Source organism: Myotis daubentonii, chromosome 3 (genome assembly GCF_963259705.1).
Source record: "Myotis daubentonii chromosome 3, mMyoDau2.1, whole genome shotgun sequence".
NCBI lineage: Eukaryota > Metazoa > Chordata > Mammalia > Chiroptera > Vespertilionidae > Myotis > Myotis daubentonii.
In genome coordinates, this window is record NC_081842.1 from 203,195,104 (window position 1) to 203,334,536 (window position 139,433).

The following is a 139,433-nucleotide window of genomic DNA, read 5'->3' on the forward strand; positions in this document are numbered from 1 at the left end:
GGAATCAGGGAGAGTTCTCTGCAGATGATATTTAAACCGAGACCTGAAGGATGAATCAAAGCCAGTGACGCAAAGATGGTTGGGGGGGTGGGGAGAAGGAGACAGATTCACGATGAGAATACTGCTCGCTCAGGACAAGAGATAAGAGCTTTGGCATTTGCCTGCTTTGTTCCTGGCTTCCTCAAGCCCTGGGCTCTGCACGCTCAGAGTGGACAGGGGCCACAGCCAACCCCTCTCAGTGCACAGCCAGCCGGCAAACACAACACTGGGAATTAGGAAATACATTTCTAGACTGTACTAATCATTGCTTCATTCTGATCTTTTTAAAATGTTTTCATTGCTTTTAGAGAGAGGGAAAGGGAAACGGAGAGAGAGAAAAACATCGACGTGAGAGAGTAACATTGATTGGCTGCCTCCTGTATATCCCCCATTGGGGATCAAGCCCAACATCCAGGCATGTGCCCTGACTGAGAATCCACCCAGTGACCCTTTGGTACATGGGATGATGCTCAACCAACTGAGCCAGACTGGTCAGGGCTGTTGTTGTTGTTTTTATCTTTATCAGTTACACAGTCCTCTTGTAGAAAAGATGGGAAATAGAGAAAATATTAAAAACTTAAAAATAGAGAAGAAAGGAATCTAGAATTAGAGAGACTTAAGTTTGAACTGCAGTTCAGTCCTAGCTGTGCAATCCTGAGAAAGGCATGTTTTCTCTGTGATCTTCAGGATCTGAGAAATGGAACTGCTAACACCTACGGCCTAAACAAAAGCATTGATAGATGCAGGGATTTGTCCAAAGTATCAGAAGCTGGACATATCTGTCCTTGGTCTGAGCAAGAGACCGTGAAAAAGAAGGGGCAGCTGTTGTAAATGTTTCCCTCCACGTCCCGCGTGGTTCAGGGTTCAGGATCTGGAAGAGGAGCCGCACACAAATGAAAGAGAAGAGACAAGAGATCATTTGGAAATATTGGGGGGCCAGGCGGGTAAGTCCCACTCAAGAGGAAGGACTTCCACTGGTGCTCAGGCCGCACCAAGCTTTTATTGATCTGGGATACACCCATAGCATAGCCCTTAGGCAGGCAATTTCCAGTAACAGGCAGACTATCTTATCAATAAGGACTTACGTGACTGTCTGGTGGGGAAGTTGCTTCAGCTACCATTGTCTGGATTGACAGTAGGTGCAGGGCTCTGACCTTTGCTAGGGCTTCAAGGGTCACCAGCCTGATGTAGTTCCTTGTCCACACCTCTCTGCTAGTGAAGACAATAGGCGGTTTCCCACAGGCAGCCCTAGCCGGTTTTGCTCAGTGGATAGAGCATCAGCCTGCGGACCAAAGGGTCCCGGGTTCCATTCCAGTCAAGGGTGTGTACCTTGGTTGCAGGCTCCTCTCTGGCCCAGACCCTGTCAGGGCTCCTGCAGGAGGCAAAAACCAATCGATGTGTTTCTCTCACATCTAAGTTTCTCTCTGTCTCTCCCTCTTTCTTCCATTCTTTCTAAAAATCAATGGAAAAATATCCTCGGGTGAGGATATTAACAAAAACAAACAAATAAATAAAGACAATTAAGTGTTTAAAGAGAGAGAGAGAGAAGCTGAGAAGGACTTGAATCCAGAATCCTGTCCATTATATCCACACCTCTCCCAGGGCAACAGCCAGCAGAGACAGAGCTTTATGGTGGGAGAGTGTGGCTGTGGCCCAAATCAGGATCCCCTCCATCAGCTGAGAGTGGGGTGGGGCAGGAGGTCAAGGCCTAAGGAGTCTACTTCTATCCCAGCCTAGAAGATTCAAGACCTGTGCTAAGAGATCCAACCTCTCTCTTTCATTCTCTTCCCTGCAACCTGACCTGGCACCCTCCAGGATGTGATATCAGTTTAATAATTTAGCAGATGCAGATAAAGATAGCAACTCTGAAAATAAACCAGCTGGGCTCAGCCTCCATCTCCTCTTTCCCCAGCAGACTTCCTGCCCTCCCCCCAAGGTTTCTGGTTGCCCCCATACCTGTCAGTGCCCCTGCCCACTAATGGGCACCTGATTTGACACCTCCTCCTTTGCCTTCTCCTAGCCCTTCTCCTTCTCCACCCTCCTCCTCACCTCTCCTTTCTCTCAATTCTCATATTAAAAGCTTTTATTTTAATTAGAGCTTAAAAGAATCTTGTGCTGGAAGTCAGAAGCTTCGATTTAATTCATTATGAGCAAGTATGTCCCTTCTCTCAAGTCTCTGTTCCCACATTTCTAAAATGAGGCCTCTGAATTCCTACGTGTAGCAGGAACAAAATGTCTGGGCAGTGGCAATTACCTGGACAGGGGACTAGATGTCTTTCCCATGAAGACAGCTGCAACATCAGTGCCATCTCAGCCAGCAACACTACAATCCATCTGCTGCTCCATCCAGAGAGCTCACAGGTTCTCTTTGTTTTTAACTTCTCTTGTGATGGAAATTTTGCCCTGGTTATTATTCCAAAAATAAAAGGCTGTACGTGACTTGTGTTCACAATGGATGTAGCAGGTTTCACGTGTTTTTGGTGCTTCATCATGTTTCTGACAACATGAGGGAGATTTTATTTCTTCTCTAAAGTGGCCAAGTGTTGAACAGTAAGCAGAACAAGGTAAGTAGGACTCCACCATCTTTAGATGGTGAGCTCTAAAAGGGATGAGATCACTTCTGTTTTCATGAATTCATTCAACAAGACAATTAGCACTTACTCTGAACCAGCCAATACGGAAGGTGCTAGGGGCACAGAAAACAAAGGAAGCATAGACCCGCCCTAGAAAATTAGGCTCAGTGGATAGAGTGTTGGCCTGCGGACTGAAGGATCCCGGGTTCAATTCCAGTCAAGGGCACATGCCCAGGTTTTGGGCTTGATCCCCAGTAGGGGGCATGCAGGAGGCAGCAGATCAGTGGTTTTCTCTTATCATTGATGTTTCTATCTCTCTCTCCCTCTCCCTTCCTCTCTGAAATCAATAAAAATATATTTTAAAAAAGCAGAGTCCCTGTTCTCTCAAAGCTTACATTTCAAAAATCAAAATAATTAAATCCCAAGGCATGTGCCATGAAGGAATAATAAAATGCCTGCTAATGTTTACTGAGTGCTTACTCTAGGCCAGGTTCTGACCTATAAGGTGCTATTATTAACATACTCCACTTTATATATTAGGAAACAGAAGGACAGAGTGATCAGGTAAACGTGGCCAAGGTCACATGGTCAAGGAGTGGCCAAGCCCCATAGGATTCAACAGGCAGGCAGTCTGCTTCCAGAGCCTGTTTTCAACCACATAGCCATAGGGCTTCCTTAGAAATTATGAACAAGGAATACACTGGTGACACAATGGAAAGTGGAGTTACATGGTGATATTAAGCTGAGACATGAAAGATGAGTAGGAGATAGTTATGTGGAATTGGGGAAACAGCTTTCCCAGCAGAAAAAAAAAAAAATAGTATGTGCAAAGGTCCTGAGACCAAGGGATTGGCGTGTTCAGTGTCTGGTAAGCTAACAGGAAAATGGCAAGAGCTGAGGTTAGAGGAGCAGGCTAGGCCAGGGTGAAGGTTTTGGATTTTACTATAAGAGCAGGGGAAGCCTCTGAAAGGTTGAAGTGGGGTTCAACATGACCTGATTTTTAAAAAGATTGTGCTGTTGAAAAACACACACACAACACTGTGCTGTTTGCTGTGTTGATAATGAACTTAAAGGGAATAATGGAGACCAGTTAGGAGATTACTGCAGTAATCCAGCAGACATAGGACAGTGCCAGGCCAGGAGTAATTCATTCTTCTGCTGATTCTTAGAGGCAGTGGTCTTGCCTCAGAGAGTCCTACCCCGAATGGCTGGGGAAGCCGGGATGGGGCAGGAAGAAGAGATCAAAATAAAATAGCTATCTATTTAGTACTTACCATGAGCCGCGCCTGCTGTAATCACCACATGTAACTATTACTACATTCACTTTATAGACCAGGTACAGAGAAGTTCTGTAACTTGGCCAAAGTCACCCAGCTAATAAGTGGCAGATTTGGGGCACATATTTAGGCTTTCTGACTACAGAGTTCCCACTCTGAACCACTGTACATCCTACTTCACATTAAGGGGTAGGATGAGAAATGGGGTAGGATGAGGTTCAGAGAGGTTAAGCTCACACTGCCGCTCAACAGGGAGGGGTGTACCTAGGACTTCAACTCTGATCTTGTGACTCTGAAGTTCTGGCATTTATGCTGTTGGGTACTGCCCCCTAGTGTCCCCTATAGGAGAAGGGCACCAAAGGCAGGCAGCAGATAAGCGGAATCAAACTGGAACCAAAGCTGTAGGTCTTATAGATACTAAGTGTCACTCTAAATGTCTCCATATATACAATCATGATATTTCTTGGCTATCTTACAAATCCTGCAATTCATCAGGTCTAACACCAACTTTGTACTTTTTCACCTCAAATTTGCCCTCCTCAGTCATTTCTTCTTTATTATTATTATTACTAGAAGCCCGGTGCACAAAATTCATGCACTGGGGGGTGGGGGGGGTCCCTCAGCCCAGCCTGCCCCCTCTCACAGTCCAGGAGCCCTCAGTGGGTGTCTGGCAGTCTGGCAGCAGAGGCTCAGAGCAGGCGCCGTGTGTGTGTGTGTGTGTGTGTGTGTGTGTGTGTGTGTCCGTCCACTGGGGCCTGCCCCCAGCCACACAGCGAAGGCTTGGAGCAGGCGCCCCTCTGTGTTGATCTCTCAGGCTCCTGGCCACGCCTGCATGTTGTTCTCTCCCTTGAGCGGCGGTCAGGGCGGGCTGAAAGCTTGGCTTCCTCCATCGCTGGGGACAACCCAAGCCTCCAGTTCCGTGGCCAAGCCATCTTTGTTGAGTTAATTCATACTCACCCTGATTGACTGGTAGGTGTAGCAGAGTTACACCAATTTGCATGTTTCTCTTTTATTAGTGTAGGGGTTTTTTTAGATTTTCTTTGGGCTTATGAAATAGCTCTATCTTTTTTTTAAAAATATATATATATTTTATTGATTTTTTACAGAGAGGAAGGGAGAGAGATAGAGAGTCAGAAACATCGATGAGAGAGAAACATCGATCAGCCGCCTCCTGCACATCTCCTACTGGGGATGTGCCTGCAACCCAGGTACATGCCCTTGACCGGAATCAAACCTGGGACCCTTCAGTCCGCAGGCCGACATTCTATCCACTGAGCCAAACCAGTTTCGGCTCTTTTTTTTTTTTTTTTAAATGATTTCAGAGAGGAAGAGAGAGGGAGAGAGAGATAGAAACATCAATGATGAGAGAGAATCACTGATAGGCTGCCTCCTGCGTGCCCCCTACTGAGGATCTAGCAACCTGGGCATGTGCCCTTGACTGGAATTGAACCTGGGACCCTTCAGTCTGTAGGCCAATGCTCTATCCACTGAGCCAAACTGGCTAGGGCTGTATCTTTTAAAAAATATATTTTTATTGATTTCAGAAAGGAAGGGAGAGGGAGAGCGAGAGAAAGATCAATGATAAGAGAGAATATTCAATCAGCTGCCTCCTGCACTCCCCACGCTAGGGATCGAGCCTACAACCCTAGCATATGCCTTGACAGGGAACTGAACCGTGACTCTGATTCATAGGTTGACACTCAACCACTGAGCCATGCCAGCCAGGCCTCCTCAGTCATTTCTGTTCATCCAGTAGCACAAGCCAGAATCCTAGCCATCCTTGACACCTCCATCTCCCCACCATCGTCTGTCACCAGCTCAGGAGTCTGCATGGTAGCCAAGGAAGAAGACCAGAAAAGTAAACAGTGAACACAGCAGAGTAACAGTGGTAGAAGCAGAGGATCAAGACAATGTCCCCCAATCATGGCACGAGGCAAAACTGAGCTTGGGTGGCTCCAGTTATAAAGGCAGGTCTTTCTGCTTAGAAAGAAGCCCAAATGCAGCTTTATGGCTGGGAGGAGGATACTATGCTAGGAGCCAGAAGGGCTGGGTTCCCACCCACTCCACTACTCAGTCATAGTAGGGCCTCCGGGCCTTGATGAGCCTCAGTTTTCACATCTGTAAAATGAATATGACAATGCCAATCTAGGGTTATTGAAAAGATCAAATTAAAAAGAGTCTGCTTTGCTCTGGCCCTGTGGCTCAGTTGATTGGAGTGTCATCCTATACATCAAAAGGTTGTGGCTTAGATTCCCAGTCATGGCACATACTTAGGTTGTAGGTTCGACCCCTGGTTGGGGCGCATACAGAAGGCAAGGAAGGCAGCTGATTGATGTTTCTCTCTGACATCAATACTTCTTTGTCTCTCTTTCTCTTTCTCTCTCTCCCCCCGCCACCTCCCTCTTTTCCATTCTCTCTTAAAAATCAATGGAAAAAATATCCTCCATTGAGGATTAACAAAACAAAACAACAACAAAAAAATGAAATCCTTGAATCTACCATCCAACCCAAGAACCAGAACATCACTAAAAATTAAATCTGCTAATGGGCTCTTTGCCATCTCTGACCCCTCCTCCACCTGACCCCAGGTAATCACTACTCTTAATTTTGTATTCCTCATTCTCTTGCTTTTTTAAAAAAAAAAAAAAAGTATTTTTTAATTGATTTCAGAGAGAAGGGGAGGAGAGAGAGATAGAAATATCAATCATGAGAGTGAATCATTGATGGGCTGCCTCCTGCAGACCCCATACTGGGGATCAAGGCTGCAACCCAGGCATGTGCCCTGACTGGGTATTGAACCTGGGACCTCCTGGTTCATAGGTTGATGCTCAACCACTGAGCTACGCCAGCAAGGCTCATTCTCTGGCTTAAAAAAAAAATGTTTTTATTGATTTCTAAATTTTTATTCTGTTCTTTTTTGTTTTCTTTTTTTTTTAATATATTTTATTGATTTTTTACAGAGAGGAAGGGAGAGAGATAGAGAGTTAGAAACATCGATGAGAGAGAAACATCGATCAGCCGCCTCCTGCACATCTCCCACTGGGGATGTGCCCGCAACCCAGGTACATGCCCTTGACCGGAATCGAACCCGGGACCCTTCAGTCCGCAGGCCGACGCTCTATCCACTGAGCCAAACCGGTTTCGGCTTCTTTTTTTTTTTAATTGAGTTTTTATACAGAGCAGAAAGGAGGGAAGCAGGGAGGGAGATGGAAAGGGAGGGAGGGGGAAAGAGAGAGAGAGAGAGAAACATCGATGTGAGAGAAACATCAATTAGCTGCCTCCCATACACAGCCTGACCAGGGATCAAACCCAAAACCTGGGCATGTGCCCTGGCCAGGAATCAAACTGGCAACCTTTCGGTGCATGAGACAACACTCAATCAACTGAGCCACACTGGTGGCCAGGCCTCTCTTGTTTTTCTTTAATAGTTTTTTTCATATATAAGTTATGCTTACCCTTATGAATTTGTCTTTTTTTTTTTAGGTCAAAACATATCAAAAACAGTGATTTCATATGATTCAACCCAAAATTATATCTAAACATAATAGTTTAGTTGTAGTTGAACTTTATAAAAAGAATACCATTCTGTATGCACTCTTTTGGGACTTGCATTTTTTTCACTCAATATTATATCACCATGATCCAGCCATATTGCTTTTTCATCATTTTTAGATCTTTTTAAAAAATATATTTTTTACCCCCTGGCAATGGGCAAGGAGACACCTGACTGATGGTATTGTTCTTATATCAGTCAGGGGCAAAGCAGATGTACAGTCCTTAGTTCATCCTAGCTTGATGCCTGGGTCGGTGGCCAGAGATGTTTCATGCCTGAGGCACATAAAATGATAATTGCTAGGTCTTGGAGGGGAAAAGATCAGAAACACTGGTCTCATAAGTAAATTATTAATATTAACAAGCTTAGGAGGGGTGTAGTTTTAAAGTTTTTGGAGCTGTGATTGCTCTAGTAACTTCTAGATTAACAGTAAGCAGGTAGTTCTATCACAACTCCATTAAGAGTGAACATGCCACCTAACAGTTCTAGTGACATAGATATATATTATTCTGCACATAAAACTGGGTGCTATGAGAATAAGTGGGTCACTATTTGCTTCCAGAAAATTGGGTGGGGATCTAGTATGGTAATATTGGACTTACTTCAGAGGGCAGTTACTGTGAATCATGTATTCTCAGGAGCCAGAATGTTCAAATCCTGAGTCTCTGCCATTTAACTGTCAGTGTGATCTTAGATGCATTTAACCTGCCTGTTTCTCACCTGAAAAGTGAGTTTTAATAATAGTGCATATAAGTTGGAAAAAATAAAACATGAGATGCACTTAAAATGGAGCCTGGCACAGTTGTAGCTAATAATATATGAGCATCTGTCTTTTTCTGGGTTCAGAAAAAAAAAGTATATATATATATATATATTTATTTATTTATTTTTATTGATATTCCGAGAGGGAGAGATAGAAACATCAATGAGAGAATCATTGATTGGCTGTCTCCTGCACGTCCCCATGGGGGTCGAGCCTGCAACCCAGGAATGTGCCCTGACCAGGAATCAACCCTGACCTCCTGGCTCATAGGTCCACACTCAACCACCGAGCCGCTGGGCTGGGCTGGGCTGGGCTGAGCTTGTAAGGCCCGGCAGGCAATGCTGGGACTCAGAGATGCTAGGACCGCCTCCCACAGCAGAGAAGAAGGGGCCCCAGCGTCTGTCCACTCTACCCCTAGGCCTCACTTACCGCACTAGGCGGAACACAGCTCTCAGAGTCCGCGGGCTCAGCGCCCTAGCCCGGCCTCGGTGCCAGCCTAGTGCCCGGGGCGGGGCCTTGGCCCAGGTGAGCAGCGGCGGCGGCGGCGGCGGCGGCGCTTCGCGGAGGCAGGAAGTGTGTCCCCAGCGGCGGCCCGTGCAGCGCTCCCGCGAGACGCTTACCTGCACCCCAGGTGAGCGGCGGGTGGGGGGGTGGAAGGGGGCGGGGGAAGGGGCCGAGCCGGAGGCGCTCACCTGGCGGGACAGGTAAGCCCCGCGCGGGCCCGAGGGGGCGCGAACCGGGGAGGCACCAGTGTGTAGGGACCTCGGAGGCTGCGCGCGGGCCGGGGAGGGTCCCGGGCCGGGTTCTCGGGGACCACCCTCCCACTTCCGGGGTGCGCGGGCCGGGCCGGGGAGCGGCCTGAGCACAACCCGGGGCCCAGACGGCTGAGTGGGGCCCGGGGGCGTACTCGCCCTTAGGGCTGCGCTGGCTTGGGGCCGGGGCGTACACACCCTGAGGACGTGTCAGGGCGGAGGGAGGCTGGGTCCGCCGGGCGGAGGCCTCTGCAGCTGGAGCGGGTGGTGCTCGCCCCCAGGGCACTGCTGATGTAGGGGCTGCGATAGTTCGAGGGGCAGCGTCGGGGTCTGGTTCTTCCTCGCCCGGGACCAGGTGCTCGCGGATGCGGGAGTCGCCGGCTGAGCCTTTGGAGCGGGAGACCCAAGGTGCAGGGACGCCGGGCGCGAGAACCGACGGCTGTTTCCTGAGTAGGATTGGGTGTCCCTCCCGGCCCGGTGTGCAAGACTTGGCTGCGCACGCCTGTCCTGGGACCTTGGAGGAGGGAGTCGGTAGGGAGACAGACCCGGAGTGTGTCTGTTCCCAGGACTAAGGAGGTGGGGAAGCGCATCAATAAGAAGTGTGGGGAGGGTGGGTCTGGGAGCCTCTGACCCTGAGGAAATCTCCGCAGTGCCCTGGGGCGCCCAGGGACCCAGGTGCTAAAGCCCCTGCATGCAGTATCTCATTTAAACCTCATCTGGTGCTTGAAGATACTCATCTTGCCCGTTAAAGATGAGGAAACTGCTGGCCAGTTGGTTAGTGTCCTCCGGATATGCCAAGGTTGCTGGGTTCGATCCCCGGTCATGGCACATACAAGCAACCAATGAATGCATAAGTAAGTGCAACAACATCGATGTTTCTCAAATCATTTTTCCTCTCTCTCTCTTCCTCTTCCTCTCTCTAAAATCAAGCAATAGCCCTGGCCGGTTTTGCTCAGTGGATAGAGCGTCGGCCTGTGGACTGAAGGGTCGAGGGTTCGATTCCAGTCAAGGGCATGTAACTTGGTTGCGGGCACATCCCTGGTAGGGGGTGTGCAGGAGGCAGCTGATCGATGTTTCTAACTCTCTATCCTTCTCCATCTCCCTTCCTCTCTGTAAAATATCAATAAAATACATTTCAAAAAAATAAAATCAATCAATCAATAATAATAAAAAGATGAGGAAACAGCCTAGATCTTGTGCTGGACTTCTACAGAAGCAGGGGCTCTCCCCTCACAAAATCAAATGACAAGTGTTCCTAGGATTTGGAGGTGGGGGCAGCAGCATTGAGGGGAAAATAGAGCCTAGATGAAATGGGCTGAACTTGACTTCAGAAGGGTTCGGGGCAGCGGGAGGGGGGGGGGGGACGACACTAGTCATTGTCTTTACCTCAGATTTTGCTCCCCTTCCCTCCATCCCACTCCCATTCGAGATGTGTGGCACAGAGCAAAACACAGGGGCTCTGGAGTCTGGCGGACCACAGTACAAATCCAGCTCTATCTTTTTCCAGCTAGGTATCTCTGGACAAGTCACCTCAGCTCTCTGGGCTTCAGACTCCTCATCTGTAAAGTAGAAATACAATATTTACAGGGCAATTGTGAATGTTAAATTAGGCTCATTTGTGATGTAATCCTCTTGGGCTGAAGCCTGTTTCTGGCCCATTCCCTGCTGTTTCCCAGCATTTACCACAGCGCTGGGCACATAGTAAGTGCTCAGTAAAAATTTGTTGGATGAATTTAATGATTAGTGGCAAATCCTAAAGCCTCGGAGGTGGAAGAGATAGTGACCCAGACTGTCATCAGTCACCTCTTGTTCTTATAAACCCCAGGTACCCCAGAGTTCAATGTGGCTGAAACAGTGTTCGTACATTCACCCTCTCCTCATCCAAGGTCTGAGCCTGAAAGAGTCAGGCTCCCTCTGTGGACGCTCCTCAGGCACAGGCTTGTCTAATGGAGCTGGCAGCTGGACACTTGACTGCCCCTTTTCTCCCAAGTAATAGATGTGATGCAGTGGTGAATGAGAGTATGGATCAGGCAGGTTGGGTACAAATGGCTTTGGACAACTTATTTAGCCTCTCTGTGCCTCAGTATAGTAATAACAACAACAATAATAATATCTACAAGTAGGGTTGTGATAATTAGTTTAATATATTTAAACACTTAGAACAGTGGTTCTCAACCTTCCTAATGCCGCGACCATTTAATACAGTTCCTCATGTTGTGGTGACCCCCAACCATAAAATTATTTTCGTTGCTACTTCATAACTGTAATTTTGCTACTATAATGAATCGTAACGTAAATATCTGATATGCAGAATGTATTTTCATTGTTACAAATTGAACTAATTAAAGTATAGTGATTAATCACAAAAACAATATGTAATTATATATGTGTTTTCCAATGGTCTTAGGCGACCCCCAAAGGGGTCGCGACCCACAGGTTGAGAACCACTGACTTAGGACAATGTAAGCCATCAATAATTAAATCACTAGAATGCAAACTCCTGAGGTAGGAAATTTTGTCTGTTTTATCAGTGTCCACAGAATTTAGAACAGTGTCTGACACAGTAGGACCTCAGTTAATATTTGTTAATTGAGTGAATGAATGAATCCACCCCCACCCCCACATTGTTCAAGCCAAGGCAAAGGTTTTAACCATTTGCCTTGCCTCTCTGGGCTGTGAGGGACTATTACAATTTCAGTTTGTACATTTTGGAGAGGGGATTTCACACACACACCCATCCAGACACTGCCACCTCCATTCTGATCAGTCTAGAGCCCAAGTCCTTTCGATTTCCACCCAGTGGTCCTTGTTCTACCCTGAGGTCACACAAAATGCACTTACTGTGCCCAAACCTGTTTCAGACACAGAGGCAGAAAGGAATTAGACATGGTCCTTGTCCCTCAGGTTCTTATAGGCCAGCCGTGGGCAAACTACGGCCCACAGGCCGGATCCGGCCCTTTTGAAATGAATAAAACAAAACAAAAAAAAAGACCGTACCCTTTTACGTAATGATGTTTACTTTGAATTTATATTAGTTCACACAAACACTCCATCCATGCTTTTGTTCCGGCCCTCCGGTCCAGTTTAAGAACCCATTGTGGCCCTCGAGTCAAAAAGTTTGCCCACCCCTGTTATAGGCTTATCTTCAAACAATGGGTTCAAGGCCAACTCAGCTGACAGCCCAGCAGAAGGCTGTGGGGAGAGAAACGTGGGGTTCTGGAGAGTTCTTGGAGTGCTGAGTAGGGACAGCAGAGTAGGTTGAAGAGTTGTAGGAATAGTTAAGGAACTCCTGTATCCTCCCCAGTCACTATGGCTAACAATCCCTCCCTCCTTTTCTTTCTCTGTTTTTAGGGGAAACCTTTTGAGATGTTCCAGACATCATGCTCCTTTATCCCTAAATGCTTCAGTATATCTTTCCTAAGAATAAGAACATTATCTTATGTAACTATAGATTCAGGGAATCTATTTAACACTGACATATCTTTTAACATTGACACAATACTATTAAATAATATAAAGCCAACTTTTAAATTTCACCAGTTATCCACATTATCCAATTTCCAATTTTTCCTCTTGATCCAGGTTCCAATCCAGGATCACACATTGTGCTTAATTGTCATGTCCTTCAACTTGGGCTTGTCTGATGTTTCCTCATGATTATTTTTGGCAGGAATACTTCAAAACTGATTCTGTATCCTTAGTGTGTAGTATCAAGAGGCACATGTCAGTACATCCCATTATTGGTGATATTAACTTTGATCATTTGATTAAAGTGATATTTGCCAAGTTTCTCCAGATTTGTGGGTTTTTAAGTTCTCACTAGCTGCAGTAAGTAGAAAGGAATGGAGGTGGCCAGAATGGGGGGGAGGGGGTCTTGAAAGTATCTGGGTGAGAGATGATGGTAGTTTTGTTTAGGGAGATGGTATTGATTTGCCCAAAGCACATTGTTTTATTAGAGCCAGAACTAGGACTAGAACACAGGTATCCAGATACCTAGTTCTTCTCCCACATCACCAGTTATAGAATCCCTAGTGCCATTAAATCAGGGTTAAAAAGATAAGGGACCAATATTTTAGAAAATCCAGGCTAAGGGAAATTACTGTCCTGCAAACCCCTACATGTGATCAAGGACTCTCCCAAATATATCAGTACATAATGTTTCCCTGAATCCCTCCAGCAGAGTTATTTACTCCCATAATGCCTCATCTAAACTACATACTCCCCCTCCCCCCCCAAAAATAAAAAACAACAACAACCACACAATAATAAACTACATGTTACAAAACCATGTGTAAATTACAAGAACAGGGTCTAAAGTTCATTCATCTTTGGTTCTACAGTTCCTAAAAGGGCCAGGCTCAGTATTTATGAAATGAGTGAATCAGCTCTGAGCTTGTCATAGCAACCAAGTCATAAAGGGAAAGATGTATTTTGTGGCTCGGCTTCCTTGTCTAATCAAAGAAAGCAAAACTGCTTGGTGTTAAATGTTTCTAGAAGAGCAAATCTGAGCCAGACTAAAATATTGATGGGGTACTTGTTATATTCCCACCTCTGATTTGAAGGAAGAGAGTAAGATTGAGAAGATGGTAATGATCAGGTTCTGTAGCAAGTCACATTTGTTGAGCAGCCTCAGAGGCTGTGCTGGGTGGGCTTACCAACAGTGGGAATAAACTGAGGAGACCATTCCCCAGACAACAAGATCTCAGGAAATTATTCTTTTTATCTGGTAAAATATCCATAACATAAAATTTACCATTTTTTTTTTTAGTGTGTGTGTTTTGTTCGTTTGTTTGCTTCTTTTTGTTATGTTTTCCTTTTTTTTGTTGTTCTGCATTTTAACATTTTAAAAAATCTTTATCATATACTAGAGCAGTGAATGGCGAACTTATGACACGTGTGTCAGAGGTGACATGCAAACTCATTTTTTTGGTTGATTTTTCTTTGTTAAATGGCATTTAAATGTATAAAATAAATATCAAAAATATAAGTCTTTGTTTTACTATGGTTGCAAAGATCAAAAAATTTCTATATGTGACACAGCACCAGAGTTAAGTTAGGGTTTTTCAAAATGCTGACACGCCGAGCTCAAAAGGTTCGCCATCACTGTACTAGAGGCCTGGTGCACAAAATTCATGCACTGGGGTGGGGGGGCGTCCCCTCAGCCCGGCCTGCACTCTCTCGTAGTCCAGGAGCCCTTGGGGGATGTCCGGGACCCCTCGCTTCTTACTGCCCACCTGCTCGCTGCTCCTTAGTGCTGCCTCGGAGGTGGGAGAGGCTCCACCACCACCACTGCGCTCGCCAGCTGTGAGCCCAGCTTCTGGCTGAGCAGCACTCCCTTTGTGGGGGTGCACTCACCACCAGGGGGCAACTCCTGCATTGAGCATCTGCCCCCTGGTGGTCAGTGCACATCAATCTGTTGTTCTGGTCATTCTGCCATAACGGCCACTTAGGCTTTTATTATATAGATTCCTGTGGCATTAAACACAGTCATAATGTTGTGTAACCATCACCACCATCCATCTCCAGAACTTTTTCATCTTCCCAAACTGAAACTCTACCAATTAAACACTAACTCCCCATTTGCCATGCCCCTAGTCCCTGGCAGCCACCATTCTCCTTTCTGTCTCTATGTTACTATTCTAGATATTTCATATTTGTTCTGTTATGTCAGGTTTATTTCACTTAGCACAATGTCTCAAGGTTCATTTGTATTGTAGCATGTATCAAAATTTCATTCCTTTTCAGAGCTGAACAATATTTCATTGTGTGTGTACATCACGTTTTATTTTATTCATTCATCCATCAAGGGACCTTTGGGTTGTTTCAAACTTTTGCTTATTGTGAACAATGCTGCTGTGAACATTTGTGTATACATATATGTTTAAGTCCCTGTTTTCAGTCCTTTTGTATATACCCAGAAGTGGAATTGCTGGATCATATCATAATTCTATGTTTACTTTTTTTAGGGACCACCAGACTTTTCCACAGCAGCTGCGTCATTCTGCATTCCCACCAGCAATGCACAATATTTGTTAATTGAGTGAACGAATGAATCTAATTTCTCTACATTCTCTCCAATGCTTGTCACTTTCTGTTTTATTGTGTGTGTGTGTGTGTGTGTGTATGTGTGTGTGTGTGTGTGTGTGTATTTTTCCCCCCAGTTGTGGTCATTCTAATGGATTTGAAGTCCCAGGAGATTTGGACATGTAGGTTAGAACAGAGAGAGAACTTGCTCCTTGGGGAGGAAGGGAACACTAGAGGGTCTGTAGGCACACTTGGGTCTGTCCACATCACAGGCCTCTCAGAAACCAGAAATCTAAAGCTCCTCACATCAGCGTAGGAGCTTGCCCCTCATCTCTGATCCTGACTCCTTCCTGGTCTCTCCCCACAGGTGTCTGGCTACAGCAAACCATGTAATGAGCCATGCCCCGCCCTGGACACCCCCGCCCATCATCTGGGCCCCCACGCTTGGGACCCTGGGAGCGGCCAACAGAGCTATGTTTGGAGACCTATGATGAGCCATCTCAGCCCCCACCAAGCCGCCGCACTAGGAGGCCAGACCCCAAGGATCCTGGCCACCATGGGCCCGAGAGCCTTACCTTCATCTCCGGCTCTGCTGAGCCTGCTGCTGAGCCCCCAGCATGCTGCCTGCTTTGGCGACCTTGGGTGTGGGACTGGTGCCTGGCTGCCTTCTGCTTCCGCCGCTGCCGGGATTGCCTCCAGCGCTGTGGAGCCTGTGTACGGGGCTGCAGCCCTTGTTTGTCCACCGGGGACTCCCCTGATGGGGCTGCCGAAGCCAACTGGGCGAAGGAGCACAATGGAGTGCCCCCCAGTCCCGACCGTGCACCCCCCAGCCGGCGGGATGGCCAGCGGCTCAAGTCAACCATGGGTAGCAGCTTCAGCTACCCTGATGTCAAGCTCAAAGGCATCCCTGTATACCCCTATCGCAGTAACACTGCCCCGGCCCCTGATGCGGACTCCTGCTGCAAGGAGCCACTGACCGAACCCCCACCCATGCGGCACAGCCTGCCGAGCACCTTTGCCAGCAGCCCCCGGGGCTCTGAGGAGTACTACTCTTTCCATGAGTCGGACCTGGACCTACCTGAGATAGGCAGTGGCTCCCTGTCGAGCCGAGAGATCGATGTGCTTATCTTCAAGAAGCTGACAGAGTTGTTCAGTGTACACCAGATTGACGAGCTGGCCAAGTGCACGTCAGACACTGTGTTCCTGGAGAAGACCAGTAAGATCTCAGACCTTATCAACAGCATCACCCAGGATTACCACCTGGATGAGCAGGATGCTGAGGGTCGCCTGGTACGCGGCATCATTCGCATCAGTACCCGAAAGAGCCGTACCCGCCCGCAGACCACAGAGGGGCGCTCAACCCGGGCTGCTGCCCCTGCTGCCATGGCCCCTGACAGTGGCCATGAGACCATGGTGGGCTCTGGGCTCAGCCAGGATGGTATGTGGGGCCCCCTAGGGCTGAAGGGCAGAATGGAGGAGGTTCTGGCCAAGGGAGGGCAACACTAGGGTCTTTGGCCCACTATGGGTCCACCCCTCAACCAATCCCTGCTCTTCCTCCTCCTCTTCCTCCTTTTTCTCAACTCGTCTGCATCCCCTAACAGGCTCCTTCTATCCCTTGCTACCAACTGTCAGAGTAGCTTCCAGGTCTTGCAGGGTTAACAAGACTCAGGAACCCTTATGAATTTGGACCTCTGACCTGTCCAGGCCTAACCAATACACCCACCACTGTGCGTACCCATGAGCACATGCACAAACACACATTTTCTGTCTTCGTTTTAAACAGTTTCTCTAGTCTGGCTAGAGTAGCTCAGTGGTTGAGCATCAACTTATAAACCAAGACATGGTTCGATTCTCGGTCAAGGCACATGCCCAGATTGTGGGCTAGATCCCCATTGTGGGGCATGCAGGAGGCAGCTGATCAATGATTCTCTCTCATCATTGATGTTTCTATCTCTCCCTCTCCTTTCCTCTCTGAAATCAATTTTTAAAAATTACACACAGACACACACACACACACACACACACACACACACGCACGCACACGGGGTGAATTGGCCCCTTTGTGCTGGGGGCAAAAGTGGGAACTGAAGTTGAAAAGTTGTGATAATGACCACTGCCCCCCTCATGTTCCCTTTTTAGAACTCACAGTGCAGATCTCCCAGGAGACGACTGCAGATGCCATCGCCAGGAAGCTGAGGCCTTTTGGAGCCCCAGGTTTGGTCCTGACCTGATGAGGAGTGTGTGGAGGAGAGGGGAGTGCCCTAGGAGCCCCCACATGCCCCTCTCCCAGCTTCCTCCTGGGGTGGGTGAGGATGGGATCAGAAAGGGACGAGAAGCCCGAGAAGCCACAGATGCCATCCCAGTCCTACAAGCTAGCTTAAAGGGTTCACTTGGGAGAGATTCAGGGGCCTGCCCCTGAAGCAGCAGGAGGATGGTTCCCAGAACAGGCAAGCGGGAAGTGATGGGACCCCAGCCTCTAAGCTCCAGGCACTGGGGAAGAAAGTGGAGAGCAGGAGGCCATCCAGCCTGGTGCTGAGGGCACTCTGTGATTTCTGCTGCTGTCTTCTAGGCCTTCACAAGCTCTTGGGAGCAGGGTGGTTACCCTTTTGCAGAGGAAGGTTGGGGCTCAAAGTTTAAGGAGCTGAGTGGGTCGCCCAGCCAGGATCAGACGAACCCAGGCTTAAGTCCATTCCGCTGCTTCTCAGGGGGTTTCTCCCTGCCCCTGGGACCTGGATGAGCTTCCTCCCCTCAGCCTGTCTCCTCCTCTCCTCATCCTCAGGATACCCAGCCAGCCACGACTCATCCTTCCAGGGCACCGACACAGACTCCTCAGGGGCACCCCTGCTCCAGGTGTACTGCTAACCCCCGCTGGGCCCAGTGGCGCAACCTCTTCTGAGAGAAGCACAGCCTGCAGAATGAAGAGGGGGACCAGGACCCCCTTTGGGAGGCAGAGTCCACTCTGGCTCCTCCAGCCTTGGCTGACTGGTTCCTGGACCACGTGCATTTCACTGGGCCATGGTGCCCACACTGCCCTGGACCCCCAGCTGGCCTGACCTGTCCCTTTCTTCAGGGGGTCCAGGGGCCATGGAAAGCAGACTTAGGAATTACCTTCTGGGATTGACTCTCTGCTCTACCCCTATAACCTGCCATCCTAACCAATCATGCAGACTTCCCCCTCCCTGTGAGGGGGGAGAGGATGACAGCTAAGAGCAGTTTATCTTAAATGGATTGTTAGGGGGCAAGAGGGCCTCTGTTGAATTCTGTGGGCAGTGCCTACTCCATGTTTCATTCTGTTGAGCAGTTTGTTTCTTCACTGATGTTCTACATGCTAACATGACCAAGTTACAAGGACCTAGAAAATAAAGCTGTCTACCTTATCTTGGCTGTGATATTGCCCTTTCTGTGGTTTAGTTACCTTCTTGATATTCCCAACAATACTGGAGTGGGATCCTTTCACAGAGGTCAAGAAATTTAATGGGTCACAGAGCTAGTAACTGGACCTGGACCTGGATTTCTGCCCTCAAGTTGGCAAACTGACCTGCTTGGGGCAGAAGCAGGGTCCTGGAGACCAACTGGGTACAGAAGGATCCTACTTACCTCCTCATACAGAATCTTTCAGCAGTGAGGCCAGAGCAGATCCACCAGGCCAGTTGACTGATGAACTAGGTGTCTGTCCAGGACCTCTGCCCCCACCTCACCTACAGTCCACAGAGCCCTTTTTTGTCCTCATGGGCATCCATTGGAAAGTGACAACTAGACAAACTGTACTTATCTATCCAATTTCCTGTTGGACACACAGGATGGTCCCTTGGGGTTATCATCACTGGGCCCAGTATGTGATAAAACTGGCCCCTTAAGTTGTCTCATCCAGATCAAGGCCTCTCCAAGATTGAAAATGACCACAGTACACTGGAGCCCAGGGATATCACAGAACATAGGATTCCACAGTCCTTCTACCCTACCCTTCACTCTAGAGCACAGTTTTCCAAACACAGCCTTGGGAACCACTACTGGCTTTCTCAAAAAAAGGAAGGGGGTGGGGAGGGGCTAGCTGGTTTGGCTAGTGGATAGAGCATCAGCCTACAGACTGAAGGGTTCCAGGTTCAATTCCAGTCAAGGGCACATGCCTAGCTAGGCTGTGAGCTCGATCTCCAGTAGGGGGCGTGCAGGAGGCAGCTGATCAATGATTCTCTCATCATTGATGTTTCTCTCCCCCTTACTCTCTGAAATCAATTTCTAAAAAGGAGGGGATTGTCATGTTTGGGAAACAGACAAAGCTAAGTACTGCACAGCCTCTTGAAGTCTTCAACAAGCTATGCTGAAATGTCGAAAGGATATACTGTGTTCCAGAAATTCAGGGGTCCCCTTCACCCACAGAGCAAAGTACTCTGGGCGAGTCAACCTAGACATTCCTGCTGGAACCATAACCTCTGTGGCTACTATACTCAGTGACCTCCATTCTCTGGCCAACGTCGGGTAGGGTGAACTCCAGGGACTGGGTTTGGGCAGAGGCGAGCACCTCTCCAGCCCTGGCACTGCCCTGGCAGGTGACTGCGAAGTCCTGAAATCTGTAGAGGTCTGGGTCAGAGGCACAAACAGGGCCCCACTGGACTTTGCTCTGCCCTCCAGGTCAGGTGTCTGTACCACACTTAGAGCAGACTTGAGCCTGGCCGTCCCCCCAGCCTTTTGTGGCTCTCGGCCCCTGGGAAACAACAGTGTGTAGTTTCAGAAACACTTGATCCAGGCTGGAGGACCCACTGCAATTGGAAGTTGTCTTAAAAATGAAAATGGAATCAAGTCCCTGGTCTTAAACTCTGCTGAATCACGGGCACCTATGAGAATCAGACGTATGTTCTGGTCCTGTAGCCAGGAAAACTCACCTTTGCTCAGAATTATACACAAACTAAGTCTTGTTTTATTCCTCCCTTTAAGCAATGAGAAACAGCCCCAGAGAGGGGCAAGGACTTGCCCCAGGTCAGTGGTCGGCAAACTGCGGCTCGCGAGCCACATGCGGCTCTTTGGCCCCTCGAGTGTGGCTCTTCCACAAAATACCACGTGCGGGCGCGCACATACAGTGCGACTGAAACTTCGTGGCCCATGCGCAGAATTCGGTATTTTGTGGAAGAGCCACACTCAAGGGGCCAAAACCGCATGTGGCTCGCGAGCCGCAGTTTGCCGACCACTGCCCTAGGTCACATGGCAGAATCACCTAGAAGACAAGCCCCCAGCTCCCTGCAGCAGCCATAGGAGGCCTGACACACACACACCCCGCCCCCCACGAAAGACTACAGCAAGCATGTCAAACTCAAAGGCTAACACGGGCCAAATAAATGAGGCATGTGGTCCCCAGGCCGTGAGTTTGACATGCTTGGACTAGAGGGAAGAGAGAACACAGGTGAAACTGGGTAAACAGTTTTAATGTGTAACAGTGTGTCAATTAGTGAAGACAAGACCCCCAAAAGCCCCAGCCCTTCTCCCATGGTGCCTTGGAACATCTGTGCCTGGAACAGTCCCATGCCTGTCCCAGCTCTGAGGCCCTTAACTCCCAGGGAAGGGTGGAAAAGGAAGGTGGATGGCTGAAGGCTCAGCTCCAAGAGTTCAGGGAGACAAACGGGCTAGTTGAATTTGGCCTTAGAAAAATCCATCTCTGGATGCTGATCCATGAACCTGGGAAGGGAAATAGGAAGATAGTGAAACAGACTGTCCCTCTCCCCTAAAGTTAGTCCCTTACTCCTAGCCTCCCATGTGAGGTCTAATCTCTTTAGAAACCTGAGCAACCTGGAGCCAGGCCAGGCAGGGTCTCTGAGGCTCATTTGAGCTCGAGGCTGGAAGCTGAGGTGCCAATATTGGTACTTCTTACCTGTAGATGGCAATGACCACCTATTACCTTCCTTCTTTCCTATCTTCAGGTGGCCTTGGCCTCAAAATTACCTCAGCAAATGATTAGGGTTGGCAAGCTAAGGCTATAAAGCCATAAACTTGGCAGCTCATTCTGGAAGGGGCAGGGCAGCTCCTGTGTCCTATTCAGTGACCCACTTGCAGTTGTCACCCAGATCCAAGCCCCCCAAACCCCCATCTGTAAAGTGCTCACTTTTTCAGAATTTCCTGTTTCTTCTGCTCATCTGAGGTGGGCAGCCCCATGGACTTCTGTCTCTGGTCATACATCATCTTTTCCACCATGCTGCGCGTCTCACTGTCCAGGTCTGACAGCTGGGGGCAGGCAGCAGCAGGGACAGGTGAAGCTCTTGGGCCACCTGGGCCTCTCATCTCCCAGTTGAAGCTCCCCCAACCAACCAGGGCTCACCTTGGAGTTCTCGGGGTTGATCTTCTTGGTATTGATCTCAGGATCACTGGACACCAATCGGCTCCACCACTCCATCTTGTTGATCTGTGAGGAGACCCACCGGTCGCTCATTCTATAGCCTAGGAACCCCCCACCAACCCTCTCCCACCCACATCCTACACTTAGGCCCAAAGCAGGGCTATGCTGGGACCTAAGGTATAGAGGAGCAAGACCTCTCTCCTCCACAGCAGCTGGCATGGCTGAGAAGACTGACCCGAACACAGTCACAAATCAGAAGCAAAATAAAGCAGAGGAAGATACCATCCAGGGTGAAGGGAGAGAAGTTACAGAGTGACACCTAGCTGGGACAGGCAGTTTACCAGACTGAAAATCCAGGGAAGGACATTCCAGTTGAAAGGAAGAGCAAGGGTGACTGAGAGGCAGCCATGGTCTGTCAGGTAGGCTGGGACAGGCCTCATGTGCCATGGGCAGCTCTCCTCGGATGTTTGGCACTTTACAGAGACCATCTTCATTTACTGGTGTTTGTGTCCCATATCGCTTTTTGAGGGAAGGGGAGAACATAGGTGGTCCTGAGGGTTGTTTTCTACGTTTTGTTCATTGTTCTCTCTCCAGTATATAGAACAGTGCCTGGCACATAGTAGGTGTTCAAGTGTTTGTTAAACTGAGTGTCGACCTATGAACCAGGAGGTCGTGGTTCGATTCCCAGTTAGAGCACATGGCCAGGTTGTGGGCTCATTCCCCGGTATGGAGCATGCAGGAGGCAGCCAAACAATGATTCTCTCTCATCATTCATGTTTCTCTCTCTCCCTCTCCCTTCCTCTCTGAAATCAACAAAAAAATATATTTTTTAAAATGGGACAGCCCTAGCCAATTTGGCTCAGTGGATAGAGCATTGGTCTGCGGACCAAAGGGTCCCGGTTCAGTTCGGGTCAAGGACAAGTACCTTGGTTGCAGGCTCCTCCCCGGCCCAGGATGGTGCAAGAGGCAACCAATCGATGTTTCTCTCACATCGATGTTTCTCTCTGTCTTTCCCTCTCTCTTCTACTCTCCCTAAAAAAATCAATGGAAAAATATTCTCAAGTGAGGATTAACAAAATAAGTCAATTTTTAAAAAAGGGGGGGGGAGGGGAGAGAGACAGACCTACTTTAGTATTATGGGATTAAATAAGAAATGTCCACCAGGTCTTTAGCATGGTCCCCGACTGAATGAGCAGGAACCCTTCCCTCTTTCTTCATCAAGACGCAGGCCAGGAGCCTGGGTCTCTTCGCACCTTCTCTAGATGCACCGTCACCACCTTGCCATCCTCAATGAGCCAGGAACTCTCCTCCACCTTCACCTCGTTGTAGAGCTCCCCATCAATGATCGCAGGCTGCCCCTTGAGCCCCACCCGGAGGTGCTTCCGCTGGATGTCCACCACTACATCCTTCCCCTTCAGCCGGAAGTTCACACGGAAGGGCACTGCCAGCTGCATGGGACAGAGACAGTCAGGAGGGGCCCCCGGCTGGCTCCCTCACCTCTGCCCTGGCCCTGGCACTCACATCCAGCTCCGACAGGGTCTGGGTCCAGCGATAATTGGACAGGTCTGCCCCATTGCCGAGGTTGGGCTTCAGTTTCCCTTTGTCCTTCTCGTCCTCCTCCTCATCTTCCTCAGTCTCCTGCTCACAGTCGAAGTGCTCAGCTACTTACTTGACAGACACAGACTGAAACCCTCTGGGCCAGGCCCAGGACTGGCACTGGACATACAACCACAAAATGAAACAGACCTGCCCCTGCCTACTCCATGGCCCACTGGGAGCCATAGGTGAAACGTGCTTCTGATCTCTGAGAGGAGTTCAGGCTGTTATAAGCATGTGATAAAGGACACAGCTTGGGGGGCCATGACAGTCAGAGATAAACCCACAGGACCCAGCTGGGGGTGTCAAGCCAAAGGACTTGGAAAGAAAGCCAAGTACAGGAAAACAAAAGGCCACAAAGTGACCATGAGCAGGATTGTCCTAAAATAAAACCAGGCACGCCCAGCTGGTGTGGCTCTGTGGTCAAGCGTTGACCTATGAACCAGGAGGTCACAGTTCCATGCCTGGTGAGGGCACATGCCCGGGTTGCAGGCTCCATCCCCAGTGGGGGCATGGCGTGCAGGAGGCAGCCGTTGATGTTTCATCATTGATGTTTCTCTCTCTCTCTCCCTTCCTCTCTGAAATCAATAAAAACATTTAAAACAAATTTAAAAAATAAAATAAAACCAGGATGCCTAATGATCAACATCCTTTTTCACCTCAGAACCTCTGAAAAGCCAAATGAATGCCCCAAAAATCGTTTGAGAATCTGGATCTGAGTAAGTGGGAGAAGCTCTGAGGGGCTTGTTGTGCAGATGTGTCAGAGTGACCCACCACAAAGGCCCAGGCTGGACCCCCATACCCAAGGCCACCCGAATGGCACCTGCACAGGCACTGACTGCCCTCTCTTGCTTTGGGGCTTTCTTGCAAAGGCTTAAAGCCAGTGTGTTTTGGGTGTTTTAAACACAAACCCTTTGGTCCAATATCTCTGAGTGAGATCTTGAAGTATGGGGAGGATCACAAAGCTGAGGGAAGGAGGGGAGGGGAGGGCATCCTGGAGACAAGGTAAGGCTATAGCGTCCCTGGAAGTTCCCAACCCCTGGCTAGTCCCAAGCATCCCCAGTCCATCTCACCTGCTTCTCTGGTGAGCCAAGGCTGCCATTCTTGAGCTGGGCCTCATGATTCTCTGCATCCTTTTTCTATGGCAAAGGACAAAGCAGTTGGCAAGAGGGTCCCCTCTTCCAGTGCCAATGGCTGAGGGCAGGGGAGGGAAGCCCACTCTTACCTGGTCAATCTCCAGCTGCAGCCTCTCTGCCTCCTCATCAGTCAGCTCCTTGATCTGAGGCCCAGAGCTCTCTGACTTGGCCTCCTTGGCCAGCCTAGCTGCCCGCTCCGCCTTCTCCCGCCGCTCAGTCTCCTGCCGACTTCTCTTTTCCCGCCGGGCCTTCTGTGCCAGCTGGTTGTGGTGGTTGAAGGTCTGTGTGATGAGCTAGGGACAGAAGTGAAAGCAATGAGCTATCAAGATAGGGACAGTATCCCAAAAGCACAGTCCCATCTCTATCTGCTGGGTGCCTAAGCACGGCACTGCACTTAGAACCCCAGTTTCCTCATCTAGAAAATGGGAAAATACATATCTGATAGAGTTATAACAACAATATCTGCAAATACCTGGCTCAATAGACAGTGGCTACTTTAAGACAACAAAACAGACTTGGCCTGGCTGGTGTGGCTTAATTGGCTAAGCATTGTCCTGTGCACCAAAAGATCGCAGGTTCGATTCCTGATCAGGGCACATACCCAGGTTGTGGGTTCAATCACCGGTAGGGGTGCATATGGAAGGCAACCGATTGTTTCTCTCTCTCTCTCATCAATAAAAATGTATTTTTTTAAAAAAACATTCTAACAATTAAGAGTATGAACACTAAAGTTGGACAACCTGGGTTCTAATCCTGGCTTTGACACACACTAGCTATTGAATTTTTAGCAAATTATTTAACCTCTAAGAGCTTCAAAATCTTCATCAGTGAGGATGACTCCCACTCACAGGGTTGTTGTGCAGACGAAATGATCAGTGCTCTGGAAGTCCTTCACTAGACAGCGAAGCTATTAGAACTCCAGACTCAACCCCTCTAAGAAGCCTTTCCTGAGCTCAGGCCCACTAACCCACTTGCTCGGACTGATCTCTCTTCCTCCTGCGTACTGTCTCCAGGACGCAGTCCCAGCTGTGCAGCACTCAGCACGATGCCCAGGACTGCCACATTAGCAGAAGTCAGAGAGAGCTTTCTTTCTTTTTATATTTTTATTGACTTCAGAGAGAAAGGGAGAGGGAAACACCAATGATGAGAATCATTAATTGACTGCCTCTTGCACGCCCCCTACTGGGGATGGAGCCAGCAACCTGGCATGTGCCCTTGTCTGGAATTGAACCTGTGACCCTTTAGTCCGAAGGCCGGTGCTCTATCCACTGAGCCAAACCAGCTAGGGCGAGAGAGCTTTCTTGAGGCAAGAGGAGCCTCTTCCTCTCCTCAGCCTGCAAGCTATCCATTTCAAATCCCTCCTCCCACTATTCCTTCCTAGGATGTTTCCAACCCATAGCCTGCTAGCTGGCCTCCCTGCTGCCCAAGAGCTACCCCAATACTACTGCCACCTGTCACTGCCTGTCAGTGTGGCATTGGACAAGTGAACAACTTTGACATTTTCTAAGCCTGTTTCCTCACCTGTCATGAGGATCAAATATGACCGACATTTTCTAGAGCCTGGCAGAGACCTTGCCTGGATGAGGCTAACCCAATGGCAGCTTTGAGGGCCTGGGAGAAGTACTTTCTCTGCAATAAAAATACAATGGGAGCGTTGGCTCCACCTCACTGTTATACTAGTAGCCCTCAAAGTATGGTTTCCTCAACCTGCAGCATCAGTATCACCCAGAATTTGTTAGAAAAGCTAAATCTTAGCCCCCTTCCCCTCAAAAAATAATAATTTAAAAATAAATAAATCTTAGGCCCCACTCCAGACTTAATGAATCAGAAATTTTGGAGGTTGGCCCAGCAGCCTATATTTTTAACCAGCCTTCCTGGCTAATTCTCATATACACTGGAGAGTCACATCTGGATTTGAGTTCCTGGTCTACTTCTTTTACCTGTGTGACCCTGGGGAGCATCTTTCTCTGTGCTTCTAATTTAGTCTAAAACTGGTTTTTAGGCTCTGGCCAGGTAGCTCAGCTTCGTCCCGATATGCCAAGATTGTGGGTTTGATCTCTGGTCAGCACACATATAAGAGTCAGCCAACAAATACATAAGTAAGTGGAACAAAAAATTCTCTCTCTCCCCCTTCCTCCCTCTCTAAAAATCAATCAATAAAAATTTAAAATAAATAAAATAAAAGTAGTCTTGCACAGCTATTCTTTGCCTAGAATGTCCTTGTTCCTACTCCCAGGTCACCTGGCAAACTCCTACTCATCCTCCAGGACCAGTTCAAATGTTTCCCGAGTTTCACCTCTTCATCTTCGGCAGGCCCAGAAACATACTCAACTCTATGTTGACCCACACACCTTGAGGCCTCACAGGCCACCCACCACATGATCAGTGGTCAATAAACCATCTTTCAAGAATCTCTGGGCCCGAGATAGAAGGATGAAGGGGTCTGCAAAAGCTGAAAGGACCTTGAAGTACTCCAGGTCACCAAAGTCACCCATGAGCTCCTGACCGAAGGCTCTGCCAAATGCTCTGTGACGCCTCATTCATTTGATGCCAATTCCTCTGGCCACCCCCAAATTCCCAGCCCCATGCCATACTATAGTAGCTCTGTACTCTACAAAGCTAAAAGGGCACTGGACCCCCCAAACCAACTGGGTTAATAAAATGGGGTGTTTGATAGAGAGAAATGAGCCACCTGAAGGCCATTTAATATAATTGGTCATGAGACAATTACACCAGCAGAGGCTGTTCCACCACAGGGCCTTGATCCCAAGTCCCTAATCGGGGAGACCTTGAACTCAAGCCATTTGCTAACCAGTAGCCAAGGGTAGGCGGGAACAGGGTCCTGCCCTCTCCCAGCCCCAGTGAATCATGTTACATCCCATGCGTCCTCTTCATTCCTAGCTGTGAGGTTAGGTGAGGGCAGAGCTTAACCACAGGGCAGAGTCAAGACCAATCACAGCAGCCTCTGAAGCTGCCTCCCGGTCTCCTCCCACCATCTTTACCAGTCCCAGCCCCAAGCAGAGACCCTAGGGGTGTGTAGCCTACAGAGGTGCCAACTGACAGGCTGTCACAGTGTGTGTGTGAGGGGGGAGGTCAGGGAGGGGGGTCAACACATCTGAAGATGACACACTCCTATTCTAGAACTTCATATAAATGGAATCTTACAATGTGTTCCTTTTGTATGCTCATCTTCCTTTAAAAGGCTAATAATATTCCATTATACGTATATATGATGTTTTGTTTATCCATTCATCATCAATAGATGGGTGGGTTGCTTCCACCTGGTGGCTATTATGAACAGTTCTGCTATAAACAAAACTTTCTCCAAAGCCTTGCTTTCAATTCTTCTGGATATATCCCCAGAAGTGAGACTGCTGGATCATATATATAGTTCTAGTCTAATTTTTTGAGGAACTGACACAGTTTTCCACAGCCACACCATTTTACACTCACACCTATAGTGCACAGGCCTCCATCTCTCCACATCCTCACAAACACTTGTTAGTTTGTGCGTTTTATTGACATAAGACATCCAAATGGGTATGAGGTGGTGTCTTTTGGTTTTGATTTGCATTTTTCTGATAATTAGGAAAGTTGAGCATCTTTTATAAAAGTTTTTAAAGAGCTACAACAATTCACTTTTACCAGCAATGTCCAAAGAGCAGCCTTTTCCCACATCCTTACAAGCAATTTTTTTGGAAATTTTTGATAGGAAGAAAAGAGCATCTGTTTCTTTAATTTACATTTCCTTGACTACTGTGAATTTGAACATCTGTTCAAATGCTCTTTAGATTTGCTTTTTTTTTAAAAATATATTTTATTGATTTTTTCACAGAGAGGAAGGGAGAGGGATAGAGAGTTAGAAACATCAATGAGAGAGAAACATCGATCAGCTGCCTCCCGCACACCTCCCACTGGGGATGTGCCCGCAACCAAGGTACATGCCCCTGGCCGGAATCGAACCCGGGACCCTTCAGTCCGCAGGCCGACGCTCTATCCACTGAGCCAAACCGGTTAGGGCTAGATTTGCTCTTCTTGTAATTGCCCATTTTTTGTTTATCCTTTTCTTGGCAATTTATAAGAGTTCCTGCATACTAAATCAGCTATTAAATTTTATCTGTCCTCTGCATTGCATTTTCCCAAATCTATTGTTTTTCAGTTGACTTTATATGTCAACATCTCTTTTGCCATACAAGTTTTCAATCTTTGAAGAGACAGATACCTTTTCTTTCACAGCGTCTAGGTTTCTACTTGCAAGCCTTCCCCACACAAGATTATAGTTTCCCAGATTTCTTTACAAGACTCTGCTTGATCTGCACTTTATTATTACAGTTAAACAGATGGAAAATTTTGTTTTTTTACAAATAGCCACTTGTAGCAGTATGACTCATTAAATCATCCTTTGCCTACAGAAATGAATTGCCCTGTTAGACACATATTAAGCTCTCATATATGCTAGACTTTTCTAGGTTCTCTTTTCTGCTTCACTGGTATAGTTCTCTTTCTGTGCCCATACCATATTGATTTGATCATTATGGCTTTACTCAAATCTACAATCTCTTCTCCATAATTCCTAGCCCCCAAAGCTACAAAAACTAAAAGTGTTTCTGTACTTTTTGTAAATTTGTGGCATGAAGGTATTTATAGTCTCTTATCTCCCACTTGGAATAAATATTGATAGACATTTCTCTGTAGAAATGTAAATGTGCCCTGGCTGGTTGTGGCTCAGTTGGTTCAGTGTCATCCCATGCACCAAGAGGTCACAGGTTCAATTCCTGGTCAGGGCACAGGCCCTGGTTTCAGGCTCAATTCCCAGAAGGGGGCATGCAGGAGGCAGCTAATTAATGTTACTCTCTCCCTCTCACTCTAAAATCAATAAAAACTTTTAAAAAAAAAGAAATTTTAATGTGCTTGATACTGCTCCTGACCTCTGGATTGTATGAAATGTAGAGTATACACTGTATTGCCTCCTAAAGTCTAAAGAATTCTAAATCCCCAAAGCATCTGGCCCCACACTTATTGAACAAATGAATGACTGCTGGTATTATAAGGTAGTTTGGCCCACAGAAAAAATGGGAGGTGCTAGTGCTAATACAAAAGAATTTTTGAGATAGAACAGGTCCTATAGATCAGAGTCCACCTTTTCCCATTTTACAGATATGAAAATTTGACAAGAAAACTGGTGGGAAATCAACCAAACCACACAAGTAGGCCAAGAACCTGGGACTCCTAGCCCCATGTCTGCAGGATACATTATAGTGCATTCTAGCTCCTGAGAGCCCAGAAGCTACAGAAAAGGGTTTGCAAAATGTCTTCTTCTTGTTACTATGTCTCTTAAGTTTAAGTGAAAACAAGTATGGTTATAAAAATCATAGTTCATTGAAGGTGATACCATGATTTACCAATCTTCAAAAATGTAATTACAGTGTGGACTCTCTCTGGAGCATGCCCACCTTTCCCCCCCTCCATCCCCCAGGCATGTTCCTCTTACCTTTCTTTTTAAAAAATCCAACTGGGGGGGGGGGGGGGAATATCCTCACCTGAGAATATGTTTCTATTGGCTTTCTAGAGAGGAAGGGAAAGTAGAGAGAAACATCAATTGGCTGCCTCCTGCACATGCCCCGACTGGAGTTCAAACCTGCAACTAGGTATGTGCCCTGATCAAGAGTCGAAACTGCGCCCTAGCCGGTCTAGCTCAGTAGACAGAGCGTCGACCTACGAACTGAAAGGTCCCAGGTTCTATTCCGGTCAAGTGCACATGCCCAGGTTGTGGGCTCGATCCCCAGTGGGGGACTTGCAGGAGGCAGCCGACCCATGATTCTCTCTCATCATTGTTGTTTCTATCTCTCTCCCCCTCCCTCTTCCTTCCTTTCTGAAATCAGTAAAAATATATTTTTTTAAAAAAAGAAAAAGGAAGAAACTGCGACGTTCCAGTGCATGGGATGATGCTCCAATCTACTGAGCCACACCAGCCAGAGCTGCCTTTCTTTTCCCTAAACTGTAAGGGCCCTTCTTTTGCCTCTGTAACTATTTCCTGAGCCCACGTAGCCTGGTTGGCTCACATCTTCCACAGCTCACTTCCTTTACCTTTGTGACTTTATAAACAAACTTTTGCTTGTAAAAAATAAATATAATTATAACCTAAGGGATCAGAAGGAAGTTCAAGGTCTTCAAACCTCTTACCACAAAATACAATTACCAAATCCTTGAACTTTGGGTCACAATCACTAGGAAGACTGGGATTGGTTGGCTTTGAGTTTTCCTATATTTCTGTCTTCTAAGCTCAGTTTCTAACATTTGCCCACTCTCATCTCCCACCAAGGTAATTAGATAAAACCTACACAGTGGAAAAGGAATCAGGAGGCATGGTGTCAGGGGCAGAAGGCAGTTTTACAACTGCTTTGGCTCTCCCGCAACTCCGCTCAAGACTTTGGCTACCAAAGTGCCAAACACCCCAGAGCCAATTTCCTCATTTGTCAAGTGAGGATAGTAACACCTACCCCTTTGGAACTGCTAAAGGATCATGAGTAGGGGAGATTAAGCATCTGGCAGGAAGAAGGGCTTCAATAAATGAAGCTTGCTCCCCTTCCCTGACTCTTTGCTCTTGGCATTTTACTTCTGCTCGAGTTGTTATTATGATGAAGAAAGGCCAGGTGAGCTTTTCTTCTGAATAAACAGAACTACCAAGGGAACAGCAGCGCCCAATACTCACCTTCTCTGCCATCCCCTCTTCTCCTCCAACGAAAAAGTCTGTTTTGCGTCGTAAGAAGCTGAAGAAAGTGTTCACCAGCTGAAAGACAGAAGACTGGAGCTATGGAGATGTCCAACTGGGAGCACGGCAACTGCACAGAAATCAACTTCCTTAGTCTACGAGGGAACTTAGAACTTGACTATTTCATCCCTGAGCCTCTCAACTGAGAAATCCTCCCAAACAGGCCTAACCTTAGCCACTTCTGCCAGAAAGCCCAACTTAACCTTACCCATATCACAGGAAAGGCAGAGTCTCATTTCTCGTGTGTATGTGTGCGCCTGTTTCACATTCCTATGGCCCTAGAGGCAGCCTAAGGATAGGGAGGAATCCTCCTGCATACAGGGCTTAAAAAGCCTGGAGACTTGACTTTGGGTGGTGAACACACAATACAATATACAGATGATGTAGAATAGAACTGTACACTTGAAACGTATATAATCTTATTAACCAATGTCACCCCAATAATTTCAATAAGATGTAAAAATAAAAAATACAACTTAAAAAAATATATATATCAAGAAGACAGACAATAAACAGGAATCAGACAAGGAAGCAAGGTAATTTCAGATGGGTATAAGTTTTAAGCAAGAAATAAAGTGGTCTTGCCCTAGCCAGTTTGGCTCAGTGGATAGAGTGTCGACCTGTGGACTGAAGGGTCTTGGGTTTGATTCCGGTCAAGGGCACATGTCCGGGTTGCAGGCTTGATCCCCAGTGTGGGGCGTGCATAAGGCAGCCAATCAATGATTCTCTCTCATCATTAATGTTTCTCTCTCTCCCTCTCTCTTCTTGATATCAATAATTTTTTTTAAAGAAAGGAATTGGTCTTGTTATAGAACAGTAATCCTCAAGATGTGGTCCAGAGATCTCAGGACCCAGAGAGACATTAATTTGTCTTTTTCATCTCATTTCCTCACAAGTGTATATACTGTGGAGTTTTCCAGAGGCTACATGACATGTGATATTTCAAGACTGAATGAAGAAGCAGATATAAGAATTCAGCAAAATCTGTTTTCAATTAAACCAAACATTAGAGATTTAGCCCCCAAAAAGTAAAATAATGCTTCTCACTAAATTTTAGAAACAGTTGTTTTTCATAAAGAATATGTTATTAACATTAGCATGCAGAGTTTACTAGTATTGGTGTTATTGTTTTTTTCCAATGAATTAATAAACAAGTTAAAAAAAAAAAAGCCTGGGGCTAGCTTTCCTCTCCCAAGAGTAAAAAGCCCAAGTACAGTGGCAACCGCTGAGTTATTAGGACAGAGCCAGAAGGAGGGGAGCAAATGAAGCCACTTCAAAGAAGGTTAAGACCAACAAACTCTGGCTTGGGTACCAGTGTAGCAAGTGAATAAGAGCATGGGTTTGAGTAGCAGATTGGCATATATTAGGTCTGTGACCTTGGGGAAGTTTAAGTCTGAAACAGAAATAGCAGCAGGACCTATTTCTAGGTACCTTGTAAGGATCAAATGAGATGTTGGAGGTGAGGGCCTTAACAGTGCCTGGCCTGGACCAAGAGCCCTGCTGATACAGTAACTCACAAATAGGCACCACAAACCAGTACATGCTTAATAAAACTTTTGCTGAGTGAAAAATCGAGTGGTGACCTAGGGTAAGCACATATAAGCCCTTTTATTTGCCCAAATGAATGATTCCAAATCTGATGCTACAACTTATTTTAATGGTTTCAACTACTGCTTCCAGACACTTTAAATTCATTCAAAAATGAGTTCAGACCCAAATTCAGTTTTGTGTCAACAACTTAGGGGGGAGGAGGGAGAGAACCTTTTCATACTTGCAAATTGGTAACTCTCTTCCCACCTCAGAGGGCTTAGGAGTCTTTGGTCACCATAGGCACCTGGGTGAAAGATGGGAATGGAAAGCTCAGTGAAAACTTGTCCCAGTGAGACAGAATCAGCAACCAACTGTAGAAAGCACACGGGCCTAAGGAGTGTGGTCCCTTTAGGTCAGGAATCTGTTGGATAATCTTGAGCAAGTTCTCTTGGTCTCTCTCTCTCTCTCTTTTTTTTTTTTTTTTTTTACATATTTTATTGATTTTTTACAGAGAGCAATGAAGAGGAATAGAGAGTTAGAAACATCGATCAGCTGCCTCCTGCACACTTCCTACTGGGTATGTGCCCGCAACCAAGGTACATGCCCTTGACCGGAATCGAGCCTGGGACCCTTGAATCCACAGGTCAATGCTCTATCCACTGAGCCAAACCGGTTAGGGGTCTTGGTCTCTTCACAGAACGAGTTCTGGACTGATCTAATGGGCTTTTCTACCGCTAACTTTCCATGTTTCTGGTCCAAAATATCCAACTCCAGAAGCAATACTAGTTGGTCCATATTGTTCATACACTAAACAAAATAACTGTGTGCTATTTTGTGTGGTCACTAGGTATGAATTATGCTTTTGAAAAGCTCTAGTAAGCTCCATCAGGCCAAGAAGAGGTTTTTGCTCGGGTCTGAATCCCCAGGTCCCAATCCAATGAGTGTCTGACACACATCAATCATTCAACAAATTTCACTTCAAGACACCACTCTCCTACAAAGATCCAGAAAATAGGGATTCACAACTCTTTTTACGAACACAAAGAAACTGAGGCTTGGAGACATGTAAGGGTCCCAAGTAGGAGTGGTGGAAATCAATTGTGAATCCAGGCCTTTAATTCCCCATTCAAGGCCTAAAAACAAACAAACACGTGTTAACATCATCCCGCCCCCCTAACCCTACCCCCCACACACACTCCTCGGCTCGCTCCAAGTCGGCAGCTGCAAATCTCAATGTCTGGAATGGTTCTTGGGGTGTTCTCTGCAGGCAGCCATCAGAGAGGAAACGTGGCCCTAAGAACGTGTGAGACTTAGCGGAGAGGAATCGCCCGGCTCTGGGGGTTTTCCAGGGCCGCCGGAGTTGCTAGGACAGGAACTACTGAGCAGGGCCCGGGACTGATGCGAAGGGGACTGACTACACATTAGGCGGGGAGACCAGACCGGAAGCTGGGCGCGGGGAGAATGTGGGGAGGGGGGAGCCCTGAAGCCCGGAAGGCCCCAGCGTGAATCTCGGCCCCTGAAGACGGAGAAAGGCTGAGGGAGCCTGGCTAGGGCCGACGGGGTGGGCGGGCGCCGATAAAGCAGGCCCGGCCGATGCCGCGCGGGCCGTTACCTCCTGCACGCCGCCCTCGTGCTGCTGCGCCATGGCCAGCAACATGCCGTCGAACCGCTCTTCCTCCTGCTCTCCGCCCATCGTGCCGGCCGCTAGCCACGCTCCGAGATACGAGCTCCGCACTGGCGTCTAGCGTCCTCCCAGCTCCTGCGTTTCGCGTCCGACCCAACGACTCCAGTCCTCCGCCTTCCGCAGCGGAGCCGGAAACACGCACGCGTCCCGCCGCTCCGGCCCCCCGGCTCGCCCTCTCTTCCCGCCTTCCTCTCGGCTAGCGACCATTGAGCGCGCGGCCAACAGCCCGCTTCGCCGACCATTGGCCAACTTGCTGAGCCAATCAACGAGAGCGTCCAGGAAGCGGAGGGCGGGACCGAGGGCCCGGGAGTTTGGAGTGAGTTGCTATGGTCACCAGACGCTTTGGAGCCTTCGAGAAATCCATGAGCTAAAAGGGGGTGAGGGGAGTGTTGGAAGTTAAAAAGGGACTAACTTTACTCGCCCGCCTTGCGAGTGACCTCCCAGTTTGTAGAATAGTTGAGCTGAAAGTGTCAGTCACCTCTTCCAGTCCTCCCAGAAAGGAGAAGGGACCTGCCCGAAGAACCTACCTACCTCCGTCATTACAAACTCCACCATAGGCATACACAAGGTTCAGAAGCACTGGCCCCTGGCTTAAAAGGGCTCTGTGCTTAGTTTAATGCTCTTCTGTTGCAGTCCTGAAATTCTTAATACTTTTTAAACAAGAAACCTCACATTTTCATTTTGCACTAGGCCCTGCAAATTGAGTGTTGTATTCCACCTTCACGCCTGTCTTTCAGGGACTCTACCCTGATTATTATCCTTTCTTTAACTCCGGTCTCACAAATTTGTTTCCTCTGCATCATTCCCTTCAACCTATTAATGTGCTTTAATGTCACTTAACTTTTTTCTATTATGTGACCCACTTTCTCTTACCACCCCAATTCACAGAAAAACTTGAAAAGATTGCTATATTTGTTTCTCTACCTCCTTACTTTCCATCTCACCTTAGTTTAATCAGTCTTTTCTTAAAAGCCACTGAACAATGTTATAATGATTTCCATCCATGCCAAGTCAATGGACCACTATAATTTTTCTCAGCTGCATTTGACACAGCTGACCCCTTCCTTCTTCCTTAAGAAAACACTTTTTTAATTTTTTAAAATGTATTTTTATTTATTTCAGAGAGGAAGGGAGAGGGAAAGAGAGATAGAAACATCAATGATGAGAATCACCTATTGACTGCCTCCTGCACACCCCCTACTGGGGATTAAGCCCGAAACCCTGGCATGTGCTCTGACCAGGAATGTGACCTCCTGGTTCATAGGCTGATGCTCAACCACTGAGCCACACCAGCTGGGCAACACTTTTTTCCTTAGGCTTCTGTTATGGACAGAATTATGTTGCCCCCAATTCATACGAAGCCCCAATGTGACTGTTTTTGAAGATAGGGCCCTTGAAAGAGGTAATTAAAGTTAAATGAGTTGATAAGGGTGGGGCCCTCATTCGATAAAACTAGCATCCTTACAAAAGAGAAAGCGATCACAGAGGAAAGATCACATGAGGCAGTTGTCTGCAGGCAGAAGAGAGTGGACTCAGGAGAAAGCAAACACCTTGATCTTGGACTTCTAGCCTCTAGAACTGTGAGAAAATAAATTTCTGTTGTTTAAGTCACTCAGTCTGTGGTATTTTGTTATGGCAGCCCTAGCAAACTAATAGAGTCTGTGTCACCACACTTACCTGGTTTCCTTCCAGCTCACTAACACTCTTTCTCAGTGCCCTGTCTTAACCAGACTTGTAAATGTTGGAGGCTCTGTCCTTTGTTGTCTCCTCTTTTTCTCTCCATACTTTCTCCATTGGTGATCTCACGATATCTCTGGCCTAGACCTCTCCTGAGCTCCAGATTCATCTGACTACCTCCTGGACAACTCCATTTGAATAATTAACAGATATCACAAAACTCACATGGCTCTGGCTGGCGTGGCTCAGTTGGTTGGAGTGTCGTTCCATGCATTGAAAGGTTGCCAATTCGATTCTCGGTCAGGGCACATACCCAGATTTCGGGTTCAACCCCTGGTGGGGGTGCACAAGGGAGGCAACCTATATATGATGTTTCTCTCATATTTCCATGTTTCCCTCCCTCCCTACCCCTCTCTTTAAAATCAGTAAAACATATCCTCGGGTGAGAATAAAAAAATATCACATGGCTTTGAGAAGATGAAAAAGTTCTAGTGATCGATGGTGGTGATGGTTGAACAATGTGAATGTTCTTAATGCCAATGAACTGTACACTCAAAAAATGGTTAAAATAGTAATTTAATGGCATGTATATTTTGCTGCAATAAAAATATAACTTTATGAAACAATTTGTAATTTTAACTCTGACTAGATATTTGATTTTATTCAAGAATTTTTTTAATTAACATGGCCAACATCTTTACACCCATACACAAAAATTAATTCCTCCCAAAGTCTTTCCTAATGCCCCTTCAAGCACACATTGGCCAAAGCCCAGATGTCCACCCATCCATTTATTTGCACAAGCCAAAAATCTAGTCTCATGTAATCCATTAGTAAGTCCTGTCAGCTCTTCTTCTAAAATATCATCTGATTCCACCCCCTCTCACCTGGCTGTCTAAATCATCATCATCTCTTGCTTAAATAATACTCCTACAGCTTCCTAACTGGTCTTACCTCCTTCTTATCCCTTCATAGTCCATCCATTGCTACTCCATCCCACCCTGCCTCCCCAGCAGTCAGAGCAATCTTTTTAAAGGATAAGCCAGATCTGTCGCTTCCTTGCTTAAAATTAGCCCTTCATGGATTGCCATTGCATTCAAGATAAATTCCAAAGTACTGACCATGGCCTTCCAAGGAGTAACATCATTAGGGCCTTGTCCCCCGCTCGACTCCCCGTCAAGGCATATGCCCGGGTTGCAGGCTCGATCCCCAGTCGGGGGTGTGCAGGAGGCAGTTGATCAATGATTCTGTCTCATCATTGATGTTTCTATCTCTCTTTCCCTCTCCCTTCCTCTCTGAAATCAAGAAAAATATATTTTTATAAAAGAAAGGCACTATTAGAGGCAGACTTTCTATAAAGCTAGTGAAACTCGAACTTTAGGGCCTTATACTTGCCTGGGCCCATTCAAGACACTAGGAGAGGCCCCAGCGCTGTCTTCTTAAGAGTCATGTGTAGCCGAAACCGGTTTGGCTCAGTGGATTGAGCGTCGGCCTGCGGACTGAAGGGTCCCAGGTTTGATTCCGGTCAAGGGCATGTACCTGGGTTGCAGGCACATCCCCAGTAGGGGGTGTGCAGGAGGCGGCTGATCGATGTTTCTCTCTCATCGATGTTTCTAACTCTCTATCTATCTCCCTTCCTCTCTGTAAAAAATCAATAAAATATATTTTTAAAAAAAGAGTCATGTGTATATTTTTCATTTTTCTTTTTAAATATATTTTTACTGATTTCAGAAAGGAAGGGAGAGAAAGATAGAAATATCAATGACAAGAGAGAATCATCGATCAGTTGTGTCCTGCATGCCACACACTAGGAATCAAACCATGACCTCCTGGTTCATAGGTCGACGTTCAACCACTGAACCATACCAGCCAGGCTATGTTTTTCTTTTTAATTTGAAAAAATAAAATTATAAAATTACAATTGGTTCAGACCACTGTGTCTTCCTACTCTAATCCTGCTTCCCAATATGAATGATTCTCAAGACACCTGGAAGTATGTGGGTAGTAGAGGAGCAACAAGGATATGTGTGGAACAAAAGCAAAGCTGTGAAAAATCCTATCAATTATCACATTTCATACTGAGATCAACTAAAAAAAATCTCTCTTATAAGGAATATGCAGTATATACAATTATAAATGCAGCATGCTCTGTTTTGCTTTTGCTTTTTCTTTTTTGTAGGAATTACACAAAGTAGAATTTATCAAAATTTCTGCTACAAACCTATAAGCAGTATTACAAGTGGCATATTCATCTATGTGTGAAATGGGATGTTTATGTATCCTGACTAGTAAGAATGAAATATTTTTATCAAGCATGCAAGAGAAAAGAGAGATTCATCTATTCTCACTGGAGAAATTTATTTTTAAAAATCATTGACAGTTTGCCCTAACCGGTTTGGCTCAGTGGATGGAGCGTCGGCCTTCGGACTCAAGGGTCCCAGGTTCAATTCCGGTCAAGGACATGTACCTTGGTTGTGGGCACATACCCAGTGGGGAGTGTGCAGGAGGCAACTGATCGATGTTTCTGACTCTCTCTATCCCTCTCCCTTCCTCTCTGTAAAAAATCAATAAAATGTATTTTAAAAATTAAGATAAAATTGACATAAAGCTAATCATTAAAAAAAAATCATTGACAGTTTACCTCCTCCTCTTCCTTTCTCGTCCTGAAAATTTTTTAAAAATACATTTTATTGATTTTTTTACAGAGAGGAAGGGAGAGGGATAGAGAGCTAGAAACATCGATGAGAGAGAAACATCGATCAGCTGCCTCCTGCACATCCCCCACTGGGGATGTGCCCGCAACCAAGGTACATGCCCCTGACCAGAATCGAACCCGGGACCCTTGAGTCCGCAGGCCGAAGCTCTATCCACTGAGCCAAACTGGTCAGGGCTAGTCCAGAAAATTTTAGTCCTAAAACTATTAGGTAGGGCAGAATAGGGTAGAGGTATGTGCCAGAGAGGAAGGGAGCCACAGTGGCCCAAGTGGAAGTCAGAGCCCCAGCAGGGTGAGGAGGGCGTCCACGAGGAGTGGTGACCTGGCATGGGGTGACAGAGACTCAGCAGGGTGAAGAAGGGGACCCTGAGTGGGAGGGGGCAGCCTGACCCAAGATATCAGAGCCCAAGTGGGGTGAGGTAGGTAATTCTCATGGGATGGGGTGGGCCAGAGATGAGAGATTGGTTACAAAGAGGGGCTTGATCCAACAAGTTAATAAATTAAAAATAATGGAGGCCGGATTTCTCGGTGTCAGAGAAGGGAGGTGTAAATACAGAAAGGTGAAAACTGGAATAAATCCCATTATGGTGAATTAGCATTGCAGATAATAGTCTGACCTCATGTATGTTTTTTTATATTTTTTTTTCTGGTTAATCCTCACCCAAGGATATTTTTTCATTGATTTCTAGGAAGAGTGGAAGAGAAAGGGAAAGACAGAGAGAAACATCAATGTGAGAGAGAAACACATCAATTGGTTGTCTCTTGCATATGAGGAGCCTGCAACCAAAGTACATGCCCTTGATCAAAATTGAACCCGGGACCCTTTGGGTTCGATTTTGTAGGAATTACACAAAGTAGAATTTATCAAAATTCCTGCTACAAACCCATAAGCAGTATTACAAGTGGTCTACAGCCGACCTCTAGCCACTGAACCAACCCGACTAGGGCTCATGTTTTTTATTATATACATATAGGTATAGAACTAAATAGAAATGTGTGTGTGTGTGTGCGTGTGTGCAAGCACATGCACCTATATTCCTTAGCTCTGGGAGGGTCTGGGAGCAGATACACCATAAAAGCAATGAGCAGATCTTGGTTTCAAAATATGACTCTAGTGCCCAGATCTTGGTTTTTAAATACTATTCTCCACTAAAAGATTAAATTAGAGCTTCTTGGAATAGTGGTTGACTTCAGGGGCTGGAAAAACGACATCTTGTTATACCAGAAAATAAAGGGTGTTCAGAGAATGATGGGCAATGTCAAAAGGATATAGACTCCAGCTTGAGTGGGACTCCCATTGGCCAAATCTGTGACAATCTGGCATCAAAATAAATAAGGATAACAACAGATTACATGCCACTGAATAAAATAAGAGACCATGAGTTCATACCTAAATACATGCACGCATATGTCCATCTAGCTGGGCCAGGGTCTGCACAGGAGCATTGGGTCACCCCTGGGGACAACATGGCCAAATCATTGCAGCCAGCTTCTGCCCAGGCTACAGCTGATCTCTGCTTGGCCTGGAGCAGGTCGGCTCAGCAAAAGCATGTCTTCGAGGAGTCCAGCGATGTCAACATCTCCAATGATAGGGCGAAAGAAGAGGTCCCCAAGCAAGCTGGGTGGAATGGACTTGAGGGTGGAGGCCATGAGGAGGACACGGGCCAAACGGCCTTGGCCTGCTGGGCACCAGGGCTCCAGCACCTCACATAGTGCTCGATGAGCCTCCTGCTGCAGATGTCAGATGTGGGAGGAGGCCTGGAGGCCTGGTATGTCTGTAGGCAGAGGGTAAAGAGGGGTGATGAGCTTTTCATTCCCTGCCACCACAGGGTGAGACTGGCCCCAGACCTAAGGCCACAGCTCAGCCTTTGAGGCCCATTACTACCTCCTTTATTTACTTATCATTTTGTTCATCCATCCATTTATGGAGAGGCAGTATAGAGTAATGGTGAAGAGCCAGGCTGCCTGTGGCTAGTGGCAGAACAACATTTCTGCCTAGATCATAGGTGGGCAACATCTTCAGACAAGGCAATGTCAAGGTGCGGGCCCAGGTAGCCACCAACCCTGAGGAACTCAGGCCACACAGCTCTGCCTGCACAATTGGGCCAATGGGTCCAGAAGATCAAGCAAGGACTTTGAAATCAGACAGATCTGGGCTCTCACTCTTCTTAGTGGCATGACCTTGGGCAATTCACTTCACCTCTTTGAGTCTCAAAAAGTAAAAATCTTACTTGTGGGGACACCCTGAATATTTGAGTAGAAAGTTCCTGGCACATAGTAGGTATTCAATAAACAGCAGCCATATTTTATTATCATTCTGCAAGGGCTTCTCAGCAAATACAGCCTCTCAGGAGTTCTAGGAATCCAGACTGGGGAAAGAGAGTTCTTAAGGATCTCATTTCTGCAGGGCCCCCAGAACTGGGGTTCGAGGAAGGGGCCTCCTAAACTGCACAGCGGGCAAAGTCCTCCCAGCCCCCCAGGGTCCTGGCTCCCTTCCCTGTAGCCTGTTCCTTACCGAAAAACAGGAGCTGAGCCCCAAGGTTAGGCAAACAAGCCAGTGATAAGGCACTTCCAGGTTGGGCCTTGCATTCAAGGCTTGTCTAGCTCTGGAGCTGACAGCACAGCTTAGCAAGGGTCCTGCAGGCACCAGCAGGGACACCTGCCATGGCCACCTGCTGAATGTGCACCTGAGGCCTTGGTGCCCTGGTACAGCTTGGGTTAATGACCCTGTTTATCCACTTGAGTCATCCGATAAGGGGCGGCCCCGTGCCCTGCACCATCCACTTCATTGACTAAAGTGATATCAGGGCCACGTGGAGCTTCCAAGTCCCCTCCCCCAGCACTTCCCCACCAGTCCTGCCAGGGTCAGTGTGTGGTTGTTTTTTTTTTTCAATGAACATGACTTTCTAGAGTCAAGGTTGTTGAACCATTCCCCCCTCCTACCAGTAGGGATATAAATAGCACCCACAGCACAGATCAGAGGGCGGGAGAGCTGGGAGGAAGGAGGAACAGATTCTCAACCATGAACTCCAGCCAGCCGGGGACCTGTCCATGCCAGCATGCTACAGGGCGCCCAGCCATTCTGTATGCACTTTTGAGCCCCAGCCTCAGGGCCAGGCCTGCTGTGCCCCCAGACCGTAGGCATTGCCTCTGCAAGCAGCACCGGCCTGTCCAGCTGTGTGCTCCTCATCGCACCTGCCGGGAGGCCTTGGACGTTCTGGCCAAGACAGTGGTCTTCCTCAGGAACCTGCCATCCTTCTGCCAGCTGCCCTTCCAGGATCAGCAGCAGCTGTTGCGGGACTGCTGGAGCTCCCTCTTCCTGATTGGGTTGGCCCAAGACACTGTGACCTTCGAGGTGGTAGAGGCCCCGGTTCCCAGCATACTCAAGAAGATCTTGCTGGAGGAGCCCAGCAGCAGTGCAGGCAGCGGCCAGCAGCGGGATCTGCCTCGGCCCTCACTGGCTGCGGTGCAGTGGCTTCAGTGCTGCCTGGAGTCCTTCTGGAGCCTGGAGCTGAGCCCTAAGGAGTATGCCTACCTGAAAGGGACCATCCTCTTCAACCCTGGTGAGCTCCCGGACACTCCAGGATGAGGGCCAAGGCTGGAGGGGGGCAGGGCCCAGCCAGGGAAGGCACCTTCTAAGGGTTTGACATTCGTTATCTCTTTGTGTCCTTATTACAGCAGTCATCTCATGAAAGAGGCTCAGAGAGGCTAAGTGACTTGCTGAAGGTCACAGCCAGGTAGGGGCAGAAATCAGGTCTGTTCACACCAAAGACTGGCCCTTGCCATTCTGCCCCCCAAAATTTTCCCTGACCCACAAGGAGGGTAGGAGTAGGAGAGGGGTAGGGGGCAGATTCAGCTGTGCTTCAATCACAGGTAATCTGTGGGTTCAGAAAGATCATATAGAGTAGAGGAATGAAAGTGAGTGGATGTGGGGGAGGAGAGGTAGGAGCCTTTATAAAATTTGGCGAGGAGAGCAATGGATACAGGTAGGGTTCTTTGTAATCTGGAGAGCATCTAGATGATAAGTCCTCACCACGCACCACGAGGCCCTTAAGAAATGTGTAAATTATAGTAATTAATTATAATAATAGTAGGGAAATACTCCTACTACACTTACCATATGTTAGACCCAATTCTATGGTTTTACACATACAGCTCATAACAAGCCTAAGAGACAGGTATTTATATCCATTTCACTTTATTTTATTTTTTAAATATATTTTTATTGATTTCAGAGAAGAAGGGAGAAGGAGAGAGAGATAGAAACATCAATGATGAGAATCATTGATCGGCTGCCTCCTGCACACCCCCTTACAGGGGATCGAGCCGCAACCCCGGCATGTGCCCTTGACTGAAATCAAACCCGGGAGCCTTCAGTCTGCAGGCTGATGCTCTATACACTGAGTCAAAACGGCTAGGCTGTACCCATTTTACAGCTGAGGAAACCAAGGCAAAGAGATGACAGAATTTGCCCGAGGTCACACAGCTAATAAATGATAGCCTGGGATTCAAACTCAGGCAGTCTGGCTCTTCACCATTACTCTATACTGCCTCTCCATAAATGGATGGATGAATAAAATGATAAGTAAATAGAGGAGGTAATAATGGGCCTCAAAGGCTGAGCTGTGGCCTCAGGTCTGGGGCCAGTCTCATCCTGTGGTGGCAGGGAATGAAAAGCTCATCACCCCTCTTTACCCTCTGCCTACAGACATGCCAGGCCTCCAGGCCTCCTCCCACATCTGGCATCTGCAGCAGGAGGCTCATCGAGCACTATGTGAGGTGCTGGAGCCCTGGTGCCCAGCAGGCCAAGGCCGTTTGGCCCGTGTCCTCCTCATGGCCTCCACCCTCAAGTCCATTCCACCCAGCTTGCTTGGGGACCTCTTCTTTCGCCCTATCATTGGAGATGTTGACATCGCTGGACTCCTCGAAGACATGCTTTTGCTGAGCCGACCTGCTCCAGGCCAAGCAGAGATCAGCTGTAGCCTGGGCAGAAGCTGGCTGCAATGATTTGGCCATGTTGTCCCCAGGGGTGACCCAATGCTCCCAGAGGAGGCAAGCCTGTACAGACGCTGGCCCAGCTAGGTGGACTGCATGAATCCTCACTCAGCCACACCCCATTGGTTTGGACATAGTGCTCCAGCTGTCTGGCTGGCCCTTGGTAGTCCCCAGAGGCTCTGGACCAAGACTCCTATCCTCTCCTGGAATGCCAATGGAAGCTTAGACTGCCCATTGGGCAGACATCCTACTGACTTTGTACAAAACTGACTTAAGTTATTGGTTTTTGTAATAAAAGGTTTTACATCCATGGAGCTGACACTGTGGAAGGGACCTTTGTGCATGTGGAAGGGACCTTCTCATCTCAGCCCCCAGCTCCCAGCCCCTATCAGAGGGAGCCCAAGAGGAAGGAACCATGAGGGATGCAGGAGCCAGGCCTCAGAGAACTGGGATATTAATTTCAGAGTAGATGATTTCATTTCTGGGATATTTATTTTGCATGGATCTGAATCCAGAGGATAGGATCAGTTCAGGACCCCATCACTTTCTTGTCTTTATCTTTGGGGGAAAGGGGTTTCTCTTTGTCCACAAACCCCCTCACTGATCCCTCCCCTCCCTCAGCTCCTGCCCCCTACAGGCTCCCTCTCACCTCAGCAAGTGTCAGATCATAGCCAATAAAGAAAACTGAAACAGACAAGGTCACTGGAATTTCTGTAGTTTGGCATCATTCACTTCCCCCATGCCTCTAGACAACAGAAGAGGATGGTCCTTTGTTCTCCCCATGGGAGGGGTCAAGGACACCCAGGGCTGGCCTGGCAGCTGCTCAAAGGTCAAGGCAAGCAGAGATTTAGCTGCACATTAGCTGTTAAAGTCTGAAACATTTCCATGACAGCTGGTTCACAGACACTGCCCAAGCTCCCCCAGCTCCCTTGCACTGCCCCTGTATCCCTCCCAGTCCTTCTCCTGGAATCCATTCCCATTGTCCAGCAACTACAGAGACAATGGTTGGCATGGCATGGCCTCCAGGACTGCTCCATTCAGGGCACGGCTTGTATCTGGACTGGTCAATCTCTAGTCCTCACTGGTTGCTAAATATTTTGAATAGCATCCAGGACAGGGTGACTGACCTGCAGGGTGGACAGGAGGGAATGATAACAACACACATGCTTATAGGACCCCCTTTCAGACCTCCTCCTTTCTCTGGCAATAAGGCCTGTCTCAAACAGATCCCACCCCCTTCACCAACACAGTTTGAATTCTTCTCACGGGGACAAGTTAATTATTGCCCAATGAGAGGTCATTCACTTAGGGACAACAGTCTAGGAGCCGAGCAGCTGAATTGGCCCTGTATGCATTATGGACAGCCAGTGGCAACAGCAAGGCCCCCCTGTCCCTTACCCTATCACCCACTCACCACTCAGAAACCCAGAATGAGACAGAAACACACAGTTCAGATCCCACACACAACTCAGACACACACGAAGACACATACAACTCAGATCTATAGCTCTCTCTCTCACACACACACATATACTAAGACGTACAACTCAGACACACCTACACAGATCCATAAAATAGACCCTCCATTTACCCACACACAGCATGGAAATACTGACACACTTACTCAATGACATACAACAGACCCAACCAAACACATTAACACCACAGAGAAATGCACCCAGGCCAGATGATCACACATACACCCCTGTACTCAAGGGTGGGACACACAACATAGAGACACCCTCACATCAGGATGTGCTCTCCATCTTTTTTGTGTCACAGTAAAAGGAAAAGTGACCCCAAAATAGGCAGACGCAGACCTGCACTTGCACATCTACCAGGTCTGCTCAGAGGCTGCAAATCCAGGCCAAACTGCTCTGCCTGGCATTTGGGGCCTCCACTAACCAATCACGTCCTTTCCCTATGGTGACCCCAATATCCACTCTCCTCTCAACCAGATCAGGCCCTGTTCAACAGCTCCTCCTAGCCAGGACCTAATCAAATCCCCAAATGGAAGCATCCTTTAGAGCCCAGAACGAGTCCTGCATCTCCCCAACCCCTTATCCCCCTCCAGACACCCCAGACCCAGACCTCAGGCCCTTCAAGCACTCCTCTCTGCCCTGCCCTTACCAACATTTTGGCACACACATCCCCTCTCACCTTGCAGATGCAGGAGGCCATTCTTTCCAGAGCAGACTTCTTGTCTCCCCATAGGAGGTTTAGGGATTTGGGGCCATTTTATTGTTTATGTCCCTTCACTAACTGATCCCATGAATTTACTGTTGCACCTCTTTGAACCCTCAGGCTGAGTCTTTGGCCTCTTCCTCTCCTCCAACCTTGAACAGCCATTAATTAGAAGGCACTCCTCTCCACTTCCCACCGCACCCTTTCCCCAACAACTTACGTTTCCATCATCCAAATAACTTCCCTTATTAACCCTACCTTGGCCCTTTTCAAATTTCTTCCCTACCCCTCCCTGTGATTTGGGAGATACACTTAAGTCTGTTTCTTGTCTGTATCTCCCGTCACTTCTGACACCCTTCCCAAGCTACCTGGGAGAAACACAAAGACAAATATAGCAAAACTAAAGAGAGAATTGTAGGACAAGGCAGCATGGAAAATAATGCTTCCTCTGTGAAACTGAAGGCTTTCCAAAGGTGGGGGACTGTCTCTCCACTATCAGCATCTTCGGAGTGGGACCTGTGTCTCATCAACCAGGGAGAGTAAGAAGGAAGCAGGCTCAGACAGGGTTGAAAACTTATTCAAGCCCGGCTGATATGTCTCTGTGGTTGAGCACTGACCCATGAACTAGGACAGTGATGGCAAACCTTTTGAGCTCGGCGTGTCAAAATTTTGAAAAACCCTAACTTAACTCTGGTGCCGTGTCACATATAGAAATATTCATAATTTTTTTTAATATTTGCAACCATAGTAAAAAAAATTATATTTTTGATATTTATTTTATATATTTAAATGCCATTTAACAAAGAAAAGTCAACCAAAAAATATGTATAAAATGAACAAAAACAGAAAAACAATGTACATTTAGGAAAAAAAATAATAAAAACAATGATAATCAAATGGTATGAAAACTAGAAATTAGTGACTTTTTTGGTGCTGAAGTTTGTCTAATTCTTCGATTGCAGGTTCGTACTTGGTGCACTTCAAGGCCAAGCAAGCGCCACTAACTTCATCTTTTAGCCAGTTTCTTTTGTTCGTTTTAATATTGTTTAATGCTGAGAACAAAGTCTCACAAAAATATGTTGATGACAAATTGTTAGCAAAGCCATTGCTAGATTTTTTATGTCGCTAAAAGTGTCAGGTACTCTGTTCCAAGCACTCAAAATTTCTTGTTCGTAGTTGCACTCTTCTTCATTATTCAAACGATTTCGTTCCAGATTTTTTTTTTTAAATATATTTTATTGATTTTTTACAGAGAGGAAGGGAGAGTGATAGAGAGTTAGAAACATCGATCAGCTGCCTCCTGCACATCCCCCACCGGGGATGTGCCCGCAACCGAGGTACATGCCCTTGACCGGAATCGAACCTGGGACCCTTCAGTCCGCAGGCCGACGCTCTATCCACCGAGCCAAACCGGTTTTAGCATCGTTCCAGATTTTCAAGTTTCAACCTTAAGTCGACACACACATGTGTCCAAATGCTACCTTGAAAATCTGCAAGTTGCATCTCTAAATCATCAATTTGCATCCATTGGAAATCCTTTAATTCCAAAGTACTGTTAAAAACTACATCCGGATACGTAATTATTTGAATGGTCTGTTCTAGGCTTCTAAATTGGTCGAATCTTTCACTGAACTGTTCAAATAACGAGTTTACTATATTCTGGTACATAAGTATGGACTCCATTACACCTGTCGTAGTGCCTTCTTGAAATACTTTTTTATACGAAGAAAATACTTATAAGTTTTAGTTTCAATATCTCACTTCAAAATTTTAAGTTTACTTTCAAAAGATTTGATGTATCCAAACATAACGTCAATACTTTTGCCAAAACCTTGTAATTTTAAGTTAAGTTCATTCATATGAACAGAGAGATCTGTAAAAAACATCTAATTGCTGACCCACTTATGATCACTGATCTGAGGAAAGTTTGCCAGATCCTTATTCTCAATAAATACCGTAATTTCTTCAAAGCACTCCACAAATCGCTCAAGTACTTTACCTCGACTCAGCCATCTCACATTATTGAACATCATTAGTCCACTGTAGGTTGAATCAACTTCCTGTAAAAGTGCAGAAAATTCTCGCTTGTGAAGGGGTCGAGAAGCTATACAATTCACAATTTTTGTTACAACTGACATTCAATCATTCAATTCTGAGAATCCCGATTTGGCACACAACACCTCCTGATGGAAAATGCAATGAAAAGGTACAAGTGGAGCTCTAACCAATTTGGCTCAGTGGATAGAGCACAGGCCTGCGGACTGAAGGGTCCCAGGTTCAATTCTGGTCAAAGGCATATACCTTGGTTGTGGGCACATCCCCAGTAGGGAGTGTGCAGGAGACAGCTAAATTGATGTTTCTCTCTCATCAATGTTTCTAACTCTCTATCCCTCTCCCTTCCTCTCCGTAAAAAAATCAATAAAATGTATTTTTTTTTAAAAAAGGTACAAGTGGATGTCTAATAGCTTCCATAAACAATTTCAGGAATCCCACATTTTTCCCCACCATATTTGGTGCCCCATCTGTTGTGACTGACACAATTTTAGAGATATCACTGTTTAGGTCACTGAATGTTTTTATAACAACCTTACATATTTCGTTTCCTGATGTACTTATTGGCACTGATTCTAACTTTATCAACTCTTCTCTCATTGTGAGGCCATCAGAATATCTAGCACTAATGGCCAACCGAGCATTTGATGTGACATCAGTTGTTTCATCAAGAGAAATCGAAAAATATTTACAACTATTTGTCTTTTTTTAATTGATGTTGTACGTTTTTGTTAAGATCTATTATTCTGTCTTTGATAGTATTTCTACTGAGTGGTAACTCAGAAATTCTTTTAATAATATCATCTTTATTTTTCATATCGTGAAATAGAGCTGGTGCACATCTTAGAAATGTTTCCTTAATAAATTCTCCATCACTGAGGGCTTTTCCATGCTGAGCTATGAAGTGAGCAATACAGTAACTTGCTGATGTTAAATTTGTAGAGCATCTTACGAATTTAATGATGGAATTTGATTGACTTTTATAGAGGTGTAGCTGCCTAGAAATGTATTCCTTCCTTTCATCGATACTTTTTTTCAAGAGCTGACAATGATTAGTTTCAAAATGTCTCTTTACATTCCACGTTCTGCTTACTACCATTTCATTACACAGTATGCACAATGATCTGTTGTTTCTGTTGACAATCCCATACATCTCGGTCCATATGTCTTGAAAGGGTCGGCTACTGCTACTTCCACTTCCTTTATCATTCAAACTTGCTTTTTTATTTTTTTGATTCTCCATCACAAGGCTGCAAAAATAAATAAATATAAATCATGGCGTTTGTTATAAAAGGTTGATAGGTTTCTTACCTATTAACCTTTTGCAGTGTTGTTGCACTGACTCCTGGTGCAAAACAATTCAAAGATAGTATGTATAACCAACAAATATATGGTGCTGTAATCAATTATCCGGCACGCAGAATGTCTCGTCGAGCACTGTTGCACTGTATATCTTTTTCTTCTAACCCTCCCACTCCTGTCTCCTAACGAACATTGCGATCAAGTGCGTCCGTTTGCCGGATGCACCCGAACACATGGGAAGCTTACCCAAGGCACATGTTGACAATAATGAGGCCATTTCCAGAATTGGGCGTTTTGTCACTCGAGTAAAAATAAAATGTCATGAGTAAAGATTAATCTCTTTATAGTGCAATTCTTAACCTTTTTATATTAACATCAATATTGGAACAATATATCTTGGATGTTTTCACTTACATGTTTACATCCAGTTTTAGAATTGCATTATTGATCATGAGTAACGTGAGTAATAATATTACTCGAGTGATGCCCAACTCTGGCCGTTGCGAGAGACAAATATTTGAATTATGCAGTTTTTTGTCTCTGTTGATGCATGTCACCCAAAATGAGTTCGCGTGTCCTCTGACACGCATGTCATAGGTTCGCCATCACTGTATACTAGGAGGTCATGGTTCAATTTCCAGTTAGATCACACGCCTGGGTTGCAGACTTGATTCCCAGTAGGGGGGATACTGGAGGCAGCCGATCAATGATTCTCATCGTAGATGTTTCTATCTCTCTCCCCCTCTCCCTTCTTCTCTCTGAAATCAATAAAAACATATTTTAAAAATTAAATTTAAAAAATGTTCTCAAGGTCTGGGTAGATCACTGTGCTGGGATTTGAACACAGGCCTGTGGGACTCTGGAGATCATGCTCTTGGAGTGAGTCATGGCCAGGGTCAGGCTGTCTGGAGCCAGCTCAGCCACTGTTCACTGACCATCTGCCTTTCAGCCTTGATCTCTGTCCTCAGGTCCAGACAGAGATGACTCACTAGGAAGCAGGGTCAGCCTCAGGTACTATTTTATTATTATTATCACTACTTTCATTAGCCAAATCATTGACTGCTTATTAAGCAGTTAGCTAGTGACGTGAGCTGTGCCCTGCACTGACACACCCTGGCCTTGGAACAGTCACATATCCTAGAATTGACAATGCCACAAAAAGCCAACACGCACACACCATCCTTCTATCATTCCATCATTCCACATTTCTCTTGACATCCACTTGTGCCAGACCCTGTGCCAGATGCCAAGTGACACAGAATAAATAAGATACAGTCCCTAATATCATTGAACATCCTATCTATGGCAAAGAGACACACATAAGTAGTAATTGTAACACAGAATGATCTGAAGTGCAATAGAAGGAATACAACAGGCAGCAGGAGATAAGAAGAGGAAGTGATTAAATCTGCCTGGGGCGGGGGTGGAGAGTGGGGAATCTGCCTGGAGGTGGGGAAAATGCTTCAGCCCAGTGGTGACTGCTCTGACCTAAAGAGAATGAATAGAAGTTTGCCAGGCAATTCAAGGGAAGAACATTCCAGACAGAGGGGATGGTAGGTGCAAGGACATAGACGTATCAGAGAGCAAAGGTGCTTAGCTAACTACAAGTGGTCTGGGGCCGCTGGGGCCCAGGGCAGCAAGAGATGGTAGACAGAGACCATGTCACAGAACAAGGGAGCAGAGAAAGGCAACCCCAGTGAAACTGGTTGAGGTGACAAGGATAAGCTCTGAGAGAAATCAAGATTAACAAAGGGGATCACCCATTCCTTTGCTGGTCATTCTGGGTATCTACGAAGCATTTATTGAAAGCTGTGCTTACACACATTACATGGATTATGTTATTTAATTCTCATAACAACTCTGTGCTGGAATTACTATCATTATCTCATTTTATGGATGAAGAAACCAGGGCACAGAGATGTTAAGTAACTTGCTCAGGTTGCAGTTAATAAGTAATAGAATCAGGATATGAACTCAGGTGGTCTGGATTTACAGTCTATGCCCTTAAACCAGTGGTTCTCAACCTGTGGGTCGAGACCCCTTTGGCTGTCAAACGACCCTTTCACAGGGGTCGCCTAAGACCATCCTACATATCAGATATTTACATTATGATTCATAACAGTAGCAACATTACAGTTATGATGTAGCAACGAAAATAATTTTATGGTTGGGTCACAACATGAGGAACTGTATTTAAAGGGCCAGAAGGTTGAGAACCACTGCCTTAAACACTATGCTATTATGTGTCATTTATTTTATTTTATTATTATTTTTTCGGTTAATCCTCACCTGAGGATATTTTTCCATTGATTTTTAGAGAGAGTGGAAGGGAGGAGGAGAGACACACAGAGAAAAATATCAATGTGAGAGAGACACATCAATTGGTTGCCTCCAGTATGTGCCCCGACCAGGGCCAGGGATTGAGCCTGCAACCGAGGTAGGTGCCCTTGATTGGAATCGAACCCAGGACCCTCAGTGCACAGCTGAATGCTCTATCCACTGAGACAAACCGGCTAGGCATGCTATTTTGTGTCTTTAAAGGTCAGGGATGGCTCTTCCTGTCTCTCATCATGGCGTAGGATCAAGGGGAAAAGGAGAACCCCATGCGGGAGCTGCGCATCCGCAAGCTCTGCCTCAACATCTGCGTCGGGGAGAGCGGGGACCGACTGACGCGGGCAGCCAAGGTCCTGGAGCAGCTCACGGGCCAGACTCCGGTCTTCTCCAAAGCCAGACACCCCGTCAGGTCCTTTGGCATCAGGAGAAATGAAAAGATTGCTGTCCACTGCACAGTCTGTGGGGCCAAGGCAGAAGAAATCTTGGAGAAAGGTCTAAAGGTGCTGGGTAGGCCAGGTTTCAGCATCGCAGACAAGAAACACAGGACAGGCTGCATGGGGGCCAAACACAGAATCAGCAAAGAGGAGGCCATGCGCTGGTTCCAACAGAAGTATGATGGCATCATCCTTCCTGGCAAATAAATTCCCATTTCTATCCAAAAGGCCAATAAAATGTTTTCAGTAAAAAAAAAAAAAAAAAAAAAAAAAAAAAAAAAAAATGAAGGTCAGGGATGATGAATTAGAAAATAAATACCAGCACCTAAACTCCTTCCCCTCCCCAGGGCAGAATGAGAGTGAAAATATAGTCTTGGTTACCTTTGGTTTTGCATTTGTTGTTTTTGTTTTAAATATATTTTCATTGATTTCAGAGAGGGAGAGAGAAATAGAAACATCAATGATGAGAGAGAATCATTGATCGGCTGCCTCCTGCAGGCCCCCTACTGGGGATTGAGCCGGAAACTTGGGCATATGCCCTGACTGGGAATGGAACTGGTTGCCCTTTGGCTCCTGGGTTCAACTGCTGAGCCACACTAGGCTGGGCTGGATTTAAGTTTTGATGAGAAATCTGGCCTCTGTGTTTTCCCATGGAAATGGCCCCACATTTTCTAGAAAGAGTTCCCAGTCAACACCCAGTGGCACATCCCCATGTCAGAGCCAGGAATATTCATTCATCAATGATGATTTACTGAGAGTCTTCTACATACCTAGCATCATGCGAGGTCCTGGTAATTTAGTCACACAAATGGCAGTTGTGTGTAATAATAAGTGCATAACTTCTCAAGTCATCTAACAGCTTTTACAAAGCACACCATCTTTATTTTGGTCCACATTACTTTCTGTAAAGCATTTATTTTTCAATTTTCATATTTTCAAACTATAGTTTTAACTAAACCTTTTTTGTAGAATATACAGAAAAGTACACAAATCAAACATGTATAGTTTGATGAATTATCACAAAATGAATACATCCCTGTAACAACTACTCAGCTCAAGAAATAGAAGAGCAGCCCTAACCAGTTTGGCTCAGTGGATAGAGGGTCGGCCTACGGACTGAAAGGTCCCAGGTTCGATTCCGGTCAAGGGCATGTACCTGGGTTGCGGGCACATCCCCAGTGGGAGGTGTGTAGGAGGCAGCTGATCGATGTTTCTCTCCCATCGATGTTTCTAACTCTCTATCCCTCTCCCTTCCTCTCTGTAAAAAAATCAATAAAATATATTTTTTTAAAAAAGAAATAGAAGAACATTCAGAGACAGAGAAGCATCAATCAGACCATCAAACCTCAGAGGGGAAAAAACCAATAATAATAATAACAATAAATCAATAAAAAAAAAAAACCTCAGAGGGAAGGTAGGGGAAGGTGGGGGTAAGGGGGAGAGATCAACCAAAGGACTTATATGCAAGCATATAGGCCTAACCAATGGACACAGACAATAGGGGGGTGAGGGCATGAGTGGGGGGGATGGCGGGTAATGTGGGGATAAGGAAACATATGTAATAACTTTTTAAAAAAATATATTTTATTGATTTTTTTTACAGCAAGGAAGGGAGAGGGATAGAGAGTTAGAAACATCGATGAGAGAGGAACATCGATCAGCCGCCTCCTGCACACCCCCTACTGGGGATATACCCGCAACCAAGGTACATGCCCTTGACCGGAATCGAACCCGAGACCCTTCAGTCCGCAGGCCGACGCTCTATCCACTGAGCCAAACCGGTCAGGGCTGTAATAACTTAATCAATAAAAAAATTACAAAAAAAAAAGAAATAGAAGAGCATTAACAACATCCCAGAAAATTTCCCATCACTACCCTCCCCCTCCCTGCAAAGGACATCACTACCCTTGATTTCATAAATGAGATTGCTTGTCTTAAACTTTATATAAATAAATCATACAGAATGTACTCTGGTGTTTGTCATCTTTCACTCAATATTATGTCTGAGATTCATCTTCTGCTGTGTAGCAATCCATTCAAGTTCATTGTACAATATCCCATTACGCTACAATTAATTTACCCACATACTGCTGATGAACATTTGGTTCATCAAACAATATTGCTAGGATTATGCTTGTACATGTCTTTCGGTGCACAGATGTTTGCAGACCTGTTGCTATATAACAAGAACTGGAACTCTAAGTCATAGAAAGTGTGCTCAACTTGAGTAGATCTTGCCAATTTTCCAAAATGGTTGTACCAATCTATACTTCCATAAGCGAATTTTAGAATCTAGATGTAACGGTTTTCCCATTCACAATTACCCAGATATTCATTAGAATTGTTATTGTTTTAATCTTTATTGTTGAAAGTATTCCATATGTCCCCTCTTCTCCCCATTAACCTCTGCTAGCCCACCCCTGCCTGTTTTTATTTTATTTCTCAAATAGATATAAACTTGTGATCACCACAAAGTAACCACTTGCTTTATGTTTTTAAAATGAGTTATTTTCCCTTTTAAGATATTTTATTAAAATTGAATAAAACAAAATAATATTTACAAAATATATGTAAAGAATAAGAGTACAATGAACCTTCATCATTGTTCCATAGGTCATTATTACCATCAACTTTTAAGTTCCCAAAAGTAATGAATACCATGAATTTGGGGTTAATCATTTACTTTTCTTTTTTTAAATATATTTTATTGATTTTTTACAGAGAGGAAGGGAGAGAGATAGAGAGTTAGAAACATCGATGAGAGAGAAACATCGATCAGCTGCCTCCTGCACATCTCCTACTGGGGATATGCCCACAACCCAGGTACATGCCCTTGACTGGAATCGAACCTGGGACCCTTCAGTCCGCAGGCTGACGCTCTATCCACTGAGCCAAGCCGGCTAGGGCAGTTTGTATTTTTGAATCTTTATATAAACAGAATAACTGTTTTCTGACTTGCTTATTTCCACTCAACATTATGTACCTGAGATTATTAGTACTAAATGCCAATATTTTTTTCTTATAAACAATGAAGCTATGAATATTCATGTACGCTGTCAAATAAAAACAAATCTGGACTTAGTAGGAGAGACTTTACTTGAAATGATTATTGAAAGGGATTATTGCAATAGAAAAAGGGAAGCTTTTGCAATGGGAGAACACTCTGATCATAAGATGTACACGTGTTTCAAGGGTTAGGCAAAAAAGTTATTCTTTCATAGGGAGGAGTAAACAAGGCTAGAAAGAACTGGGTGTGAGGATGTGGTATGACCTTAAGTGGCATGATGGGTCAGATCAGAGAATGTTTACCCTGAAGCCAGACTATTCTCTGGAGGGGCTGGTTAAGGAGGGGTTGTTTGCTGGCTCAAGCTGAGGAGGGTCTGGGGGGGTCACAAAGTTCAGGGACCTGGGGGAAGGAGCAAAGCTTAACCATAGTTCAGTTAACAAGCCTTTTTAAAAATTATTTATTTAGATTTTTCCACTGATCTTTTAGAGAGAGTGGAAGAGAGAAAGAAAGACAGAAATATCAATGTGAGAGAAATGCATCCTGCACCAGCCCCCACCAGGGCCAAGGGCCGGTTGGAGCCTGCAATCAAGGTAAGTGCCGTTGACCAGAATGGAACCCGGGACCCTTTGGTCCGTAGACCCACACTCTATCTATCCACTGAGCCAAACTGGCTAGGGCCTTAACAAGCCTTTTGTTGTGATTGATCAGTGAGGTCAAACAGTCCATCTAAGTGTTTATGAGGTGAGAATTGGAATTTGGACTCTCTCTATTGCAGCGGTTCTCAACCTGTGGGTCGCGACCCTTTGGAGGTCGAACGACCCTTTCACAGGGGTCGCCTAAATACATCCTGCATATCAGATATTTACATTACGATTCATAACAGTAGCAAAATTACAGTTATGAAGTAGCAACGAAAATAATTTTATGGTTGGGGGTCACCACAACATGAGGAACTGTATTAAAGGGTCACGGCATTAGGAAGGTTGAGAACCACTGCTCTATTGTCATAGGTAAACAAGGGGGCGCCCATAAGTTTTATCTGTCATAGAAGGGTGTTTCTTTGCAGTAACCTATGTTTCAGAACACAGAAGGGTGGGAGGGGTTTCATAACCCTCCCTATTTTCCAGGATCACAGGGTTGGTAAAGTGAAACAACGTCAGGATATCTCCTGATAAACATAAGCAAGAATTTCTTTAAAGTATATACTTATAAGTGGAATTGCTGGATCAAAAGATATGTGTAACTTCACTTTTACAGGGCAATGCCAAATTGTTTTCAAAGTGGTTGTACCAGTTCATACTTCCACCAACAGTGTATGGTATCTCCACGTGCTCCACATTATCACAAACACGTAAGGATTAAAATATTTTTTGCAAGCCTGGTGGATATGACGTGGGTCTTTTTTTTTAATTTTTAAAAATATATTTTATTGATTTTTTACAGAGAGGAAGGGAGAGAGATAGAGAGTTAGAAACATCGATGAGAGAGAAACATCAATCAGCTGCCTCCTGCACATCTCCCACTGGGGATGTGCCTGAACCCAGGTACATGCCCTTGACCGGAATCGAACCTGGGACCTTCCAGTCCGCAGGCCGACACTCCATCCACTGAGCCAAACCGGTTTGGGCGACGTGGGTCTTTTTGCCTTTCCTTGATTAATGAGATTGAACACTTCGGACCACTTTTCAACTGGATTATCTTTTCTTAGTGATTTGTGTAGGTCCATTAATATGTCTTGGAAGATAAATGGATGAACGACCTTAAAGTCTCTGAAATAAATGAGATTAAGTTTGGAAGATTCCCCAACAACTAAAAATCCAGAAAACTACGCCTCCCACAGGCTTCTAATTTGATTCTCAAGAACTTATGAAAATCACCTCACTTCTCAGGTGATTTCCCCCATCATCGTCGGCTTCTCTCTGCAGAAAAAGTACCCGAACAACTTATCCGGCACCTCTCCAGTTCCAGGTTCCACATCCACAGCCTCGGCAGCCTGATCAGGATCACACACTTGTGACACGGACCCCTGCGTCACTCGTGGCGTTCTCGCGAGAATTGGTTCCGTGGATCACGTGACAGCCCAAGATGGCGGTGCCCGGCGAGGCGGAAGAAGATGCGGCCGTTTACTTAATAGTGAGTGGCATCCCCTCGGAGTTGCGCTCGGCCCAGCTGCGGAGCTACTTCAGCCAGTTCCGGGAGCAGAGCGACTGCGGCTTCCTTTGTTTCCATTACCGGCACCGTCCTGAGCGGACCCCTCCGCAGGCTACTCCCGCATCTGCCCTAACTCCTGCCGGCCAGAGTCTTGCCCAGACTTCAGTCACCGACGGCCGCACGCGGGACTCTGTCCCCGTCCAGACCCGCACCTGCTGCTGTGTCGTCTCCGTACGAGGGTTCGCTCAAGCCCAGAAGTTTCTTCGCATGTACTCCGGCCGCCAGTGGCTAGATTCTCAGGGGACTTGGTTGCCCAGTCGTTGTTTCATCCGCAAACTTCGGCTACCTACTGAGGCAGAAGGTACGGCTGGGAAAGATAAATAGACAGGACCTGGAACCAGGCACGTTTCTCTCTCTTTCAATATATTTTTATTGATTTCAGAGAGGAAGGAAGAGGGAGAGAGAGATAGAAACATCAATGATGAGAGAGAATCATTGATCCGCTGCCTCCTGCAAGCCCCCCTGTCTCTATGCGGCGGTTCTCAACCTGTGGGTCGCGGCCCCTTTGGCGGTCGACCGACCCTTAAGACCATCCTGCATATCAGATATTCACATTACGATTCATAACAGTAGCAACATTACAGTTATGAAGTAGCAACGAAAATAATTTTATGGTTGGGTCACAACATGAGGAACTGTATTTAAAGGGCCAGAAGGTTGAGAACCACTGGGGGGTTGATTTTCAACTGACACAGAAGGATAAAAAGAAAGTCAGGTTTCTAATCCTCTTATTATCTTTATCTCGCTCTCCTCCTGCTCCCCACCCGTCCTCTATTAGCAAGATACAAATGAAGAGACAGTTTCTTCTCTCAGGACAGCTCCTATTTTCATTGGAAATCACTTTAATGGGGAACAGGAAACAGTGCGGAACCTTTTAATTCATTCATTCAACAAACCTAACTTATATTGTTAGGCCTAGTGTTCCTCTAGCCCAGTGGTTCTCAACCTTGGCTGCACATTAGAATCACCTGGGAATCAAAGAAACAGAATTTCTGGAGGATGAGGCCCAGAAATCAGGATTTTAAAAAGATTCCGAGGTGATTCTAATGTGCAGCCAAGGTTGAGAACCACTGCTCTAGCTGGTAGGCAGAGAATTGGACACATTCTTGTGCACACAGTCCAGAGAGTTGTAAAAAGCTAATTGTCAGAGATGCCATTCTCATTGTTAATATTTACTGAGCATTTCCTGTGTACTTACTATGCACTATTCTAAGCCTTTCATTTTTTTTTTTTATTCCTCACAACAATACTATAAGGTAGGATCTATTGTTACTCGTGTTTTATAGGTGAGGAAACTGAGGGGTGCAGAAGTTATGTTGCTTGCCTAAGGTTACAGAGCTAGTAAATGGCAGAATCACAATACAAACCCAAGTGTTTTACTTCAGAGCCTATGCTGTTTGTCACCAAGTGCTATGAGAAGATAGAAGAGGGAGAAACCGATTTCTGATAGGGATCAGGCTTTTCCTCTGGATCTTGAGAAAGATAACAAGTTTGTGGGGAAGAATGGTGTTCAAAATAAATGGTATTTGAAAAGACACAGACAGAGGTGTGAAAGCTCATGAGACTTTCAGGGCATGTTAAATTGAGCACATGATATGAAGGTGTGCAGGGGCTGACGGTTGGTGGTAGTTGAGGATCAAAAGATCAACAGGAACCAAGTCTGGAAGAAATGTGTGCTCAGCTGAAGTGATGAGAAATGGCATGAAATTACTAGTTGGTTCTGGTCAGGGAATGGAGGAAGGGATTCTGGAATTGTGAAAGGGAGGAACAACATTGGACTAAAGGATTTAAACCTCTGACCGACTTCTGGCTCAAGTGTTGCTGGAGGCTTCTAGGTTTCAAGAGCCATTCTTCTCTCTGCTTCCCAAGGTTTGGGCTCCTTTCCCTTCAAGACCCGGAAGGAACTGCAGAGTCGGAAGGCTAAGAGTGAAGCCTTCACTCTCGCTGACCTGAGGCAACTGCCAGAGCTGAACCCACCAGTGCTCATGCCCAATGGGAATGTGGGGACGCCCCTGCAGGTCTTTTTGGAGTTGATCCGGGCCTGCCGCCTGCCCCCTCGCATCATCACCCAGCTGCAGCTCCAGTTCCCCAAGACAGGCTCCTCCCGACGCTACGGCAATGTACCATTCAGGTATGAGGATTCAGAGACTGTGGAGCAGGAAGAGCTTGTGTACACGGCTGAGGGTGAGGAAATACCCCAGGGAACCTGCCTGACAGACGTACCAGCCAGCCTCTGTGGAGGCCCCGAGGAAGAAGGGGAAAAGGAGGAGGAAGAAGAATCACACTCAGATGATGTGAGTACATTGAGCCACCCTTTCTTGCTGGCAGCTTAGAGAGGCCAAGGCATTAAGAATACCACTCTCGCCCTGACTGGTTTGGCTCAGTGGCTAGAGCGTCGGCCTGTGCACTGAAGAGTCCCAGGTTCGATTCCGGTCAGGGGCATGTGCCTTGGTTGCGGGCACGTCCCCTGGGGGGGTTGTGCCGGAGGCAGCTGATGGATGTTTCTCTCTCATGGATGTTTTTGACTCTCTATCCCTCTCCCTTCCTCTCTGTGGAAAATCAATAAAATATATATTTAAAAAAAAAAAAAAGAATACCACTCTCACCCAGTAGGTGTAGCTAAGTGGCTGAGCATCAACCTATGAACTGGGAGGTCAAGGTTCGATTTCCAATCAGGGTATATGCCTGGGTTGCAGGCTCCATCCCCACCCAGTAGGGGTTGTACAATAGGCAGCTGATTGATGATTCTCTCTCATCATTAATGTTTCTATCCCTCTCTCCTTTCCTCTCTGAAATCAGTTTAAAAAATAATAACTCACCCATGTCCCTAAAGCTCCAAGCAGAGTTGCTAACACATCTGGACCACATCCTTGTGTGGTACTGTCTTGACTTTTCTCCAGCACCTGTTCTGCAGCAGTGATTCCTGAGGTCTCTTGAAATTTAACCCAGACAGGGGCTCCCAAGATTTCAAACCATGAGTTATCTTATCGTTCCAGAAGTCCAATCAAGCAATTGTAAACATAGTGACCATCATAGGGTTCCAAAGATAGTCTAAGACCATTTCCTGCCTTCAAAAAGCCTTAAATCTCCCTGAAAAGAGAGAGGCAGCATCTGAAAAGGCTGTATGGTGTGGTGAGCTGGGTTTGAATGCTGGCTCTGCCACTCTCTTGGTGTATTTTGGGCAAATCACTTTACTCCTATGAACCCAAGTTTTCTCATCTGTAGACTGGGGATAGTGGTACTTACCTCACAGGGTTGTTGGGGTGATTAAAGGAGCTAAGTTATGTGAAGGGCCTGACACACAGTAGACAGTAGGTATTACTTCTTGTCCCTTCTTTCTTTGTGATATCCTATATAATAAAAGGCTAACATGCAAATCGATGGAAAAGTGGACTCTATGATGCACACTAACCACCAGAGGCCAGACGCTCAACCCAGGAGCTGCCCCCTGGTGGTCAGTGTGCTCTCCCACAGGGGGAGCGCCGTGCAGCCAGAAGCTGGGCTCATGGCTGGTGAGCCGCAGCAGCAGCAGCAGCAGCAGCAGCGGTGGCAGGAGCCTCTCCCACCTCCCCAGCAGTGCTAAGGACCCCTTGGGGGATGTCTGACTACCAGCTTAGGCCTGTGGACATCCCCTGAGGGGTCCCGGACTGCGAGAGGGCACAGGCTGGGCTGAGAGACCCGCCCCCCAGGGCACGAATGTTGTGCACTGAGCCTCTAGTCATGTATAAAGACCTCAACAGGGGGTACCAGTTAAAACTGAGTTCAGAGACCAGTGAGACTGCTGTGGGCCAGTGGGTGTGGCTAATATGTTTACAATTGCTTGACTGGACTTCTGGAATGATAAGATAACTCATGGTTTGAAATCTTGGGAGCCCCTGTCTGGGTTAAATTTCGAGAGACCTCAGGAATCGCTGCTGCAGAACAGGTGCCGGAGAAAAGTCAAGACAGTACCACACAAGGATGTGGTCCAGATGTGTTAGCAACTCTGCTTGGAGCTTTAGGGACATGGGTGAGTTATTATTTTTTAAACTGATTTCAGAGAGGAAAGGAGAGAGGGATAGAAACATTAATGATGAGAGAGAATCATCAATTAGCTGCCTATTGTACAACCCCTACTGGGTGGGGATGGAGCCTGCAACCCAGGCATATACCCTGATTGGAAATCGAACCTTGACCTCCCAGTTCATAGGTTGATGCTCAGCCACTTAGCTACACCTACTGGGTGAGAGTGGTATTTTTTTTTTTTAAATATATATTTTATTGATTTTCCACAGAGAGGAAGGGAGAGAGACAGAGAGTTAGAAACATCGATGAGAGAGAAACATCGATCAGCTGCCTCCTGCACATCTCCCACTGGGGATGTGCCCGCAACCCAGGTACATGCCCTTGACCGGAATCGAACCCGGGACCATTCAGTCCGCAGGCCGACGCTCTATCCACTGAGCCAAACCGGTTTCGGCGAGAGTGGTATTTTTTTTTATTTTTTATTTTTTTAATATATACTCAGGCCAGCTCCATGTAGGCTGTAGAACTTGAGGGATGAGGAGGATTTTACCAAGTAAAGAGAATGTGGTGAGAGAGAAGAGCAGATATTTCAGGCAGGGGGAACAGTATGACCAAAAACACAGAAATAAGAGTGAATCAGGTTTGTCAGGGGAAAGAGCCATGTTGAGAAACGGATGGAGAGATGTGTTGGTCAAGACCTCAAGGGCCTAATATGTGTTGCATCTTGGAAAGATTTGGAGGAATGATGCTGAGGGCCCATCTCATGGGCCTCCTGTACCTTGAGCTGCCCTCCTTGTGGGCATAAGGTCAGGAAGCTAAACAGGCATGTCACCTCTCCCCTTTTTCCAGGACGATGACCGTTGTGAGGAGTGGGAACGGCATGAAGCGCTGCATGAGGATGTGACTAGGCAGGAGCGTACCACTGAGCGGCTCTTTGAGGAGGAGATCGAGCTCAAGTGGGAGAAGGGCGGCTCTGGCCTGGTGTTCTACACAGATGCTCAGTTCTGGCAGGAGGAAGAAGGAGGTAATGCTGGTAGTGTTCCCTGTTGCATTTGCTCTGGGCTTTATGTTCCTCAGGGCATAAAGACTGACAGTGGGCCCAATAAAAGGCTAGGAAAGTAGCTAACCTTGACTGTATATAAGACCAGTCATCCTTTTTAGGGGTGGGGGGATCAGTGGAGTGGAAAGTGCCCTCCCACAATTCTGAATGCCCCTCCCAGACGAGAGATTTAAAACTACTATCAAAAGCCCCAAGTTCTAGAACATATGTCTAAGTCTAGATTTAACTCTCAACAGAACTGAGAGTCCTTAAGCTCACTCTGCTTGATGCTCTTATACCTGCAGACTTTGATGAACAGACAGCCGATGACTGGGATGTGGACATGAGCGTGTACTACGACAGAGGTACTGGGCCAGGGGTTTTGTTACTGGGACGTGGAACTGGTGGTCTTGCAGTGACACTTTATCAGACCTGCTTAGCAAAGGCTAAGACAGATCAGTTCCTTGGGGTAGCTCACTGAGATGGTTCCTCTCAAGATATCTCTAGTTGAGTGCCTTAAGTGCTGGTTGTAGGCAGAGCCTTTTTCTTTCTTTGTGAAGCAAGGACAAGTAGGGATAGCCCTCAGGGAACTCTGCTTCTGGTGGGCAGACCCTGGAATTGTGGGCATTGGTAGCTCATGCTCTGGTGAACAATTTAGATTCTGGAGTCAAAAATGACCTGGAGCCGAAACCAGTTTGGCTCAGTGGATAGAGCGTCGGCTTGCGGACTGAAAGGTCCCAGGTTCGATTCCGGTCAAGGGCATGTACCTGGGTTGCGGGCACATCCCCAGTGGGAGATGTGCAGGAGGCAGCTGATTGATGTTTCTCTCTCATCGATGTTTCTAACTCTCTATCTCTCTCCCTTCCTCTCTGTAAAAAAATCAATAAAATATATTTTTTTAAAAAAATGACCTGGGTAGGGAGAGGAGGGGAAGACCTGGGCTCTAAATCTGTCTCTGTTGGCTCTATGACTTTTCTGCACCATAATTTTCTCATTTGTAAGATTGGAGAACCATGGTTCCTATTCTTGGTAAGCTCCCAGTCTAATGAGAAAGAATTATAAGGTAATAAAATCATCATAAAGATGAATATGTAAATCTTGTGAGGTCTTAGACACCTGGTTTCCCTCCTTCTGCAAACTGGGCTCTGCTTCCTCAGATGGTGGAGACAAGGATGCCCGAGACTCTGTCCAAATGCGCCTGGAACAGAGACGCCGTGATGGCCAGGAGGACAGCTCCGTGACTGAATGCCAGGTGGGCACCTTTGAGCGCCACACCAAGGTGAGGATTATGCCCAATCCACTGACCTCTCTTTTCCTTCTCTACCCCATCCTTTCTCTTCCGCCCTGCCTCTGCCCTCCATAAGAGCTCTGTCTCTTGAGTCTTTTCCCTTCCCTCCGCAGGGCATTGGGCGGAAGGTGATGGAGCGACAGGGCTGGGCTGAAGGCCAGGGCCTGGGCAGCCAGTGCTCAGGGGTGCCTGAGGCCCTGGATAATGATGGCCAGCACCCCAGATGTAAGCGTGGACTGGGGTGAGTATGACAGGGATTTCCCTGGGGGTCCAAGCTAACCTTTCAGCTGTACCCTGGTTTCCCCTTTCCTCTGGCTTTGGGGTGGCTTTGAGATTCCTAGAGAGTGAACTTTAAAGTAGAGTTAGAAGGAAAAAATAGGTCTGGATCTCCTGGTGGGGTCATTATTCCCAATCTGAGGAGTTTGGACTTGATGATTGCCTTTGGGGAGTGACTGTAAGTTACGGAGTGGTGATAGTTGTTCTAAACTTTGTGCACTATTTAAAATGAAAGCATTGAGGCCCCCGGTTACTGGCACTGCCAATGAACGGATAAAGCAAAAGTCCAGATTTAAAGGCTCTGTCTTGGGGACAAACCAGATATGCAGTAGGTATTTCCTTGTCCTTTCCCAACCCCCTTAACTGGGGTTTGAGAACAGCCCTCTCACCGAGAGCCCTTTTTAATCCAGGTACCACGGAGAGAAGCTACAGCCATTTGGGCAACTGAAGAGGCCCCGCAGAACTGGTTTGGGACTCATCTCCACCATCTATGATGAACCCCTGCCCCAGGACCAAGGGGAGTTGCTGCTCCGACGCCAGCCACCCACCAGCATGAAGTTTCGGACAGATATGACCTTTGTGAGGGGTTCCAGCTCTGCCTTTGACAGCTTCTCAGAGCCTGAGTGACGAGTTCAGGGACTTCCTTCGTCAGGATCACTCATTACTGCCCTGGCCTTTTCTCCCACCGAAGCAGGAAGAAGTCTGGGAGCAGCAACTTGCCGCGGCTCCTTCAGGGTGCTTTGTTCTGAACTTGCCTTCTGGCTCTCTACCTCAGGGGCATTTTTTCAAAAAAGCCCCCTATCCTCCCCTTTGATATTAGGACTTAATGACCGCTCTTCGTTGATCTCCTAATCCTGGTCCGTTTGGGCTTGCCCCTGTCACCTCCCCCAGTACCTTGAAAAGCTGGATTGACTGAGGTTATCAACACAGCCTTCTTTGGGTGGTGTCACCTTGAAGGTCAGAAAGAATGAGAAAGGGACCTGGAAGAGAAGAGGATTTGTGGTGCTCGGAAGAGACGGTCTTGGGGCGGGCCTTCCACTGCCTCTCCCCCTGACCGGCTGGGACTAGACGGCAGAGAATCCGCGGGAGGTGGTCCGGACCTGCGATCGAATGGTAGAATAAAGAAGTTTATAACCGGGTTTCTTTCTCTTCTAATTTGGGCCTAGAGGAAGGTTGGGTAAATCCCGAAAAAGTTTCCTTGCCCCATACCCCAACCCATCTCCTCGCTGCTGGTGAAATGCTGCGCGCCGCCACCACCTTTGGCGCTAAGCTGTGTCGTCACCGTGAGGGCGGGACTTCCTCTCCGGGACCCTGTCATTTCCGACGTCTTCCGGAAGTTGCTCGTGCGCTCAGTACCGGGCTGTTCACTCCGCGTTGCCCGGCTTCCTGCTGGTCCACCGTAGGCAACTCCGGGGCACCGGCACCGCGCCACCCCCCGAAGAGCACGTCGGGGATCCCGACGCCCTCTTGTCTCTGGCGCGTCGCCCGCCTTGTTTCCCCGCCGAGCTTTCCTGCTGCGCACGGGGCCGAGTGCCACCCATGGCGGGGGCCGCTCGGACGCCGGCCTTTGGACAGGCTGTGATCGGCCCGCCGGGCTCGGGAAAGACCACATACTGCCTGGGCATGAGCGAGTTCCTGCGCGCGATGGGTCGGCGCGTGGCGGTAGTGAACTTGGACCCGGCCAACGAGGGGCTGCCGTACGAGTGCGCCGTGGACGTGAGCGAGCTGGTGGGTTTGAGCGACGTGATGGACGCCCTGCGGCTGGGGCCCAACGGCGGCCTGCTGTACTGCATGGAGTACCTGGAGGCCAATCTGGACTGGCTGCGTGCCAAGCTTGACCCCCTCCGCGGCCATTACTTCCTCTTCGACTGCCCAGGCCAAGTGGAGCTCTGCACGCACCATGGCTCCTTGCGCAGCATCTTCTCCCAGATGGCCCAGTGGGACCTCAGGGTGCGTCTTGGGTCGGGCCGGCCCATTTTGCAGATGAAGGAACTAAGACAGGGAGGGCATGCCACACACAGCGAGGCAAGGGCAGAGTTGCTTTGGACTATAACTGGTATAATTTCGAATTCTGGCTCTGCCGCTGACTCACTGCGTGATCCTGGGCAAGTCAGTTTATCTCTCTGAATCTCAGTTTTCTCATCTGTAAATGGATGTTTTAGCACCCAATTTGGGATTATTAGAAGTATGTAAGGAGTTATGTGGAAAACAGCATGGCGATTGTTGTTGTGAGTTGGGGGCAAAAGTAAGTGAAAGATTGGAGTCAGATGTAGTGGGAATTGAACCAGTTGCCCACTGGGAGGCTCAGCCCAAGGCATCTTCTAAGAAAAATGCCCATATCTCCTGGGAGAAGGAAATGAGTGCGGCATTAGAATGAAACAGAAGGAAGAGACTAATGGGGAAGACTGGCACTCTGTCCTCAGGCACCCCTAATCTGATGGGGGAGAGATATAGGCCCTGATGTTCCCTGCCACTCTCAGGCCACTCTCATCCTGTCTCTCCCTCCCCTCCCAGCTGACTGCTGTCCACCTGGTAGATTCTCACTACTGCACAGACCCCGCCAAGTTCATTTCAGTACTGTGTACCTCCCTGGCCACCATGCTGCACGTAGAGCTGCCCCACGTCAACCTCCTCTCCAAGATGGACCTCATTGAGCACTATGGGAAGCTAGGTAAGTGCTCCTGTCTGGGCCAGGCAAGGTGTAGGCCAGTGACTGGGCTGGAGTGAAGCAGAGATCTCAGGTGAAGGAAGTTTCCTCCAGGGAACCATGCGTGGCCTGGTGATCATAGCCACAGTCAGGTGCTGACCCCTACCCATTTATTTTGTCCCATTTACTGTTCTGGGTTTTGGGGACAAGAAAACTATAGATGGCAATGTGTATTATGAAGGAATTAAAACGATGGGACAGTGAGTGGTGGGGAATGAGCAGTGCCATATGAGCTGAGAACTGAATGGTGAGGAGCCAGCTAAGGGCGAACTGTTCCAAGCAGAGGGACTATTAGTGAGTAAAGGCCCTCAAGTAGCAAAGAGTTTTTTGTTTCCAAGGAAGGTGGGGGCAGGTTAGCTGAGACAGTGTTTAGGGGAAGGGTGGTAGGAAATGAGGACAGAGAGGTTGGCAGGGGCCAAAACTTGTACTATTTAAACACAGAGGCAAGTCATTGATGAATATTAAGCAAGGGAATAACATGAACTGAAAAGGTCGTCCTGGCTGCTTTGTGAATGAATTGAAAGGGGCAAGAATGAAAACAGCTCCTTTTGTATTTTTGTAGCAGCCCAAGCAGTGTGCCGGAAGCCGGTCCACCCTTGCTGCTTGACACAGTCGCTGCAGGGAAGAAACATCTGCATAGCTTATGTTTCAAGGGACCTGGCGTATATGGCATATGTTTGCTCCCCCTCTTAACGCTATGTGTTTTAAACAGGACCACCTCCCCGAGAAAGGTTGTTTCCCAGGTGAGGATTTTTCCCTGGAGTTAGGGAGGGAATAAAACCCCTTAACTAAGTGCCAGGAGGGTAATTAATCACTTTAACTACAACAATCATGCTTAAGCTACATAATCTTTACTTAGGATAATCTCCTTCAGTTACTCCCTTGTAGCTTAATAGAACAATAGAGTAACCTTGGAGTGGAGATAAGAAACGCCCTAACCTTTGGAATAGAATTGATAGGATTAAAATCAACTGGTATAAATACAGATGTAACAAGACAATAAAGACAGAACTTGGATCATCAACGAGGTGGCGTCAGCTGGTTCGAGGCGATTCGAGTATGATAGAGGTGGTTTGCAACGACCGTCTGGGGAAGAAGGCCCGAGTGAAGTGCAACACCGATGACACCATCGGGGACCTGAAGAAGCTGATCCCCGCCCAGACGGGGACCCGTGGGAATAAGATTGTGCTGAAGAAGTGGTACACGATCTTTAAGGACCACGTTTCTCTGAGCGACTATGAAATCCATGATGGGATGAACCTGGAACTTTATTACCAATAAAGCAGAACTCCTTCCTCGTGCCCAGTTCCCCCCGCCCCTCTCCTCCCACTCTCAGCCCCAGCACTGGTATGGATGCTTGTTTTTAAAAAGTCATGTTAATAAAAACGTAGAACAGGAAAAAAAAAAAAGAAAGACAGAACTTGGCTGGAGATCCTGGAGAGAGAACCTCGCTATGATGATCAACTGAACGCTGCCTCGGTGTCCGTCCTTCTTCGCCGACTCCGTCCACACCTATGGGAACCCCTGGACCTGCTGGGGATGGACCCCAACAGCAATGGTGGTGGGAATGGAGAAAATGAGATTCAAAACTTGCTCAAGAAATAGGATTTGGCCCTAACTGGTTTGGCTCAATGAACAGAGCATCAGCCTGCGGACTGAAGGGTCCCAGGTTCGATTCCGGTCAAGGGCATGTACCTTGGTTGCGGGCGCATACCCAGTGGGGAGTGTGCAGGAGGCAGCTGATCGAGGTTTCTAGCTCTCTATTCCTCTCCCTTCCTCTCTGTAAGAAATCAATAAAACGTATTAAAAAAAAAAAAAAAGAAATAGGATTTGTTTGTGCATTGGACCTGGAGACAGAAATTAAGAATGACACTCAGGTTTCTGACTGAGCCAGTGTACAAATGAGGGTGCCATTTGTCAAGGTGGAGAAGATTGAGGGAAAAGCAGGCTGCTGAGGCAGGGGAGTTGAATAAGGACCCTATGGCCAGCATTTCTTTCCTGCAATATTAGTGCTCTGCTGAGCTGGGGCATCAGTTCCCTAAATAGCATCTCCAGCCACAAAGAAGAACAGCTGAAGTGAGCAGTAAGGGAAGTCATTGGGAGAGTGATTGTAAGGGCCTTGTCCAGCGAAGGCAGGACATGGAGGGATGTCAGCACTTCCTGGTCAGAGTCCTGGTCCATCTCTTGGCAAGCCCAGAAGCCCCATTTTACCTATGTGCAAATTTGTAGTCATCGAAAGCTTCTCACCCCCTTCACAGCCCCCACCAGGTGGAGGTAGCTACATGGTGGTCTTTAACCTTCCTAGCTCTGACTCTTGATAGGCATCCTCACAAAAGGCTGGTTAGCAGATCAGATGAGGCCATTGAGGCCTTATATCAGGGGTCCTCAAACTACAGCCCGAGGGCCACATGCAAATACAAATATTGTATTTGTTCCCGTTTTGTTTTTTTACTTCAAAATAAGATATGTGCAGTGTGCATAGGAATTTGTTCATAGTTTTTTTTTAAAAACTATAGTCCGGCCCTCCAATGGTCTGAGGGACAGTGAACTGGCCCCCTGTTTAACAAGTTTGAGGACCCCTGCCTTACATGAATCACACAGCTAGTATGTTAGCTGAGGTGAAATCTAAACCCAAGTGTACCTGGCTCCAGTTTATTAATTCTCATTGAGAAACCTACCTGTCAAGCAACCCAAGAAGTTTGTTGGAATGCTCAGGACATTCTTCCTTGTAGTGGTGTCAGTTTCTAATTAGAGCTGATTAGAGCATGGAAGTCAGAGCACACAAGTGAGTGGATCAATCTCTGACAGCCTGTTTCCTTGGCTCACCTGCCGAGTAGCCCAACCACTTGAGTTTTCCAGGCTGAAATGGACAGTGCAAGCCCACTTTACTTCTCTTAATGGGAAGTTTGTAGACATAGAACTGAATCAGAAATCCCAGAGTCATCTAGTTTGGTTTGCTCATTTTACATTAAGAAGGAATTGGCTCAGAAAGGGAAAGAGATTTACCCAGACGCCACCCTGCTAAAGTCCTTACAGTGTGTGCTGGGTCCTGGGTACTACCTGACTCTGAGCTTCATGAAGGCGGCACCAAGCACTGTACCTGGTACATGTTCGGTATCATTATTTGCTACCACTGATCAAGCACTTCTTTGTACCAGGCACAAGGTCCATAGCACTTAATTCTCATAGCAGCCCCATGAGGTGGGTATCTGTCCATAGAGCTAGTAAATGACGGAACCAGCCAGTGAGAGAATGAAGACAGAGGAAGGAAGAAAAAATAATGGTTTCTGTCCTTGGGGCTTTAGCCTGATGCCACCTGTTCCTGACTGGTTTCTCTCCTTAGCCTTCAACCTGGACTACTACACAGAGGTCCTGGACCTCTCCTACTTGCTTGACCACCTGGCTTCTGACCCTTTCTTCCGCCACTATCGTCAGCTCAATGAGAAATTGGTGCAGCTCATTGAAGACTACAGCCTGGTCTCCTTCATTCCTCTCAACATCCAGGTACCATGGACTAAGAGGCCTGTTCCCTTGCCTATGGGCTCTGACAGTGCCTTGGACCTCTCCACGCCAAGAGTACAGGAGGCTTTGAGGGCTCAAACAGTGGTCTTTGTCCTAGGTCATGCTATCTTTCGGTCCCCTTGGTTTTGGTACCAGGGGCTCTGATGGGCAGGATTCCACTAAAGAGGTTTGGCCTTATCTATTCTGTGTTGCTGGGTCCTCTCCACATGTTCCCTGAAAGTCACCAGCAAGGAACTTGATCAAGGTCAGGGATAAGTCTCTCAGGCTCCTTCAAGATGAGCAACTGCTTATTGACTTGCAAAGTAGTACCCAATCCCTGTGCCTCTCACCTTCACCCTGCAAAGATAACCTGGGAGACTCCCGTGCATGTTTGAGTCCTTTCTGCAGTATGTGGACTTGAGCGAACTTGTCTCTTCCCTTTTTAATGCCACACTCTTCTCTAAAAATGAGGTTAAACCTATGATATTAATCCTAACTACCACTTACTGCAGGTTTTCTTTTTTTAAAAATATATTTTTATTGATTTCAGAGAGGAAAGGAGAGAAACATCAGTGATGAGAGAAAATCATTGATTGGTTGTCTTGTGCACACTCCACACTGGGATCGAGCCCGAAACCCAGGCATATGCCCTTGACCAGAATCGAACCTGGGACCCTACAGTCCACAGGCCAATGATATATCCACTGAGCCAAACCGGCTAGGGTAGTTTTGTTTTTTTAAATAATTTTCTTTTTTTCTTTTATTTTTATTGATTTCAGAGAGAAAGGGAGAGGGAGAGAGAGATAGAAACATCAATGATGAGAGACAATAATTGATCAGCTGCCTCCTGCATGCCCCCCACTGGGGATCAAGCGGCAACTTGGGCATGTGCCCTTGACCGGAATCGAACCTGGGACCCTTCAGTCTGCAGGCCGATGCTCTATCCACTGAGCCAAACCGGCGAGGGCCAGGTTTTCTAAACTAGGCATTGTGGTAAGAACTGTAATACCTTGTTGTTATTAATCCTCACCCAAGGATATTTTTTCCATTGATTTTTAGAGAGAGTGTACGGGAGGGAGGGGGAGACAGAGAGAAACATCAGTATAAGAGAGACATACCAATTATTTGTCTCCCACACACCCCCTAACCAGGGTCAGGGATCAAACATGCAACACAGGTATGTGCTCTTGACCCAAAATCGAACCCGTGACCCTTCAGTGCGAGGGCTGACTCTCTAACGAGAAACACCGGCCAGGGCTTTAATGCATTATTTTGATCTTTCCTCCCTATCATTTGATGTATGAATTGTTCTTATTACTTTTCTGTGGATGAATAAATAGGTTACATGCATATTTATTCGGTGCCTACTGCTAGCTAAGTACTGTGCCAGGCACTGGGAATACCTCAACCTTGCAGATCAGTCGAGTAGGGGAGGCAGATGAGTTAATAACTTGTAGTAGTTAGATGGTAGGATCAGAGCTACAATAGGAATAAATCCAGGGGACTATGGTTGTGCATAGAAGAGCTTACCTATTCTAAATTAGGCGGGGTGGTGGTCAGAAAAATGGGATGTAGCCAGGCCTCTGGGAACAGGTAGAACTACTTCAGGCCAATGAAGCTGCATATACAGAGACTTCATGAGGCAAGATTGAGGTGGGGGTCGGGGGCTGCAAGCAGTTTGGTACAACTTCAATTCCACATCCTTGTTCCAGTCTCAGCTGTTTCTCTCTTCCCTGCCCAGGACAAGGAGAGTGTCCAGCGAGTCCTGCAGGCTGTGGATAAAGCCAATGGCTACTGCTTCGGGGTCCAAGAGCAGCGAAGCCTGGAGGCCATGATGTCTGCTGCAATGGGAGCTGACTTCCATTTCTCCTCGTATCCTTGCTCCATAGCCTCTTAGCCACAGCCAATGGGGATGGAGGGTGGGGTAGTGTGTGGGACTCAGGAATAGCTACTTATACCTTTGTAGATGTCTGATTAATTTTGACCAATTGGGTTCCCTGGTGACTGTCTTTCATGTTCAAAGGCTGGCCCCTTAGAACATGGGTTGGTTGTACCTTAGGACAAGGGAAGATACTAATCAGAAGGAGCAAAAATACAGAGACCCAGGAATGAAAGGGCATTGGTTTTGAGAGAGGTAAAGGGTTCAGTTTGCCCGGTGTCTTGAGTGTGAAGGGGAAAGGAAGGGGTGCAGGCTGGCAATGGGGGTGCTTCAGTGCCCTGCTAAGGAATGTGGACTTCGGCTCATGGGCAAGCAGCAGGACCAGCATAGTGGTGTTGCTCAGAGTGTGGCATGAACAAATGTACATTCTTGAAAAGCCCCTCCAAGTGTGGGAAATGCATTTAAGGGATGTGATGGGGGGCAAGAGAGTGTTTACAGTTTCTAGAAGAGAAGAGATGAAACATTAGGAGTGAGAATAGAAGTGTGTGAATTGGAAAAATATTAAGGTGATAGATGATTATAAGGTAGAGGTAGAGCAGAATTCAGACTGCCGGTTTCTGGCTTAGATAGTGGTATGGGTGGTTGTGCTAGTCACTGAGGTAAGAAAAGAAAGAGGAAGGTTGTCAGTTTGTCACGGAGATGGAAGGGATGGGAGCTAGCAGTTGGGCCATGCTTGAGGGGGATCTGGGACAGTCAGCTGTCTGGGAGGCAGCTAGACCTTCAAAACTGGACCAGTGGGGGTAGAGCTGAGGTCATGTGTAGGTGTCTCTCATGTCACAGAGGCTGCATGTGAGCTAGGACAGGCTTTCTAGGCTGGTTTCAGAGATTGGGCATTTACACTGCTGGAGACAAGGCAGGGGTGGGGGAGGTGCACTCCAGAGTCCTTGTGGAGGGAGGAAAATAGTTCCATCCAACACTTACTGATCTGTGTCAGGCCCTTTCACACGTGGGAAACAAAGTTCACAGGGAAGTAGACTAGTTACAGATGATGGCACTAGAGGGTGCAATAAGTACCTGAAGAAAGGATGAGGACCTGCCTCACACAACTTGCTGCTTATGGCAAATCCAACGGCATGTACTCAACAAAAAAGGGGAGGGGTACTTTGAATAGAGCTGTGATATTTTGCACAATGTACATGACTTTATGCCGTCACATTCTACTCATAAAACCATGTACACCAAGCATGTCAAACTCAAAAGGCTAACATGGGCCAAATAAACAAGGTTTAAGTTTATGTGGCCACAAGAAAAGCAGCTTTAATCTTCATAGAAACATAGGTTTATTTCAGTAGAAACATGCTGAATACAAAGGGCTGAAATAAATGAGTAATTATTAACATAAAATAATAGAACATTTTAATAAAAATTAATATTTTTTTCTTGATCATTAACTTACCAGACACTGAATAACTGCACAAATTAATAAGTATAATGCAAATAAACCTATTTTCCTTGTTCTCCTAAAGCGAAATATTTCCTGTTGCGCACACCAAACAAGTCAGTACAGGACTAATGACATGGCAATCGGCTGCTAAAATATTCGCTGCTGGTATTAGTGGAGAGAAATGGTGCGCCTGCATTTAAGGCACATAAGGGAAGTGAATGCAACACTATTATAGTAATCAGTCATTAGTGAACGTTGTAGTTTGTTATTAATAATTATGTATAACAGGATATTGTAAAAATTAAGTTACGAAGTTTTTATTAAAATGTTTCTTACATACTGTTATGTTGGCTGGGCTGCAAAAATACTCGTGAGCCTCATGCAGCCAATGGGCCACAAGTTTGACATGCTTGATGTATACTGTATTTAATAAGTGATTTAGGGAATTTTAAGGTTTTTTTGGTTATTGTTCTGATTCCCTGAATTGTTTCGTTTTTAATTTTTCAGTTACAGTTTACTTTCAATATTATTTTGTATTGGTTTCAGGTGTACAGCCTAGTGATTAGATAATTATATACTTTACAAAGGAATTTTAAAGGTATTTCTCAACATATACATATATGCTGATTTTAGATTCTACCCTCCTCTACCATCCCAATTTTCTTAAGGTTCAACTTTATTCTCTGTATTAGGCAATTAAGGATTGGTATAAAGATGGGAAAGTCAGCTCTACTGAAGAGTGAGTTGGTAAAGAAAGCTTCAAAGTGGTAGTGACATTTGATTTGCATCATCTCAAAGTGAGGGTTAGCCAAGTTGATTAAGAGAAAAAGGGAATTCAAGGCAAAGAGAACAATGTATACAAAGGCATAGGAGTTTAAGATTGAGACATGTCTTGGGGGGTTTGCAAGTAGAATGGTGACTTGTGGGCAGGACAGGACTTCTGGCTGGGGAGCAGTGATAGTGCCAGGAGGTAGGCAGGAGAACTCCGGGTTCATGTGCCCTGCTCAGGAATGTATGCTTCAGGCCAGAGATAAGGCAGGTTTGATATTCCAAGTCAAGCAGATGATCCTCAGGACTGACTTGCACAGGAACAAGGCATTACCTCCTGAGGAAAAGTGAAGGGAAGTGCGCACAGGTTCAGAGTCAGTTTGTGTCGGGTTGAGATGGATTTGATGGATGGATCCATGAGATGGTAAAGAAGGTCTAGCCTGAACATCATTTGGTGGGCTACATACTCCATTTGCAGGATGTTATTTAATTTTTATTCAATCCCCTTTTATAGATGAAGCAGTTGGAGCTCTGAGAATGATGACCCCAACGTCCCTCACTCAGCTTGTGTTAGAAGAACCGTTCAAATCTCGGTGTCCCTGGTTGTAGAATCTCAGTTGCTGACACTGGAGTCATTTAGTAGAGCAGCCATGGTGGCCAACATGGTCAACCCCTATCTCCCACTCAGACCCCAGACCCCGACCTCAGGCCAGCCAGTCTCACAGGGTTCCATCAGCAGTGTCATGGTCTTTGTCTTCGTGAATCTGAGTTGTGTCCTTACTGCTGTCCCAGAGAGGTAGAAGGCACCCTATGGCCCAAGCAGAAATTTTTTTGTTTTCTTTGTGCTCACTTGCGTTCTCTCCTTTGGCAGAAGAGAAGTCACACACATTTCTTTTTTTTTTTTTTTTTTATAAGATGTTATCTTTTTTTTTTTAAACATATTTTTATTGATATTTTACAGAGAGGAAGGGAGAGAGATAGAGAGTCAGAAACATCGATGAGAGAGAAACATTGATCAGCCGCCTCCTGCACATCCCCCACCGGGGATGTGCCCGCAACCCAGGTACATGCCCTTGACCGGAATCGAACCCGGGACCCCTCAGTCCGCAGGCCGACGCTCTATCCACTGAGCCAAACCGGTTTCGGCGTCACACACATTTCTTAAGCACCTACTGTCTGCCGGGTGCCATGCTAAGCACTCTATTCATTGTCTCATTTGATCCTCATAACAACTCTTGGTTTACAGATGAGAAAAAGGACACAGCAAAATCAGGATTTAAATCCCCATGGCCTGGCGCTGAGTGTGTGTCGTAACAACAGAGTTGAAGGGTTAGCATTCTGGTCTTTTGAGCCTCAGCAATGCGGGGAAGGGGAGCATTTGAGTCTCGTTGCTTTGATAGGCTTCTCAGACCCAATTGGTCCCTGTTGCCTGAAGCTATAATTATGAGGAAGGGAGAAGGATGGAAGTACTCTGCCAGACATGGTTGGAAGGCGGGCATCAGTAGAGGTCAGATCCTGCCCAGACCAATTTCCCATCCTTGCCCATGCTATGATCCTTGACATATCTCTCAGCACCCTGGGAATCCAGGAGAAGTACCTGGCACCCTCAGACCAGTCAGTGGAACAAGAAGCCATGGATCTGTAACAACAGGCTGGGCTCTGGAGAACAAGACATAACCCAGCACTGGAGAAAGCTGTAACCCCAGCTCAGCAGGCTGTAGACCCAAGAACAGTCCTCCCAGCCAGAGCTGGAAGGCTGATGAAGAGACACCCAGCCCTGCAAAGGACTTCTGGCCAAAAGTCAGACGTGCTGCAAGCAGAGCACCCACCACACCCTCGGTGCTCATGAGCTCTGGGCACTGCCACCAGGAATTCAGCACTGGCCCCTCTCAAACTATTGTGGAATGTGAATACAAGAGTTTATTTTCTCCTACATGTTGTGACTTTCAAACTTACTTCAACCTTCCAGGGAGCTGGGGTAGAATGAGTGAATGTCACCTTCCCTCAGAAGAGTTCTATTTCTTCATCTAAGGCAGTTTTTCCCCAAAGAACAGGATAATACCGGAGGTTTAACACTTATTCTCCAATGATGCACTTAGGTTAATCTCCAGTTTTAACTGATTCTGATGCTTGAGGTTTACAGGGCATACTTCTTAGCTAGATCTCAATGTTTCATCTTCATTATTCATTTTGCATTTTTATTCTATTTTTGGCAAGTGCTAGCTAGTTTCCATTTATAGTAGTGATTAAAAGTTTACTTTAAAATGAAATTATTTATACAAAATGCATTGTTTAAAGAAAAATATTAAGTATATAATATGGCATGAGGGGCATGGCAAAAATTAAGGTGGTTTAAAGTTGGAAATACTGGTGATTGCTTTCTTTGCTCTTCTTGTAACTGGTTGGGTGCAGTTTATATTGGAAACCAATAGGTGGCACCCCAGGTCTAGTTTTGCAGTTGTAGCTTGCAGCACAAGAGGGACAGATGGCTGTTGTACCGGAAATCTTATTTGCAGATACTTGGTCCTGTTAACACACCATGAAGGGCTTGACATTTTACAAAGTGCCTTCATACACATGGTCCTCATGTGGTTCACACAGCAACTTCTAGAGATACAAACAAGATTGGGACTATTACTAAGCCCCACTTTACATAAAGGAAACAGATGAGTTTGAACTTCAGTCAGCCTAGCTCTCTCATAGTACACTTTGCTGACTTCTTAATTGCGGATACTAATGGTGAAACATTATGGCCTGTATCCCACAGGATTTGAGGCCAGTTGGAAGAAAGAATTTAGACACCTGTAGAGTATTACTGAGTCGCAAATCAAGGGGAAGATAGGTCACTGGTGGTTTGGGCGGTTTAGGAAAATCTATTCAGAAGTAGCCTTGAGATGGCAATGACAGCTCTGCTTTCCAGCTTTGACAGCCAGAGCAGAGTGAAGGGCTCTGAGGAGGCTCCTGTGGCTGGAACAATATGAAAGGAGCCAACCTCCGCTCCCACGCCTAGCCTTATAGGGGATAATGATTGGGTGCTGCTTCCCCAGACTCTTTCATCTGCAGAGTTCAAAGCACCTCATTCCTATTAATACCCTGCACAGTAGGCAGAGAGTATCAACAAAGCAAGCCAGGGAAACTGAGGCCAGGAGTCACAGCCTGCGGCTGGCTGTGAGTCACCTATGGGGCCTAGAGCCCAGGAATCCTGATGCCCTGGCCACTGGACAAATCCCTCATCAGAGAGTGAGGATGGATGCTGTGTTTTTTAAAATAGTACCAATAGCTGTGGTCTTGGGTTGTTTTTCTTTTTTCTAAAATATATTTTATTGATTTTTTACAGAGAGGAAGGGAGAGGGATAGAGAGTTAGAAACATTGATGAGAGAGAAACATCGATCAGCTGCCTCCTGCACACCCCCCACTGGGGATGTGCTCGCAACCAAGGTACATGCCCTTGACCGGAATCGAACCTGGGACCCTTGAGTCTGCAGGCTGATGCTCTATCCACTGAGCCAAACCGGTTAGGGCTGTTTTTCTTTTTTAATATATTTTTATTGATTTCAGAGAGGAAGGAAGAGAGAGAAACATCAATGAATCATTGATCGGCTGCCTCCCACACATCCCGACTGGGGATCGAGTGTGCAACCTGGGCATGTGCCCCTGACCAGAATCGAACCCAGGACCTTTCAGTCCACAGGTCAACACTCTATCCATTGCGCCAAACCAGCCAGGGCTGGTCATGGGTTTTGATGCTTACTCCATCATGGAGGCCACAGCTATCACCAAAACAAACCAGTTGGAGAGAGGTGTCATTAGAACTTTATGGGCTCGTATCCAAGCACCCTGAGCATTTTATTCTCTGCAGTCATGGAGTAGACATGGATGGAATAATCCAAAACTTTATTTTCAGGCATTGGTATGACAGCAAGGGTGTTTTCTCTGATGTTGCTCTCTCCACCTCCCACTGATAGCAGAATGATTTTCATGTTGGGGAGGGATAGCACAGTGCCAAAAGGACTGTGGGCTCCAGGTGAGGTCTGTTCGTCATGAAATGTATACGGTAAGAGGAAAACTGTCCTCCAGTATGGCTGGGATAGGGCAACTGTCCTTAAGATTTCTTTTTTTTAATTTCCTGATAAAAATAGCAAAGTGAAAAACTTGGAAAATAAAATTAGGCTCATAATCCCATAACAGAAATAAAAATATACTCTATAATAAATTTTATATTGAAATGTATATTTTATTTTATTTTTCTATACATACAGAGGGATAGTTATAGCATTTATGTAAGATATATTATTGCTTTGTAACCTGCCTTTTTTAGTTGACACTATTTAATATAATTAAAAATATGAAGACCTTTTAATGTTTACATGATAATATTCTGTGGTATGGCTACAATATTGTTTACTTACTCAAATTCCCATGGTTAGCCTATAAGTCGTTACCAATTTTTTGCTATTGTAAATAGTGCTGTCTGAATCTTTAACTTTTTTTTTTTAATTGATCTTAAAGTGGGAAAGAGAAACATAGATGTGAAAGAAATACATGGATTGGTGGCTTCCCGCATGCGCCTGGACCAGGGATCAAACTTGCAATCTAGGTATATGCCCTGATCAGCAATCGAACCCACTGGACCTTCTGGTGCACTGGACGACACTCCAACCAACTGAGCCACACTGGCTAGGGCTGAGTCTTTGTCTTTTAACTTATGATAAAATCCTAGAAATGAAAAAGCTGATGTTTTCCAGGCTCTGGATTCATTTTGCCTTCCAGAAAAGTGCCACTTTACATCTCACAGACACTTCCTCAAAATGCCTCTCTCTCCTTCTAAGGTACCTTAGAAGGGATCTTCTTGATCATCTCTGCTTATCACCGACATTAGGATAAATGCATTTCCTGGCTCTGAATTGGAGCTCCAACAATTGGGAGATAGCATTTGGAACTTATCAGAGACCACAGTTAATTGCAAAGGCTTCTAGACCAAAGAGGCTTAGGAGTGAGGGTGACGCCCTTGAGTCCCACAGAGCTAAAGCACAGCCAGTCTGCTCTCCACTGTTTCTGAATTAGGAAAAAGCTCCCCTCCAGTCGGCTGAGTTAGGAAGCCTGATCCCAGTAGGGGGTGGGGGAAGGTTGATCTTGGAGAGTCTCTGTCCTTTCTCAAGGCTCCTGAGAAGGGAAGGGGAGTGACTTCAGACCCATCCCAGCATTACCAAGGCCCACCCGGTTTTTTTGAAAGTAGTGGGGAGGCCCAACTGCCCCAGACGTCTGGAAGGAAACTCTCTAGCAAGCTGAGTAGCCCCCTTCCTGCCCCTCCCCTTTTCTTCTTTCTTGCCCCTGTGCATTGAGCCTTTACCCAGCCTGATCTGGGCTGCCCACTCCGACTTCCTATCCCCTGAAGAAGGAAGAGTCCCAAATTAGCACATATCTCAATGGCATTGGGCCTACTGAGACCAGGGGAAGTCATAAGTCTCATTTACAACGGACTGTCCTTCATTTCCTGCCAGGAAGCCCCAGAAGTGCAGGTGTCCAGGGAGCTTAAGACTGAGGAGCTGTGAAGGGATGGGCTGGGGATTTGGAGCCCAACTAAGATGAAAAAGAAAGATGAATATTGATAAAAATGTGCTGAACTAAAATACAGAGCAAAGCTGGAAATTTCTTTCCTCATCCAAAACCCTGAAGCAGTGGTGGAGGAGGGAGATGAAAGGCCCCTTCAATCTATCCCAAATGAACGCAAAATCTCAAGAAGTGTGCTTTCTGTGCAAATACAGCTTTCTTCACACTAATTGGAGCCCTCTTCCTGTATATTCATCCTGGAACCTGCACATTGCTCTGTGGAATCATATAAACTGCACAGAAGGGATATTGGGACATGAGTAAGATTTCTCCCAACTCAAAGCATACCAGTGTTTGCACAATCTATTCTGACTTAAACATCTGTCCCCTGTACATTCAGAAAAGGAAATTTCAGGATGACTTTATTCTGGAGAAAGAAGGGGGGGGGGGTGGAATGTGTCTTTCTCCTTCCCTCCATTCTTCCCTCCCACCCTCTCTTTCAACATATATTTCTTAAATGCCGTAATCTGATGTATGAAGTACTGTATGTAGCCACAGATTGAAGACTCCATGAGTTCAGAGTCTGGAATCTCCCTCTTATCTCCAGACAAATAAAGAGTTAAATTTCCCAGAGAACAGTAAGGAGAAAATTGGGTGGAGATGAGAGATGAATCAGCCTTTGACATACCTGTCTACTGCCCCCACAGACATTCCTGGCCCCTGACTCACTGTGTAGGTGGGGCTGGGGGGTTCTGAGAGGAGGGGGACCTATTCCACAGAAACCTGCCTTCCCCCATCCCCCCCCACACACACACACAGCAAGGATTGGGGGATAAGTAGACCCTGTGAACAGGTGAAGAATTGAAAAGGAACAAAGAATGTAACCACATTAAGGAAACCTTAGCTTGGTAAAGATCAGGAAATTGGTCCACTACAGTTTTTTTCTCAAGACAATTCCTTTCTGCTGGGCCCCGGGGTGGCATTAGATTGAGAGTAGAGTAAGTCTTTCTAGATTCGTAGAAGCAGGGCAGCATAGCATAATGTGGTTCTTTTCAAGCTTATTTTTAACTCACAATACAGACATGTGTGGCTATTGTAGCCATATGTGGAAACGGGAAACCCTGACCACTGGGCTCCTGCCCTGTGGTAGTTTCTGGGGAACCCTCTGAACACAATTTGAAAACAGCTGTTGTAGTTTAGAAATCATGGACTTTGGAGTCAGATCCATTCCATTCCCCAGGTACATTATTAGGTTATTTAGCTGCACTGAGCCCCATTCTCTTCATCTGCAAAACAAAGATGATAATAGCAGTCATGTCTGTTGTTATTTAAAAAAAAATTATTTTGAGAGAGAGAGAGAGACATTGATTTGTTGTTGCACTTATTCATGCATTCATTGGTTGACTCTTTAAATGCCTGACCTTGGGGTCTAGCCTTGGCGTGTAGGAACAATGCTCTAACCAACCAAGCTGCTCGGCCAGAGCCCACTGCTATTACTACAGTACTCTGTTCTCTAGGAAGAAGCAGGAGTGGGGCACTGTTGGTCAGAACAATCTTGGTGAAAGCATCTGAAATCAGGTTTTCCCCAAAAGGCACTGGACATTTGGACCTTGGACGTGTGTGTATAGGAGTATCTTGCCTTTCTAGAAGGAGCCACAGTGGCCTCCCTAGGGTGCCTGATTGGTTCTGGGAAGGCACTTTGAACCCAATGCCTTGCCCTCCATCACCTGTGGATCTACAGAGCCAATTAAGAGTGGGTATCTCCCCTAGAAAACCTTAAGTTGCAAATTTTCCCCATATCAATCAAATTCTTGAGAGTGAAAGATCTTTGCAAGCCCTGGGCCTCCATTTCCTGGAGGATAGATACTCTGGCAATGCAGAAAGGATAGGACTTGGATTATTTGAATCTCTGTGAGCCGGTCTCTGTCTAGAAGATAGCCCTGCCTCCTCTCAGAACCAGCTATATTTCTATTTCCACAACTGAGGACCTGGCACTAAACCGGATTTCCAGGCATTTGGGAGGATGGTTTTAAAACTAAGTTCTGGGAGAAACCAAGATGGCGGCATAGGTTAACGCAGGAGATTGCTGCCTCGAACAACCACTTCAAAAAACAACTAAAAGACGGAACGGACATCATCCAGAACCACAGGAAGGATGGCTGAGTGGAAATTCTACAACTAGGAGGAAAGAGAATATCATACCCAGACTCAGAGGAGGCACAGTGCTGAAGTGAAATACTCAGGTGCAGAGTGCACGCGGAGCAGGCTGGAGGCGGAGGGCACGGTTGTTGTTTTCAATCAGGAGGGAGTTTCAGACTCTGAACTCCAGACCCGGGCGAGTCTCTAGGGACCCAGACTCAAACGGGAGAAGCGGGACTGTCTGGCTTCGGTCGGAACTCGAAGGCAGCTTTCTCTCCGAGGTTTGCAGCAGTTGCTGGGACTCTGTGAGGCAGAGCCCCTAGGGACGGAACTGAGAGCAGCCATAACTGCTCCCTCCGGCCGGCCCTGTAGATCCCCGGGGACCCGCCCTGCGCAGAGCCATTTGCCGGATAGCCTCAGGCAAAGGCTAGATTAGCACCGCCCTAGAGATCCAGCACAGAAGCTCTCCCACTGCAGACACAGCGGACTCTCATAGCCAGTTAGCCTGGAGGTCAAATCACCCCCGGTATTGCCGACAACAATCAAGGCTTAACTACAACAAGACTGCGCACAAAGACCACTAGGGGGTGCACCAAGAAAGCATAAAAAATGCGGAGACAAAGAAACAGGACAAAACTGTCAATGGAGGATATTGAGTTCAGAACCACACTTTTAAGGTCTCTTAAGAACTGTCTAGAAACCGTCGATAAATGTAGTGAGATCCTCAAGAAATCTAATGAGACCCTCGATGTTATGATAAAGAGCCAACTAGAAATTAAGCATACACGGACTGAAATAACGAATACTATACAGACCCCCAACAGCAGACCAGAGGAGCGCAAGAATCAAGTCAAAGATTTGAAATGCGAAGAAGCAAAAAACACCCAACCAGAAAAGCAAAATGAAAAAAGAATCCAAAAATACGAAGATAGTGTAAGGAGCCTCTGGGACAGCTTCAAGCGTACCAACATCAGAATTATAGGGGTGCCAGAAGATGACAGAGAGCAAGATATTGAAAACCTATTTGAAGAAATAATGACAGAAAACTTCCCCCACCTGGTGAAAGAAATAGACCTACAGGTCCAGGAAGCGCAGAGAACCCCAAACAAAAGGAATCCAAAGAGGACCACACCAAGACACATCATAATTAAAATGCCAAGAGCAAAAGACAAAGAGAGAATCTTAAAAGCAGCAAGAGAAAGAAACTCAGTTACCTACAAGGGAATACTCATATGACTGTCAGCTGATTTCTCAACAGAAACTTTGCAGGCCAGAAGGGAATGGCAAGAAATATTCAAAGTGATGAATACCAAGAACCTACAACCAAGATTACTTTATCCAGCAAAGCTATCATTCATAAAGAGCTTCACAGATAAGGAAAAGCTAAAGGAGTTCATCACCACCAAACCAGTATTATATGAAATGCTGAAAGGTATCCTTTAAGAAGAGGAAGAAGAAGAAAAAGGTAAAGATACAAATTATGAACAACAAACATGCATCTATCAACAAGTGAATCTAAGAATCAAGTGAATAAATAATCTGGTGATCATAATAGAATCAGGGACATAGAAAGGGAATGGACTGACTATTCTTGTGGGGGAAAGGGGTGTGGGAGATGCGGGAAGAAACTGGACAAAAATCGTGCACCTATGGATGAGGACAGTGGGTGGGGAGTGAGGGCGGAGGGTGGGGCGGGAACTGGGAGGAGGGGAGTTATGGGGGGAAAAAAGAGGAACAAATGTAATAATCTGAACAATAAAGATTTAATTAAAAAAATTCTGAAGCACAAAAAAAAACCAAAACAAAACAAAAAAACTAAGTTCTGAGCACCTTCCTGTACACAAAACCTTGAGACACAAGTTTTTGAGACACCTTGAGTGTACACAGTCTTGAGACACTGGGGGAAGAAAGGGACAAAGTTACTTTTGAATAATGGGACAAAGTTATTTTTTTAGAGAGCTTTCTGAGGAGACAATAAATAAACCCAGGACATACTTACAAACCCAGAGGTAGAATCAAGTCAATATGAAATCATAACTGAATAAATGCACTTAATGAATGTACCTATATAAATTAAAGGAGTTGATAAGAGAGCACAGATCCAAAGCTCTGTATATGTTAAAGGGAGAGGGAAGCTGGTTAGTCACGTTTTGACCTGAAGCTGGGCTTTGAAATTTAGAGGTTATAACAGGTGCTCAAGTGGAAAGGATAGTGTGAAGGGGAGAATGGCCACCATGAAATTTCCAGGGGAACCTGCTTTGCCTTTTGGGACTGATTTTTTTTTTTTTTGAGAGAGAGAGAGAGAAGGAGAAGAAGGGAGAGAGAGAGAGAGAGAGAGAGAGAGAGAGAGAGAGAGAGAGAGATCATTGTGAGAGAGAAACATTGATCAGTTGCCTCCCATATGCACCCTGACTGAGGATTGAACCCACAATCTGGGTACGTGCCCTGGTGGAGAATCGAAACAGCGACCTTTCAGTGCATGGGACGACATTCAGCCAACTGAGCCACACTGACCAGGGCTTCTGGGACTGATTTTTAAAACAGATATAATTCACACACTATAAAATTTATCCTAAAGTGTACAGTTCAGTGTCTTTTATATATTCATAAAATTGTACAAATATTACCCCAGTGTAAATCCAGAACATTTTGTCCTGGCTGGGTAGCTCAGTTGATTAGAGTGTCATCCTGATACGTCAAGGTTGTGGGTTTGATCCCCAGCCAGGGCACATACAAGAATCAAGCAATGAATGAAAAAATAAGTGGAACTACAAATTGATGTTTCTCTCTCTAAAATCAACTTTAAAGCAAAATAAACAAACCTGGAACATTTCATCACTCCAAAAGAAACTCTGTACCCATTAGCAGTAGAACTAAAATTTTTAAAACAGCAATCTAGGCCAGGGAAAGATGGCAAGAAATACTCACAGAAACCCCACTCTGAGTAATAGTAAGAACATTTTACAGACCCCTGGCTCAGTTGGTTGGAACATTGTCCCATGCAATGTTTCTCTCCTTCCCTTCCTCCCTCTCTGAAATAAAAAAATTAAGTTTTACAGAGATTAAAACATAAAAATAAAAAGGTCTGGGACCCTCATGGTCTGGTGCCAAAGCCAGCTCACATTTAGCCATCTGATTTGATGATGTTCCAATCCACATCATAAACTTTAAAAAAAAAAATCTTTACTGTTGCCGAAACCAGTTTGGCTCAGTGGATAGAGCGTCAGCCTGCGGACTGAAAAGTCCCAGGTTGGATTCCGGTCAAGGGCATGTACCTGGGTTGCGGGCACATCCCCAATAGGCGATGTGCAGGAGGCAGCTGATCGATGTTTCTCTCTCATCGATGTTTCTAGCTCTCTATCTCTCTCCCTTCCTCTCTGTAAAAAATCAATAAAATATATTAAAAAAAATCTTTACTGTTGAAAGTATTACATGTCCCCTCCCCCCCATCGTCCCCCTCCAGTCCATCCCATCCCACCCCCACCCCAGGCCCCCACCTCCCCATTGTCTGCATCCATGGATTATGCATATATGCATAAAGGTCTTTGGTTGATTACCTCCTCCCCCCCACCTTCCCCCGCCTTCCCTCCAAGATTCCACACTCTGTTCCATGCTTCCATGTCTAGATCCACTCTATTCATCAGTTTATTTTGTTAATTAGATTCCACATCTGAGCAATCTACACCATATACTTTTAAAAATATGTATTTTATTGATTTCAGAGAGGAAGGGAGAGGGAAAGAGGAACATCAATAATGAGAGAGAATCATTGACCAGCTGCCTCCTGCACGCCCCCTACTGGGGATCCAGCCCGCAACCTGGCATGTGCATGATGGGGATGGAACTTGAGACCCTTCCGTCGCAGACCGACGCTCTATCCACTGAGCGAAACCAGCCAGGGCCACACCATGTACTTTTGAAATCCTTCAACACCAACATGCTCATTTCTTTCCCCATACAGGGCAACCATGAATGGTGTAGGGAGGCTGAGAGAAAGGAAAGACGTTCCTTTCCCAGGACCTACCCCTTTAAGAGAAAGTCACCAGACCTGTCTGGTGAGAGAAACCGGGTCACTTTCAGAGCTGAGGGGGAGTCACTTGCCCCGGCCCAGAGTCTCTGCCAGGGCTGGAAACCCAACACACTTCCAGGAAAGGAGGGGAGGACACAGGGCGCAGGAGGCCTCGCGGTGGTCCTGCCACTTCCCCTGTAGAACTGCCGCTCTGATAAGAGCCCTTCGGTTGTGAGTCTCATGGGTGTGGCCATACTTGGGCTCTGGGAACCCGATGGGGCTGGACTGAGTTGCCCCAGTCATGCCAGGTGAGGGGTGACCCCTTGAAGCCAGGCCAGGTGGCCCAATGAGCATGCAGATCAGCTGCTCCTCAGAACTGGGCCTGACGACTCTGCTTTTTAAAAAAATATATGTTTTTATTGATTTCAGAGACGCAGGGAGAGAGAGAGAGAGAGAGAGAGAGATCAATGATGAGAGAGAATCATTGGTCGGCTGCCTCCTGCACGCCCCCTACTGGGGATGGAGCCTGCAACCTGGGCACGTGCCCTTGATCGGAATCGAACCCGGGACCCTTCAGTCCGCAGGCCGACGCTCTGTCCACTGAGCTAAGCCGGCCAGGGCGATGATTCTGCTTTGGGCACAGAAATGCTGGGTAAATCCTAGACTTCTGATGCTAGAAGGATTGATAATAGCTAACATGCACTATGAACTACTTTAAGTGCATTTATTTTCGCAAACTTCACAGCAATTCTTAAGAGGAAGGCAGCTTGACTCCAGAACCCAGATTCGTCAGTGTTCGTTACAGAGCCTTTAGTTCAAGCCCGTTTGATCCCGAAGGGGAAACTGAGGCGCAGGGAGGTGGACAAAGACTTTCCCAAGGTCGCACAGCCAAGTCTGGGGACACAAACCAAGTCTCCCGGCCACCCGTTCAGGCTGCCCGGACTCTGGTGTGTGGTGAGACGCCTCGGTGGCCTTTCCCCAGGCGTCGTGCCCACCGGGAGCCGTCGGAGAAGCAGATGACTCAAAGGGAGGGACTGCCTTCTCCACGCCGCCCCGTCCCGCCGCTCTGCGCTCGGCGGATGCCTAGCTCGCCGGCCCGGCGGGTAGCAACTTGTCTGAGTGAAACCCGAACGCGCCGCCCCTGGCGTTCGGGCGGGTGGGGGCGCCTCAGCCCAGCCGGGGCGTCTCCGAACCCTCCAGGCCTGGCGGGCGTCGGGAAGACGCGCAGCAGCTCGCGGCCGCCGCTCACGCTCTCATTGGCCGGTATCCGAGCATCTCCCGCCCGTGATTGGACGCTATCGGCTTCGGCCCGCCTCCAGCCCGGGCTTTTAGGGCGGGGCCGAGAGAGGCGCCCGCAGAGCCGGAGTGTTGCTTCTGGGACTGAGGCGGCGGATGGGCTGCCGGGGACCGGCCTCCGCTCCCCCCCCCCCCCCGGCTCCGGCCTCCGCTCCCCCCTTCGGCCTCCGCTCCCCCGCACCGGCCTCCGCTCCGCCAGCCCGTTTCATTGGGTCCCGTCCGCGCACGCTGGGGGGCGTTCCCCTCTCTTCAGAGCTGGGCTTTTCCTGGCGGCGTCACGCCCCTGCCTCGGATCGTAATTCCCGCCTCAGAGCTGCGCCTCTGAGGGGACTCCTCCCGCTTTCAGACCCCGTGCTCAGTGCCGCTCACTGCAGCGTATCCCGGCGGCGCTGTCCTCGGACCTCAGACCTGAAACTTCCCTGTTTCCTGTCGCCTCAGAGCTGAGGAGCGGAGGAGCCGCCTTTGCGCTACCCGACCCTCCCGAGGCCGGGCCGGCTTGCTTGGGGCGCGACGGGGAGAGCCTGTCCCCTGGCCGCTCCGGGAGTCACCGGCCCCAAAGTCTGGCCTGCGGGTCGCTGAGCCAGCCCCATGGGAGGTTCGGGCGTCAGTCAGAGGTGCCAAGTCAGGCTTTCTGTAAATCATGCCCCAGCCCCAGCCCCAGCCCGCCGCCAATAACGAAAAGACAAGCGGGATTTGTCACAGGGGAACTTTATTGAGAGGAAACATGGTCACACCCAGCAGACATGCTTTCCCTCTCATTCTGGTCTCTCTCTCTCTCACACACACACACTCACACTCCACACACACACACACACACACACACACACACACACACACACACACACACCTCACTCTCATCTCCAGCCTCTGCCATACGGTCCAGTTCTCAGCCACTGGGTGGGACACTCCTCAGTTCCTAAGATCCAGAGGCAGCAGGGGCAGGAGGGAGTCAAGAGGGGGGAAGAGGCAGAAGTGGCCGGTTCCCGGGTAGGGTTGGAGGGGGCGCAGAGAGCAGGCTGGGTGGAATGACCAGTGGTTAGGAGAACCCGACAGCTGCAGGAAGAGTGGGATCCAGTGGCTCCAGGGGCCTCCGCTCTGCTGGTCCCTCTCCATGGAGCCTCTGAGCTGGGGCAGAGCATTCGGGGAGAGGGTCGGGCCTCCCACCCCAGTCTAGTCCTCTCCGCTGGGGGTGGGTGGGGCTGGAGCGGGCAGGGCAGGGCGGGGCGGGTAGCAGCGCGGCTCAGCTCTGGGGCTCCTCAGGTGCCTCGCCCCCCTCTTCCCCCGCGTTGTCGGCCGTCCACAGAGTCAGGTTGTCTCGCAGCAGCTGCATGATGAGGGTGCTGTCTTTGTAGGAGTCCTCACTGAGCGTGTGCAGGTCAGCCATGGCCTCGTCGAAGGTGGTCTTGGCCAGTGAGATGGCCTCCTCGGGGCTGTTTGCGATCTCATAGTGGAAAACGGAAAAGTTCAGGGCCAGGCCCAGGCGGATGGGGTTGGTGGGCGGCATCTCCTTCTTGCTGATGTCCATGGCCTCCTGGTAGGCTGACCGGGCAGAGTCGATGATGCGCTTCTTGTCATCGCCGGCGGCCACCTCGGCCAGATAGCGGTAGTAGTCGCCCTTCATTTTCAGGTAGAAGACCCGGCTTTCGGCATCGCCGGCCTCCTTGATGAGGTGGGAGTCCAGCAGGCCCAGCACGGTGTTGCACACTTCCCGGAGCTCGGTCTCCACCTTCTGCCGGTACTCTCCCACCTCTGGGCCCTTCTCCTCCGAGCCCTCCTCCTGGCCTTTCTGTTCGATACTGGACAGGACCCTCCAGGCAGCCCTCTGGCCACCCACCACGTTCTTGTAGGCCACGGACAGCAGGTTTCGCTCTTCGCAGGACAGCTCATCGCCCTTCTCCACGGCGCTCTTCATGAAGGCTGCCATGTCCTCATAGCGTTCGGCCTGCTCTGCCAGCTTGGCCTTCTGGATCAGACTTGCTCTCTCCATCGCTCAGCTCTGGGGACAGGCAGGCAGGCAGGCAGGCAGGCGGCAGGCTAAACGGCTGCCTCGGGACCCAGCAGGATTCTGTGCCTTCCCAGATCCCTACCTGCCTTTTGGCTGGGTGGCCTGGCCCAGAGCGGGGTGGGGTGGGGAGGGGCAGAGGGCGGGACTGAGGCTCCGGACCTACCGCCTCTCCTCTTCTCCCCACACCCTTTCCGGCTCTTCCTTAAAGGTAAAAGGGCTGGGGTGTAGGGTGAGTCATCCGGGCAGTCAGCGGGAGAAATCTGGGTGTTGGCTGCACCTGCCAGGCTCCAAGCTGCCCCCTCTTGTTTAGGGCTCCCATTACATGGGTGCCCACATGAGGTAGCTCCCCCATTTCTCAAATCGGATTCTCCTTCATGGTGTCCTTCCAGGGGCAAAGGATGGCTCAGCCACCTGGCTGCATCAGCCTAGGCAGACCCCACAGAGCCAAGTGCAGGAGGATGGGGTTCTTATTCCGGCCAGAGAGGTTCCCCCCTTGGTTCAGGTGAGAGCACTCCTGTGTAGCCAGGGCTCTACAGTTACCCAACCTTGGCTTCCAGTATCCAATCTAATCCCCATGATGTCTCTGTGAGGTGGGCAGGACTCTGACTACGACCCCATTTTAGAGACAGGAATACTAAGGCTCAGAGAGGGATGAGATTTGCTCAAGGTCACACAGCCACTAAGTCCCCTGCATCCTACTTCCTTGACTTCTCTCCCATCAAGCCCTCTGGCTTGTGAGCTCCAGGATGTATTTAGAAGTGGGATCCAAGCTTCTTGAAATGGTTCCATCCCCCACCCTCACTCTCCCTCAGGATCCTGTCCCCTCTGAACTCCCAGAATGCACAGGTGGCAGCTTTCAGGGTGCCACTTAATGAGGTGTTTAATGAGCAGCCTCTGACGCTCCAGCCCAGCTGTCGTAATTAGTCACTCAGTAGGTTTGTTGGACACCTTTCCCATCACAGCACAATTTTCCCTTTCAAGTTGGTGGCCTGTTGCCACTTGTTTGAGGACTTACCCTCTGGCTCTCCATGCCAGGTCACCTGCCCCCTCCAAGTCACCAGCCATCCTGTATGAGTGGGGCTCACGGAGGGTGGGGGCCCAGATCCCAGATGCTGGCTGGCCCACTTTTCTGCCTGACTCAGCTCACCCTCTGTCAGAGGCTGGGAAGCAGGCCACCTGGGTGCTCAGCCCAGTTTGGTTCCCCAGGGGGGACGCTAGCAACTGGAGAGAGAGACAGGGCTAAGAAAAAGGAGGTGACACATACCATTTTGTTTTATGGGGCAGTAGTCCCAGCTGAGGACTGCCTCCCAAAGCCCGACTCTCAGGAGTTTTCCTGCCCCTTCCCTTTGACCAAGGCCCCACCTCTGACCGCTGGCATGGATGGAGAGGTCTCTGTTGTCAACCTTCTGTCCCTGTTAGCTGGGTGGAAACTATTATTGTTAGCTGTCCTTGTGTCAGCCAAGGGTTCCTTTCATCTAAAGGTGTTGGTACTGCGCCCATGAAGGTGGGTTCCTGCTTATCTGCCCCACCCCTAGCTATAGCTCAGATGGGGCTCAGGGGTGGGGCTCAGGGGTGGGGCTCCCCTCACTGGGATCTAGCCAGCTTAATCCTGGAGCCAGGACCATGTCACAGGCCTGTCCTTCCCTGGGTTGTTCTTGGTGTCTGAACACCCCTCCTCCCCTTCTGGATGGGGGGAGGCCTAGGCCAGAACCCTGAGGCTCCAAGATGAGATCTGCCTCTTAGAAGGAAAAATAGGGACATATCTGGGCTAATGCTATAGGTTTTCCAAAGAAGCAGAAGGGATTTTAGGCTTAATATCCTGAAGACTTTGCTCAATCTAGACAGAAAATGATGGAAAGGAAAATACTATTTTAGTACACTAAAATACAACTTACTGAGGGTATCTTTAGGGAGTGAAACTGACTTTTTTTCCTTTTCCTATTCTACTCAAATCATCTATCGTACATGTGTATTATTTTTCTGAGAGAGAGAATAGCCAGTATATTTGGAATCAGACCAGCCAGGTTCAGTTCTAACAAGCTGCTGTGGCCTTTGCTAAGTGACTTAACCTCTGTGAGCCTCAGTGTTCCTAAGTATAAAATGGGTTTGTGAGGATTAAATGAGTTGATGGAAAGCACTTGCTTGAGTGGATGATAACTATTATTATCACGTAGGAAAAAATCCAGCCCATGGCTGACACAAGGACAGCTAACAATTTTTATATTTATTATAAAAATATACACTCACAACATGAACATGGACCTGGGGCCTATGAAATGAGGAAGGGCCCCTCACAAGGCCTCAACCAAAGACCAGAGCCTGCTCAGCTGGGTGTCCATATGGGAAGGAAGATGGATGAATAGTCAGATATGCTCACTCAACACTGCCTCCTCCTTCTCCATCTTGGACATTCCTCTGGCCTATGCAAACCCTGGGCCCTCAAGGACCTTCTTTTGACTCAGTCCAGGCTTTGCAAGTCGTGAGGGAAAGCTGGAGGCCCCAGAACAGCATAAACTTGGGACCTGGCGATTTTGGAGCTATTTCTGTCTCTAGGGAGGGAGCATTCTCTTTTCCATCACTCAAACCTGGAGACCTGGTGGCGATTCACACCCTAAAGCTCCATGCCCTCAGTACAGACCCTGTCAAGAGAAAGGAAAGCCCCCTTTCCCTGCTGAATCGGAGCCAGGCTGCCTGACATCTCCTGCTGGCTCTGGCCTGTCTATCCTGACTCAGTTCCTGTCTGATGCACCTCCCTTTGCCTCCAGGCTTCCATTTCCCAAGTCCAGAAGCCCAGGCAGGCAGGAGGCAGCAGGCAGGAGGCAGCAGGCCCCGGCAGGGCACTGAGTTCCACAGTCAGCCACCTGAGTCAGCAGGACAGGAGCTGGGGCTGCAGCCCAAAGGGGCTTTCCTCATCCTGCCTACCTCCCACCCTTCTATATAACATCCATCCTACCAGCATGCTTAAGGCCTCTGGTCCCAGAGACAACCAGCCCTTCTTAGCTGGTAAACAGGCTTTTGAGGGTTGTAGCACAGAGAGGAAGGCAGCAGCTAGTTGTCTATCTCTACTGAGAAGAGAGAACAGGGCTCTGGTTGCAGCAGGAAGGACTCTTAAGATTCCAGGAAGAACTTCCTAGGACATTTTTCCGGTTTTAGAATGATCAAACTAAACAGTCGATCATCTTCTCCCCCTAATTATAAACTAGAGTTCTGTTATCCAGTCAAGAGCTCACTCTACTAGTTGCCTTTGGCGGGGGGATTAGATTACTTTTAAGTGAGTCGGCTATCCTGAGACGTTTCCTCCTCAAGACACTGCTAGTTAGAGTATCCCACATTTCCTAGACCAGTCCAGTCTAGAACACGGTGTGGAATTTTTGGAAAGAAAATGGAATGAGTTCAGGGTGTGGGGCTGCATTCCAGCGCAGTTATAAAGCCTTGGGCAGGTTCCTTCCTCTGGGCCTGTCTCCCCACAGGTACAGGGAGGCCTCACAGATCTCCTCTAAGCCCCCTGCTGGCTATGAATGACATTCTCTAATTTTAGGGTTTCTCCTCTTGAGATTCGCTTCTCCTGAAGCGCAGTGTTCATTCTTTGGGTAGTGCAGAAGGGTTAGAGGTCAGGCCAGAGATCAGGTTCAAATACTGAATTTGCTGCTTTATCAGCTGCGAGACCCTGAGCAACTCCTATGCCTTCCTTGAGCCTCAGTTCCCTCATCTGTAAAAAGGCTGACAGCACTTTCCTCATAGGTTTAGGTGAGAAAACAGACTTGGCAAGCCCTTGCTGAATGGCCACTGTAGTTATTATTATTACTATTATTTAGCTCCTAGCATACTGTATATCTTGATGTAGGGAGGCATCTGGGAGAGGGAAGGCTCCGTGAGAGTGTTACCCTGGGCTAAGCTCAGTTCAGGGGTGTGACAGTCCCAGACTGGAGTCAACCCCTCTGTCCCAGCCAAGGCTGGGACCTCTCAGAGTTCAGAGGTTGGCTAAGGCTTAAAGGTCTCTGAAGCTGAGACCAGGAGTTCTGGAGGGGCACAGTGAAGAGGATGCTGGTCATTCTTCCTGTGTCACTTCTTGCTTTGTTATGCCTTTTTTAAAAAAATTATTTTTAGAGAGAGGGGGAGAGAGAGCAAGAAACATTAATTTGTGCTCCACCCATCCATACATTCATTGGTTGACTCTTGTATGTGCCCCAACTGGGGATGGAACCTGCAACCTTGGCCTTATTCGGGACAACACTCCCACCAACTGAGCCACCCAGCCAGGGATGCCGTGCCTTTTAAAATCTCCAAACAGCCCTGACCAGCTGGAACAAAGCTGGCAGCTGTAAGCAGTGGTTCTCCTGCACACTCAGCACAGGCCCCACCCCCAGACCCCAAGAAAGAGTGGCACCAGACAGCCAAAGATATGGCAAGAAGAGGGAAATCTTTATTTTGGTTTAAAAAAGGTACAGGATAGCAGACAAGCAGACCCCAGCCATGGGCTTAGCAGATTCCGGAGGCCTAGCCAGTTTCCTTTAATTCCTCTGAAGAACAAGGGGCTGCCAGAACTAGCTCAGTCCCTCGGTGCCTGGAGCAAAGGGTACAAGCATCTTCCTTGCAACCTTTCTACTCAAGTGCTGGGGGTGGAAGGGGCCGTGGGAACAGTGTCAAACCAGTTGTGCTTAAAACTGTTACCAAACTTGTTCAGCAGCGTCATCAACCATAACACCCCAGACAGCTCCTGAAGAAACCTGCTCAGCTCGACTACGGCTATGCCTGATTCTGGGGGGCAGGCGGTAAGGCAAGATTCCTAAAGAGTCTTGACACCTTACAAATCTGGGGAAGGGGAAGTAAGGTGGAAGAGGGGAGAGAGAGTTTCAGCATAATATTACATCATTGTGCTGACAGCTGCGTTATGGCTTTTCTACACTCTGGCCAGCATGGAGTGGGGATGGGGGCAAAGAGGTCAGACCCCTGGCCCCTATGGAGGGACCCTAGAGAGCACACATGTGGGGCAGGCTTGGGGGTAGACCCTGTAGGCACAGATGGTGGCAGATGGGCCACAGGTTAGGCAGGTGGAGGTGCCAGGTGCTTGGCTTCCCCCAGGCCACTCCTGGAGAGGAAGAGAGCAGCGGTCCTCAGGAGGTCCTTAAGCCCCCGCACACACTGGAGATCCCGGGCAAGACAGCAAAGAAGGAGAAGAGAGAGGGTTAGTGGGATGGGGGGGAAAGAGGAGGCCTAGAGGGGTTCCTAGAGGCAGCACCTGCCTCTTCCCCACAGAAGGGCCTCTTCCTCACAGAGGGCCAAGGCTTGGGCAGCAGGCAACGAAGCAGGAGAGAAGACGGGCAGGTGAGAGAAAGCTCAGCAGGGACAGAAAGCCAGGACACAGTGTTAGTGATCAAAGGCCCCTGTACACCAGGGCACCACCAGAATAGACCCAGGCATCTGAGAGCAGGTACCCCATCCTTTCCCCACCCTCACCCTTCACCTCCTGCGTCAGTCGGAGAGCTGCTGTGTGGGAAACTACTTCCTCATCCGGAGGGGGGCTGGGCTCTTCGCCCTGACCCCATCCTTCTGCTCAGGGGGGCGCCCTGGGGGACCCTACCACCACCAGCATACACACCACACCACACACCAGACAGATGAATGGGCTCCATGGGGTTGCGAGGCATGCGATGAGGATGAGATGGTGTGTGAGGGGAGCGGGCAGTGCTGGCTGACAGGGGAGAGATGGTCTTACCAGCTAACCCTCTGCAAAGAGGACTGTTAGCTCCCCTCAGGCTGTGCAGGAGATGGCAAAATCCTGACAGGTGTCCTCCTGGAGGAGATACCGGAGAGGTGGGCCAGTGTTATGAGGTGTCTGGCTGGGCTCTGCTGCCCAGACAGAGGTGAGGGCCAGGAAGGCTCCAGCTCTCAAACTGGAATCTACTGTCTCATTAACATTTTCTTAGCTGAGCAGTCACTGGGGTCAGAGTAGAAAGGGAGCAAGGAACTTGGGGGCCTCCAAGCCCCTGTGGCAGGGGAAGGTGGAGGGGGCAGGGGCCTCTTCTTACACGCCTATGCCTAGCCGCAGTCCTCTCTGTTCTGCCTCCAGCAGACAGACTCCAACCAGGAGAGGAGAACTTTAGCCAGGTCGGTGGGCTGCCTGCCTTCTCTCTGTATCCCCAGGAAAGACCAAGTTTGACTGAAAGAATAGATGGCTGCCATTTGGGGCCTCAGCAAAGAAGAGCAAACAAAAACCAAACCAAAGCAAATCAACTCTTAAAAACAAAAGTTTTATTACAAGCAGGAACAAAGAACACTAGCTTAAATAAAAGTCAGATGGGAGTCAGCCTCCTCTACCCAGCGTCCTGCCCCCCTCCCAGTGCCACTGCAGCCTGGCGCGGGGCACTTAGGCTGGGTGAAGGGAAGCTGTTTCCCCAGAGGAGACCTTCTGTGGCTGCCACTTCTCAACTGCCTGTGACTTACTAGCCTCTGGAGCAAGGAAGGGCAAGATAAGGGGACTTCCTATGTCATTTTCCAAGGACTTCGGCCCATTTGAAGGGCCAAGGAGGGGAGAGAGGAACAATTTCCTATCTATTTTGACAAGAAACTATAGTTCCCAGCAGAGGAGGGACATTCTCTGAGTTTCTGGCCTAGATTTAGGCCAATCTTCATTCGCCTTGGCCCACCTTGCTCGCCCCTTCCTTCCTTCCTTCCTTCCTTCCTTCCTTCCTTCCTTCCTTCCTTCCTTCCTTCCTTCCTTCCTTCCTTCCTCCCTCCCTTCCTTCCTTCCTTCCTTTTCTCTGGACGGAGGCCTCCAGTTGGCAGAGATTCCCTGTTCTCTAGCCCTTGGCACTGGGTCCCATACTCGGGGCTTAGAGGAGGGGGTGTGGCTTCTAGGGTGGCAGCCGCTCCTCATAGCCATTACCCCATGCACCACACCCAGCCTCAGCCTGTCTAGGCAGATCCCAGCTGGAAGCCTGACCTGGGGGCTGGGTGGCAGGGGTGGGGTTGGGGGTGGCTGAGTCCCCAGCCACTGGCTGTCGGGAGTCCCTGGAGGAGGATGTGGGCTGAGCCACAGAAGGAGCCCAGGGGTCTCTTGTAACCACTGCGCACATTCCTTGTCCCCATGGCTCAGGCCGGTACTGCTGTTGCTGGCTGACACTGGAGGGGGATGGTGAGGAGGAGGGCAGCCCAGGGGATGTGGGGAAGTGGGAGCCAGCCACATTTGTACAAGGGCAAGCACACACACACGCACACACACACACACACACACACTCACAGTCAAAAGGTCTCTTGTAATAAACTTATTAAAATCAATTTGCCTTCTGATAACCTGGCACTACACAGACAGCAAAATGGCTGACTTTTTAAGAATTCTTCTTCCATTTAAAAAATGTAGAAAAGAGGTCTATAAAATTGTGCAAAATACCCAGCATTAATAAACCCGTTTCAAGTATTGCCAGCATGAGTATTACCTACCCATCCCAGGCCTGACTTGGGAAAGAGATGGGGGGGGGCCAGGCTGGGATCCCATGGAGAACCCTCTATGGGCGGAGAAATGGCAAGGCCCCACTTCCTAGTGTGCTTCCCAGGAATCATGCTGGAGCTGAGGTCTTGGGTGCCTGGCCGGCTGGTTTGGCTTCCTCTGACACAGGCTACCCCACCCCTCCGCCCCCATCCACCTCCAACTCTGCCTTCTCTACCTAGAACCCAGCTCTACTCTATTGGCCAACTCCATATAAAAAAATAAAAAACCAAAGAAAAACAATGATCATCACAAAAAGAATGAAGGAGCTTGCAAACCAAAGTAGCCCATGGAAACATCCTGTCCCATAGCCCGCTGTCCAAGCCACTGCTCCTGGGTCTTGTTTCACCCCAGAAGCCGAGCTCAGCAGGGCTCAGCAGCTTCCCCAACTGGGAGGCATTACACTCAGTCCGCACCCTCACTCACACAGGGCTCGCCCTGGCACAGAGTCTTGGCGTGGTCCCCTGGGAACCTGGCCCTGGCCTCTATCCTGTCACTCCTGCGACTGATCAGCTGGGGGGAATCTCACTCCTAAGGCCGTGGGAACCTGGGTTTGGGGAGCAGAGGGTACAGCCATGGAACGGTGTGGGGACAGCACGCAGGGTGGGAAATAAATACGAAAAGCCTTGAGTCTTTGGTGGCTCTGCTTCCCTTGGGTGGAATGGGGAGGGTCTCGGCAGGTGTGGAGTGCGGCAGGTGAGTGCAGAAGGGCAAACAGGCCAGCAGGTGGCAAGTACTGAGCCAGGTTCAGGGGTGGCCTCCTACCATGTTGGCATCGGCCTTGGCTCCACAGGCTGGCTCGTCGCTTCTGATGGGTGAGGGCAACAGGGTGTCAGGCTGCACAAATCCCCTCCGGTCAATCAGGCTTCAAAAACACAAGGTGGACATGTGAGGGCTCTGTCTGACACCGGACTCCAGGCTGGGGGCTGGATGGCAGAGACTTGGTGTGGTCCTCTGGGCACCCGGCCTTGGCCTCTCTATCCTGTCGCTCCTGCCACTGATCAGCTTGGGGGATCTCATGCCTAAGGCCGTGGGAACCTCGGTTTGGGGAGCAGAGGGTACAGCCATGTGGGGACAGCACGCAGGGTAGGAAATAAATGGCCCCGCCAAGGGAAGTCCTAGAAAATCTGAGGAAAAGGGAGCTGTCTTCCCGCTGGGAGCTCAAGACTCCTCCCTTCCAGAAGGGCCCTCTCTCCACACTCTGGACACCTGGCTTTTGGCCACAGAATTTATTTACTGTTAATTCAAACTAGCTCACCTTTCTGTGTGGCTGCCAAGAAGCCAGGCTGCAGGCGAGGGGAACAGTAAGGATGAAAGGGCATTCGGAGATAGTGCGACTCCTACTGTCCCTTTTCTGGCAGAATTGGTGGGAGGAGAAGGGGACAGTGTGGGAAGTTTTATTCCCAGTGTCCACTGCCATTTAGCTCCCATCTGGCGCCCTCTGCTGTCAGGATGGATGGGGTGCTTCCTAGCAGGGCTGAACCACCAGGGCTTTCTCCTTCTAGGAGGGAGAATGGAGGTCCCCCCAGTTTGGCCAGCAGCACCAGCAGCACCAGAAGGGCAGTGTTGCTCAAGTGTGGCCAAAACATTAATTGTGGTTATCCCTGGGGAGTAAGATTACACGTGAGACCTAACACTCTTCTTCTTTCATATTTTGGACTTATTTTTTATCTACAATGAGCACATGACTTAAAATTACAACTCTCCATAGAACTCCTTTATGTGACATTCAGCAGGGGATGGGGACAGAGGAGGGTAATGTGGGGAGAGGTCTGCTGATTCCAGAACCTCTTTGAGAGATGTGGACTCACAAGGTCACCCCGTCTCACCTGGGAGGTAGGGGGCCGCAGAGCACAGCACAGCAGTTGGTGATAACACTTTTATGGCTGTAGGGGTTGACAGAGGCCTCACCACCTCTCTTGCTGGACCACGAGCCTTTGATCTGCAAGTAGAAGGGGGTCTGGGTCAGATACCTAACTCCCTTTGCTTCACTTTTCTAAGGTGGGGGGGGTGGGGGAGTCTAGAGGCATGGGAAAACTGGCAAATTCTGAAACCGGTTCCAACTAGACTACTGGAGAGGACATGTCTTTAACAGGGGCCATTCAGAGAGAATGTGGGGGACTTCTGGATGGTGGGGGGCACCTAGCAGAGAGGAGGAGGCCCCAAACAGGACAGAAGACAAAGGAGAGCCACAGAGAAGCCTCCAAAGAAACTTTTTGGGTGCATCCTCCCTTCTCTGGCCAGCCTCCTAAGGTGGAGGGCAGGACAAGGGCACAGGGGTCAGGCTGCCTTCCCTGCCACAGACTCGCTGCGTAACCCCGGATAGATCACTACTTCTCCGAATCCTCATTTGAAAAATAGGGAACTCTCTGATACCAACTTTCTGACAGCACTGTGGGAGCATCAGACGAAATCTTGTCCAGCTCTAGCTCTGTGAAGCCTAACAAAGGCACTGAGGAGTTTAGCAGTGAAGGACACCTGCTTAACTTTAACCCAGAGATCCCCAAATTTATTTGGCTATATCAGTCCTCTCTACTTAACCCCTAGTAATATCCTACAGAACCAGCACCCAGGAAACCACCTTAGGAGAGTCTGCTCTGTACCAATCACCCAGCACATGATGCCCTATCATGCGTGTTAAGTTTTGTTTCACTAAATAAGAAGCTGAGGTCACAGAAGATATTTTCTGTTAGTCGACGGGCCCCTTAGTATCAGATAGTGACCCTGGAATGGACGCTCTTGTTTGCTTTTTTATTGTTTGGGAGAACGGGAAGGGGAGGTCAGGTCCCTGGCCCAGGGCTAGGCACACAGTGAGTGCTCAAACAATGCCTGTTGGTGAGGGTCTGTAAGGCAGCAGGTAGGGAGGATTAATGGAACCTCAGGGTCCTGTCCTGGCTGTTCCCGTAAATAAGGAAGCCACCTCAGAACAGTCACATCTCTGCTGCCTACAATTGTAGCGGGGGGACAGTGAGCATGGCCATGGCGCCTGGGTGAAATCCTGACTCTGTCCCTTCCCAGCTGCGTAATCTTGGGGCAAGTCACTCAGCCATCAAATGGAGAAAAGGCATCCCTCAGAGTTGGCGAAAGGACCCGAAGAGATGATGGGAACTGAAAGAACTCTGGAGACAACAATGTGCTGCCAAATGTAATGACTGTTACGGTGCGAGTGCTGCTTTTCTGGGGTTAGGGAGAAAGCATCTTGGGGGCCCTGGGAGCCTGCACCAAGCGCCAACACATGTGGGGGCCTCAGAAGCTGTGCTGGGTCTCAGGGCCAAGCCATGAGCACTGAAGGAGCTGGCTGCCTATCATCTCCACCCACGTTTCCCCAGCAGGCTGAGAGTCAGGGCTGCACTGCTGCCACTCCAGCTCCTTCAGCCCCGCCTCTTGCCAAGGGTCCAGCCTTACTCACATCTTCGTTCGTTGTCAGGTTGGAGGCGACGAGGTAAGTGTGAAACCCTGAGAGGCCCAGGATGGACCAGATGGAGAAGAAGCAGATCACCAACTCCAGCACAGTGAACAGGCAGTCAAGGACCCACAACCAGGATCAGGGCTGGGAGCCTCCCCTGCGCCTGGGATCTTGCCACGCCCAGCCTTTCTCCCCTCTCCTTCCCCAGAAAGGAAATAAGTGTGTAACCTTCCTATGGCCCAGTCACCACCTCTTAGCAGGGTTACCTCCTGGGCCTCAAGAAGGGTTGAAGAGCTCCCCTCAAGAGCAGGATGAGCCCAGGGTGATGGGCAGCAGTGGGAACTGAGGGTTCCAAGCGCCAAGAGCTGTGGACGTGGTCCAGGGAGCTTGGTGCCTTAAGGGAAGACAGGGACTGTGGCTCCTGAGAGTTCTCGGCCACCCCGTCCCACAAGAGCCCGTTTAAGATCAGCTCAAGCCTGGGTGCATATTGGATTCTAGAGGACAAACACCTGCTCTACATCATTGCCCTCTGTTTATAGGATGAGGTGTGGGAACCCATCCCAGTGACGGGGCCTCAGTTCCCACCAGGCTGCTCACTAGCAGACAAAGGCAAAGGATATCTTGCTGGCGTCTCCTTCAGAGTGGAGAGGAAGTTGCTTCCCTGAGAGCCTGGAAGAAACAGGAGAGAACACGGCTCAGAGGGACGGTGACCACAGCTCCTCAGCCTGGCTGAGCTGGCTGGCCCGCCCTCTGCTGTCCCCGCTCCTATTGCCACCGCCAACTCACGGAGCGTCAGGTGGGTGACCACGCAGGCGAAGATGAAGGCCGTCAGGAATGAGAGGGAGAGAATAAACGCATAGAAGAAGCGGTAGTTCCGTCTCCCCACACAGTTGCCCACCCAGGGGCAGTGATGGTCAAACCGTTCTGGAAAAGGGCCGGGGGAGAGGGGTTAGTGCAGGCCTGGCTGGCAACCAACCAGCACAGGTGTTCAGAGGCCTCACACCTTCGCTGGCTTTCCCACCCCCTCACTCTCCGCACCAGCAGCTCTCAGACACTCCCTGCTTCTGGTCCTGTGGGGACTGGTTGCTACGGCTCACACATTCTTCCCCATCTTTCCCGGTGAAGGGAAATTCCTCTTTCATGTCTTGGCTGCAAAGCCACTTCCTTAAGAAAGTGTCCTCTGACCCCAGGCAAGGTAAGGGTCCCTGTTACCTGCTCTGTTGCTCTGGCACTTATCTTTTGCAGCACTTTGTCCATGGTGTTCACATTTTTATTTACAATTAGTGGACTGGCCAGTGTCCCCTGCTCAATTAGAAGCTCCATAGGGGGCGCCTGTGTTGGCCTCATAATGAGCTGAATCCCAGGGCCCAGCTGTGTCTGGTACAAGGAAGATCCACAAAAAGTACTTGTTGCCCAGCCTACGCCCCCTGCCACACACCAAAAACTAATGACCCTTGTCCCTCAAGCTAGAACTAGAGGCCCAGGGAGGGGCTAGACTGCTATGTAACCAGTGGAGAACTGGCACCAGAGGCATGGTCAGAGGGCTGATCTCACACCAGCACCACGTCCCCGGGGGTAGGGGAAAGTCCCCTGTGGGAATATGGGTCACAAACCCATTGCAGGCCTCACACCAAGGCCAGCACCATTTGCAGGGGGTGGGTGGGGCTGAGTCTCTTGGATGAATGACGCCCACTGAGTCACCCACTTCACTGCCTGCCGTCATGGGGTGTTCCCCACTATTCTCTTGCTCAGGGAATGCTGAGCCAGCTTGATGAGCTCACTGCCCTGGGGGCTGTGCACAGTCACAGTGGCACAGCTCACCGGGCCCTCTTGCGTAGCATTTACCTTACGATACCTCCCAGGGGCACACCCTTGGTCCCCATCAGAGCTGCCCAGCCTCTGGAAAGCAGGGAGAAGGGACAACACAGTCTCTGGTTACCCAGCAACCACTGCAGTTGTGGGTCAGCAGCTCAGCTTCAAATCCTGGCTACCTCCTCTCCACCTCACCAGCTTAAACCCCTCTGTTCCCAGACTCTTGTCCCTCCAAAACCCTGAGAGTCAGATCAAAGTATTTCAGTATAGCTGGTCCCGGGCACTGGGTGGTAAATCATTTCCTTTCTGGCCCAAATGCATCTAGAATGTTATTGGTCCAAGTCTCTGGTTCTGGGACCTTGAACCTCTGAGGACCAGGCTGAGGCCTAAAAGAAGAGTTCAGGGCCTCTCTGTGTCTGCCCCACTTCCGAGCTGCAGGGAAGGAATCCACTGATCCTGGGCTGAAGCCAAGACACCAGTGGTCACACTGAGAGCCCACTGGTCATTCTCAGGTTCCTTCTTGGTCAGAGCAAATCTGAGTGACCCAGACTTCCTGCCCAGCCCTGGATCTTTCCAACACGCCACCCCCCTCCAGCCCCACACGAATGACTCCCTTTCCTCCAGTCTTCAATTCTCTCAGGGTTCCCCACATCCCTCCCTGTGGTCCCTCACTTACCCACACAGTTGTCGCAGACACTGCAGTGTGAGGTCCGGGGTGGTCGAAACATCTTGCAGGTGAAACAATACTTCAACTTCACCATCTGCCCATTGATCATCACCTCCTGGGTCCGAGGGGGTGGCCGGTAGGTGGAACTGCCTGTGTTGTCTGAGGGTGGGAGAGAAAGATGGGGGATGTCCAAGCCTGGATCCAGGAGCCCCCACCGGGGAGAAGCCACTGCTTCCTGGCTGGGACAAGAGAAGCCTTGGGGAAACTTTCCAGGGAACAAACGTTAGAGTAAAGTGCCAGCCTAAGGTGCTACCACTTACTAGGACTGGGAAGTGTTAAAACTGTACACACCTGCTCACACATGGAGTCCCTTTCACAACTCTGAGAAAGGCTATCAGAGAAGGCCCTGGAAAGGCGTGGTGAGGTTTATCTGCATCTATTCAAGCCTAGATCCAATTTCCAAATTCAGGAGGTTCAGGACGTGGAGGGACAAAGTAAACAATGCTATGAGAAACAGATCCAGAATGTGGGGCACCTACAAGACCACTGGCCTGATTGCCAACAAAAGTCAGTCACTTACAAAAAGAGAGGGGGAATGGCTCCAAGTTAAAAAAGATTTAGGAGCCCTAACAGGTTTGGCTCAGTGGATAGAGCGTCGGCCTGCAGATTGAAGGGTCCCAGGTTCGATTCCAGTCAAGGGCATGTACCTTGGTTGCAGGCACAACCCCAAAAGGGGGTGTGCAGAAGGCAGCTGATCAATGTTTCTCTCTATTCCTCTCTGTAAAAAATCAATAAAATATATTTAAAAAAAAAAAGATTTAGGAGACTTAAGCAATGCATGATCCTAACTTGGATCCTGTTTTGAAAAACAAAATAAAACACAGCAACAAAAGACAGTTGGCAGAAAATGACTATAGATTAGAAATTTGGGAACTATTAATTTTCCTAGATGTGGTCATGGAATTACATTTATGTTGGAGGCTGCCCTTAAATTTTGAAGATACAGCCTGTGTAGCTCAGTGGTTGAGTGCCGACCTATGAACCAGGAGATCATGATTTGATTCCCAGTCAGGGCACATGCCTAGGTTGCGGGCTTGATTCCTAGTGGGGGGCGTGCAGGAGGCAGCTGATGAATGATTCTCTCTCATCATTATGTTTCTATCTCTCTCCCTCTCCCTTCTTCTCTAAAATCAATAAAAATATATTTTTAAAAAAATGGGAGAACGACTTCATGGACTTCATGACTGTGAAGTAGACAAATATTTTTTAAACAAGACACAAAGGGGCTTGCCTGGCTGGGTAATTCAGTTGGTTAGAGTGTCATCCCAATATGCTAACGTTGCAAGGTCAATCCCCAGTCAGGGCACATACAAGAATCAACCAATGAATGCATAAATAAGTGAAACAACAAATTGATGTTTCTCTCTCCCTCTCTAAAAATCAATAAAAAAATTTTAAAAGATACAAAAGGGCTAATCATGAAAGAGCAAGTTGCTAAACTGCATATATCACAAGAACTTCTGTTCACCTAAAGATATCATTTAAATAATGAAGAGGTGACCTTCAGAGTAGAAGATGATATTTACAATACCTGACAAAAGACAAAGGATTTATATGCAGAATATATAAAGAAGTCTTATAAAATCAGTAAGAAAAAGTCAGACAACTGAATTCAAAGTGGACAAAAGATTCAAACAGGCATTTAATAAAAGAAGCTGTCCAAATGACTAATAAGCACATGAAAGGGTCCTCATACTCCTTAGTCATCAGGGAAATGCAAATTAAAACCACAATATGCTACCACTACACATGCACCAGAATGGCTAAAAAAAAACCAACTTAAATCCAGTGTTGGCAAAAATGTAAAGCAGCCCTGACCGGTTTGGCTCAGTGGATGGAGTATCGGCCTGTGGACTCAAGGGTCCCAGGTTTGATTCCGGTCAAGGGCATGTACTTTGGTTGCGGGCACATACCCAGTGGGGAGTGTGCAGGAGGCAACTGATCGATGTTTCTCTCTCATCGATGTTTCCAACTCTCTATCCCTCTCCCTTCCTCTCTGTAAAAAATCAATAAAATATATTAAAAAAAAAATGTAAAGCAACTAGAAATCTCGTATGAGCACTTTGGAAAACTGGTACTAACTATGAAAGTTCAACATAGGCACCCCAGCAATCCCACTCTTCCCAACAGAAATGTGCATGATGTGATGTGAGCCAAAAGACATACACAGAATGTTCTCGACAATTCTCCTAATAGTCAAAAGCTGGACCTACCCAAATGTCCATCAATAGTAGAACAGATTAAAAAATATAGTATAGCCACACAATGGAGTTCTAATACAGCAATGAGAATGACTGATCCACAACTACACACAGCAATACAAATGAATCTCATCAACATTGTGTAAAATGAAGAAATCAGCCAAAATCGGTTTGGCTCAGTGGATAGAGCGTCGGCCTGTGGACTGAAGGGTCCCGGGTTCGATTCCGGTCAAGGGCATGTGCCTGGGTTGCGGGCACATCCCCAGTGGAGGATGTGCAGGAGGCAGCTGATCGATGTTTCTCTCTCATCGATGTTTCTAACTCTCTATCTCTTTCCCTTCCTCTCTGTAAAAAATCAATAAAATATATTTAAAAAAAAGAAAAAAGAAATCACACATGTAAGAACACAAAATGTTCAAAAACAGGTAAAAGTAAACTATGGTGTTAGAAGTCAGATCATGGTTACCCTTGGAGGGGTGACAGCGATCAGAAGGGGGGAAAGGGGACTCCCGAGACACTGCTCATATACTGTTTCTTTATAAGCTGACAACATTCTATATTAGCATATAGACACTTACAATTTGTACACTTTTGCTAGGCCTGTTACACTTTAGTAAAAAGCTAAGAAAAAGAAAGGACCAAGGTCTCGTCTGAGGTCATGAAGCTGGAATGCTGGCAAAACAGGAATCTGAAAACAGGTCTGCCAATGCAAAGCCCACAGTTCTACCCACTGAGCCTCTTGGTACCCAGGCCACAGAGGACCAAGTCCCCAGAGCAGTGGCTCCTTCCTGGACAGATTTCCTAGCCACATGGGGCTGCCTGCAATCCCCAGCACTCAGCCACCATTTCCACTGGATCGATTCCCCAGATATCTCCAATTTGATGACTTGTCTCCAATGATTCTTCACTGAGTATGTACCATGTGCAGGCACTATTCTAAGCACACGGCAGGCATTAATGAAGCAAACAGACATCTCTCACTTCCAGTTACCAGAAGGCTGTTTCACCATCACCTCAGTGTGCTTGAAATGGAACTAAGTATCTGAGCATCCATTTCTTTCTTAAAACCCAGCAGCGTGGTAAAGGGCAGGAGGATTGAGGCCAATGGATACACTCTGAAACCTGGTTTTGCCACTGACTGGTTGTGTGTGAGGATGAAGTCAAACTTCTCTGAGCCTCAGTTTTCTCATTTGTAAAATGGGAATAATAGGTAGACTGGAGCATGAATCCTGGCTCCCCCTCTTACTAGCAGGGTTTCTCCTGATGATACCATTGGCTACCTGTGTGGCAGGGCAAATCATTTTACCTCTCTGTGCTTCTGTTTCCTCAATCACTGAAATGGGGATAATGGTACCCTCCTCATCAGGTTATTGTGAGGATTAAATGAGTTAAATATGTGAAGTAGCACAAAGTAAATGCTTAAGAAGTGTGCCTATTATTACTGGTTCATAGAATAACTGAGAGAAAGAAGGGAAAAGATGCCCTAGCTAGTTTGGCTCAGTGGATAGAACCTTTGCCTGCGGACTGAAGGGTTCCGGGTTCGATTCCAGTCAAGGGAACATGCCCAGGTTGCGGGCTCGATTCCCCAGTAGGGGATGTGCAGGAGGCAGCCGATCAATGATTCTCTCTCATCATTGATGTTTCTATCTCTTTCGCCCTTCCTCTCTCAAATCAATAAAAATATATTTCAAAAAAAAAAATGAAGGGAAAAGGCAAGGGACAGAGAACACTTCACTGAAGGTCTACTGTATGCTGAGCATTCTGCATACAGTTATCTTCTTTAACCCTGATAACATCCCAAGAAGTTAGGTTATCATTATCATCAGGTTTCGGAGACTTTAAAGTGAGCTTAAGTTACTTGTCCAATGCCACACAGCTAGTAAGTGGCAGAACCAGGATGTGAAACAAAGTTTCCAAAGCTTGGGGTTGAGGTTTTTTTGTGTGTAAAATTTAAAGTGTCATAATGAGTGTTATTTATCTCTGCCTGGTTCCTTATTTCTGCCGGTGGCACAATCTAAGAGCTGGCAGGAACCTCAAAGAACAGAATACACAGCCCCAGCACATAGCAGATAATGGACAAATGTCCCTTTGCTCACTGCCTCTGTTCTAACCCATTCAGTTTACAAATAAGAAAGATTTGCACAAGGTCACACAGGCAGGGACAGGGAACCCAGTCTGGAGTCTCTTTTTAAAAAAATAATTTTTATTGATTTCAGAGAGGAAGGGAGAGAGAGAGAGAGCTAAAACATCAATGATGAGAGAGAATCATTGATTGGCTGCCTCCTGCATGTCCCACACTGGGGATCGAGCCTGCAACCCGGGCATGTACCCTGACCGAATTGAACTGTGACCTCCTGGTTGTATACAACTGGCACATTCCTCTAAATAGCTCCTTTTGAGTCACCTCTCAGCTCAAAACCCTTCATTCGCCTCCCCTAAAAAACAAGATAGAAGAAGAACTTCTTGTCATGATATAAGGGCCCTTCACAATCGGGCCCAACCTCTGTTCCTGGCTTCTCTCCCACATCTTTTCCCTCACGAGTCACTGGAGCTTAGGTCTTCCTGCCCTTATTCCTACCAAGTCCCAGCTCCTCCCTCCTCACTGCTCACCAGGATTTGCTGGAGGCCTGTCTAATCTCTAACAGCTTCTTTGACCACTTCGGCCTCAGGGCTCTCATGCCCTGCCCACAGCACCTAATCCTGCTCACCGCTGTGTTGAGGTGTGACAGGACTGTTGTGTGTGCACACTGTCTTTCCAAATAGACTGCACACCCCTCGAGAGCCGGGAGAGTGGAATAAACAGGCAGGCCCAGGCCTAGGAGCTGTGAGACAGCAGGCAAAGAGGAAAGAAAATATGCTTTGAACTCAGACAGGCCTGAAGTTCAAATTTTGACCCTTCCATTTATGAGCTGGTGTCTTTAGGGAAGTTACTCAACCTTTGTGAGCCTGTTGTGCATCTGTAAAAGCAGACAAATAAGAACAACTACCTTGAAGGGTTGTAAGGACCAGGCTAGTATACATAAAGGAACTGGAACCTGTGAGTACCTATTAGAAGCTGTTTGCAAAAGGGGCAGCAAGGGGCAGGCTCTGGAGTCTGAAACCCTGAGTTCAAACCCTGGTTTTGCTAACCACTTGCTACGTAAGGAATTCCCTTCACCTCTCTGAGACTCAATCACTTACTAGCTGTGTGATGTGGGTCAAGTTGCTTAGCTTCTCTGTGCCTGCATATGAACTCCGCCTGTTCTTTAGTGTTGTTAGGGGTATTAGGTTAGAATTCATTAAGTGGGTTTAGTCAAGTGTCTAGCACCTGGCAAGAGCTTAAGAAATATTAGCAACCCTGGTCAGAGGGTCATCCTGATAAGCCAAGGTTGTGAGTTCGATCCTTGATTAGGGCACATACAAGAATCAAACAGTGCCGAAACCGGTTTGGCTCAGTGGATAGAGCACTGGCCTGCGGACTGAAGGGTCCCGGGTTCGATTCCGGTCGAGGGCATGTACCTGGGTTGCGGGCACATCCCCAGTGGGAGATGTGCAGGAGGCAGCTGATCGATGTTTCTCTCTCATCGATGTTTCTAACTCTCTATCTCTCTCCCTTCCTCTCTGTAAAAAATCAATAAAATATATTTTAAAAAAAAAAAAGAATCAAACAGTGAATGAATAAATAAGTAGAACAACAAATCAATGTTTCTCTTCTCTTTCTTCCTCTCTCTCTCTAATATCAATTTTTAAAAAAAGAGCCATGGCAGATGTGCCTCAGTTGGGCAATGTCCCATGCACCACAAGGTTGCTGGTTTGATTCCCAGTCAGGGCACATGCCCAGGTTGCAGTACAGGGCATGTAGGAGGCAGCTGACAGATGTATCGCTCTCACATCAATGTTTCTCTCTCTCTCTCTTCCTTCCTCTCTAAAAAAATAAAAAATAGCCCTGCTGGCATGGCTCACTGGTTGAGTGTGGGCCTATGAACTAGGACAGTGATGGCGAACCTTCTGAGCTCAGCGTGCCAGCATTTTGAAAAACCCTAACTTAACTCTGGTGCCGTGTCACATATAGAAATTTTTTGATATTTGCAACCATAGTAAAACAAAGATTTATATTTTTGATATTTATTTTATATATTTAAATGCCATTTAACAAAGAAAAATCAAACAAAAAAATGAGTTCGTGTGTCACCTCTGACACACGTGTCATAGGTTCGCCATCACTGAACTAGGAGGTCACCGTTCAATTCCCGGTAGGGCATATGCTGGGGTTGCACGCTTGATCCCCAGTAGGGGGCGTGCAGGAGGCAGCTGATTAGTGATTCTCATCATTGATGTTTCTATCTCCCTCCTTCTCCCTTCCTTTCTGAAATCAATAAAAATATATTTTAAAAATATATATAAATCTTTTAAAAAATAAATATTATATAAAAAGCACAAAAAGAAAACCAAACAAAAATACAAAAGAGAATTTAAAAAAGAAATATGAGCCGAAACCGGTTTGGCTCAGTGGATAGAGCGTCGGCCTGCGGACTGAAGGGCCCCGAGTTCGATTCCGGTCAAGGGCATGTACCTGGGTTGCGGGCACATCCCCGGTGGGGGATGTGCAGGAGGCGGCTGATCAATGTTTCTCTCTCATTGATGTTTCTGACTCTATCTCTCTCCCTTCCTCTCTGTAAAAAATCAATAAAAATATATTTAAAAAAAAAAAAAAGAAATATGAGCATTATTGCTTTTTCTATGTAACACTGTATTCCAAACAACTGATTTACAAAAAAACTTCAGAACACAGCCCATCATGAGTGAAGGACGGCCACAGACCCTCTTCAGGACTAAAAGTACGGGTGTCCTTGCAGGGTTCCCGCAGCCCTCCCCAGAGCAGGGAAGAGCCCAAGCCTCTCCTCCAAGGCAGGGAGGGGACTCCTAACAGTATATTCTGGCCTCAGGGCCAGGATTCCTCCTCTCTGGAACTCAGAGAAAGTAAAGCTCTGCACACCCAACTTCCTTAGGCTGCCAAGAGCCAGAGGCAAAGGAGAGACATGTCATGCTGGAGCAAGGAGGCCACCCAGATGCTGAATGAAAGTCACCAACTGCAGGACCCTAAATAAGTTGGATCAAAGGGGGCTCTGTGGGGATGCTCCTACAGAGGCTGAACCCCATGTGGGGGTGACGGGGTGGGGAGGAGGCAAGCAGTGGTTCCACTACTTTTTCTCAAGCCAAACAGTCCTGGCCAGTCACCACCCTGGATTTGGCCTCAGAATTCTCCTCAACCCACTCCTCCCAGCAGCCACTACCAATGGTAGCTTGTTAGTGCCCGGAGCACGTCCATGTGCCATTCTTACTACAAGGCTCAAGTTTCAATAGAGGAAAACAATTTTCAAAGTGTACTGACATTCCCTGTCTTACCTGATGCACAAAAAATGCTCTGGGCTGGGTAAGGAGATATGTGCCTACATTTTATAGATGGGAAAACTGACTTCACTCCAACAGTATAAGATGGGGCTGAAATAAGAATCTGTCTTCCGATGCATTCATTTGTTCATTCTTACAAACATTAACATCTACTATGCCAAGCTACTGTACAAGGCCTGAGGTGACAGGTGAGGGGAGAAGGAGCAAGTACATAGAGATGAGCCAAATATGTTTTCTTTGGCCACCAGTTCAGAAAATATTTATTGAAGAAATGAAGACAGCCTGGCCGGTGCGGCTCAGTAGTTGAGCATCGACCTATGAACCAGGAGGTCACGGTTCGATTCCTAGTCAGGGCACATGCCCGGATTGCGGGCTTGATCCTCTATGTGGGCAAGCGGGAGGCAGCCGATCAATGATTCTCTCTCATCATTGGTGTTTCTATCTCTCTCTCCCTTCCTCTCTGAAATATATATATATATATATATATATATATATATATATATATATATACATTAATATATTTCTTTATTGATTTCAGAGAGAAAGGGAGAAGGAGAGAGAGATAGAAACATCAATGATGAGAGAGAACCATTGATCGGCTGCCTCCTGCACACCCCCCACCAGGGATCGAGCCCGCAACCCAGGTATGTGCCCTTGGCTGGAATCGAACCTGAGACCCTTCAGTCCGCAGGCCGACGCTTTATCCACTGAGCCAAGCCGGCGAGGGCAAAAATATATTTTTTTAAAAAAGCAAGGAAGGGACTGATAAAAGAGATGCTATCCCTATCTAAAGGGAATCTAAGATCCACTCCAGGGCTCTTTCTACTTTAGGTTCTTCTCCAAGAAGTCAAAAGGCGCCCTCCTGAAGTGAGGCCTTCCTGCTGCCTTCCTAGTGGGACACCAAGCCCCTGGGGAAGTGGCAATGGCGGGGGGGGCGGGGGGAAGACTCCTTCCCACTGAATGGCCATGAGAAACAAATGGGTCTCCAGACATCTTTCTCCTGACCAAGGGAAGGGGCCTGCTACACCGCAACCACAACCCACAGAGAAGAGCAGGCAGGTGTCCTGCAGTTAGAACCTAAATGGTTGGGCCTGTGAATGGAGCCAGTGGCTGGCCTGGAAGCCCCCTGGGGCTGGTCATGACCTTCTCAGAAGGCTTTAGTGAGGGAAAGCGGGGATTTCTACCCGCTCTGCAGGGCCCTGTTGCCCTTCTGTTGTTCCCACCTATGGAGGAAACAGCTGTAAGGTTGCGGTCTCCCCAACTTCTGGTTCAGCTCAAGGTCAGTCACAGTGCCCAGGCTGTGAGTGCTGGGTCACACCTGACCCACCTGACCATTTCTGTTCATTCCAGAGGTTTATGGAGCTCCTACCACATACCGGCTTAGTGGTAACCTGGGAATGCAGGAAGAGCTCAACCTGAGGGCAGCATAAGCCAAAGTGGATAATTACAGAGTCAGTGTAAGAGGCTCTGTGAGTCAAGCGTGGTGACTCTGGGGCCAGCCTGATCTCATTTTGAAACCTACCCTGGCCACTTGTTAGCTTGTGACTTTGAGGAAGTTGCTCAACCTCTTTGAGCCTCAGTTTCCTCACTGGGTAACAGTATTAACCTTGTAAGATGATGATGCAAATTAGAGATGACATATGGAAAAGTCTAACCCATAGCTAATCAATTCATGGTATTACTGATGTCTAGATTCAATACTGTGAGAATACAGAGGGGAATATGTGGTGTGGGGCAGGAAGCAGCATTCAAAAAAGCAACAACAGATGAAGCATGAAGCGGCCATTAAGTGTCGGCTGCCTGACTGAAGGGTCCCAGGTTCCGTTCTGGTCAAGGGCACATGCTCGGGTTGTGGGCGCGGTCCCCAGTAAGGGGCTTGCAGGCGGAGCCAATCAATGATTTTCTCTCATCATTGATATTTCTCTCCCTCTCTCCCTTCCTCTCTGAAATAGAAAAACAAAAAAAACACACAAAATGCTCAGTGACCTCAGTCCTTTTCAAGAAAATGTTTCAACCTGATTGGAAGCCTCCTGTTCAAGTTTGAGAACTCAGAGCCCTCAAAGATGCCACTTTCTAGGCTTGGCAACTGTTCTCAAAGGAAAGTCTCAAACCCTGACATGTGGGCCCCACTAGACTTGCCGCCACCCCATCCTCCAATGAGAATTTCCCAAATTTTCTGAAGTACTCCCTGTGTTCCAGTCAACATGACCTGATCAGAGTCCTCCTCCCACTTTGTCCTCTCCTCCTTCTGTTCCAGCCTGGAGGGCTCCCCTCACACATCTTCCTGTACTTGAACTTGACCCAAACTTTACAGTTTGGCTCAATGCACCCCTCCATGAGGCCTCCCCATAGCCTCTGGACAGAAGGTACTCCTGGTTTCCCTGATCCTCTTCCAAAGCCTGCTCTCACCAGTGGCAGGCAGGCAGGCCTACCTGTGCCCGCCGCCCCCCACCCCTGCCCCAAAACACACACAGTTAGTAGTCAGCATATAGAACAGTGATGGCGAACCTATGACACGTGTGTCAGAGGTGACACGCGAACTCATTTTTTTGGTTGATTTTTCTTTGTTAAATGGCATTTAAATATATAAAATAAATATCAAAAATATAAATCTTTGTTTTACTATGGTTGCAAATATCAAAAAAATTCTATATGTGACACGGCACCAGAGTTAAGTTAGGGTTTTCAAAATGCTGACACGCCGAGCTCAAAAGGTTCACCATCACTGATAGAGAATCAACACATAAATGGTCAAACCCGTAATGCCTAATTGGGAGAAGTTCCACTGTCTCTCTACCGTCACATGGAGACAGCAAGGAGGCTCATACATTGAGCCCAAGTCACTCAGCTGTCCAGGTGGCTGACAGGGGAAGAAGAGACTCACTGGGAAAGGCTACTGGGCCTGCCTGACAATTGCATAATGATCATCAAGCAGCACAGGGCCAAGACGGCAGGACAAGGTGTTTTGGGAATGTGTCATGGGAGGTGTGGCCCACCTGGGGTCACAAAGGCTTCCCAGAGTACAGGACACTTGAGCTGAGACATTAGGATAAGGGGTTTTGGAGTCAAGGCACACACTCAATCTCTGCATGGGCACGGCCGGCTGCTGTGAGGATTTGTGGGGATAATGGACAGGAAGCCCTCAGCACACAGTCAAGCTCTCCCCAAACATGGGGGATTACTGTCGTCAGCATTACCCTGACAGCTCACAGGAAGCAGAGGACTCCAGGCAGCCAGGCCTCTGAGCTCAGGTTGCGTTGGATAATAATCCTGCCTCCTGATTAGCCTGACCAGGAGGGAGGAGAAATGGGGCTGCAGCTGAGCCTCCCCACTGCCGGGTGGACTGGCCCAGGTCAGACCGTGGGGTTCTGACAGAGCAGAAACCAGGCTGAGTGGCTCAGACGTGTAAGAGGGAAGGAAGCTGAGGCAGGCAGAGGAAGACAGCAACCAAGGGCGTGACTGAGGACGGGCCTGGGCGGAGGAAGAGACACGGAGCAGACAGAGAGCGAGAGAACATCCTCTCCCCTCCTACCACCCTCCCGAGCTGCTGCAGAAAATTAGTGGAATGACTTCCTGTGATGGGTGCAGCAGCCTCTGCATTTATAGGCCACGAGGTCTTTTCAGGGCCAACTGGGTGATTAAAAGCTTGTCTGAAAGCCACCCTGTTAGGGGAAGGAGCCAACCAGGAGCCGGAAACCTGTGTGTGAGGTGTACAAATACTGACGTCACTTCTCAGCAGGAAGGAGCTGGGTGGAGCAAGCTGAGGTTAAGGCCCTGCCCCCCTCCCTGCACCCCCTGCTGCCCAGCCACCAGAGGGACCCACACTGGGAGGAGTCAAGGGCCATGTGAGGTGCCTGGGAGCACAGGTCCTTCTGCCATACTGGCCTTCCTGCCGTTCCTCAAACACACCAATTTATCTGCAACTCCAGGGTTTTGTTTTTATTGTTTCCAAACCACATATTACTGGCTCCATTGCACCATTCAGGGCTCATCTCAAGTGCCACCTCCTTCTAGAGGCCTCTAATCTAAATTAGCCCACTCCCCAACCTACTGTGCTCTCCCCTCAGATCCTCACAACTCAAACCCTCATCTCTGCAGGTTTTTGTTTCTTTTTGTGAATCAGATGTCATCTCATTCACAAAGCCTTCCCCAACCACCCTGTTTAAAATCAAACACTCTCCCCCAGCTCTCATCCCACCTCCCTGGTTTCCTCTTCTCTGTCTCACATCCTAGATCTTTCTTTCATTGCTGTTTAATTCTTTCCACTGCAATGTCAGCTCCAAGAGGCCGAGATTATTGTCATATTTGTTTACTGCTGTATTACCAGCATCTAGAAAAGTACCTGGCACATAGTAGGGACTCAATAAGTGTTTGATGAGTAAATGGATAAGTGTATTTAAATGTTTAAGAGCAGGGGCTCTGGCCAGACTGCCTGGGGTCTCATTGCAGCTCTCCCACTTACTGTGTGATCTTGGACCATTTACTTAACCTCTTTGAGACTCCATTTAATTAGTAAAAGGAGAGTAACAACAGTACTTACCTCAGAGGATTATTGGGTGATTAAATAAGATCACGCATATAAAGAGGTGGAAACAGTGCCTGGCACCCAGGAAGCTCTCGGTACTATGCTGGCTGCCATGACAGCTTTCACTTGCTAGCACTTCTTGTTTATTGCTCCCTTATTTATCATCTGTCTCCTCCATTCTAGTGTCAGCTCCCACTTGCCTTCCTCACTATTGACCCTCAGCTCCCAGCACAGTGTGGGGAGAGAAAACCAAGCCTCCTATCAAATCGGGGAATGTGGACCTGGGGGACACAGCTTCAGCTGAAGTAGGAGCCTCACCGATCTGTTTCTCCAGGGCAGCTGCTTCACAGACGGTGGCCCGGGGCAAGATCCCAGGGTCCGTGAAACTCGTCTGTAGCAGGCAGCTCATGACGAAGAAGAAGAGGATAGCAGCGATGATGGGGATGGCAAGGGTCAGTTGGCGGGCCAAGAAGGGACAGCTAGAAAAAAGAGAGGGAGAAAAAGATGAGTAGTTACCCCACAGGCCCCCTGGGGCACAGGGCTACAATGCTAGGCAGGTACTGCCATCCCAGCAAACACCCCCGCATTCTCGAATAGAGCCTCTCCCAGAGGCAGCAGCCACTTCCCCATGAGCGCCTGACATCACTAATTAATCCCACACTTTCGCCCTGAGCCATGGCAGATGTGATCAGTAGATCCCAGCACTGTACACTTAGCTGCAGCCTCAGAATCCTTCTAAACCCAGAGCTTCAGGCAGCTACTACCAATTAATTGGAATGTCACTTGAGATGAACCATCCATGACAATGTTCACTCATTCATCCAGTCAGTCAGTCACTCACTCCACAAATATTTACGGAGGCCTTCTACGTGCCAGGCAACACCTTCAATAAGAAGCAGGAATACTTGGCAGTGAATAAGACGAGTCCCCTGTTCCCTCGATGAGGCTTATGGTCTAGTGAGGAGAACAGACATGTAAACAGAGAATTGCCACGTGGCCCTGCATACTATAATGGGGAAGGGAAAGGCAGTAGAACAGTCAGGAAAACAGACTGGCTGAAGGAGACCCCTAAGCTAAAACCTGAAGAATGAGCCAACCTGGTGGTGTGGCTCAAAACCGAGCATCGTCCTATGCACTGCGAGGTCACTGGCTTGATTATGGGTCAGGGCATGTACCCAGGTTTGCGGGCTCGACCCCCAGTAGGGGGCATGCACTGCTGGGGGCAGCCAGTTGATGTTTCTCTCTCTCCCTCTCCCTTCTCTCTCTCTTAAACCAATAAAAAGCATATTAAAAAGGAAAAACAGCCTGACTGGTGTGGCTCAGTGGTTGAACATAGGCCTATGAATGAGGAGGTCACGGTCTGATTCCCAGTCAGGGCACATGCACGGGTTGCAGGCTCGATCCCCAATAGGGGGTATACAGGAGGCAGCCGATTAATGACTTTCTCATCAATGATGTTTCTCTCTTTCTTCTTTCTTCTCTGAAATGAATAAAAATATATTTAAAAAATAAAAACAAAGAATGAGTAGGATTAGCCAAGTGAAGGGGGATGGGAGAAGAGCATGGTCCAGCCACTAATACTGTTACCCAAAGACTGGTGTCCCAAGTCCGTTCTGTCAGGCCCCTGACGCCAGCTGGCTTGGAGGACACCCTGTGCACAGGTCTGATTTTACCACTGTCCTCTGCTGCCTTCCCTCCCTGAGCCATAGTGAGTGAGGAGCTGCTATTTGGGAGATGACTGGCCACTGGGAGGCCCAAATCAGCCAAGATTCCAGGAGCTGGCATAACCGCAGGAAGCAAACCTGTGGGCACCTACATGCTATTTCTGTAGCCTCCATCATTTGAGGTTCTAGCCTCCAGAGAGGCCCATCCCTTGAGGAGCAGAGACTGCCAAGGCCAAGGACTCTAGTGGGACACATTCTGCTCCAAACATCTCAGTGCTCCCCAGGTCCGAACCTCAGAGCTGAGCCCTCCATGTCACCCACATGACAACTCCACCAGTTCGTGTCCAACCAGGCTTCTTGGAGGATAGAGAAGACTTGAGGTCTGAGAGTTATAGAGCCCTCAAAAACAGCAAGTCCCAGCCCCCAGATTTTATAAAAGGGGACTCCGAAACCCACAGCCATATCCAGGGTCACCCAGTCAGTAACAGGACTGAGTCTCTAGGGGCTCCCAGTAAATGCTCTGTCCATTCATATTCAACAAATATTTGTTGTATTGAGTGGCCACTACACACCAGGCCCTGTTCTAGGCACTAAGACTACAATAGTGAGGAGAATACAAAATGCACAGACCTGGGGCAGGAGTGTGCAAGGAGGCCGATGTGCCTGGAGGGAAATACACAGGGGTTGCGGGAGGAGATGGGTACAGGGAGAAAGTCCTTTCTCAGGGCTCTGGCCCTAATCCAGACAGCCAGGGAGGACTGACAATTAAAGATACACCATCTGGGGTGGGAAGCAGGGCAGAAGCTGGGAGCCCTGCTTGGAGGCCTGTGCAATAATCCACCAAACCAAACAACGAAGCAAAACCATTCTCAGCAGGAAGGCCCTAGAGAGCCAGCTCTGCCTTTCCCCAGAGCGATAGGCGAGCTTGAGCACCTCTCATCCTCCACACCCTCACCAATAGCATTCCCGTCATGCCAGCTCCCTACTGAATTTCCACCCCAGTCCAGACTGAGGTGAGCTCTTGGCCCATACCCCAGCCCCCTGCCGACTCCACTACCCCGTGGGGAGGAGCAGAAATAGACGCCATGTTTCACAAGCTCCTCGCTTCCTCCCACTCTGGGGACAACTCTTACACCAGTGAAGGCACCCATTCAAATGCCCAGAGAAAGTCCTGCTTGTGAACTGACCAAATCCCACACTGCAGGTCACGGGGCCAACCACGGCAAGCACCGCTTCCTCCTGTCCTCGCTGCAGCCCTGGTGGGAAGACCCGGGCAGGACACTGGAAAATGAACTTTCGGAACATCCCCGTGGGGAGGCCCGACAACATGGATCTGAAACTCAGCCAGGGGCCATGCAGGGGGCCCTGGGGGCTCCCCAGAGCTTCTGCTTGCTAAACTGTCCCAGAACTTTGTATCCACCCTGACTCAGAAGAGAAGGGTGAAAGGGAGAAGCTAAGCTAAGTGGCAGGAAGTCCTCACCTTGTTTCAAGGGGAAAGCCAAGATTGCAGATACATGATCTGGCAGCCCGAAAGGTGACCTGGGGCTAGTGTCTCTGTGGCAGCCTCAGTCATCATGGCCCCAGGCCCCAGGGAAGAGTTTTTGACCAAGACAACAGTAAGAGCAGCAGCAAGCATTAAGTTCTTGTTATAGGCTAAAAGCTACATGAGTGACTTCACGCCACCCGCATATCACCCTCATGACAGCCTGAGGGAGTGGGTACTGTTATAAACCCCATTTTATAGATGAGGAAACTGAGGCTCTGAGAGGTGAAGTGACTGCCCCGAAGTCCCACAGTTAGTGTGTGTTGGATCCGGAATTTGAACCAGGTCTCTTGGCTCCAGAGGTGGCATTCTTAACTACACTGTATAATGAAGTAAGACCACAAACGATGGGGAGAACCAGGAGGGGAAGCAGAGCTCATACAGCATGAAGTGGGTGTGTACATGTGTGCGTGCAAGGAATCATGTAGCAGGTAGCTGAAGCTAGAGACCAAGGGCAAGGTGGAAAACTTCTGCTACAAATACGTGACCCTAGTAAAATGACAGGCGTCCCCTCCTCATCCATAAACTGGAGTTACCATGTGGGCCAAACCTGGGGACATGAAGACGTTAAAACTCACAGGAGCAAACATGACCTGTCACACAAAAGTACTCTGGACTCTCCTGAAAAATACAGGCACTGCAGCTGTTCCTGCCATGGAACAGGCCAGAGGGATGCTCCAACTGTTGACAGGGAGAGAAGGCCAGGAGGTTAGGAGGGCGAGGGGCTTGGGAGATGTCTGGGGGAAACAGGAGTAGACTCAGGAAGGAAAAGAAGCTCTGAAGAAGCTAAGGAAAGTGCTGGAGAGGGAAAGGGAGGTCTGAGAGGCCCAAACATGTTTGAGGGAAGATTGCCCGAGGACCCAGGCAACGGGGAGAAGCAAGGAGAGAGGGTCTGAGGGTAGAGAGATGACCAAGGGGGCCTAGAAGGACCCTGAAGGTAATGGGAAGACGCTAGGAAACCTGTGGTGGGGAGCATATAGCCAAAGGCCATGGAAGAAACTCAGACGTTATCTGGAAGGGATATCGAGAAAGGATGCCTCAAGGGGTCAGAGAGAACCTGGGGGGCGGGGGGGGGGGCAAGGACAATCCTGAGGATAGGTGAGGAGGGTGAGGAGATCGGAGATCTGTCCAAGGAGGGGGGAGGAGGGAGGCAGAGGCAGGAGGGTCGGGGCCAAGGGACATGGGAGGGCGGTTCCTGGCAGAGGCTGGCAAAGGCAGGGTGCCAGGGAAGGATGGGGGTGCTAGGAAGGGACCACAGAGAATGGGGTGGCTAGGAGGGCGGATGGGGACCAGGGAGGAAGGATAATAGGCAAGGAGGAGGGGCCTGAAGGCAGACTCTAAGGCACAGGGAGGATGCAGGCCCCAGAGGCAGGGATCCGAAGGTGCCTGCAGGTGCTGCGAAGGGTGGAGTGAGAGAGGACGGGTGCCCAGCGGGGACCGGAGGGGCTGGAATGCCCATCAAAGGCTGGCGAAGGGGGGCGGGGGGAGGGTGTGCAGGGGTCGGAGGAGACCGGAGGGGATGGGGATGGGGGCGCCGCCGAACTCACTCGAAGACGAAGAAGAGGACGGTGGTGGTGAGGATGAGCAGCAGCGTGAGCGCGAAGACCCCGCCGTGGCCGGCCAGCATGAGGCGGCCCCCGCAGTAGAAGCGGTTGCGGCCCGGGAACACCTCCCACTTGCGCCGCGGGCGGTGGCCGATGCTGCCGCTGCCGCTGCTGCCCCAGCGCGGTGCAGCGGCGGGCGGTGGGGGCCCGGGGCCCGGACCCGGGGGCGCGGCAGGGCCGGGGCGGCGCGCCCCTGGGGAGGCAGGCGGCGGGGCGGCCCCGGGGCTGATCTGCTGGTACTCACAGTCCTTCATGCGGCCGCCGCGGGCCTCGCCTCCGCGCCCCGCGGGCCGGCCGCGCCGCACCGGGACCCGGGCGAGCAGCGGAGCTGGCGGCGGCGCGCGGCGCTCGCTCACTCGCCGGGGGCGGCCCCACCCCTCCCGCCCCCGCCGGCGCGGCCTCCCGCCGCAGCGCCCCCTCCGCCCGGGCCGGGGATGGCGCTTGGGCCCGCACCCGGTCCTGCCCCGCTGCCGGCGCCCGCCAGCCTCTCCGCCCCGAGCCGGCCGGCCCTTTCTGCACAATGACTGGGCAGCAGATGCGCACTCGAGGGCTTTCCGTTCCTTTTCAAGCAAACCATTTGTTGGGCGGCCCCTGGGTGCCGCGCGCCGTGCCAAGCGCCGAGATTCGGTGGTGGACTTCTCAGCTGTAATCCCAGGGCCAGGCTTGAGGACTGACTGCAAAGGCATTTCGCGGGGCAAGCGGGGGTGGGAGTGGGGAACAATCTTATTTGAAAGCCAGGGGCCTGTTAACCACTGTCTTGCAGTTCAAAGTGCCCAAGAGTTGTGTGTGGCACATGCTCTGGCCTTCCTTACCCAGCTCTGTGATCTGGACCCAGACCCAGGGTTTCCAAGTGTCACCTCATGTCACAGATCCCACTTTAACACAAGAGGAAGATTCATGCTTCAGGGCCCGGTGTCTTTCAGGAATTCTGGGTATATTCATTTTTGATTGGTGTGTAACAAATGACCACAAATTTAGCAGCTTACAACAACACATCTCACAGGTTCTAGGTCAGGAGCTTCCGCACAGCTTAAGCTGAGTCCTTAGAGTCCCAGAAGGTTACAATCGAGGTAAGGTGTCAGCCAGGCTGCATTCTCCCCTGAAGACTCAACTGGGGAAGAATCCACTCGCAAGCCCATTCAGGTTGTTGGCAAAACTGATTTCCTTGCGAATGTATGACTGAGGCCTGTGATTTTTGCTGGCTGTCAATTGGAGGCGCCCCTCAGCCATCTGCAGTTGCTGGAGGTTACACAGTTCCTTGCCATGTGGGCCTCTCCAGCATGGCGCTTACTTACTTCATCAAGCCCACAAGGAAAGTCTTAGCTCTAGGTGCCAAGACAGAGTTTTATATAATGCAACTTATTCTATTATACAGTATATTATACAGTTGACCCTTGAACACCATGGGTTTGAACTACCTTGGTCTGTTTATACACAGATTTTTTTTTCAAGAAGTACCTGTATTTTTTTTCTTCTACAATTGGGAGTCTATGAGGGGAGGACTGACTATATGCATTGATGATTGATGTGCACCGTTTCTTTTTTCTTTTTCTTTTTTAAACATATTTTATTGATTTTTTACAGAGAGGAAGGGAGAGGGATAGAGAGTTAGAAACATCAATGAGAGAGAAACATTGATCAGCTGCCTCCTGCACGGCTCCTACTGGGGATGTGCCTGCAACCAAGGTACATGCCCTTGACCGGAATTGAACCTGGGACCTTTCCCAGGTTCAATTTGGCTCTATCCAGTGAGCCAAACCAGATAGGGCTGTGAACCATTTCTATAGGGGACTTGAGCATCTTCGGATTTTGGTACCTGCCTGGGTCCTGGAACCACTTCCCCATGGAACCGAGAGAGTTAAAAGTTAAACATGGATTTTTGGCTGCACGGGGGTCAGTACCCTCAACCCCTGCATTGTTCAAGATTCAACTATATATGTAACAGGAGCAACATCCCATCACTTTTGCCATATTCTTTAGGTTAGAAGAAAGTCACAGGTCTCACTTTAACACACGAGGAGAGGATTACACAGAGGTGTGACTATGAGGAGGCAGGGATCACACTGGGGGTCATCTTAGGGTCTGTCCACCAGACTGGGGTTATTGGAAAACCTAAGGAAAAGTATAGGATGAGGGCTGGAACTAGGGTAGGAAAGAGTAAGAAAGGAAGTCAAATTACACGATGGGAAGGGGTAGAAAGGCAACAACAATAACCTCAAGGAACACTAATTGGTACACATGCCCAAGGCCACCCAGGGATGCCCTTGGTTCCAAAGATTCTCAATTTGATGAACCCTACCTTGGAGTGAACCAAATAGTGGGCTTCCTCCCCTCTCACTTGTTGGCTACGGAACAAAGTTACAAAACTGGACATACTGGCTCCAGTATACATTCCTGCTGTCCCACCTCAAGTGGGTTCTCTTTAAATCTTTTCTTGTTCCTTGTCACTTTGTACAAACCAACTTGATTTTCAGCTTCCCTCCTCTCTACCTCATCATTTCTATTTGAATCTATCCTTTCCTCTTATCTTAAATATGTGGACCTCCCTCTGACTGTGGCCAACCCTCCACTCATGTCTTATCTCTTCCTGTTCATTGAGACTGCAAACACATACTCAGTTCTCTTCTATGAATTAAAAAGCAAAACTAAAAAACCAACAACAGCCTGGCTGGTGTGTCTCAGTGGTTGAGCGTTAACCCATGCACCAAGAGGTCACCAGTTTGATTTCTGGTCAGGGCACATGCTCCGGGGCTGGATTCCCAGCAGAAGACATGCAGGAGACAGCCAATCGATGTTAATGCATAGATGTTTCTATCTCTCTCTCCCTCTCCCTTCCTCTCTCAATAAAATCAATAAAAAAATATTTTAAAAAACAATGACAGAAACAGCTTCCCATGTTTGGCTACCTCCTTACTCTAACTTCAGGTTTATCTTTTTCGTTCTCATTAGAGTCACATTAAAGAGCAACTACCACTTCCTGGTCACCTATTCATTCCTTAACTTCTTATAATTTGGCCTGTCTACATCACTCTCCTAAAACTTCCACCTTTACCCTAACTGGTTTGGCTCAGTGGATAGGGCATCGGCCTGCGGACTCAAGGGTCCCAGGTTCGATTCTGGTCAAGGGCATGTACCTTGGTTGTGGGCACATTCCCAGTGGGGAGTGTGCAGGAGGCAGCTGATCGATGTTTCTAACTATCCCTCTCCCTTCCCCTCTGTAAAAAAATCAATAAAATATATTAAAACTTCCACCTTAAATGTCCCTAGTGATGCATTTATTATTATTTTTTTACATTTTTATTGATTTCAGAGAGGAAGGGAGAGGGATAGAGAGATAGAAACATTAATGATGAGAGAGAATCACTGATCGGCTGTCTCCTGCAACCCAGTTATGTGTCCTTGGCCGGAATCAAACCTGGGACCCTTCAGTCCGCAGGCTGATGCTCTATCCACTGAGCCAAACTGCCTAGAGCACTAGGGATGCATTTTGTATGGCATTCTTACCTATTTATACCAGTAAGAGAGTTCCCAGGCTTTCTTATAAATAGATATGGCCAAGGGACTGAATTCTGGCTAATAGAATATGAGTGGAAGTGACAGGCTGGCCCATAAAACTCCCGAGTGCTCATCCTTGCTCTCCCTCCCATTTGCTAGCAGAATAGAGGAGACTCTAAGGACCTAAAGAAAGTCAACCAGATGCTCCCATTCCAAGTTTCAGGGTCCCACTCCCTCTCAATCACAGACGACTTATTAAGACTGAATTAAACGGATATAACTGCACCATGCATAATTTTTGTTTGTTTTATTTGTAGCAAATAAGTCTTGTGGCTACAAGAAATAAGAGATTATTTTATGGCTATCATGGAAGCTTTTTGATCCTCTTACCATGATTTGAGGGGGGAGTTTAAAGACCCAAATTTGTCATTTTCTGCAAGGACTCATGCATTCAGAATTCCTCCCATATCAAGTCCGGGTAGTCATCATCACTGCCACAACAGTCAACTGCAACAACCATTTGGGCCCCAAGGCATTTGCTTAAGTTAACACTTCATCACAAATAACCCCAGGTGATAATTTGATTAATCATGGTGCCACAGCATGCCATGGATTAGCATCACATTTCTCATTGGCTAGGAGCTTACTTAGCACATTCAAACTCAATGACACAACCAAGCCAGTACCCTAATCCTATCTTTCGCAGTCTATTTCCTGGGACCACTACTAGTACCAATTTCTTTTTTTTTTTTTCTAAATGCTGTGTGTGTTTTAAAAAATTTATTTCTATTGATTTCAGAGAGGAAGGGAGAGGGAGAGAGATAGAAACATCAGTGATGAGAGAGAATCATTGATCAGCTGCCTCCTGCACGCCCCCTACTGGGGCTCGAGCTGGAAACCCAGGCATGTGCTCTTGACCGGAATTGAACCTGGGACCCTTCTGTCCGCAGGCTGATACTCTATCCACGGAGCCAAATCGGCCAGGGCAGGGCAAGAGCCCAATTTTTATAGCAGTCAGGGTCCAGCCAATGAGACAGTAATCACACTATTCACTGGACAGAGAGAATTTACTATAAAGAGTGGTTAGAATGGTTAACTAAATAGAGTTGTTAACTAGATAACTGAAAGGGTAAAAAGAAAACTCTAGATTTAACAGCCGTGGGCAAACTACGGCCCGTTTGAAATGAATAAAACTAAAAAAAAAAAAAAAAAAGACCGTACCCTTTTATGTAATGATGTTTACTTTGAATTTATATTAGTTCACACAAACACTCCATCCATGCTTTTGTTCCGGCCCTCCGGTCCAGTTTAAGAACCCATTGTGGCCCTCGAGTCAAAAAGTTTGCCCACCCCTGCTAGAAGCATCTATGATTTCTAGAACTAGGAGAGCAAAGGAAAGAGTTTGGAATTACTAAAACTTAGACACTTAGAAAAGGGGCTCTACAGAGCTGAAAGTCGGACTTCCAAGTCTGATGCTGGTGTTCTGAACTTGGAAGAGGGACTGACACCTCTGAGGAAAGGGGTGCTACCCAGCGACACTATGAAGCTGGTTCTGCAATTGTTGGGAGGAAATCTGCAAAGTGGAATCAGCGCCCGCTACAGGAAGGAACTGCTACGGCCAGGGTGAAGGAGCATTGCTAGGGTTACTTCACAGGACAGGAAGCAAACAGGAGTCCTTTCTTCCGCCTCCCGCCTCACTATCTCCCTCTCGTGGCCATCATTGGCAGAGCCAGCTGACAAAGCAGAAATGTGATTTGCAGAATCCCAGCTCCAGTAACTCATAGCAGAAAGTAGGACGGTGGGTTTGGAGCTGAAAGACAATAGCTGAATAACTAGCACAGGTTCCTTTATGAAGTATATGAAAGAAGAGGTGGACTTAGGTGATAATTAGCTGGAATTCAAGCAAACATGGAAGGGTAATACATTGTGGGGCAAAAGTAGGTTTACAGTTGTAAGTACATGGATCCACAGTTTATCCTTGTATTATTGTTTATTAATTATTGTATTATTTTCCATATGAATAACTGTAAACCTACTTTTGCTCCACCCTGTAGTGAAAGTCTAGAGGTGATGGGCCTTTCAGGGTGGGAAAAGCTGACTGATTCTGGATAACAAATAATATAAGATTGAAAAAAGGTCTTAGCCCTGGCTGATGTGGCTCAGTTGGTTGGTTGTCGTCCCATGCACCAAAAGGTTACCTGTTCGGTTCCCAATCAGGGCACACACCCGGGTTTCAGGCTCAATTCCTGGTAGGGGGCATGCAGACAATCAATGTTTCCCTCTCACATTGATGTTTCTCTCTCTCTCCCCATCCCTTCTTCTCTCTCTAAAAAATCAATAAAAAATCCTTTTTTAAAAAATAGAAAATGTCTTGAACTACAGAAATTGAAAGATGTGATCACCTCTAAGGCAATTACCTGGTGAAGAGCATGGCCTTCCCGCTTATTTCACACAGCTTTAATGTAGCCATCATTACACTGAGAGTCAGGCAAGGGAGTGAAGAAGCAAATAAATATATTAGGTTGAGAATTATATCTAGGAAAGAACTTTTTTTTTTGACATTAATTATCATTGTTTACTTCACATAATAATTATCTAGTTAGATACACGATAAAAATAAAAAGCACATGTTTATACATAATTAAACCATTCTAATTCATGATTATTTTACAGATAAAAATACATGATTAAATAGCTGCTTAAAAGTGACAGACTTTTCAGATTTTATATATGATTCTACAAAAAAAACCAGCTATGAAGCAATAATACTATAAGATTCAAGGCAATATTTATGATAGCACTTTAAAAAGCACAAAATGTTAAAAAACAATTAACTCATAATCATGATCACCACCAATATAGGAAAGAACTTGAGTGTGGTTAGTCTCATATGAATATGATTACCAGCAAATAGAGCAGAAACTTGTTGTGTTAATTGTGTTATGTCAACTTGGCTAGCTGCAGTATGTAGATATTTGGTCAAATATTATTCTAGACTAGAGGACTGGTGCATGAAATTTGTGCACTCGGGGGGGGGGTCCCCTCAACCTGGCCTGCGCCCTCTCACAGTCCAGGAGCCCTTGGGGGATGTCTGATTGACATCCTTAGCGCTGCCATGGAGTCGGAAGAAGCTCCTGCCACCACGGCTGCACTCACCAGCTGTGAGCCCAGCTTCTGGCTGAGTGGTGCTCCCCTTGTGGGAGCACACTGACCACCAGGGGGCAGCTCCTGCATTGAGCTTCTTCCCCCTGGTGGTCAGTGCACATCATAGCAACTGGTCATTCTGCTGTTCAGTCGATTTCCATATTAGCCTTTTATTATATAGGATGTTTTTGTGAAGGGATTTTTTTTTCCAGATGAGATTGACATTTACATCAGTAGACTTTGAGTAAAGCAGATTGTCTTCCATAAAGTGGGTGGACCTCAATCAATCAGTTGAAAGCTTTAATAGAAAAAAGACAGACTTCCCCTGAGAGAGAGGGAATTCTACCAGTGGATTGCTTTTGGACTCAAATTGCAACATCAACTCTTTTTTTCTTTTCTTTTTCCTAACATCAACTCTTTCATGGGTCTCTAGTTGCTGGCCTACCTTGCAGATTTTAGACTTGTCAGGCTCCACAATCATGAACCAATTCTTTAAAATCTCTTTCTCTCTCAGAGGGCAGAGTCATAAAATGGAAGAAGCCTGGGTCCCAAGTTACTGAGTAGAACAAGCCTCCCTCCCCAAACCTGCATTATACTATAGTGCAGTGGATGGCAAACTGCGGCTCACGAGCCACATGCGGCTCTTTGGCCCCTTGGGTGTGGCTCTTCCTAAGCCTTAGGAGTACACTAATTAAGTTAATAACAATGAACCTACCTATATAGTTTAAGTTTAAAAAATTTGGCTCTCAAAAGAAATTTCAATCGTTGTACTGTTGATATTTGGCTCTGTTGACTAATGAGTTTGCCAACCACTGCTATAGTGTAAACAAGAAAGAAACTTTTAAATTAAACACACACACACAAAGAAAGAAACTTTTGCTCTGGCTGATGGCTCTGTTGGAGCATCATCCCACACACCAAAAGATTACAGATTTAATTCCCAGTCAGGACACATACCTAGGTTATGGGTTGGATCCCTAGTTGGGGCCAGTGAAGGAAGCAACTGGTTGATGTTTCTCTCTCCCTCTCTCCCTCTCTCTTAAAAATCACTAAAAACATATCCTCCAGTGAGGATAAAATAAGAAAGAAACTTTTATATTTAAGACAGCATCCTAGCTGGTTTGGTTCAGTGGATAGAGCGTCGGCCTGTGGACTGAAGGGTCCCGAGTTTGATTCTGGTCAAGGGCACATGCCCGGGTTTCAGGCTTGATTCCCAGTAGGGGGCATGCAGGAGGCAGCTGATCAATGATTCTCTCTCATCATTGATGCTTCTATCTCTCCCTCTCTGAAATCAATAAAAATACATCTAAAAAAAACACTAAGTTTTGGGAGTTGTTAGTTACAGCAGTTAGTCTACTTTTCTCATCCTTTCCTTAGTCTTAACAGTACAGGAACCTGGTAATCATTTCTTTCTTCTTGAAACTCTCTCTTCCTCTGAAACCATTTGTTTCTAGTCCTTTATGATGATAATGATAGTAATGTCAGCTACCATTCATGAAGTTTTTTATTTTCATGAAGTTCTATGTGTCAGGCACCATGCTAATGCTTTATCTAGTGTCTCATTTAATCCTCATAGCTACTGTGTGTGATAGAAGCTATCACCCCTATTTTAGAAATGAGAAAATAGGGTTAGAGAAGTTGAATCATTTGTCCAAGGTCTTATAGAGGGAGAGGGAGAGATAGAAACATCACTGATAGAATCATTGATCGGCTGCCTCCTGCGCGCACCACCACCGGGGATCAAGCCCACAACCTGGGCATGTGCCCTGACCGGGAATTGAACTGCAACCTCCTGATTCATAGGTCGATGCTCAACCACTGAGCCACACTGGCTGGGCATCTACATTTTTCCTTTGACAATCAAATCCAATCTCAGGGCTGCTGTAATGATCATGTCTGGTTGGATGGCTCCCTGTCCCCTCTCCTTGTCTCCAGTTCCACATTTCCTGGCATACTAGTATGAATGTGCTGATGACATTGTAAACTTAACACATCCAAATGCAGCTATTCCCTTGTTATTACTGCTCTAAGCACTTTTTACTTAATTCCCACAACAAGCCTATGAGATAGATGTCATTCACATCTATGAGCTAAAGTGTTACCCACATTTTACAGATGAACAAACTGAGTGTTAGAGACTCAGTATTTGGCTTCTGTTTACACTACTAGTACATAGTAGAGCTGGGCTTGGGCCTGATTTAAAGGCCTAGATCTCAAAAATGACAAGACCTCAGTTCCACTCAAACTGGTAAGCTCTTCCTGTATTATTCCATTTCCTGCTTCCTATACTCACTCTCTGCTCTCCCTTTTTTTCTATTCATCAATTTATTTTGTTGATTAGATTCCACATATGCTTACTCTCTGCCCTTAACTTTCAAAGTCCAGCTCGAAGGCCATTTCTCTAGGAAGCCTTTTCAGGTAATCCAAGCTGGAAGGGATCTCCTCCTTATGTGAATTCACAAAGCACTTACTCTGTACCTCACTTACCTCTTCCTAAGCATGGGAGCAAAGCTTTAATTCATCCTCATCATAAAAAGTTCAAGTACAGAGATACAGAGTGGCCGAAGCCGGTTTGGCTCAGTGGATAGAGCGTCGGCCTGCGGACTGAGGGGTCCCAGGTTCGATTCCGGTCAGGGGCATGTACCTGGGTTGTGGGCATATCCCCAGTGGGGGATGTGCAGGAGGCAGCTGATCGATGTTTCTCTCTCATCGATGTTTCTAGCTATCTCTCTCCCTTCCTCTCTGTAAAAAATCAATAAAATATATTAAAAAAAAAGATACAGAGACGTTTAAGTATCCCTTCATTCCCCAGAATTGATCAGTTTCTTTAAAAAAAAACACACATATTTTTATTGACTTCGGAGAGGAAGGGAGAGGAAGAGAGAAATAGAAACATCAATGATGAGAGAATCACTGATTGGCTGCCTCCTGCACGCCCCCCACTGGGGATGGAGCCCACAACCCAGGCAAGTGCCCTTGGCTGAAACGAACCTGGGATCTTTCAGTCTGCAGGCCCATGCTCTATCCACTGAGCCAAACCAGCTAGGGCAATCAGTTTCTATCTTGATTAATGTTTCTATGTATCTGCTAGCAACTCTATGAGACAGTAATATGAGAATGGGAGGTATAGCAAGTCATCTTTATTCCCCTAAAATTGGAATAAACAATTGCTGAAAGAACTGATCAACTTCCAATCCCTTGAGCCTGCACACATTACATTTTTAGATGAAGATGAGAGAGTCTGTTCAAGAAAAGTAGTCTCTTCCCCCCCCCCCCCCCACCCGCCTTGCGGGACTGGTGAAGACATGTCAAACATCCCCTCTCCTCCCACCTTCATTAAAGAACAAAAAAGCACCGATTTCTAGGTACAAGAAGCTCTGGCTTCTGTTTTAGCAAGGTCTCAGAAGGAAATTACTTTTCTCTGAAATCGTAGACGCCCAACCCAGCTGCAGCATTGTTAGACCTCAGGGTAAACAGGAAGCTTCCTGCCCTGGGCGCTTCGTGTCCCTCTCCCAGACTATTAAAAGACTGTTATTAGGATGGTAAAAGGACAGCTGCTGGCCATAAAATCAGCCCATTCCTTAGATCCTTAGAGAAGAGCAACTCCATCCCTCCAAGGTCAAAGAGAACACTGTTGTCTCCAGGTCACACAGGTTTGTCCACCTGGCTGGGGTCCTCGATGATCAACTTGTAACCATGTTGGTCTGTGCTGAATACCAGAGTGGCTTAATTGAGAAGATGGGATTCCCATCTATAAGGTCTCTGATCCTTGGAATCACTTGGTTCTGGGGGTGATGAGATCTAGTGTACAGGTTAAGCTGAGACTGCCAGAGCAGTGAAATCACCCCCACCCTGTGGAGTCTGAGTCACCTCTCCCAGTAGGGGACCAATCAGTCCTGGTTATCCCCCAAGAAGAGGCAAAGAGGAGAATGCATGAGAGCAGCGTGCTCCTGCCTCTGCAATGAACTGAAACAGGACCTCAGTTCTTCCTGCACGGAGTGGAAGTCCCTGGATTTGCAGCTGTTGATGGAGGGAACAATTTCTGCCAACTGGAAGGACACGCGGGCAGGGATGATCTTTTGCCAAGAAGGGCACTCGGGTGTCTTGGCAGAAGGCAGAGGGCTGCCCCAATCTGTGTGTACATTTTCAGAAGCATTTGACTCTGGACCAAGTTCTCTCAGCTGTGCGGAAGCTGGGGTAATGGATGGGAAAGGCTTATTGGCCAGGCTGACTAGAAGCTCCAACAGAGGGTGCTGGGGCTCAGCCAGGAGCTTCCCTTCAGCTGGCAAGTTTAGCTTTCTGTCATGGTCAAAGGGAGCGTGTCAAAATTCCAATTCTCAGGGCTCTCCAGAGCTGCTTATGATTAAGCATTTATTTTGAAGTTTCTGCTTGTTGGAATTTTTCACTCAAATGGGGAACGGTGATGATGCAGAGCCTCTTCTTTAGCTCAAAGAACGGGCAAAAACTGCTCCACAGGGGTCAATGGTCTTACTTCCCTTAAAGTGACGGGCTCATAACCAAATGGGACCAGTCAGATGCCATTTCATTCAACCTTGGACTTACCTACAAATTATCAGTTCATGCTGCTTGTTGGCTCCTCTGACCCATGTCTACCCATCAAGCAAGCACAGGCACTTGGGCACGGCAGGCAAACCAGTCACCACTTTGGCCACTTATTGCCTGGCACTGGTTTACCTATGCAGGACAAGGAGCCTATTTGCCAGGTACCACTGCTTTCCTTCATTCAAAGAAAAGGTCACTTAAGTTACTCCTCAGAGTTGTACCCAAGGAGAGGGAGTTTCTTCTAAGTGCTGAAAGCAGAGCTATTTTCTCTTAAAATCATTTTTGAGCCTCTATATAAGTGTTTAGACTGGGATGATTCCATTGTTTAAGGCAGCTCTTAAGATCTTACAGAAAGGGACCTACAAGAGATTATATACCACCCTCCCACCCCCAACTTCCCCTATGGGATAATATCATTTCCTCTAGTTTCAAGAGATGCTAAGGCTCTGAAAACTCTCCCAAGGTCACATAGCTGATAAGTGGGTTTTATTGAGAGGTCTGCTGCTTCCTTGTGCAATGCTCTTCTTACTATGACTTTTCCCCCAAAATTTGTATTTTTTTAAAAAAGGTAACTGATTGCTCCTTTAACCAAAAGTTGTTTAATTTGCATTATCTTTGTAAGACTTTTCATATAAATAAATGAAAAAAAAACATGAGAAACAATGCCCCAATTAGAAAAGAAGGTTCTACTTTACTTACTATTGCCATGACACTGTTCAGGCCTCTGCCATCATGTGTGGACTATTATCAGCCTATTAGCTAGAGCCTTTGATGAAATCTACATTTATTTATTTTGAGAAAGAGAAACACCGATTTGTTATTCCACCTATCTATGCACTCGATGATTTTTAAAAATTTTTTTTATTGATTTTTACAGAGGAAGAGATAGAAACATGGATGAGAGAGAAACATCAAGCAGCTGCCTCCTCCTGCACACCCCCTACTGGGGATTGAGCCTGCAACCAAGGTACATGCCCTTGACCAGAATTGAACCTGGGACCCTTCAGGGCACGGGCCAACTCTCTATCCATGGAGCCAAACCAGTTAGGGCTCATTGATTCTTGCATGTGCTCTGACTGGGGATTGAACCTGTAACCTTGGTGCATTGGGGCGATGTTCCTAACTGAGCTACCCAGCCAGGGCTGATGAAATTTACATTTAAATTTACATGTGGGTTCTGGCCAGTTTGCTAAATGGTTATAGCATTGCCCCCCCGGCCCCTCGACACCAAAGGGTAGCAGGTTCGAACACCTGGGTTGCAGGTTTGATCCCTGGCCCCAGTTGGGGCGTATGCAGGAAACTGATCAATGTGTTTCTCTCACATGGATCCTTCTCTCTCTCTTCCCCTGCCTTCCACTCTATAAAAATCTATGGAACCCTAACCATTTTGGTTCAGTGGACAGAACATCAGCCTGGAGACTGAAGGGTCCTGGGCTCGATCCCCAGTAGAGGGTGTGCAGGAGGCAGCCAATCAATGTTCTCTCTCATCATTGATGTTTCTATCTCTTTCTCCCTCTCCCTTCCTCTCTGAAATCAATAATATATATATATAAAAAATATCCTCGGGTGAGGATTAACAACAACAAAATTACATGTGGGTCAGTGGTAAGTTTAAAATGATCTCTGCTGTGCTTGGTTGAAGAGACAGATCCAGGTATACTTCAGAACTGGAATATAATTTTTTCACTTTCTGTAAAAATAGTTACTATTCTAAAATTTTCCATAGCCAGGACCATAGGGGATCTCCAGTCACTCATACCGTTCCCACTCCTAACCAACCTTCAAATAGAGAGAGAGAGGTTCTAATGGACAGAGCAAGGATCCCAAGGCAGTGCAGGCAGTGTTTTTATATATTTGTACTTTCAGATTCCTGGTTAAGTTGGCTTCAAGTCTGTCCCCTGAGACTCCAGGTCATGTCCAAGGCAGGAAGTTGCAATGCAGGAGGAGTCCCAGGAGCCAGTAAGTCAGGAAGTAGCCTAGAATGCATCGTGTGACTCGAGAACAGGTTTTCCAGTTGTACAAAAGTCCCATGATAGAGTTTCTGGGGACCTTTTGTCCTGGTAGGGAGTCTTCTGCAAGAGGCTTCCAAGGCACAGTCTCTAGAGATCTCAGCAGTGGCTCTTGATGCTGAAGCAAGTAAGCTGGAAACCAGTACACAACAGGAGTGGAGGAACCCAAAAACCTGGTGAGAACCTGGAAATCATAATAGGGGGAAACCCACACATTTATTGGAATGTCACTGCCTCAAATTGGACCAGCCTGGGGCTTGCCTGCTGCTGGGTGAACTATAATCCCATGACTGGAAATGTATTACACTGGACATAACATTTAGTATAGCTTAGGATATGCCTTATAAAGCTGTGCATGATATGAGCCAGTGACCTCAATGTTACAAATAAAAATAGCTAGACTAATTACCACAATAATGAGTTAATCAATAAAAAAAACCCTTTGCGGGGTCCAATTATACCCTAGGGCTTGGACTCTAAACTCTAGGTTGTGATGTGGGGCTTTGGGAATGTAAGGTGGTTCCCTCATCCCAGGGGGATACAAAGCAGAGGGAAAGGGAGCAGACGATACTATGGTTTAACATTCTCCCTTCTAGGGGAGTTCAGAGCCAAATGGCCTCCCTCACTTACCTGGAAATGCTAACCTTTGCTGGCATTCCCTCTACTAGCGAATCCAGCTACAAACACAGAATGCTATTTTCTGTTTCCCCTATGCCTCTTATTCACACAGCTCAGAGAACTTTACAAACAGCCCATGTGTGCCTGAAACTGCTAAGGAGAGACAGTATGGAGACAAAAAGACTTCCTCAGAGTTAAGATGAAACTGGAGCCACAGCCAGAAACAAAAAAGATGAAATTGCCTTAGCCATTTTGGCTCAGTAGATGGAGTGTCAGCCCACAGACTGAAGCGTCCCGGGTTCAATTCCAGCCAAGGGCACGTACCTTGGTTGCAGGTTCCCCAGCCCTGGTCGGGGGTACATGCTGGAGGCAACCAAGCAATGTGTCTCTCTCACATCGATGTTTCTCTGTCTCCCCCTCTCCCTTCCACTCTCTCTAAAAATCAATGGAAAAATATCCTTGAGTGAGGATTAACAACAACAACAAAAGATGGAATTAATGATCAAACCTTTCCATCCCTTTATATTACACCACCACCCCAAACATTGCACAAGATGTCTCCTCTGAAAACTGAGCACCTGCTGAGTACCTCAGAGAGCCAACTATCAAGTTGACATTCTGGGTATAACTGTGTATTAGGGGAAGGTCCCAGAGTTATTCTCTGTGCCCATTCCTCTATCTCAGTCAAATCAGGTCTTCTTACAATTCTCATATATTTGCACACACCCTTCCTTTGCTTCTTAAATGGAATTTCTTCGTATTCTTTATGACCTGGCCTAAATATGACACCCTCCTTCAGTCAGCTATTTTGTTCCTCTGTGCTTCCAACAATACTTTATCTCAGAACAGCAAATTCTCTCTCATCCCACTGTCCTATAATTTTACCTGTTCAATGTCTCTCTCCCATTTCTACCATGAGATGCATTAGGGCAGCAATCTTATCTTACTCATGTTCCATCTTCTGTGGTCTGACCCAGGGTCTAGCACAAATAAAGCCCTCACATAGTTGTTGAATAAACAAACTAGGCACAGTTCACTCAAATGGGAGAAGTTAGTCGTCTTCCCCATTCCTGGCCCAGGGATTCTGTCTGTATTCACATCCTTTTCCCAGCCAGGAATCCACCTCACCTGAACGTGCATGCACAAACTGCCAAATAGCAGCAGCGCTGCAGCGTGAACCAGGTACACAAACACCCGAGGACTGAGGAATCCAGGATCAGGCTTCTCTAGAGTCTCATCGCTCTTGTTCCTTCGCATCCCAAGTGTAAGGCAGAGCCACGGGTGGGTGGTCACATATGTCCACGTTCCCCAGGTAACCAGTATAGCCACTGGTGCAGCCAGCAGAAAATTGGGCACCTGCTTAAGCTCATAGTATCTCAAAAAGCCAACATTCCAGTAGACATCCTGGATATAGCTGTATATTAGCGGAAGTTCCCAGGAGCACCAAGGTGGTTCATTTCCCTCTGCAATCCGGTAGCCCTTGTCCACAGCTAACTGCACCAAGGGCTTAGGGACGGAGCGGGCTGAGCCCGGCAGACAGAACTGGGTGTAGGCATAATACTGAAAGAGGGCAAAGGGAAGACCAAGCGTGAGCACAGACAGGAACACAGAGCCCATCAGCTTCAAGAGCTGTCTCGGAGGATTCAGCACCCGGAGAGAAGAGAGAAAGCCTCGGCACTGAGAGTGCACAAGGAAGCCAATGCTGACCAGCCCGTTGGAGCGTACACCAGCAGCAAGGGCAAAGAGGAGCCCACCAGTCCAGCTTCGGCCCCTTTCCAGCTGCCCCATGGCGGCGAATGTCAGGAGGGCAAACAAAGCTTCTGAGTAACCAGCAGCCAGGAAGACATTGGCAGGGCTGAGGCAGAAAAGCAGTGCTCCGTAAAAGGCCTGGCGGGGACAGTGCAAAACCAGACAGCCCAGGTCGTGAAGTGCAACTGCAGCCAGGATAGAGAACAAGGAATTGAGCGATGCTACTGAGATTAACAGGCAACTCCGTAGGCTCAGTAACCCCCGCAGGGGTCTCAGCAATTCAGTCCCCACCAACAGGGCCAGGGGGAAACCAGGGAAGAAGGCGAAGTTGTGCTCATACAGGTAGCCATGCTCAGCAATGAACAGAAAGTGTTCAGCATCCCAGTGAGACAGGCCACCCAGAAGACCTTCCACGAGCTGGTCCACAGAGCCCGAGGGGGCAAGGCGAGGAGGAGAGAAGGCTTCTGCATGGTGATCCGGGATGATGGCATTGAAGAGAGCCTGGGGATGAAGAAGAACCAGGAGTTTGCTTGAACAACTAGAAGAAAAGAATTACTATTAAATAAAATTAAGAACAGATTTGTTTGGGGGAATCAGTCAGTTTTGGACTGGTTAAATTTGAGTTGGACATTCCAGTGCAGAGGTCAACGAGGCAGTGAGATATATGAGTCTGAAGGTCAGAAGAATGATCAGGGCTAGAGATAAAAATTTGGGCGGCATAAGTAATGGGCAGTATTTAAAGGTATGGGACTGAATGCGAGCACTAGGACATACAGATAGAGCTCCGCAGACTGGGCCCTGTTCCCATCAACATTTAGTGACTTGAAAGGGGGTGAGGATCCAGCAGTGAAGATAAAAAACAGTCAGGCACACTCCTCCTCCAAGAGCACCCCTGCAGCTTTTCCTTTCCCTTCTTCCCTTTCAGGCATGGATCTCCTAAACTCTAGGGGACCCCAGGAGACTTGCAACCACGGGAGCAATGGGCAGCGGGCAGCTCGTCCTGGGCTAACCCTCATTGTTTCCAGTGTCCCCTTTTCTCTGATTTCTCAGTGAGCCAAAGCAGTTCCGCTAGACTCATTTCTTTTCTATAACATGTCTAGAGAGCTAAGCAGCCCTGCCTAGGATAGAAAAGTTGTTTCGTCTATTCTAAGCCCTTCCTTGTTTAACTGTCCCCAGCTTTAATAAATGTGCTTTCAAAATCACACACAAAAAAAGAAGAAACAGTCAGTGAGGTAGGGGAAAAATAGGAGAGTATGGTGTCTTAGATCCAAGTGAAGCAAGGGAGTGGTCAGTTCTGTTAAGTGCTACCAATAAGTCAAGTAAGATGGGGACTGAAAACTGATCACTAGATTTAGCAATGTGAAGGTCACTGGTGACTTTGAGAAGAGCTATTTCAGTGGGGTAGAGGAAAGAGAAGATTGCCTAGACTGGGTTCAACAGCGAAGGGAAGAAGGGAGATAGTGCATAAGACAATTATTTGGAGGAGGTTTGCTGTAAAGGCAAGCAGAGAAATGGGGTAATAGGAGAGTGACAATTTGGGTAAAGATAAATCTTTTTTTTTTAAGGTGGGAGATAGCCCAGCTGGTGTGGCTCTGTGGTTGAGGTCACAGTTCAATTCCCAGTCAGGTCACATGTCCAGGTTGTGGGTTCAATTCCCAGCAGGGGGCATGCAGGAGGCAGCTGATCAATGATTCTCTCTCATCATTGATGTTTCTATCTTTCCCTCTCCCTTCCTCTCTGAAATCAATAAAAAAAATATATATTTAAGGTGGGAGATAAGTGTTTGCCAGTGGGAATAAATTCGTGGAAAGGAAATGAGTACACAAGAAAGAGAATGGAAAACCGCTGGAGCAGGCGACAGGGGATGGAATCTGCTGCACAGGTGGAGAGCCAGCCTTGGAGAGGAGGACAGACAGCTCACCCAACCTCCCAGTGAAGGCACAGAGGTGAAGATGTAGGTATGCTGATGGATGTGGTGTGAGCATGCAGAAAGTCGCTTCTGGCCCTGGCTGGTTTGGCTCAGTGGATAGAGCATCAGCCTGTGGACTGAAGGGTCCTGGGTTCGATTCCAGTCAAGGGCACATGCCAGGGTTGCGGGCTCGATCCCCAGTAGGGGGCATGCAGGAGGCAGCCGATCCATGATTCTCTCTCATCATTGGTGTTTCTATCTTTCTCTTCCTCTCCCTTCCTCTCTGAAATCAATAAATATATATATATATATATATATATATATATATATATATATATATATATATATAAAAAGTCTCTTCTGGTTGCTTCTATTTTTTACTCAGGAAAGCAATTTGGGGAAAAGACATTACAGACTTGATTAAAGACTAACACATGGGAGAACCAAGATGGCGGCATAGGTTAACGCCGGAGTTTGCTGCTTTGAACAACTACTTCAAAAGTGAAACTAAAACACGGAAGGGACATCACCCAGAACCACAGGAACGCTGGCTGAGTGGAAGTCCTACAACTAGGAAGAAAGAGAAACGCACACGGACACTCAGAGGAGGCGCAGTGGTGAAGTCAAATTCTGAGGTGCGGAGTGCTCGGAGCGGGCTGGCGGCGGAGGGCGCGGTTGTTGTTTTCAATCGGGAGGGAGTCGCAGACTCTGAGCACCAGATACGGGCGAGTCTTTAGGGACCCAGACTCAAACGGGAGAATCGGGACTGTCTGGCTTCGGTCAGAGCGAGTGCAGCTTTCTCTCCCAGCTTTGCAGCGGGTGCTGGGACTCAGAAAGGCAGAGCCCCTGGGGACAGGACTGAGAGCAGCCATAACTGCTCTCTCCGGCCCACCCTGTTGATCCTGTGCGACCCGCCCCGCCCAAGCCCTGCACAGAGGCATTTGCCGGATAGCCTCAGGCAAAGGCTAGATTAGCACCTCCCTAGAGGACAGAAGTTCTCTCACTGCTGACACAGCTGATTCTCATAGCCACTTGGCCTGGAGGTCAAACCCTCCCTGGAATTAGCTACAACAATCAAGATTTAACTATAAGACTTCGAACAAAGACCACTAGGGGGTACACCAAGGAAGCATAACAAAATGCGGAGACAAAGAAACAGGACAAAATTGTCAATGGAAGATATAGAGTTCAGAACCACACTTTTAAGGTCTCTCAAGAACTGTTTAGAAGCTGTCGATAAACTTAATGACATCTACACGAAAACTAATAAGACCCTCGATCTTATATTGGGGAACCAACGAGAAATTAAGCATACACGGACTGAAATAACGAATATTATACAGACGCCCAACAGCAGACCAGAGGAGCGCAAGAATCAAGTCAATGATTTGAAATGCGAGGAAGCAAAAAACATCCAACCGGAAAAGCAAAATGAAAAAAGAATCCAAAAATGCGAGGATAGTGTAAAGAGCCTCTGGGACAGCTTCAAGCGTACCAACATCAGAATTATAGGGGTGCCAGAAGATGAGAGAGAGCAAGATATTGAAAACCTATTTGAAGAAATAATGACAGAAAACTTCCCCCACCTGGTGAAAGAAATGGACTTTCAGGTCCAAGAAGCGCGGAGAACCCCAAACAAAAGGAATCCAAAGAGGACCACACCAAGACACATCATAATTAAAATGCCAAGAGCAAAAGATAAAGAGAGAATCTTAAAAACAGCAAGAGAAAGAAACTCAGTTACCTACAAGGGAATACCCATACGACTGTCAGCGGATTTCTCAACAGAAACTTTGCAGGCCAGAAGGGAGTGGCAAGAAATATTCCAAGTGATGAATACCAAGAACCTACAACCAAGATTACTTTATCCAGCAAAGCTATCATTCAGAATTGAAGGTCAGATAAAGAGCTTCACAGATAAGGAAAAGCTAAAGGAGTTCATCACCACCAAACCAGGATTATATGAAATGCTGAAAGGTATCCTTTAAGAAGAGGAAGAGGAAGAAAAAGGTAAAGATACAAATTATGAACAACAAATATGCATCTATCAACAAGTGAATCTAAGAATCAAGTGAATAAATAATCTGATGAACAGAATGAACTGGTGATTATAATAGAATCAGGGACATAGAAAGGGAATGGACTGACTATTCTTGGGGGGGAAAGGGGTGTGGGAGATGTGGGAAGAGACTGGACAAAAATCGTGCACCTATGGATGAGGACAGTGGGTGGGGAGTGAGGGCGGAGGGTGGGGCGGGAACTGGGAGGAGGGGAGTTATGGGGGGGGAAAAAAGGAACAAATGTAATAATCTGAACAATAAAGATTTAATTAAAAAAAAAAAAAAGACTAACACATGTAAAATATGTCATCTATAATCTCAATTCTCAAAACAAGGAATCACCCAGGTAGTTTTAGAAATACCAATGCCTGGGTTCCTTCTCCAGAGTTAATGATTTAACTGGTATGGGTTACAGCCTGGGCATTGAGTTTTTTTAAAACTCTCCCCAGTGATTCGAATGTGCCAAAAGTGAAGGTGGGGTGGGTGCATGGACGAGAGAAATACACTAACATTGCCAGGTAGTATTAAAGACTCAATTGGATTAATGATATTGAATAAAAGGAAACTAGTTACTACAGTTGTGTGTTTTACTCTGGGCAGATGCAAGCATGGAATGACAGAGAACTGAATTTAACCAAGGTTGGACATAGGGAGAAGGGAGTAAGTGAGCTGTGTGTGTATGCATGATGG

At 47.6% G+C, this 139,433-nt stretch overlaps 10 protein-coding genes, 1 long non-coding RNA gene and 1 pseudogene across 19 annotated transcripts in view; 7 read left to right on the forward strand and 5 right to left on the reverse strand.

The window, feature by feature from the left end:
• The first annotated feature begins 7,585 nt into the window (after positions 1 to 7,585).
• Positions 7,586 to 7,730, forward strand: LOC132232230 (small nucleolar RNA SNORA48; annotated as a pseudogene).
• Positions 7,731 to 8,589: 859 nt separating this feature from the next.
• On the forward strand, positions 8,590 to 18,358 carry KDF1 (keratinocyte differentiation factor 1). 2 transcript variants are annotated; one of them, XM_059690656.1, is made up of 4 exons: positions 8,590 to 8,836; positions 15,349 to 16,419; positions 17,121 to 17,195; positions 17,761 to 18,358. In XM_059690656.1, the coding sequence occupies exons 2-4, from the start codon at positions 15,381 to 15,383 to the stop codon at positions 17,841 to 17,843; spliced, it is 1,197 nt and encodes a 398-aa protein (XP_059546639.1). In that variant the 5' UTR covers positions 8,590 to 8,836; positions 15,349 to 15,380; the 3' UTR covers positions 17,844 to 18,358. The 2 variants fall into 2 exon arrangements, with proteins under 2 accessions (XP_059546639.1, XP_059546640.1); XM_059690657.1 differs by lacking the exon at positions 8,590 to 8,836 and adding an exon at positions 8,856 to 8,909.
• Positions 18,359 to 20,383: 2,025 nt separating this feature from the next.
• Positions 20,384 to 34,170, reverse strand: NUDC (nuclear distribution C, dynein complex regulator). Its single transcript, XM_059690658.1, has 9 exons — positions 33,950 to 34,170; positions 30,748 to 30,825; positions 24,125 to 24,328; positions 23,973 to 24,038; positions 22,825 to 22,941; positions 22,557 to 22,751; positions 21,286 to 21,369; positions 21,073 to 21,191; positions 20,384 to 20,648 (listed from the first exon to the last, which is right to left on the reverse strand). The coding sequence occupies exons 1-9, from the start codon at positions 34,028 to 34,030 to the stop codon at positions 20,597 to 20,599; spliced, it is 996 nt and encodes a 331-aa protein (XP_059546641.1). The 5' UTR covers positions 34,031 to 34,170; the 3' UTR covers positions 20,384 to 20,596.
• Positions 34,171 to 41,383: 7,213 nt separating this feature from the next.
• Positions 41,384 to 44,127, forward strand: NR0B2 (nuclear receptor subfamily 0 group B member 2). Its single transcript, XM_059690659.1, has 2 exons — positions 41,384 to 41,974; positions 43,120 to 44,127. Exons 1-2 carry the CDS (start codon positions 41,434 to 41,436, stop codon positions 43,416 to 43,418), a joined length of 840 nt encoding a protein of 279 aa, XP_059546642.1. The 5' UTR covers positions 41,384 to 41,433; the 3' UTR covers positions 43,419 to 44,127.
• A 2,903-nt stretch (positions 44,128 to 47,030) lies between these two features.
• On the reverse strand, positions 47,031 to 56,749 carry LOC132231481 (uncharacterized). The gene is made up of 3 exons (XR_009452065.1): positions 56,597 to 56,749; positions 47,503 to 48,892; positions 47,031 to 47,421 (listed from the first exon to the last, which is right to left on the reverse strand). It is a non-coding gene; the product is annotated as an uncharacterized LOC132231481 (long non-coding RNA).
• Positions 51,501 to 51,972, forward strand: LOC132231479 (large ribosomal subunit protein uL5-like). The gene has a single exon (XM_059690667.1). It carries the CDS (start codon positions 51,548 to 51,550, stop codon positions 51,917 to 51,919), a length of 372 nt encoding a protein of 123 aa, XP_059546650.1. The 5' UTR covers positions 51,501 to 51,547; the 3' UTR covers positions 51,920 to 51,972.
• A 55-nt stretch (positions 56,750 to 56,804) lies between the features above and the next one.
• On the forward strand, positions 56,805 to 64,676 carry GPATCH3 (G-patch domain containing 3). Its single transcript, XM_059690663.1, has 7 exons — positions 56,805 to 57,231; positions 58,800 to 59,224; positions 61,785 to 61,959; positions 62,280 to 62,339; positions 63,132 to 63,253; positions 63,376 to 63,503; positions 63,949 to 64,676. Exons 1-7 carry the CDS (start codon positions 56,805 to 56,807, stop codon positions 64,163 to 64,165), a joined length of 1,554 nt encoding a protein of 517 aa, XP_059546646.1. The 3' UTR covers positions 64,166 to 64,676.
• Positions 64,677 to 64,825: 149 nt separating this feature from the next.
• Positions 64,826 to 78,212, forward strand: GPN2 (GPN-loop GTPase 2). The gene is made up of 5 exons (XM_059690664.1): positions 64,826 to 65,488; positions 66,053 to 66,209; positions 69,589 to 69,749; positions 71,488 to 71,618; positions 75,410 to 78,212. The coding sequence occupies exons 1-5, from the start codon at positions 65,078 to 65,080 to the stop codon at positions 75,480 to 75,482; spliced, it is 933 nt and encodes a 310-aa protein (XP_059546647.1). The 5' UTR covers positions 64,826 to 65,077; the 3' UTR covers positions 75,483 to 78,212.
• Positions 66,071 to 68,069, forward strand: LOC132231480 (ubiquitin-like protein 5). The gene is made up of 2 exons (XM_059690668.1): positions 66,071 to 66,209; positions 67,232 to 68,069. Exon 2 carries the CDS (start codon positions 67,305 to 67,307, stop codon positions 67,524 to 67,526), a length of 222 nt encoding a protein of 73 aa, XP_059546651.1. The 5' UTR covers positions 66,071 to 66,209; positions 67,232 to 67,304; the 3' UTR covers positions 67,527 to 68,069.
• Positions 78,213 to 87,210: 8,998 nt separating the features above from the next.
• On the reverse strand, positions 87,211 to 88,959 carry SFN (stratifin). Its single transcript, XM_059690665.1, has one exon. The coding sequence runs from the start codon at positions 88,817 to 88,819 to the stop codon at positions 88,073 to 88,075; it is 747 nt and encodes a 248-aa protein (XP_059546648.1). The 5' UTR covers positions 88,820 to 88,959; the 3' UTR covers positions 87,211 to 88,072.
• A 4,279-nt stretch (positions 88,960 to 93,238) lies between these two features.
• Positions 93,239 to 119,567, reverse strand: ZDHHC18 (zinc finger DHHC-type palmitoyltransferase 18). Of its 3 annotated transcripts, XM_059690661.1 has the most exons (10): positions 119,140 to 119,567; positions 114,704 to 114,864; positions 102,218 to 102,367; positions 100,516 to 100,653; positions 100,350 to 100,398; positions 99,733 to 99,835; positions 98,153 to 98,265; positions 97,089 to 97,188; positions 94,554 to 94,631; positions 93,239 to 93,979 (listed from the first exon to the last, which is right to left on the reverse strand). In XM_059690661.1, the coding sequence occupies exons 1-9, from the start codon at positions 119,448 to 119,450 to the stop codon at positions 94,590 to 94,592; spliced, it is 1,167 nt and encodes a 388-aa protein (XP_059546644.1). In that variant the 5' UTR covers positions 119,451 to 119,567; the 3' UTR covers positions 93,239 to 93,979; positions 94,554 to 94,589. The 3 variants fall into 3 exon arrangements, with proteins under 3 accessions (XP_059546644.1, XP_059546643.1, XP_059546645.1); XM_059690660.1 differs by lacking the exon at positions 94,554 to 94,631; XM_059690662.1 differs by lacking the exons at positions 93,239 to 93,979; positions 94,554 to 94,631 and having other exon boundaries at positions 95,070 to 97,188; positions 119,140 to 119,566.
• Positions 119,568 to 130,981: 11,414 nt separating this feature from the next.
• The window catches only part of PIGV (phosphatidylinositol glycan anchor biosynthesis class V), a 15,737-nt gene continuing 7,285 nt past the window's right edge, over positions 130,982 to 139,433 (reverse strand). For 5 of the 6 annotated variants that reach the window (XM_059690669.1, XM_059690672.1, XM_059690670.1 and 2 more), the window contains 2 exons: positions 134,154 to 135,275; positions 130,982 to 132,591 (listed from right to left, as the gene is read on the reverse strand). In XM_059690669.1, coding sequence (XP_059546652.1) covers positions 132,310 to 132,591; positions 134,154 to 135,275 — 1,404 coding nt within the window. In that variant the 3' untranslated portion in view covers positions 130,982 to 132,309. The remainder of the gene's footprint in view (positions 132,592 to 134,153; positions 135,276 to 139,433) is intronic. The other variant, XM_059690675.1, reaches the window with a different exon arrangement.

What these genes read in the sequence shown, in the direction of transcription:
- KDF1 (XM_059690656.1), top strand. Translation starts at nt 15,381, where the DNA reads ATGCCCCGCCCTGGACACCCCCGCCCATCATCTGGGCCCCCACGCTTG. An exon ending in CTCTGGGCTCAGCCAGGATG is followed by an intron (nt 16,420 to 17,120) that starts GTATGTGGGGCC and finishes TTCCCTTTTTAG; the next exon opens with AACTCACAGTGCAGATCTCC. An exon ending in GAGGCCTTTTGGAGCCCCAG is followed by an intron (nt 17,196 to 17,760) that starts GTTTGGTCCTGA and finishes CCTCATCCTCAG; the next exon opens with GATACCCAGCCAGCCACGAC.
- NUDC (XM_059690658.1), bottom strand. Translation starts at nt 34,030, where the DNA reads ATGGGCGGAGAGCAGGAGGAAGAGCGGTTCGACGGCATGTTGCTGGCC. An exon ending in AAGAGGGGATGGCAGAGAAG is followed by an intron (nt 24,329 to 30,747) that starts GTGAGTATTGGG and finishes TTCTGTCCCTAG; the next exon opens with CTCATCACACAGACCTTCAA. An exon ending in TTGGCTCACCAGAGAAGCAG is followed by an intron (nt 22,942 to 23,972) that starts GTGAGATGGACT and finishes GACTGTGAGCAG; the next exon opens with GAGACTGAGGAAGATGAGGA.
- NR0B2 (XM_059690659.1), top strand. Translation starts at nt 41,434, where the DNA reads ATGAACTCCAGCCAGCCGGGGACCTGTCCATGCCAGCATGCTACAGGG. An exon ending in GACCATCCTCTTCAACCCTG is followed by an intron (nt 41,975 to 43,119) that starts GTGAGCTCCCGG and finishes CTCTGCCTACAG; the next exon opens with ACATGCCAGGCCTCCAGGCC.
- LOC132231479 (XM_059690667.1), top strand. Translation starts at nt 51,548, where the DNA reads ATGCGGGAGCTGCGCATCCGCAAGCTCTGCCTCAACATCTGCGTCGGG.
- GPATCH3 (XM_059690663.1), top strand. Translation starts at nt 56,805, where the DNA reads ATGGCGGTGCCCGGCGAGGCGGAAGAAGATGCGGCCGTTTACTTAATA. An exon ending in CTGGCAGGAGGAAGAAGGAG is followed by an intron (nt 61,960 to 62,279) that starts GTAATGCTGGTA and finishes TTATACCTGCAG; the next exon opens with ACTTTGATGAACAGACAGCC. An exon ending in AGATGTAAGCGTGGACTGGG is followed by an intron (nt 63,504 to 63,948) that starts GTGAGTATGACA and finishes TTTTTAATCCAG; the next exon opens with GTACCACGGAGAGAAGCTAC.
- GPN2 (XM_059690664.1), top strand. Translation starts at nt 65,078, where the DNA reads ATGGCGGGGGCCGCTCGGACGCCGGCCTTTGGACAGGCTGTGATCGGC. An exon ending in TGAGCACTATGGGAAGCTAG is followed by an intron (nt 66,210 to 69,588) that starts GTAAGTGCTCCT and finishes TTCTCTCCTTAG; the next exon opens with CCTTCAACCTGGACTACTAC. An exon ending in GCTGACTTCCATTTCTCCTC is followed by an intron (nt 71,619 to 75,409) that starts GTATCCTTGCTC and finishes CATATCTCTCAG; the next exon opens with CACCCTGGGAATCCAGGAGA.
- LOC132231480 (XM_059690668.1), top strand. Translation starts at nt 67,305, where the DNA reads ATGATAGAGGTGGTTTGCAACGACCGTCTGGGGAAGAAGGCCCGAGTG.
- SFN (XM_059690665.1), bottom strand. Translation starts at nt 88,819, where the DNA reads ATGGAGAGAGCAAGTCTGATCCAGAAGGCCAAGCTGGCAGAGCAGGCC.
- ZDHHC18 (XM_059690660.1), bottom strand. Translation starts at nt 119,450, where the DNA reads ATGAAGGACTGTGAGTACCAGCAGATCAGCCCCGGGGCCGCCCCGCCG. An exon ending in GTCCTCTTCTTCGTCTTCGA is followed by an intron (nt 114,865 to 119,139) that starts GTGAGTTCGGCG and finishes TCTTTTTTCTAG; the next exon opens with CTGTCCCTTCTTGGCCCGCC. An exon ending in TGCGGCCCCCTACCTCCCAG is followed by an intron (nt 97,189 to 98,152) that starts GTGAGACGGGGT and finishes GTGTTTTTGAAG; the next exon opens with CCTGATTGACCGGAGGGGAT.